This window comes from Notechis scutatus, unplaced genomic scaffold (genome assembly GCF_049901735.1).
Source record: "Notechis scutatus isolate UNSWTSFEM ecotype Mainland unplaced genomic scaffold, rNotScu1.2 NSCUCTG59, whole genome shotgun sequence".
In the NCBI taxonomy this organism is placed as follows: Eukaryota; Metazoa; Chordata; class Lepidosauria; order Squamata; family Elapidae; genus Notechis; species Notechis scutatus.
In genome coordinates, this window is record NW_028263121.1 from 1 (window position 1) to 115,000 (window position 115,000).

The 115,000-nt window shown below is 41.7% G+C and overlaps 1 protein-coding gene across 2 annotated transcripts; it reads left to right on the forward strand.

The window, feature by feature from the left end:
- Positions 1-9,597: 9,597 nt before the first annotated feature.
- LOC113427524 (polyadenylate-binding protein 2-like) lies at positions 9,598-99,493 on the forward strand. 2 transcript variants are annotated; one of them, XM_087948689.1, is made up of 7 exons: positions 9,598-9,933; positions 14,347-14,461; positions 68,471-68,538; positions 68,626-68,732; positions 76,513-76,600; positions 78,780-78,934; positions 98,517-99,493. In XM_087948689.1, the coding sequence occupies exons 1-7, from the start codon at positions 9,598-9,600 to the stop codon at positions 98,554-98,556; spliced, it is 909 nt and encodes a 302-aa protein (XP_087804815.1). In that variant the 3' UTR covers positions 98,557-99,493. The 2 variants fall into 2 exon arrangements, with proteins under 2 accessions (XP_087804815.1, XP_087804816.1); XM_087948690.1 differs by lacking the exon at positions 98,517-99,493 and having other exon boundaries at positions 78,780-78,947.
- The last annotated feature ends 15,507 nt before the right edge of the window (positions 99,494-115,000 follow it).

Sequence of the window (115,000 nt, forward strand, 5' to 3'; positions counted from 1 at the left end):
TTATTAAGAAAATTATGGACTGTGCTGAAATGAGTAAATTGACATTTGAAATTAGAGAACAAGAGGATAAACAAATTTATATGATATGGGACTTATTTTATCAATGGTTAGATAAAAAGACATGGTAATGAAATAGACTAGGAAGTTTTGTAATAGAAGATTAATATATATAGAATATAACCATTGGATGAATGTATAATATAAATTTATAATAAAATCTAGAATATCTCATATGAAATGATGGAATAATAGTTTAGTCAAATGAATGATTAATAACTGATAGATATATAAGCATTTGTTAGATTGACAATTTGAGAACCCTTACAACTTGTAAGGACTATGAAAGAATAGCACAAAAGATTTGTAACCAACTGACACACTGTATGTATATAATTGAAAGATGGTTTTATGTTTTTATGTTTTTGTCTGTATATGTTTGTCTTAAAAAAAAAATTCCAAAAAATAAATAAATATGAGTTAATTGCCAAGCTTCTGAATTTTGATCACGTGACCAAGGGGATATCGTAATGGTCGTAAGTGTGAAAAATGGCCGTAAATCACTTTTTTTCAAACATCAAATGGTCACTAAATGAATGGTTACAAATCAAGGACTATTTGCATATAAACGTGACTGGGATGGAGGCTGACCTAAGTTAATTTGCCACTTGCATAAGGTTATTTAAACTGATGTGTTGGAAGTGTGAGATTGTGGCTAAGAAAAACCACCAGGATTCAAAGTTGATCCAAGGAAAAAGGTTTTATTGTAACATTTCTGCAGAAACGGGTTCCTGCCCTGGCAGGTGGGAGGAACGAAAGGCAAAGCTTAAAGGCTCTACTCTTATACCCAAAACTACCCCCTACTACTCCCCCCCCAGTATACAAATGGCTTGATTTACAATCTATCTTTCAGGATACAAGTTACATTTTATTATCTTTCATGGTACCTATCTCGTAACAGACACTTCTTTATCCGGTATCTAGCATTTCAAAAGCATTCCAAAATATGTGATAGTTCCCAGCACTTCAAAAACATTCCAAGATCAGTTCTAATCAGTGCTTGATACCGCATTTCCTTACTTCAAAAGGAAAACCTCCCTTTTTCATCTTGAGTTTTGAATCATAAAATGAATACACTTCCCACAGAAGTAAAATAAGGTTGGTTCCAAGCTGGGAGAAAGATGCAGGAGCTGATGAATTTGGAGGCAAGCTGCAGGAAAGGAGGTCTCCATTTACAGGTAGTCCTCGACTTAGGACCACAACAGAGCCCCAAATTTCCATTGTTAAGTGAGACATTTGTTAAGTGAGTTTTGCCCCATGGTACGACCTTGCCACCATTGTTAAGTGAATCACTGCAGTTGATAAGTTAGTAACACGGTTGTTAAGTGAATCTGACTTCCCCCATGGACTTTGCTGGTCATATGGTTGCAAAAGGGGATCATGTGATCCCGGGACACAGCAGCAGTCATAAGTATTGTTAGGTATAACATTGATACCAAATATGGTTTGGGTGAATAAATATATAAAACTTAGATATCATGGTTTAAGTGCTTATCACTTTAAGCACAATGTTGCAGGCAATTAGCAAATTAAGGGTGCGGTTACAAGTTACAATATAAGGAAGCATTAGAAGCTGGAAAGCTTACTGTGACTGCGACTAACTGTGTCTTACTGCGACTGCCTCTGTGTTACTGTGACTATGCCTGTGACTGAGATGTTCCTGTCTGCTACTGTTTGCTGATTTACTGCGTAATTCTACTGTTCTACTGTTTGAACTTCTTGCTGAATATCCAGCGTTTGTTCCTCTGGAGAGAGGCACCGGAGGAGGAGAAGATATCTTTATCGGCTGAAAAAATATTGCAAGGACTCTTAACTTGGACTATACTAGTGAGTCTTACTGGATGGAAATATAGTGAATGACTTAATGGACTGAATGACAATGCTTTAAACTCTAAATGGATTAAAAACTATTTAAACTACAAAAACAGTGTTTGTGTTCAGTGTGTGTATACTCTGGGGCCCTTCCGCTCTCGTTTGGCTGCCTGGCTTGACTACTGCTGCAATACTCTGCTAGGGGTTAATCCCCAAACACTAACATTGGTTATGGGCCCAGCAGCATAGTCTAACTAACCAGGATATAGCAGAGAGAGTTGGTGTGAGTTGCACATTACTGTAAAAAACAAACTGTTTTAATTAGTTTAAAATAGTCAAAATATCTGAAGAGTAATGGCACAAGTAAATTTGTCACAACTGTCCATGATATCCAGGCTGGACGGTACAAACTATGTTTCATGGTCAATGAAATGTAGTTTACTTCTACGTAAAGGTTTGTGGGACATTATAGCAAACCCACCAGATGTGAGTAGCTGGGATCCTGCTGATGATGATGATAACGAAAAGTTACAAGACTTTAAACTGAAGAATGAGCAGGCTTTATGCATCATAGGACTGACTCTCTGTGATCAGCAGCTTGTCCATATTCGTGGAGAAGAAAATGCTGCAAACTGCTGGGAGAACCTCAGGAAGATTTATGTTCGGGACAGTGTAGGAGCACATATAAATCTTACACGGAAGCTTTTTCGAACGCATCTTCAGAGGAATGGAGATATGTTAGTTCATTTAAACTGTATGAAGAGCATTTTTCAAGATTTGCAAGAAAAAGAGCTTATATTTAATGAACTGCAACAAGTCTACATAATATTATCTTCATTAGATCAAAGCTATGATGACTATGTGACTTCATTGGAAGTATTGCCTAAGGATAGCCTCTCATTAACCGAGATTACAGGCAGGTTACTAGAAGAAGCCAGAAGAAGGCGTGAGCGTGACGAGCTGAGAGAAGATAAGAAAGAAGAGAAATTATCTTCAAAGCTTGAAAGAAACCAGATTAGCAAAGTAAAGCACCCGGAAGAAGAGAATTTATCTTCGACGGCATACACAATTAAAAAGTGTTTTAATTGTGGAGGCAGAGGACATTTGGCAAGATTCTGCAAAAAGAGAAAAAGCCAGAATGTAAAAAAGCCAAAGAAAGCATTTGAACTAGCCACGTTTAGCAACTCTGATGTGAATAATGATATATGGGTGGTTGACAGTGGCGCATCCCACTGCATCACAAGAGATAAGACAAAATTTATAAAAAATGTCTAAAAGCTCTCAACATATATCTCTTGCTAACGGCTGGAATCTTAAAGCGAAAGGTGAAGGTCTTGCACATTGTCCGTGCATAAACCAGGATATAAAAATGTTGTATGTACCGCAACTAAAGTTTAATTTGCTTTCAGTAAGGGTATTAGATAAATTAGGTTATGTAATTACTTTTAAAGATAATAATTGCATAATTGAAAAAGATAACAAAAGGGTAACTGCAGCTTTAAATGGAACATTATATGTCTTAGATAATAGTAAGAAAGGGGAGGCACAAACTGTATTTAATAATATAAAGCCTCATAATGAATGTATCCATTTATTGCATAGGCGTTTGGGGCATGTAAATTTTAAAATGCTAAAACGTACAGTTGAGTTATCTGAAGGAATAAGGTTAAAACCTTGTGATAAATATTTGCGTTGTAATGTTTGCTGTGAAGATAAGAGCAAAGTATTGCCTGCAAATAGGCTAAATGGTTTCAAAACCAAAGAACCTTTAGAAGTAGTATTTGCAGACATCATAGGTCCAAAGAAACCCAGTATGGGGGGTGCTAGATATATACTGAGCATTATGGACCATTATTCTAGATATGGGTTTTGCTATTTAATGAAAAGCAAAACTGAAACATATCAACATTTTTTCAATTGGCTTAAGTTTGCTGAAAGAAAGTCTAAACGACAACTGATAACCCTGGTGACAGATAATGGTACGGAATTTATTAATAACAAATTCCAGAACAGACTTAAGATAGCTGGAATAGAGCATAAGAAGTCTGCTCCATACAGGCCAGAACATAACGCTTTTATTGAAAGAAGAGGCCAAACACTACAGGCAATGGTTAGAACAATGTTAAATGATTCTGGGTTACCTGATTCTTTGTGGGGGAGGCTACAATGTGTGCTAATAACATATTGAACAACGTTGTTAATAGAACAACAGGTGAAATACCATTTACCAGGTGGCATGGCAGGAAACCTGACCTAAGTTACCTGCACACATTTGGTGCACCAGCATGGGTGCATATTCCTGCACAACTCAGAAAAAAAGGGCAACATAGAGCTAAAAGATTTTTCTTCGTTGGTTATCAGGCAAACCATAGGGCATATAGATTTTGGGAGAAAGGCACATCTAAAGTGTTATGTAGTGCTAGTGCCCAATTTCTAGAACATGAAGGATGGGAGAAATTAGAACAGGATGCCAATAAAGATGTAGTTATTGAATCCTATAGAAATCCCATTAGTTATCCCTGTAACTTTAAAAATAAAGTAAAGAGACAAATACAGGATGAAATAGTGCCCATAAAGGAAGAAACAGATTCAATAGCTGAACAGGATGAGGAAGATGAACAGGTAGTAGTTCAACAAAGTCCTCCTGTAAGCCCTGTAATTCCCAGAAGAACTACACGTGTATCTAGACCGCCTGATAGGTACCAGGCTAACACAGTGTGCCAGATTAATCAAGTTCCTAATTCTGTTGAAGAAATTAAAAAGTATCCTACTAAGGAAAAAGAAAGATGGTATGCAGCAATGAATAAGGAACTGAATTCATTAAGAGATATGAAAGTGTATGAGAATGCCAAATTACCTGTAGGAAAGAAATCCATTGGCTGCAAATGGATATTTAAGGTAAAAACAGATAAAAATGGTAATTTAATCCATAAGGCAAGGTTAGTAGCCCAAGGTTTTAGGCAAAATGCCAATGACTACGATGAGGTGTTTGCACCTAGTCTTAAGGCAGCAACCTTGAGGGCAGCTTTAGTGTGGGCAGCTAGTAAAAACTATATAGTTAACCATCTAGATGTGGAAACTGCTTACTTGCACGCCCCATTAAAACATATTATTTATATGAAAAAACCTGTTGGTATTAAAAGTGAAAATAAGGATAATAATGATTGTTGGTTGTTAAAGAAAAGCCTCTATGGTCTTAAACAATCAGGCTATGAATGGAACCAGTATATTGTAAAGGAACTAAACAATATAGGATTTAAAGCTGGTTTAGCTGATCCATGTCTGTTTAAGAGGGAGACAAATGGGAAAGTATCATTATTATTACTATTCACAGATGACATTGCATTGATTACTGAAACTAATGATGAAGCAAATAAAATAATAGCATCATTAGGAAAGAGAATAAAGATCAAGCAATTAGGGGAGATAAAGAAATATCTCGGTTTGAATATAAAGAAAACACGGAAAGGTTTTAAGATATCTCAGGAAGATAAGATAAGCAAATTGCTAAAAGATTACAAGATGGAGGTTTGTAAGCCAGCTAAGACTCCAATGAGTCAGGAGTTTAGCAACACTGATGAACAAAGCCCGGAGTTTGATAAGGTAATTTATCAATCTTTAATTGGTAGTTTGAGTTATATTAGTAATTGGTCTAGACCAGATATATCGTACTGTGTGAATCAGTTGGCTAGATTCAATTCTGCACCGTGTGAAAGACACTGGATTGCAGCTAAGAGGATATTAAGATATCTTAAAAAGACAATGAATTATTCATTGTATTTAGAACCAAAGGGTGATTTAATTCTGAGTGCTTATGCAGATGCTAGCTTTGCATCAGAAAGAGACACTAGAAAGTCGACTTCAGGAACAGCCATAATGCTGGGTAAGACGTTAATAGGCTGGAAGTCAATAAGACAACAGCATATAAGTTTGTCTACTATGGAGGCAGAATTCTCCTGTTTATCACTGTTATGTACAGAATTAATAATGTATAAACAAATGTTAATTGATATAGGTATAACTGTAGATTATCCTATAATTATACATGAAGATAATCAGGCAGCAATTCAAATGGCCACAAATATTGCAGTAAAAACAAGGAGCAAGCATACAGATCTAAGATACCTAAACGTGAGACAATCTGTAAGAAGTAAGTTGATTCAGCTAGAGTACTGTATGTCGGAGGACAATTTAGCCGATAATTTTACTAAAGCCCAAGGTGCCAGTAAGCACCAGGAGAGTTGTGAAAAATATGGGGTTAGATTGTAAAGGTATTATATATTTATTTCACCCAAAAGGGGAGTATGTTAGGTATAACATTGATACCAAATATGGTTTGGGTGAATAAATATATAAAACTTAGATATCATGGTTTAAGTGCTTATCACTTTAAGCACAATGTTGCAGGCAATTAGCAAATTAAGGGTGCAGTTACAAGTTACAATATAAGGAAGCATTAGAAGCTGGAAAGCTTACTGTGACTGCGACTAACTGTGTCTTACTGCGACTGCCTCTGTGTTACTGTGACTATGCCTGTGACTGAGATGTTCCTGTCTGCTACTGTTTGCTGATTTACTGCGTAATTCTACTGTTCTACTGTTTGAACTTCTTGCTGAATATCCAGCGTTTGTTCCTCTGGAGAGAGGCACCGGAGGAGGAGAAGATATCTTTATCGGCTGATAAAGATATTGCAAGGACTCTTAACTTGGACTATACTAGTGAGTCTTACTGGATGGAAATATAGTGAATGACTTAATGGACTGAATGACAATGCTTTAAACTCTAAATGGATTAAAAACTATTTAAACTACAAAAACAGTGTTTGTGTTCAGTGTGTGTATACTCTGGGGCCCTTCCGCTCTCGTTTGGCTGCCTGGCTTGACTACTGCTGCAATACTCTGCTAGGGGTTAATCCCCAAACACTAACAAGTATGAACCAGTTGCCAAGCATCTGAATTTTAATAAATATGAGCATGGGGATGCTTCAAAGGTTGTAACTATACATCTGAACTGGACTGCGTTGTTTCTCTGTGTCATATAATATATGTGGGTATGCAGGTATATGCGTAATTTTGTATTTATATACTTATTTTGTCGTGTTTATGTAGTGTATATTGGAGGTGATGACCCTTTGAGAGGTGTATGGAACGAAATTTCATTTTAACGTATGCCGATTAGCATACATTTAAAGTGACAATAAAGTTATTCTAAATCTAAAGTCTAAGTCTGTGAAAAACGGAAATAAATCACTTTTTTTCCATGTCATTGTAACTTTGAACGATCACTAAATTCCCTTGCTTCAAGCAGTGGTAAACATAAGGTACTGAAAAGGGAATCAAAAGTCAAACAAGGCACACTCTGTATATGCTCTTAATCCATATTTTGCTCAAAGCAGAAAATTGGCACTAAAGACCAACGGCGCTTTGCAAACCATCTGTTATTTCTTTTTAATAAATCCTCTTTGTTTTCAATGATCCAATTTTTTTTTTTGTTGGCTTTGTGTTATTTCCAACACTGGTTGGGAGGCAGGGATTGCTTTAGCTGCTGTTGCTGCTGTCGCTTCTCCTTCTTCTCCTCCTCCTCCTCTATTCAATTTTTTATTAATTACATTTCTTACTGCTGTAGAAAGTTAGCAGACACCCCTCTCCTAGAAGAATGAAATATTCTAGGAAATATTAAAAAGGCAGAATATTATATTTCCCTGGATGAGAAAAGGAGAAACATGTTTTAAAGACAAAACAGCTTCCTGCAGCTCCCTGCCCCCCCTTCAGCACCAGGGTGATGGGATTAAGACATGGCCCTGAGGACATGATAGGATTACCCATCTCACCACATGGCACCTGGGAAGATTACATCACCTAACAGGATTCAGCCAAATTTAGCACACATACAACCTACAAAGCTAGCTATGACCCCTGACAACATCCAATCAGGATACTCTTCCTGTGCCCCAGGAAGTTCAAAGCTTAGAGAGGGCATAAAACCAAGGGACTCCCAGCATCTCTTCCCTTTTTGCTCAAGAGCTCCAAGGCATGTCCTGTCCACTATTAAACCTTCTTTCCAAGCAACTTCCATGAAATCCAGTGTCTTTTTCCCCACTTGGAACTGAACCCAGAAGGATATTTCTTCCAACACTGCTTAATAAACAGCGTGTTGTCTGGGTAATTTTCAATGTCAATCTATCAATTTCTGCACAGTCTAGGATATCTTGTGAGATGAGTGAGACCAGCTGGTGCCTTTAATTGGTGCATTGGATCTAAGGATTGCTTTTCCTGGGTGTGCTCTTTCTGGAGAGCTTAAATGACCTCTCTGCTGAAGGGTTTCACTTTATGAGCAAGAGTTGGCTGCTGATAGTTATCATTGCATTTTAACTATTTTGATTCCTCAAAGTGCTCTGGCACCCTGCCTAATTTGTAAATCCGGTAAGGCAGAAAGAATAAATATATTGTTTTTAGGGAGATATTAACATGATTCTGCTTGATAATGAAATGTGTGCCAGAAATGTGTGTCATCCATCAGTCATTCACCCATATTTGTCAAGCAGGAAATGTTGTCTTGCTTGCAACAAAAACCACAAACGGAGGTACAAGTCAGAGGATTTTAACAAGGTGGGTTAGCAAAGATTTTGTGAAATCCAGCTACTTTCGCCCAGCTACAGGGGAGGGGGGGTAACTGAAATTCAAATTAACCAATGGATGGTTGACAAGTTGTTTTTCTGTGGTTTGTAGCCTTTGGAGTGTATAAAAGTAACTAAAACCTATAGCAAGTGTTCAGATGTGCTCTGGGTAAAATGCTCTGAACCTTTGCGCAAATAAAACTTATTTTTGGATTCCAAGGTCTGAGTCTGTCATTTCCTAAAACACAGGCTTGCAGGTATTTTTAATCTAATGATTGGTATTTAGGGAAGCTTTTTGTATTTTTGTACTGGTAATCCTTGACTTACAACAGTTCATTTAGTGACCATTTAAAGTTACAATGGCACTGAAAAAAGTGACTTATGACCGTTTTTCACACTTACGACCGTTGCAGCATCCCCACTGTCACGAGAATCCCACCCCTGGACTAAAACTATGTGCCAGATTTGCATAACGTCACCCATGCAATGTGATCTTTTGGCTGATTGGCTCAAGGCGGGCTGGGGGGCCCAATGAAAAACATCAGCGGATAGGATTGATACATTACTTTTCCGCCAATAAACGACGGATTTACCTTTAAAAAAAAAAAACACGCGAAACGACCAATCACGCATCGAGGATTAAGATTGGCGAGGAAAAGGCGGGCAAAGTCCGCCTTGCTTCAACCTCCCCCTACTTTCTTTTTGGGCCGTCGGTCTTTTCCCACCGGGGTCTAACAGACTGACACCGACCTCCTCCATTCAGCTCCACACCCAGAGCCAACAGGTGGTGGTGGAAACCCTTCCCGCCGTCCCAATCAGCGAGCATCAACGCTTTGAGGGCGGGGCCCCAAAGGAAAAAAAAAATCCTTCAGCTCCCATCCACCATTTTGAAGGCGGGTCGAACACGCTAACCCTTTTTCCAATCGCCAACGGACGCATCTTGATTGACGGCCGCGCCGGGCCAAACGAGGAGCCCAGGCTGAGGGCGTGAGGCAGAGGGCCAGTGGAGAGCGTCGGAGCGAGCCAATAGGAGCGGGTGCGAGACGGGGTAGCCAATCCGAGCGCGCGGCGGGCAGCCAGTGTCGGCGGCGGCGGCGGCGGCAGCGGGCTCTATGGCGTCTGTGAAAGGCACGAGCGTCGGCGTCGGCGGGCGAGGCGCCATCGCGGCCTTAGAGGGCGACGGGGAGCCGGGCGTGGGCCTGCCGTCGCAATACGGGAACGGGCTGGGGGAAACGGCCCCGGGGGAACAGGGCGGGGAACTCCGCGTGGAAGAGGAAGAGGAGATGCTGATCGAGGAGGCGGGTGGCGGCGGCCCCAGGGGCGCGATCTCGTCCTCCTCGCTGCCCTCCCGGGTCGGCCAGGCCGGCGTGGGCGCCCACCACCACCACTGTCAACCCGAGGAGCTGGAGGCCGGCCTGGGCGAGAGCGACTCCGCCATCGAGGACCCGGTGAGCATTTTTCTCCCCCACACATTTGGGCGGGAGGACGGTGGGGGGAATGTGTCGGGGACTTGGGTGGATGAAGGAAAAGAAGGAGGGAAGTTGGATGGATAGGTGGATGAAGGGGAGAGGAAGGAAAGAATTAAAGAGGAAATTCGAGAGTGGAAGGAAGGAAGGAAATTTAAAAAATGAAAATTAGTAGAAGGAAGGAAGAAGATGGGGATAAGTGGAAAGGAGGAAGGAAAGAATTAAATGAAAGATGAAATTAAGAGTGGAAGGAAGGAGATGGGATAAGTGGAAAGGAGGAAGGAAAGAATTAAAAGAAAACTGGAGAGTGGAAGGAAGGAGATGGGGACAAGTAGGAGGAAGGAAAGAAAGGAAAATTAGTGGAAGGAAGGAAGGAGGTGTGGATAAGTGGGAGGAAGGAAAGAATTAAAAAAGGAAAATTAGTGGAAGGAAGGAAGGAGATGATAAGGGAGGAAGGAAAGGAAAATGGTAAGGAAACAATGAATTTTAAAGGAAAAATGAAAAGGTGGGTGGGAGGAGGGAAGGAAGGAGACGAATAAGAAGGAAGAAATAGTTTTTAAAAGGAAAAATGAAAGGAAGGAAAGGAGAATTCTTAAAAAGGAAAAAAATTGGGAGGTTGGGAAGAAGGAAAGGATGTAAATGGGAATGGAAGGAAGGAAAGAATTTTTAAAAGGAAAAATTAAGAAAAAGAATTCTTGAGGGAGATGGGAATAAGATGGAAAGAATTTAAAGGAAAAATTAAAAGAGAGGAAGGAAGGAGAGAATTTTTAAAAGGAAGGAAGGGGAGAATTTTAAAAAAATCCTCTTCCTCCTCCTCTCAGATCTGTCTCTTATTTGGATCTCTCTCTTCTTTGCCCTGCAGGCCTGGCTGGAGAACAATAAGAGGGATAGAAGCCCCTTTTTTTTTTTTAAAAAAAAAATCTTTTTATTTTTGAAGGAGAGCTTGGTTGCTTCAGAGCCAGAGAAGCTGATCAGGAGGAAGAGCTATCTTTTGTGTGTGTGCATTTTGAAAAAAAAAAGTGGATAGGAAGGGAAGGGCGGCTGTTTGCTGGGGAGGAAGAAAGATGAGACTGAGCCATGGGGCTTAATGGGAGATTGGGGGGAGAGGATTAAAAGAGAGGGGGATCTTCACATGGCAATGCAGATCTTGGAGGGATTTGGGAGGGGCCTGGGAGACATGTGGCTGCTTGGAAAATGTCCCTAAGCAGGAAGCTTTGATGGGACAGTAGAGCTCCAGGGCAGGAAGAGCCTCCATTACTTCTCAGCGTGGAAACAAAGCATTTAGTGGAGGATGGGAGCCTCCGCTATTTGGACCAATCTGGGGAAAAAGACCCTCCTTTCTTTAAAGGCCAAGGGGGCTTCCACCGTCTGGGTATATTTTGGGAGGTTGGAAAGTCTGCACCATTTAATGGAAGGGAAACAATGCTGCTTGTTGTTGTTGTGCACAAGATGTGGGTGGTTAGAACTCACAATGTTTCAAATGGAAAACGAGAGGAAAAATAATGGGATCCAAGAGGGAAAAATGAGGAGGCAAAGGAAGGATGGGCAGCTGTTTGGAGTGGTGTGCAGGTAATCCTCGATTTACGACCCCAATCGAACCCTGAAATTTGGTTGCTAAGCAAGATACGGGTGAAGTTAATTATGCCTCCTGTTAACACCTTTTTTGCCACAGTGGTGTGAAGGAAGTTGCTGCAGTTGAGTTAGTAAAACGGTCGCTAAGTGAATTTGGCTTCCCCCATTGACTTGTCCAAAGGTCGCAAAACTGGGATCATTGCGTGACCCTGGGACGCAGGGACAGTCATAATTGCCAAGCACCTGAATTTTGATCATGTGACTGGGGTCGTAAGTGTGAAAAACGGTCATAAGTCACTTCAGTGCTGTCATAATGGACTTGTGAGTCGAGGGATTACCTGTATTACCCATGATTGGATCCTAATTGGCAGAGCAATTAGTCCTTGATTTACAACCACAATTGGGGTCCAGAATTTCCACTGTTAAGTGAGACAATTGCCTGATTTTACAACCGACTTTGCCATGGTGGATAAAAGGAATCGCAGGATTGTTAAACGAATCCAGCTTCCCCCCATTGACTTTGCTAGTTGGCAGCCGTCCAAAAAGGTCAAATGGTGTGATTGTGTGACCCCCCATCCCCAGGACAGTGCAACTATTGTAAATACAGGTGAAACTCGAAAAATTAGAATATCGTGCAAAAGTTCATTTATTTCAGTAATGCAACTTAAAAGGTAAAACTAATATATGAGATAGACTCATTACATGCAAAGGAAGATAGTTCAAGCCGTGATGTGTCATAATTGAGATGATTGTGGCTTACAGCTCATGAAAACCCCAAATCCACAATCTCAGAAAATTAGAATATTGTGAAAATGTTCAGTATGCTAGGCTCAAAGTGTTCCACTCTAATCAGCTAATTAAGCCATAACACCTGCAAAGGGTTCCTGAGCCTTTAAATGGCCTCTCAGTCTGGTTCAGCAGGAATCACAATCATGGGAAAGACTGCTGACCTGACAGTTGTGCAGAAAACCATCATTGACACCCTCCATAAAGAGGGAAAGCCTCAAAAGGTAATTGCAAAAGAAGTTGGATGTTCCCAAAGTGCTGTATCAAAGCACATTAATAGAAAGTTATGTGGAAGGGAAACGTGTAGAAGAAAAAGGTGCACAAGCAGCAGGGATGACCGCAGCCTGGAGAGGATTGTCAGGAAACGGCCATTCAAAAGTGTTGGGGACTTTCACAAGGAGTGGACTGAGGCTGGGGTCAGTGCATCAAGAGCCACCACACACAGACGGATCCTGGACATGGGCTTCAAACGTCATATTCCTCTTGTCAAGCTGCTCCTGAACGACAAACGTCAGAAGCGATGTTTTGGGGAATCGCCCGGGCGGAGCCAGGGCGGGCGAGCGGAGGGCAGGCGAGCGGCGCGAGCGGTGGGTGGCGCAGGCGGAGGGCGGGCGGCGCGAGCAGCGGGCGGTGCGCGCGGTGGGGGGTCTCTTGGCCGGCCCCGATTTTTTTTCCAGAGGGGAATATCATGCCTGAAGAACGGAGAGGCACACACTGCAAGATGCTTGAAGTCCAGTGTGAAGTTTCCACAGTCTGTGTTGATATGGTGGTGTTCATCTGCTGGTGTTGGTCCACTATGCTTCATTAAGTCCAGGGTCAACGCAGCCGTCTACCAGGAGATTTTGGAGCACTTCATGCTTCCTTCCGCAGACAAGCTTTATGGGGATGCTGACTTCATTTTCCAGCAGGACTTGGTGACACTGCCAAAAGCACCAAAACCTGGTTCAATGACCGTGGGATTACTGTGCTTGATTGGCCAGCAAACTCTCCTGACCTGAACCCCATAGAGAATCTATGGGGCACTGCCAAGAGAAAGCTGAGAGACATGAGACCGAACAATGCAGAAGAGCTGAAGGCCGGTATTGAAGCATCCTGGTCTTCCATAATACCTCAGCAGTGCCACAGGCTGATAGCTTCCATGCCACGCCGCATTGAGGCAGTAATTGCTGCAAAAGGGGCCCAAACCAAGTACTGAGTACATATGCATGCTTATACTTTTCAGGGGTCCGATATTGTTCTATGTACAATCCTTGTTTTATTGATTGCATGTAATATTCTAATTTTCTGAGATTGTGGATTTGGGGTTTTCATGAGCTGTAAGCCATAATCATCACAAATATGACAAATCACGGCTTGAACTATCTTACTTTGCATGTATTGAGTCTATCTCATATATTAGGTTCACCTTTTAAGTTGCATTACTGAAATAAATGAACTTTTGCACAATATTGTAATTTTTCGAGTTTCACCTGTATGTGGTGGTTGCCAAGTGCCCCAAATTTAGATCGACGTCACCGTGGAGATGCCCTGTCCGTAAGCGTGAGCGTGTAATTCATTTTTTACCCAGTGGCGTTATATCGAATGTCACTAAATGAATGATTGTATGTCGAGGACTACCTGTGGTTTTGTTGTAGAATGGGTACAGGTAGTCCTCGACTTACAACAATTCAATTCAAAGTTACAATGGCACTGAAAAAAGTGACTTAGGACCATTTTTCACACTTAACGGACCATTCCAGCATCCTCGTGGTCACGTGATCAAAATTCAGACCCTTAGCAACTGACTCACATGACGAGTGTCTTGCACGATCCCCCCCTTTGCAACTGCACAGATTCACTTAATGGTGGCAAGGAAGGTCATAACCTGGGGCCAAACTTGTTGAACCAATGTCTCACTCAGCAACAATAAATTTTGGGCTCCGTTGTCATAAGTCAAGGACTACCTTTCCTTCTTTCAGAAGGAGCCTTTGGGTGGGAAAAACTCAAAAAGGACATTTTTTATTTTTTGCTCATGGCTGCTCGCTTAATCCTCCCCAGGAGCTGGAAGCCATTAAAGCCAGGGTACGAGAGATGGAGGAAGAAGCTGAGAAGTTGAAAGAGTTGCAAAATGAAGTTGAGAAACAGATGAACATGAGCCCCCCACCTGGCAACGGTGAGACACCGCCCCACCTTCCTGGAAATCTTTTGCTTTCTGAATTTTCGCCATCTTCTCACTCAGGAGAGCCATTTAACTATTAAGGATTGTAGACACACATATTCACACACAATGTCATATTTGGGTGTGAGTTTGCATTTGTATCCATAAGTATATATGACAACAACCTCTTTGGTCTAGTGGTTAAGGCACTAGGTGAGAAAGTGGGAAACTGAATTCTAGTCCCACCTTAGTCATGAAAGCCAGCTGAGGGCCTTTGGGCCAATCACCAGGTGCCTTTGGGCCAATCACCAGGTCCTGTCCGCATGAAAGTTGGCTGGGTGTCTGTGGGCCAGAGATGGTGAGTTCTAGTCCTGTCTCAGGATGAAAGATGGCTGGGTGTCTTTGAGCCAATCACCAGGAGACTGAGTTCTAGTTTGCCTCAGGCACGAAAGCCAGCTGTGTGATTTGGGACCAGTCACCAGGTGACTGAGTTCTAGTTGTGTCTCAGCACTAAAGCTGGCTGGATAAATTTTGGTCTGTCCCTGTCTCTCAGCCCAACCCACCTCATGGGGTTGTTATGGGGAAAATAGGAGGAAGCTATGTTGAATATGTTCACCTCCTTGAGTTATTTGTAAAAAATATTAAAAGCAGGATACAGATAAATAAAATATACGTGTCTCTGTGCACAGGGTATACGGTCCCATATGTCAATCACAATAGGTTTTTTTAAAATTCTCAGAGAAAAGGTAATTGTGCTTCAAATACTTAATATAAGTATATAGTTAAATCATGGGACCTCAATTCTGGTACACCCTGTGCATATCTATGAGTGGGTCTGTGCTTGTATGTTTGTACAGCTGTGTGAAAAAGTCCTGCACGCTTTACGGTTTACGGTTTATGACATTTTTTGGATAGGCCATTGATTTTATGATATGCTAACTGCTATGCAAATATTGTTATATTTAAATAAAAACTGGTGGTTTTTAAGTGAAAAGCATAAGCTTTTTGCAATTTGATGCTGTTTGGATGGGGATTGTGAATTTTCTTGCATGCTTACAATGCATGCTTCAATGACTATGAAAACAGATTAACTGATGCATACCCAGTGGCATACATGTTGCAGTTACTAAGGCCGATGCTAGTGTTTTGTTAACATTTTTATTGTTTGTGGCCCTGAAAAGGACCGTTTAGGTAACCAAACATGGCTACTAATATGAAATTGGCCAGCCCTTATTGCTTATCACCAGGCGGCATCGCTTCGGCATAGACTGTATAAGCCTTTGCACGTGATCTTTGGTGACAATGTGGTGCCAGGCTGCAATAATGGATTCAATCAGCTTCTGCTTGGTCTTCGGATGCTTCTTGCTTATTTCATAACCAGTCTTGGCCCATAAGTTCTCAATTGGGTTCAAATCCGGGCTCTGAGCTGGCCAATCCAGGAGTCGAGCACCATGCTTCTTCATCCACTGCTGGACGGACTTGGCTCGATGACAAGGAGCATTGTCATCCTGGAAGTAAAAGTCCTTCCCTACAAGTTGCTGAGCTGAAGGAAGCATGGTCTTTTCCAGGACTTCAGCATACTGCTTGTAATTTATGATTCCCTGCACGATTTGTATCCGACCAATACCAGAAGTAGCGATACAGCCCCAAGATCATCATGTGCAATGGATGCTTCACAGATAGATTCAGGCAGTACGGCCTAAATTCTTCAGCTGGAAATCTTCTGACATACTTATTGCACTGATTCCCAGTCAAGTAGAAATTGCTCTTGCCACTGAAGATGACCTTGGCCCATTGTTAGTTGGTCCACTTGGCATACTTCTTGGCTCACGCATGTCGACGAGAGCAGTGAGCGTCTGTGAGCAAAGGATTACTTTGAGCCTTCTGGCAAGCAGTCTACGACGCACTGTGCTTGTGCACACTTTTACATCACATGTTTCACCCCAAATTCTTGTAATCTGAGGTGAGGTGAGCTTCCTGTCAGCCATTGAAATGCGTTGCAGAGCCTGATCTTGCCATTTTGTCGACTTCCTTGGTCTTCCAGAGCGGAGCCTGTCATCAACTGAACCAGTTATTTGGTATTTTTCGATAAATAAATTTTATTAAGTTTTCAAATTTAAAAAAATAAAACTTTATACATTGTTATCAACATCAAGACATTTTTTGCATCTCCTCACATTTTTCTGTATATGTATTTACTTATTCCTTTACCATTACATCTTACTCTTGCTATAAATCAATATCTTTTATCCTTACATATCAATCTTCTCCATGGTATATTTACATATTCCCTCATTCTTTTCCTAATTGCCATTTTATTTTATTTTTATTTCTAAACCAGGGGTCGCCACCCTTTTGGACCTCAGGGACCACCAAACTCATAATTTTAGATCCCAGGGACCACTAAATGGTTCTGTGGGTGTGGCGTAATTTGTGGATGTGGCTTGGTGGTCATGTGACTGGTTAGGCATGGCTTGTATGTAAATATTATAAATATATAAATATTCAATTTTTTATAAAAAAGAGCAACTTTTACCCAAAATCAGACAAAGCAGGCAGGCAGATTGAGTTGCTCACAGAATCACAGATTCATTCAGAGATCTATCTATCTGCCATTGGCTAGCTCAGTCTGTCACATAAAATTTGCTTGCAAGCAAACTCTCAAAATTAACTCACAACACACCATGTATGTAAATATTGAATTTTTTTATAACAGCAACTTTTACCCAAAATCAGGCAAGCAGGCAGATTGAGTTGCTCACAGAATCATTCAGTGATCTATCTGCCATCGGCTAGCTCAGTCTCAAATTTGCTTGCCATGAGTCTGCATTGAATTTGCTTGCAAGCAAACCTTCAGTCCTAAGGGAGGTTCGGCTGTACGTAAAAGCAGAGCCAAAGGTCTAAAGACTAGCAAGAAAGCAAGAAATCCAACCATTTCCTACTTCCTAGCTAATCTAAATCTCCCGGCACAGCAAAACAGATGATGATCGAAAAAAAGGAAAAATAGAAATTTAGCAGGCAAGTTTACCGGGTAAGGAGTGAGTGGGTGGGGAGGGTTCCTGCGGGCCATGTGGGCAGCGCAGCCTTGTGTTTCTGTGCAGCTTGGATAAATTGCTTTGGGGGGTGCTCTAGGGGTGAGATTTTTCTGCGGCCCACCAGTGGGCCGTGGCCCACCAGTTGGCGACCACTGATATAAAGGATATATAGGGTATAGCAGTTATAAAGAATATAGCAATCTATAAAATAGGATAAATAAATTAATTCTTCTTGCAAGCAATCATATATATACATACTAGTTTTTTTTCAATATACAATTTTGAATTTAATACTTAGAAATTATTTAGCTTTCTTTTTCTTTCTTCCTTCTTCTTTTCCCTTCTGCACACCGTCACATGACTTTCCTCATTTCCTATTTCATCAGTCTTTAACTACTTAGTCACTTTCACTCTCAAATTGCAGTCACAGCTTTCTATCAAAATGGTTCCACTCTCCGTTCAATTACAGTTTTCCATTAAAGTTCCAATTGTTCTCTCTAATGTCTCTTTTCTGCTCTGCAGAAAATCAATCCAAATTGTAGAAATTTTAAGTTTTTATTCACAGAGTCTCGATCTTCTGCGGCGCTCTCTCTCAGCTGTCAAAGTGTTCTGTTTCCTCCTCTCCCTTTTGCTCCGCTATCCCCCGCCAATTAGTCGCTGTATTCACTCTTTCCGGAGACTCCCTCTGTCAATGTCTTTCACAGGGTTCTCTTCTCTCACCTCTCAAAAACTGTCCCAGTCTGCCGTTCTTCTTCTGATGTCTTGCGTTGATCCACTTTCCTGCTTCCCGATCATAGCTGTCTGTCACAGCTTCGGACCCTCCATAGATGCCGGGTTTCTTTCGCACCGGATTCAAAGGGCTTCCCCTCGTCGCAGCGGGAGGTTGCTTTCCTCCACTCTGCTCCTAGGTTTCCCCTTCTAACTCGTGTGTCTCTCCAAGCTTCACGATGCCTCTGAGAGCTTCCAAGCACGAAAATTTGGATACAGGGTTGCAGAGATCGCTCTCCTGCTCCGCTCCGACGTGACCTCACCACCTGAAGTCCCCTATTTGGTATTTTTCAACCACTCTGCTCACTGTGGTGTGATGGCATTTCAGTCTCTTGGCCATTTCTGTAGAGGAGTAACCCTCTTCATGAAGCACAATGATGCGATGCCGCTGCTCAGTACTGGTGAAAGCAAAGGCCTTCTTTTCCCTTGTAAAGCATCGACAGGTCAGGATGGGTAGCACTCTTCCTTGTCTGCTTAGGACTGAGTATGCAGAAGGCTTATTAGCCTAGCTCCGCTCACTCTGGGTAACTCCTCCCCAGTTTATGCTCAGTCCTTAGCAAACAAGGACGTGTGGTTTGCCTCTCCTGCCTTTGGAACGTTTCCTTCCAAAGGCAGTCTTACTAGAAACTTTCCTTTTTCCTTTCTTTTTCCTTTGCTAAAAAGCCTCCTTTTTGTCTTCCCGATTTAAAATTGGTGCTCCACAACACAGCTGAGGACTGCTTTGGGGATCCGGTGCAGCCAACGGGCCGCAGCTGCCGTTTCCAGCCCTTTGGGGCGAAGAATAGATCACAAATCGGTCGGACGGCCAGAAAACAAGAGCGGAGGCTTCCGCCATTGCTGGGAAGCTGTGGGTCCATTTTTCGGTGCTCCGCAGTGAAGAGGAGGCGCTTTTCTTGATGGACGGCATTTTTTGAGAAGAGTGGGCGACGGCCACGCTCTCATCAGAGCTGCGGGGATTGTTTTACCCTGTGGTGAAGCAGTAGCTGCATGGATCTTGCAGCTACCTTTTTGTATTAGAGTTTGTTACCTTTCTCTGCCTAGCAGAGCATCGGAAGCCAGGGAGGGTTCAATCCTCTCCCTGAAGAAGAAGTTACAGACATGATATTATTCCGATTAAAATCGGAATTCCGATTTTTTTGGGCGGGTGGTGGGGGGTCTCTTTTGGCCGGCCCCGATTTTTTTTTCAGAGGGGAATATCATGCCTGAAGTTGGTGGCCATTTTGAAGATCCCTCGTGGCCTGCGGCCATTTTGAAATCTGTGTTGGCAATTTGAAGACTCAATCAGCCATTTTAAAGAACAGACTTCTTCCCACCACTGCTGCACCTTTGGTCACCACCAGTTGCCTCTGGAGCTGCAAATGACATCGAAGGGTCGGCACTATAAATTTCAATTTTCCTGGTGGGGGATTGGTTTCCCTTTCCCGAAGTAGACCAGGACCCTTGGGCTCCTGGCAGGGCCTGGTCTCTTTATATTGCCCTAACAGGCCCAGGAGGGTTTGAGTCCCAGTAGGAAGAGAAATCTTTCTACTGAAGTGCTTTTGGGCAGAAGAAAGTGGTGGTTGGTGTGGGGATAGAGAAGATTTCCCCTTAAGATAATTTCATAAATCCCTTCATGTGCTTGCCTCCGGGCACAGGACTTCCAGTCCAGATTTGGCCTTGCTGCTCCATGATGGCTGCAGCCCAAGGGAAACCAGAGCTTCTAAAAGCAGCCAAGCCTTAAATGGTGGCTCCTGCTGTTTCTACCAAAGGGAAGCAGCCTGTAAAGAAGGCCTCAAGGGCGGGGGAGAAGGATGCTTCTAGGCACCATCAAGCCATTGAGAAGCATATCGCCAAAGTGCATCAGGCCTCTTCTTGAGTAACGTCTGCACGCTCCTCTTCTTTGGCTGCACTCAGTGAAGTGGATTTGGAGGAGCCTGGACCTTCTTCCAGACCTGTGATCTAAACTTGGTCCCCTGAGGTTTTGTTCTGTCCCAGCCGAAGTTTCCGAAAGCAAACACAGATAAACTCCAAAACTGAAACGTTCATGGCTTTATTCCACAAATAATCCTCTTTGTAGATAACAGATAGCTTCCAGCCAAGTCATTCTTACTCCTGAGTCACCTGTGCTGCTCTTCCATAAATCATCCTGCTCTCACACCCAGCACAGGCTACTCAGGAACAACCTCCTGATTGCTGCCGGCGAACCACAACAGGTTTCCAGAAGAGGCGCTTCTCCCATTACTTCCGAAGGCTACAGTCAAGCTGAGAATCTTCATGGAGAAGGGGCACCTTGGCTGGAGAGTGGGCATAGTAATAAGGGAGTGGAACCTCCTTCCCTGCTACCACCCCTGCAGCCAGACTTACTGATTCTTCTGATTCGGATGTCCCTTTTAAATTGCAGACAATCAGGAAGGGCATCTCAGAAGGCTTGCAAAGAGATACCCGTCATTCATTTGTAACTTCTGATTCATCAGAAAGGAGATCCAGGCTTCGTGAAACTCTCTTGTCAGAACGAGGCTCCTTTGTCCAGGATCCTGTTTTCTGGGTTGGCTGAAGACCTCGCTCCTCCTGCCTCAGTATCTCCATCATTGGTGGGTGAACCTGATCGGCCTGAATCCGATAGGTCATAGGATGAAAGCCCTTTTGTTGAGGTATTCTCCGTTAGGAGAATGAGTGCACTCAGGGAAACGTAGTGAAAGTGGTGTTGAATAACACACAACCAACACACAGATACACTGAATAGTAAAATGTAGGTTTTACTTCCAGTAAACGGGTAAACAAAGTCCAACCAACAGTCCAAATCATACACGGTTAAAGCTGGTAGTATTCAATACAGTTAGTCCAGGGATAATCCAAAAATGAAGTCCAGTATCATAAACAAAGTTCAGTAAACAGAGTTTGCTAACAGTTGCAAGACTCACAGCAATCCAAGCAGAACGACGTTCAGGCAAAAGGCAATAGGGAAATGCAAGAAGAGAACAAACCAGGTTTCTGGCTCCATCTTATGGCCGTCGGAGGAATCTCAGCCAATCACATTTACAACATTCTCTTAAAGATACAATAGTATTAAATGACTATCCTGGTTTATATATTGCCAACCCAACTGTTAGGTGACTATCATTCCGAACACCTTTCTCAGGAGATTCTGGTGTTTACAGGTTGTTTTAATCTCTCTTTGTTTAGTCCCTTGTTGGTTCAAGGCTAGAAACACTGCAAAGTTGAGAAAAGCAGATGATGAAGCAGCATCCACACTCCCCCTGGAGGAGTCAGCTGTTCTGTTTGATGAGCCGCCAGTCAAAACGGAAGTGGTCCCATCACCAAAGCTGTTCCTGAAGGTAATCAAGAAACAGTTTAAAGCTCCTGCCACGGGGCCCAATCCTTTGGCCTCTGATCGCAGGTTCTTCAGCGTGGGGGCGGAACTTACCAAGGCCCTTCAGGTCCCCACAGTTAATGATCCGGTCGCTACCAGGACCACCTCCTCATCTACCCTTCAGACCCAGAGGAAGTCCTCCAAGCAGAAGAAAGGCGAGCGGAACAGTCGCTACAACGATCCCATTTGGCAGCTGCCTGGCCTGTCAAGGCTTCTACAGCGGCTTCCTTTATGAGAACCTCATTCACGTAACTGAAGCAGCTGCGGGATAGCATTCCCTCATCGGATGTCTGTACCCACCAGGACATCAACAAAATCATGGTGGCTACTGAATCTTACGGCAGGTGCCCCTTGCCTAGCACCTGATTTGTGACAAAGGCCATTGCCTGCTCGGTGGCAGCCAGGCGTAGGCTCTGCCTACACAGCTGGCAAGCTGATGGCAGACATAAACGGAAGTTGGCGTCTGCCCTGGTCCTAGGGGATAAGATCTTCGGGGAGGTCCTGGAGCCCCTTCTGATGGAGACCTAGGCCAAAAAGGAATATGCTTCCTTCACTTCCACAGAGAGTGGAACATCGATATGCTCCTTATTGCTATCACCCTCGGTTCAGAGGAGAGTCAACTTCCACTATTCCACCGGCCGTCGAAGCTTACTTATCAATGCTCAGAACCTCGTCCTGACTGCTCAGACAAGAGCAGGCAGCAGTTTTCTTCTAAACAGCTTTTTCACAGAGGAGGAAATCGCCCATTCCGTCACCAATGCTAATAACACAGTCTTGGTGTTCGTTTAGTGTGGATTGCTGACCAATGGGAGGGTATTACTTCAGACGCCTGGGATCTATCCACCATTAGATCGGGTCTTTCACTAGAATCTACTCCACTCCTCCAAGGTTTTTGTCTTCCTGCCCAGTATCTAGAGATGCAGTGAAGCGGAGTCTGATGGAGTCAGCCATCCAGCATTTGCTGGACCTCAGAGCCATTTAGGAAGTTCCCCTCATCGACAGGGGATGGGATTCTTGTCCAGAAATTTCATTTTTCCCAAGGCCTCGGTGGGGTGGAGGTCTATTCTTGATTTGAATTGACTCAATGCTTTTGCTGTGTACAGGCATTTTAAAATGCTCGCTTTTGCTTCCATCTTGGAAAGCGTTCGGCAGGGGGCCTTCCTTTCATCAATAAGACTTGATGGAAGCCTATTTACATGTTTTTATTTGTTCGTCCCGCAGGAGATTTCTTCGGTTCTGCTATCAGGGTAAACCTTTCCAATACAGGGCCCTTCCCTTTGGGTTATCTTTGGCCCCCAGGGTATTTACCAAGATTCTTTCCCCTTTGGCAGTGCATCTCCGCTCCTTCCCAGTGCATCTACAATGTTATCTGGATGACATATTAATAATGTCTTCCTTTCAGAGTGCTCAGCAGGATCAGCAGGCTACTATATCTGGGCTGCAGAACCTGGGGTTTTCCATCAACCAGAAAAAAAGTCATTTCTCTCACACGAAGCGTCTCCTTCATTTCGGGGCCATTGACACACTGGAGTGTGTCAGGTATTCCTCTCCCAGGAGCGTCTGTCTGGCCTTCAGGGGATGATCAGGCACGTTCAGGCCAAGAGTTTGGTCCCTTTGGACCTTCTTTCTCAGCTGTTGGGCAAGATGATTTCCTGTATTGGAATTGTTCCCTGGGCCTGGCTTCTTGCCAGGTCTCTTCAGTGGTTTTTGCTTCCGGTCCAGAAAGCAGGGTCCAGTCACTCCCTGAGGAAGGTTAAGTTGCCTAGACAAGTATTACTTTCCTTTCATTGGTGGCTGTCCAGGGCCATGTCCGGGGGTCAGTCTTTCCAACTGGAATCCTGTCTGATTCTCACTACAGATGCTTCCCTATCAGGTTCCCTCTGGGCCCAGGGGTTATGGTCTCCTCAGGAACAGGCTCACAGCACTAACTGGCTGGAGCTCAGAGCTGTTTGTTTGGCCCTGAGGAAATTCCTTGGCCAGGTGTCTGGGTCCAATGTCTTGGTTATGGCAGACAATGTGGCCACGTAGGCTCACATCATTAGGCAAGGTGGTACCAGATCCTGGTCCCTTATGACAGAGGTGGAGTCTCTGGTTAGGTGGGCGGAACGGAACCTTCTCTCGATCAGGGCTGAGCACTTTTCTGGGTCTGATAATACTCAGGCAGATTTGCTCAGCAGAACGACCATTGACCATGTGGAATGGCAATTGCATCCTTCCCTATTTTACTGGATCTCCCAGATATTTGGTTGCCCTGTGGTACATCTATTTGCCTCATCCCATAATGCCCAACTGCCCAGATATTATACGAGGTTTTTCTCCCAGGGTGCGGAAGGCACTAATGCCTTGTGTTGCAGCTGGCTTTCGGGGCTCCTCTACATCTTTCCGCTATTGCCACTCATCCCAGTGTTGATTCGTAAGCTCCTGTTGGAACAGGCCGAGATCATATTGGTGGATGACATATTAATATGGGCCCTGCAGGCATTGGTTTGCCGACTTGATGGGCCTTTCAGTGAAACCCCCTTGGCGTATTCCGGAGGAAGATGTCTCTCTTCTCCAGGGGTCCTTGTCTCACCCGGAGCCCCAGTGGTTGCAACTGGCAGTGTGGAGATTGTGTGGGGCATCTTAAAGAGCACCCACTTTTCCTACTAGGGCAGTGATGGCTAACCTATGACACGCGTGTCACTCGTGACACGCCGAGGCACTTTGACTGACACGCCTGTTGGTGTGGGGAAAACCTGCACATTTAGAGGCTGCCTGTGCTCTGCTCCAATCCCTGCTCCCTGCTTGTTGCGTGGAGGCGTGTCACCGCTGCCACAAGATCTTTTCAGCAGAGAACCAGTTTTAACCGCCATAAACTGAGGTTTGTCAGTTTCATTACCTCAGGAACACTACAGGAGGAAAGGAGATCCATGAGGTTCACAGCCCTGTAAGGTGGCCTTCCGATCCCCACATCCTGCACCTGCAGCCCTGAGACCAGGGAGACGAGTTTCACAGCCCTGTGTGATCACCCCAGCCCAGTCCGTCATAAACCAAATTATTGATATTTCTTGAAGTGACACACGACCCGAGGAAGGCTACACTTTTTCCCGATTTTCGACACACCAAGCTGAAAAGGTTAGCCATCACTGTACTAGGGTATCCTAATGATTCAGGCCTCCAGGCGCCCATCAACAATTTGCATTTATGAAGCTACTTGGCTAGCTTTTTCAGGTTGGTGTGCCAAGTCCAACATCTTACCTCGACAAGCTTCGGTGGCTGCAGTCTTGGAATTTTTACAGGCAGGTCTGGACAAAGGTTTTTCTCCCGATACCCTCCGACTGCAGGTGGCAGCCATTTCGTTGGTCTTGTCGTGTGGGAAACTGGAAACTTTGGCTCGTAGGTTCGTAGGTTCCTCAGGGGGACTTCCAACTTTGCCCTCTTATGGTTCATAGGTACCCCACCTGGGACCTGCCCAAAGTGTTACAGTCCCTCGCCAGGTCTCTGTTTGAGTCACTTCAACAAGCCAGTCTTCATCTCCTTACTCAGGGTAGTTTTCCTGGTGACAATCACCTCTGGGAGGAAGGTCTCGGAATTGGTTGCACTCTCGGTTCGTTCTGACCTCTGCATTTTCCATCCTCATCAGGTGGTTTTAAGATTGGATCCAGCCTTCATTCCAAAGGTCAACACATCTTTTCACAGAGCTCAGGAGCTGGTGCTTCCAGATTTATGTCCTCTTCCGGTCCATGAGCTGAAAAAGACTTGGCACACTCTGGATATGCGCAGAGCTTTAAAAATTTACATTAAACGTACTGCTGTCTTCAGACGGACGGAGTCTTTGTTTTGTTCTTTCCAGCCTTACTCATTGGAGGGTAAGGTCACTCCATCTACGGTGAGCAGATGGATCAAAGTGTGTATAGCCAGGGCCTATTCCAGCAGGGCTCTGCCAGTTCCAAGGGGCATTACGGCCATTCCACCCGTAGTGCGGCTACGACTGTGGCCTGGGCTACACAGGCGTCGGAGGAGATCTGCAGGACGGCTACATGGACCTCACCTTCGCCTTTCATCTGTCATCGTCTAGTTGCCTTTGCGTCAGCGGATGCGGCATTTGGTAGACGGGTCCTCCAACAGGTCATTTCGGAACGTGCCAGTCAGGACCAGTCTTAACCCTCCCGAGGACAACCCTGCTTTGGTATGTCCCAACCTGACCTGTCGATGCCTTACAAGGGAAAATGGCCGTTGTTTACCTGAACACTTTTCCTTGTAGGCGAGACAGGTCAGCCCCACCCTTAGACTGGTTCCCTTCCTGGGACCGGGGTGTGTGTTTCCCTATTGTTCTTTTTCGTTCATTAGAGGCAACCCGTTCTGTCTTCGCATAAACTGGGGAGGAGTCACCCAGAGTGGGCAGAGCTAGGCTAATAAGCTTTTTGCACAGATTCAGTCCTAAGCAGACAAGGAAGAGTGCTACACATCCTGACCTGTCTCGCCTACAAGGAAAAGTGTTCAGGTAAAGATCGCCCAATCCGTGCCTGCAGCCAGAGCTAAATTAAATTTCTTGATGCTTTTCATGCCTATTTATAGTCAGAGAGTATGACAGCATTTTTTAATAAAAGTTTTTATTTTTTAAGACAAACATATACAAACAAAACATAAAAACATAAAACCATCTTCCATTTTATATACATACAGTGTGTCAGTTGGTTACAAATCTTTTGTGCTATCCTTTCATAGTCATTACAGTTTATATAAATTTTCACATTGTCAAACTAACATGCTTATATATTTATCAGTTATTAATCACCCATGACTAAACTATTTATTCCATTTTATACAAGATATTCCAAATTTTATTTTGAAATTTATATTGTACTTTCATCCAGTGGTTTTATATGTCTATATTATCTATTACATTACCATGTCTTTTTGTCCAACCATTGATAAAACAAATCCCATATCATATAAAATTGCTTGTCTTCTTGCTCTCTAATTTCAAATGTCAATTTACTCATTTCAGCACTGTCCATAATTTTCTTAATAACTTCCTCCTGCATTAGGTGTTTTGTCATTTTTCCAATTCTTAGCAAATACAATTCTAGCCTCTGTTAAAACATTTACAATCAAATATTTCAGCTCTTTATTGTACACTGCTCAAAAAAATAAAGGGAACACAAAAATAAGACATCCTAGATCTGAATGAATGAAATATTCTTATTAAATACTTTGTTCATTACATAGTTGAATGTGCTGACAACAAAATCACACAAAAATTATCAATGGAAATCAAATTTAGCAACCCATGGAGGTCTGGATTTGGAGTTACACTCAAAATTAAAGTGGAAAAAAAAACACTACAGGCTGATGCAACTGTGATGTAAAGTCCTTAAAACAAGTCAAAATGAGGCTCAGTAGTGTGTGTGGCCTCCACGTGCCTGTATGACCTCCGTACAATGCCTGGGCATGCTCCTGATGAGGTGGTGGATGGTCGTCTGAGGGTTCTCCTCCCACACCTGGACTAAAGCATCCCCCAACTCCTGGACAGTGTGGTGCAACATGGTGTTGGTGGATGGAGCGAGACATGATGTCCCAGATGTGCTCAATTGGATTCAGGTCTGGGGAACGGGCGGGCCAGTCCATAGCATCAATGCCTTCGTCTTGCAGGAATTGCTGACACACTCCAGCCACATGAGGTCTAGCATTGTCTTGCATTAGGAGGAACCCAGGGCCAACCACACCAGCATATGGTCTCACAAGGGTCTGAGGATCTCATCTCGGTACCTAATGGCAGTCAGGCTACCTCTGGTGAGCACATGGAGGGCTGTGCGGCCCCCTAAAGAAATGCCACCCCACACCATTACTGACCCACTGCCAAACCGGTCATGCTGGAGGATGTTGCAGGCAGCAGAACGTTCACGGTGTCTCCAGACCCTGTCACGTCTGTCACGTGCTCAGTGTGAACCTGCTTTCATCTGTGAAGAGCACAGGGCGCCAGTGGCAAATTTGCCAATCTTAAGTGTTCTCTGGCAAATGCCAAACGTCCTGCACAGTGTTGGGCTATAAGCACAACCCCCACCTGTGGACGTTGGGCCCTCATACCACCCTCATGGAGTCTGTTTCTGACCGTTTGAGCAGCCACATGCACATTTGTGGCCCGCTGGAGGTCATTTTGCAGGGCTCTGGCAGTGCTCCTCCTGTCCCTCCTTGCACAAAGGGGGAGGTAGCGGTCCTGATGCTGGGTTGTTGCCCTCCTACGACCTCCTCCACGTCTCCTGATGTACTGGCCTGTCTCCTGGTAGTGCCTCCATGCTCTGGATACTACGCTGACAGACACAGCAAACCTTCTTGCCACAGCTCGCATTGATGTGCCATCCTGGATGAGCTGCACTACCTGAGCCACTTGTGTGGGTTGTAGACTCCGTCTCATGCTACCACTAGAGTGAAAGCACTGCCAGCATTCAAAAGTGACCAAACCATCAGCCAGAAAGCATAGGAACTGAGAAATGGTCTTTGGTCACCACCTGCAGAACCACTCCTTTATTGGGGATGTCTTGCTAACTGCCTATGCTTTGCAGCTGTTGTCTATTCCATTTGCACAACAGCATGTGAAATTGATTTTCAATCAGTGTTGCTACCTAAGTAGACAGTTTGATTTCACAGAAGTGTGGTTGACTTGGAGTTACATTGTGTTGTTTAAGTGTTCCCTTTATTTTTTTGAGCAGTGTATATTTCTGGTATAATTTCCAATAAAAAGATCTCTGGTTTAAAGTCTTTGTGTTGTTTTATCATTTTTTCCAACCATGTGTGGATTTTAGTCCCAATAACTTTTTGCATCCGAGCATGTCTACCACATATGGTAATATGAACCAGGTATCTGATGACATTTCCAACATTTATCCGATTTGTTCTTAAACATTCTCACGATTCCCGTCGGGGGTAAGTGCCACCTGTAAAGCATCTTATACACATTTTCTTTATAAGCAGTTGACATTGTCATTTTATAATTTTGAGACCACAATTTTTGCCATTTCTCTAAATCAATCTCATATCCAAAATTTTTCCACCAAGCAATCATCGTTTCTTTGATTTGTTCCTCCTCCAATTTAAATTCTAATAGATGTCCATAAAGTTTTTTAATGAACCTTTTCATCAGTACCCATCAAAATTTTATCTAAATCAGTCAACTACTTGTAAATACCTTCTGCCTAAGAGTCTTTACCAAACCTAGATTGTATTTGCAAATATGAAAACCAATTCAGTTTTACACCTTGTTCTTCCAACGCTTGCATAGATTTAAGTTCACCCTTTTCATTCAATATCTCACCATATCTAACTGTTCCTTTTTATATACAGTATTATTGGATAAGAAAAAGCTTCAATAGTTGATATCCATGTTGGAATTTTTACGTAATATTGTCTTTTTATCTTCTCCCAGTTCAAAAACAATGCCTCTCGAATATAATGTCTTCTAAAATACCCCTGTGTTTTAGTTCCTTTATACCAGAGGAAAGCATGCCATCCCAGCAGCAAGTCATGACCGTCTAAAGTCAATAATCTACTGTTCCTTAGTGTTATCCATTCCTTTACCCACATCAAACTTGTCGCCTGGTAATATAGCTCCCAATTGGGCAAGGCAAACCCTCCTCTTATTCTTGCATCTTGTAACAGTTTTAATTTTATACTTGCTTTTTTACCCTGCCAAATATACTGTATTTCAACACAATTCTATTCAAATCTTCAAAAAACTCCCAAATCGAATAGGAGTTGTCTGGAATAAATATAAAACTCTAGGCAATATATTCATCTTAATTGTGGATATTCTCCCAATCAATGATAGTTGCAATTTTTCCCATTTCATCAAATCTGTCGCAATCTGCTGTTTGAGTTTAACATAGTTATTTTCCTTCAGCGTCCTACATCTGGGTGTAATATGAATCCCTAAGTATTTAACCTTGTTCGTGACCTGTATTTTTAAAATTTCTTCCAACTTTTTCTTTTGTCTTGCTAACATATTCTTTGTTAATATCTTTGTTTTGTCTTTATTTATTCTCAAACCTGCTACTTTTCCGTATTCTTCTATTTTTTCTATTAATTTGGGTGCTGTTTCTAATGGGTCTTCTAATATAAATACCAGGTCATCTGCAAAAGCTTGCAATTTATACTCCTCCTTTTTAATTTTCATTCATTTCTTTTTCTTCTCTAATATTCCTATTCAACACTTCCAATGTTAACACAAACAGCAGAGGTGACAATGGACAGCCTTGCCTTGTCCCTTTTGTTATATCTATGGATTCTGTTAAGTGTCCATTCACCATCACCTTTGCAGTTTGTTCATGGTATATTGTTTCAATGGCTTGGATAAATTTCTTATCAAAGCCCATTTGTATCAATTGCAGTAAAATAAATCACCAACTCACATTGTCAAAGGCTTTTTGAGCATCTAGAAACATCAAAGCCATTTGCTTCTCAGGGTGTGCTTCATAATATTCCAGAGTATCCAAAATGATTCTCACATTGTCTTTGATTTATTTTTTTGGCAGAAATCCATTTTGATCAGTATGAATAAAATTATTTAAGTATCTTTTTAGTCTTTCTGCCAAAATTGAAGCAAAGATTTTATAGTCTGAGTTCAATAAAGATATAGGTCTATAATTTTTAACTTGCTGCAGGTGTGTACCTTCCTTCAGTATAAGTGTAATGTACGCTTCTGACCATGTTTTGGGTATTCTTTATTTTTTTTTTGGAAAAATACTTTATTAGTTTTACCTTTAAAAGAACAACACAACTACAAATTACGTACAACAAAAAGAAAAATAGGCCTTGGCATAGACCAAGAGGGATAGAGAGGAAAGCCTAAGAGAGGGGAAAGGGAAGAGTAAGGGAGGGGAAGAATAGAGTAGGGAAAACAGTTAAAATAAAACCATATTTTGTGACTGTCTGTAAGATCCTTTCTTCTTCAAAAGTATCATCGGCGGTGCTTTTCTTTATCTCTGCTTCGGAGGCCCTCGGCCATAATTTTCCTAGAGATGATCTATCTTTGGTTTAGCCAATTATACAAAGGATTCCAATTGTTGTAATATGATGAGGATTCTTTATTTTTTAGTGCTTGGGTTAGTTTGTCCATTTCAGCGCATTGTAAAATTTTCTGAATAACCATATGTTCAGAGGGAATGGAAGATAATTTCCAGCACTGGGCAAATGCCAGTCTGGCTGCGGTTAAGATATGAATTACAATATACTTCGATTTTTTGGGTATTTGTTTATCGAAAATTCCTAGAAGGAAGGACTCTGGTTTGTACTCTATTTGTTCCTTGGTTATTTCCTCTAGCCAGCGCCTAATTTTTTGCCAGTACTTCTGGGTTTCCTTGCACGACCACCACAAATGGAAGAAGGTACCTTCTATGCTTTGACATTTCCAACAATTGGGGCTCGTGTTGGGGTGCATCTTCGCCAATCTCGAGGGGGCAGGTGCCATCTATAAAACATTTTATATGCGTTTTCTTTATAAGCTGCTGATTTCGTGATCTTAATGTTCCTGTTCCAGATCCTTTCCCATTCTGCTAGCGTAATGCTCCGTCCCACGTTTCTGCTCCACGCAATCATATTTCCTTTGACAATTTCTTGTTCTAATTCAGTTTCTAATAAATGTTTGTAAAATTTAGATATATTTTTTTTGCTCGGTCCTAATAGAATTTTGTCTAAAGTCTGTAATTTATTGTAGATTCCAAATTCCTTAATATCTTGTTTATATCTACTATGAATTTGAAGGTACACCCACTGATCAATTTTAAATCCTCGCTCTTGTAATTCTTGTCGGGTTTTCAATTTTCCTTGTGGGTCTAATAAATTTTCGTACTTAATCATTTTAGTTATATCCAAATTATTAGGTGTACTATCGCTTCCATTGGAGATAGCCAAATCGGTATTTTTAGATAAAGTTTTTTACGTACTTTTTCCAATTGGTTAATAGAGAGTCCCTGATAAGATGCCTATGGAAATATGATTGCCTGGGTTTCCCAGTTTCCCACAGAAAGGCATGCCATCCTTTCTGCATATCGTGGCCTTCTAATATTAGTGTTCTTTGTTAGTTAAATTCACCCATTCCTTTATCCATAGTAGGGTGGCTGCCTTGTAATATACTTCCCAGTTTGGCAGGCCTAACCCTCCTCTGCTTTTCAAATCTTGTAGGGCTTTTACATTAATCCTAGCTTTTTTCCCCTGCCAAATAAATTTCAGTGTTATCTTGTTTAATTCCGTAAAAATTTTTATTTAATTTGATTGGAATTGTCTGGAATAGATATAGAAATTTTGGCAGAATATTCATCTTAATCAGAGCAATCCTGCCCAATAAGGAAAGTTGTAATGTACTCCAGGAATCTAAATCTTTCTTGGATTGTTGGAGAAGTTTGTCATAGTTGTTTTCTTTTAATGATTTGCTTTGTGGAGTAAGCCAAATTCCTAAGTATTTAATTTTTTTTGTCACCTGTATTCCCATTATTGTCTCTAGTTCTTTATTCTGGTCTCCTGTTAAATTTTTAGACATTAATTTCGTTTTACCCCTATTAATTTTAAATCCTGCGACTTCTCCAAATCGCTCTAGTTCTTCTAATAAGTTATGTCCTTTTTCTATAGGCTCCTCCAGAAAAAAAACCAAATCATCAGCGAAGGCTTGTACTTTGTACTCTTCTGATTTAATCCTCAGTCCTCTAATTCTCGAATTTTGCCTAATATACGTCAAAAGAGATTCTAGGGCGAATATGAAAAGCAGAGGAGAGAGAGGGCAACCCTGTCTGACCCATTTTTCTATTTTTATCGGGTCAGTTTGTTCCCCATTTATTAGAATATTTGCCTGTTGGGTATGGTAAATTGTAGTGAGGACGTTTTCAATCTAGTGCCAAGGTTCATATTGTATATTTTTGAATTAAAAATGCCAATTTAAATTGTCGAATGCTTTTTCAGCGTCCAAAAACATAAAAGCAAATTGTTTTTCCGGATGGGCTTCGTAGTATTCTGAAATGTCTATCACTGTTCTTAGATTATTCTTAATTTGTCGAAATGGGAGAAATCCATTTTGATCTTCATGGATATGTGTGTTTAGAACCTGTTTTAGTCTATTAGCTATTATAGAAGAGAATAGTTTGTAATCTGCATTCAGGAGCGAGATTGGTCTATAATTATTAATAAGTCTATGGTCTAGGTCCTCCTTCGGGATCGGCGAAATTAAGGCTCCCCTCCACGAGTCCGGCATCTTGGCTGCTAGGAGTACCTCATTGAATACTTCCAGCATCAGTGGTCCAATTTGTTCTATGATTGTTTTGTAAAGTTCTACAGGTATCCCGTCCGGTCCTGGCGCTTTATTGTTACTTTGCTTCTCTATTGCTGACTTCAGTTCGGACCATGTTATATTTTTGTTTAATAATTCTATCTCTTCCTCTCCAATTGCTTTTTCGTTTGCTTCCTCTAGATATTTCCTTATTTTGTCCTCACAAACGTCTTCCTTTTTGTATAATTTCCTGAAGTATTTAAAAGTGATCTCTTTTTTTCTTCTCTATCTCCTCTTGCAAATTGCCCCTCTCGTCCATTAATTGGTGTATCAATCTTTTTCTTTCATTTTCTTAAGTTTGTGGGCTAACCATCTCCTGGCTTGTTTGCGTGCTCAAAATAAATTTGTTTAGTCATTTTCAGACTACTCTCCAATTTTTCTTGTTCCAATAAATTTAGATTGTGTTTAGTTGTTATTAACTGATTCTGTATTCTTTGATTTTTGGGGTTCTTTTGTAGTTGGGTTTCTAAATCCTTAATTTCTTGTTGTAAGTTACTTTGTTGGGCATACTTTCTTTTATTTCTCATAGCATTGTAAGAGATAGTTGTTCCTCTTATAAATGCCTTCATTGTGTCCCATATGTTTTGTTTGAAGTTAGTTCATTATTATTTTCTTTTAAGAAGAAGTTCAGTTCTTCTTTCAATTTATTAGTGTATTCTTCTTCTTTTATTAAGTGAGTGTTAAGAGTCCATCTTCTTTTGGTTTTCTTCTACCTCTCCAGGTTATTTGAATTGGGTTGTGATCAGCCCAGTCGCTTGGTAAGATTTCGCTATCTTTGATTTCATTAATTAATTCACCATTTATCCAAGCCATATCTATTCTTGTCCAAATTTTGTGTGGGTTAGAGTAAAAGGTAAACTGTTCTTTTTTGGGTTTAGTTTTCTCCAAATATCTACCAGATTCAGTTCGTACATCATATCCTTACATGGCTTCAAAAAATTCTCTTTTTCCTTTTTTATTCTTACTCATGTTACTATGATCCTTCCGGTAGTCAGCAATAGCGTTAAAATCGCCAATCAGAAAAATATTGCCATTTCCGAAATCTATTATTTTTTGGTGAAGATGTTTGAAAAATTTACCTTGATCATCATTTGGGGCATAGATTACTACCAGTAAAAATGTAATGCCATTAATCGAAGTTTGTACCACCAGGGTTCTTCCTTCAGGATCCGCCCAGATTAACTCCGCTTTTAAATCATCTCTCACATATATTGCAATACCTTTCTTTTTGTGCTCATCTGCTGGTGCTGTGAATAATTTTCCCAGTTTCGGACAATCTAGAAATTTCTCCTCACTTTTCCTAATGTGTGTTTCTTGTATGCAAACTATATCAACGTTTTGTTTTATTAGTTTATTTAGAATCCTCTTCCTTTTAGCTCTTGAATTTAGGCCGTTTATGTTGATGGAAAGGATTTTACTTCCTTCCTCCATTTACTTAAGTCTGCCTCGCTTTTTGTCTCGTAATTATACGGCTCTCTTCTTGTAGGAGGTATGGGATGTTTCTACTCTTTCTTGTTGTAAGTTGTCTTTTCCTTGAGTTTGGACGGGTCTTTCTTCCTTGTTCCTATGGCGGTTCCGATCTTCCTGCATGTTCCCTTGGGTTTCCTCCTTAGTGTGTTGATCCTCCGTGGTTGTTAGTTGTTCTAGAAAGTCTTGTGCTTGTTCTATTGAATCTATTTTAATTTTCCTTCCTTCCACCATATTAGCATCCCTTCTGGAATTTGCCATTTAAATGAAATTTCTTTTTATTTAAGTGGTTAGCTAAAAATTTATATTCTTGCCTTAAGGCCCTCACTTTTCTCGGAATCTGCTTGAGAACTATGATCTCTTTGCCCATATATAATACTCTCTCATCTCTGGCCATTCTAAGTATTAGGTCTCTCACGCATCTTCTTGAAAAGCGGATATGGATCTCCCTTGGGCACTTGTGACGCCTTGCGTAACTGGTATTCACCCTATAGACTTCGTCGAATTCTTTGAGTAAGTCATCTTTTTCTTTTCCAACTAGATCAGCCAACAAACCTGCCATTAATTGCGCTAGTTCTTCATTTTTGGATTCCTCCACGTTTTGGAACCTTAGGTATGCCGCTGCTCTGTCCATCTCAAGTTGGACCAAGGAATCTTCCATTTCTCTATTAATACTTTTAAAGCCTTCTTCAGTCCTTTCTAGGTTCCTCTCTGCTCGTTCTGTCCTCCTCTCTATTTCTTTTATTTTTATTTCAGTTCTTTCCATAGCCAATTGCATTGTCCCCACCTTATCTTCGACTTTTTGTATATCTGCTCTCATCTCCTCTTTTAATTTCCCATTTCTTCCTTCAGTTCGCTAATATCGGCTCTGGTCTCATTGTGATTCCTAATCATAATCTCCTGCATTCTAGACATTGACTCTTGCAGGGATAATAGTGTCGCTTGCAGATTGGCATTAGTGACGGTCGGTTGTTTTTCTCCTGTCAAGGTCTCTTCTATAGTTTTCTGCGTTGTTGGGAGGCAGTTGCCAAAGTTGTCGTCAAGGTCTGGGTGTTCTTCCTTCCCGTTTTCAGGGCTGTGGTTGTTGTGGAAGTCATCTCTGATAAAATTTGTTTTTGCAATTGGATAATGTTAAGAATATTTTCCCAAATCACCATTCGATGTAATAGCCCTTTAAATGTGATTGCAAGTCTATTTACTAAGCTTACACACCAAGTTATTTTAGATCTCTTTCTTCGACCCAATTTGTCGCTTAGGCAGTTTAAATTCCAATTCAATAAAGTGTTATCACATACTATAAAAAGAATATTATCAAATATTATATATTAAGTATTATATATTGTTCTCTATACTAAGTTCATATACCAGAATTCATTAATTATATTTAACCCCTAATAAATCAATATCATATCAAATCAAACTTATTTACAGCTAACAAACAACTCTGAAATTTCTCACTCTATATATACCGTTGTCCTATAATGTAATTAATATTCAAGGTTCCAGTTAATCTAAGTCAACCCAATTTAACAGACCTTCCAATTTTTGTATATTCAAAAGACTCTAATCAGTAAACCCTAATAACAATAATAAGCAGTTTGCCTTTACATCTATATTTATAATTGTTATAGAGAGAAAGGAAAGACTAAGAGAGAAAGGGAGAAAGAAAGGGTGCGGGAAGAGAAGGGTCTTTTAGATTTCAGGGAATCACTAGACACGTATCTGTGGGATTAGTTCCATAGAAAAACAAGTCTGAGTTGGGGTATTCTTTAACATAACTTCATAACTTCTAAAAGATGAAAATTCAATATTTGCTGAAAAGTCTTATAGAATTCCGCTGGCAAAACACCTGGACCTGGTGCTTTCCCAGCATTCTGTTTTTTTAAGGCTTCTGTTAATTCCATCATCGTTATACTTCCTTCTAACATTGTTTCAATGTTTTTGAGTATCTGGGGTAGGTTCGCTTTCTGAAGGTCTAGCTTAACTACTTTTTCTTTTCTTTTTTTAAACAAAGTTTTTATTTTTTACAACAAACATACAAACAAAACATAAAAACATAAAACCCTCTTTCAATTATATACATACAGTGTGTCAGTTGGTTACAATCTTTTGTGCTATCCTTTTTTTTACCATTACTCACAAGTTATATAAATTCTCACCTTATCAATCTAGCTTGTGCTTATGTAATATCAATTATTAAACATTCATTTGACTAAACTATTTTTCCATCATTTTATATGAGACATTCTAATTTTCATTATGATTTAATCTTATACATTCATCCAATGGTTATATATTTTGTACTGTATTCTATATCAATCTATTAACTTTTATTGTAAGGCTTACTAATCTATTTCTTTACCATGTCTTTTTATCTAACCGTTGATAAAATAAATTCCATATCATATAGAATTGTTTATCCTTCTGTTCTCTAATTTCAAATGTCAATTTACTCATTTCGGCACAGTCCATGATTTTCTTAATAATTTCCTCCTGCATAGGTATTTTGTCATTTTTCCAATTCTTAGCAAATACAATTCTAGCCTCTGTTAAAACATTTACAATCAAATATTTCAATTCTTTACAATATATTTCCAGTACAATTCCCAATAAAAAGATCTCTGGTTTAAAGTCTATGTGTTGTTTTATCATTTTTTCCAACCATGTGTGGATTTTAGTCCCAATATCTTTTTGTGTCCGAACATGTCCACCACATATGGTAATATGAACCAGGTATCTGATGACATTTCCAACATTTATCCGATTTGTTCTTAAACATTCTCGCAATTCTCATTGGGGGTAGATGCCACCTGTAAAACATCCTATACAAATTTTCTTTATATGCAGTTGACATTGTCATTTTATAATGTTGAGACCACAATTTTTGCCATTTATCTAAGTCAATCTCATCCAAAAATTTTCCCCCATGCAATCATTGTTTCTTTTACTTGTTCTTCCTCTAATTTAAACTCTAGCAAATGTCCATAAAGTTTTTTGATTACTTTTTCATCAGTACCCATCAAAATTTTATCTAAATCAGTCAACTTATCATAGATACCTTCTGTTTTAACATCTTTATCAAATCTAGATTTTATTTGCAAATATGAAAACCAATTCATTTTTACACCTTGTTCTTCCAACGCTTGCATAGATTTAAGTTCACCCTTTTCATTCAATATCTCACCATATCTAACTGTTTGTTCCTTTTTATATATTATTGGATAGGAAAAAGCTTCAATAGTAGATAACCATAGTGGAATTTTTAAATAATATTGCTTTTTTATCTTCTCCCAGTTTAGAAACAATGCTTCTCGAATATAATGTCTTCTGTGTTTTAGTTCCCTTATACCAGAGGAAGGCATGCCACCCTAACAGCAGGTCATGTCCTTCTAAATTCAAAAGTCTAGTATTCCTTAGTGTTATCTACTCCTTTACCCACATCAGACTCGTCGCTTGGTAGTATAATTCCCAATTGGGCAAAGCAAATCCTCCTCTTATTCTCGCTTTTATTCTCGCTTTCTTTCCCTGCCAAATGTATTTTAGCACTATTTTGTTTAAATCTTCAAAAAATTCTTTACCTAATCTGATTGGAATTGTCTGGAATAAGTATAAGATTCTGGACAATACATTCATCTTAATTGTAGATATTCTCCCCATCAGTGATAATTGTAAATTTTCCCATTTTATCAAATCTGTCGCAATCTGTTGTTTAAGTTTGAGATAATTGTCCTCCTTAAGTGTGCTACATCTTGGTGTTACATGTATCCCTAAATACTTAACCTTGTTTGTGACCTGGATCCCCAAAACTTCCTCCAATACTTTCTTTTGTCTTACTGACATGTTCTTTGCTAAAATCTTTGTTTTATCTTTATTTATTTTCAAACCTGCTACTTTCCCATACTCTTCTATCTTTTCTATCAGTTTAGGTGCTGACTCCAATGGATCCTCTAATATAAATACCAGGTCATCTGCAAAAGCTTGTAATTTATACTCTTCTTTTTTAATTTTCATTCCTTTTATTTCTTTTTCTTCTCTGATGTTCCTATTCAGCACTTCCAGTGTTAACACAAACAACAGAGGCGACAGTGGACAGCCTTGTCTAGTCCCTTTTCTTATATCTATAAAGTCTGTTAACTCTTCATTTATCATAACCTTTGCAGTTTGTTTATGATATATTGTTTCTATGGCTTGAGTAAATTTTTTACCAAAGCCCATTTGGTCCAATTGTAACAGCATAAAACACCAATTCACATTATCAAAGGGTTTTTGTGCATCTATAAACATCAGAGCCATTTGTTTTTCAGGATGTGCCTCATAGTATTCCAGTGTATCTAAAATTATTCTCATATTATCTTTAATCTGTCTCTTCGGCAGAAATCCATTTTGATCAGGGTGAATAAAATTGTTTAAGTATCTTTTCAGTCTTTCTGCCAGAATTGAAGCAAATTTTTTATAGTTTGAATTTAATAGTGATATTGGTCTGTAGTTTTTAACTTCCTGTGTGTCTGTGTCCTCCTTCAGTACAAGTGTGATATATGCTTCTGACCATGTTTTGGGTATTCTCTTCTTTGTCATAACTTCATTCATAACTTCTAATAAGTGAAGATTCAATGTTTCGTGGAATGTCTTATAAAATTCCACTGGCAAACCGTCCGGACCTGGTGCTTTCCCAATGTTTTGCTTTTTCAAATCTTCTGTTAATTCCATCATTGTTATGTTACTTTCTAACATTATTTCAATATCTTTGGGTATCTGAGGCAAATTTACTTCCTGTAAGTATTGTTGAATTCTTTCTTCCTGAACATTCTCTTGATGGTACAGTTTTCCATAATAATCTTTAATAATTTTTTTCTTCTCTGCATTTCCATAGCATACATGTCCTTGTTCATTTATCAATTGATTTATCCTTCTCGAGTCTCTTTCCTTTCTCAATTTATATGCTAACCATCTGTCTGGTTTGTTTGCATCTTCAAAATAGTTCTGCTTAGCATTTTTAATATTTTGTGCTATTCTTTTTCTATTAGCCCAATTTTATGTTTAGTTATGTCCATTTTAATTTTAATGTCCTTTTTTTGTGGAAATTTCTGTTAACTCTTTTTCCAGTCTCTTATAGTCGTCTTCCAATATTTTTTTAAAAAAATTCTGTTTTATATTTCTTTTCCTTGTATAGTCCATTATCAAGCCTCTTGTATAAGCCTTCATCGTGTCCCAGAAGTTCTGTAATGATGTATCATCTTTTGTGTTTTCTTTAAAGAAAAAAGTCAATTCTCTCTCAATTGTCTGTTTAAAGTCTTTTTCCTTTAATATTGTATTATTTAAAGTCCATCTAGATCTCCTTTTTTGTCCTTTCCATACAAGTGTCATTAGATTGTGATCTGCCCAGGTACTTGTTTCTATTTCAATGTCTTGTATGTTAGAAAGCAATTCTGTTGACATCCATATCATATCTATTCTAGACCATGATGCATGTCTATTTGAATAAAAGGTATATTGTTTATTTTCCACATTTCTCTCTCTCCATGCATCTTTTAAGTTTATCTCATCTACCATTCGAAAGAAAGATTTTGGCAATGTCCTTCTAGCTTTCTTTGCTGTTTTTTGTGTTTTATAGTCCAATTTGTCATTTATTATTCCATTAAAATCTCCCATCAGACAGATATTAGCATAGTCAAGTTCAATTATTTTCTTATGTAATTTCCTGTAAAAATCTTCTTGGTTATCATTTGGAGCATAAATTGCTATTAAAAGTATCTTTAGATTATTGTCCATTATGTCCACCATCAAAATCCTTCCGTCATCATCTGTATATATTTGTTCCGCAGGGATTGTATCTCTAATGTATAACACCACTCTTCTGTTTTTACACTGTGTCAACGCTGTAAATAATTTCCATAATTTTTGTTGTTTCAATATATAATTATGTTGTTTTTTAATATGGACTTCTTGTGGACAGATTATATCAAATTTTAATTTCTCTAACTTATGAAATATTTTTTTCTTTTAGTAGCTGAATTAAGTCCATTTATATTAATTGTAATCAGTTTTCTCTCATCCATTTTAGACTTTATAAGAAGGATTTGTTGCTCTCGTAGATCTTGGTTCTCGTTGCTCTCTGGGTACACCACCTACGGCTCCTTCTTCTTTTTCAATTACTGCTATGCATTCCTCTTGAAATTTAATTAATGACTCTTCTTTTTTTGTATCTTCCTCCCTTCCTATGAAATATTCCAGATAGAATAACTCAGCTTTTTCAACTGTATCAATTCTGTGTCTTTGTTCCTGCCAGGTAAACATGAGACCTTCTGGTATCAGCCATCTGTAATTTATTCCTCTCTTAAGTAACTCTTTGGTCAAGAATAAGTATTCTCTTCTTATCTTTCTCACTCTTCTCGGTACCTGTTTCAGTACCACTATTTCTTTATCTTTGTACCTTAGTGTTTTTTCTCTTGCCTGCAGTATTTGTGATTTAATTATTTTCTTAGTAAATCTGATATGAACTTCTCTTGGCAGTTTATTTCTCATCACATATCTTGTATAGACACGAAAAACCTCGTCCATTCCATCCATCATCTTCTCTTTAGTTACCTCTAATGCTTCTGCCAGGATTTCTGTCATCATTTCAGCAAGGTTTTCACCCTTCTTCTATATTTTGAAATCTAAGATAGAATTCTGATCTATCAATTTCCCATCCCAATGATTGCAGAGATCTGCCCTTATCTCTTTCCACTTCACTCAATCGGGTATCCATATCTCCAATCTTCTTATCTCTTTGTGCATCTTGTTCTTCAATTTTCTTGATTCTGTCCTCGTATTGCATCATCATCTGTTGAATATTTTCAATTTATTCATCTGTCTTTTCAGTTCTTTGCTCAATATTCTCCGTTCTCTTTTCAATATTATCTGTTTTTACTTGTATCTTTTGAATTCCTTGCATAATCATCTGCAGTGTCACTTCTTTCTCCTTCTCTTGTTGTAACATCACCTGTATTGATCATTGTCCTCCAGATGGTGAGGAGGAAGAAGTCAGGATTGAAGAAGCTGAGGCCGGTATCTTTCTGCTCATCTGAGAATACTTAATAGGAAAATTGAGAAGAAAAAGCAAGAGCAGCCAACTGCCACTCCAATAAAAAAAAAAAAAAAAAGCAAAAAAAATAAATAAAGGGAAGGGAAAAAAAATCTTCAGGCACTTGAATACCTCAATCCAATTGGTTCCAATTATGTAGAAAAAAAGAAAAAAATGGAAAAAGGATGAAAAAATAAAAAAAATTAGGAAAAATTTTAAAAAGACAGAAATCTATTATTCCCCTTGCTAAAAAGGTAGAACAAAGGGAAGAGGGAGGGGGGGAAGTAGTCTTATTCCTGCATCGAAGGACTCAAGTCCAAATATAAAAATCCAACTGGGGGGAGTAGAAAAAAAGGGAAAGAGAAAATGCAATTCTGTCAGTAAGCAAAGCACTGCCACTAAATGTTCGAGGCTCTTTACTAAATCAAAAAACAAAATTTCCAGTTCTCTTTTCAAGGTCACTTCAATCTTCTTTCTTCAATTTCAAATCCAGACTCCAGCTATCAGTCGTTCCACAGAAGAGCACCTGCAAACAATCTACATGCTCTTCCCACTGTCTTTTCAATGAAAAGCACAGGGTCCTTGAATGCAACAGCAAACGTATCAACAAGAAAGAAAGAAAGAAAAAGAAAAGAAAGAAAGAAAGAAAGAAAGAAAGAAAGAAAGAAAGAAAGAAAGAAAGAAAAACAATGTATCCAAGCCTCCAGGTGGCAGCGCCACTTATTTCCCTTTCCTTTCCCTTCCCGTCTAATATTAAAATCAGGAATAATAAAAAATATAAAGAATCTAAAATTATTAAAAAGAAAAAGCAAGAGAATAAAAAACTTTTCCAAAGGGTTATTTTGAAGGGAAAAAATTAAAATTAAAAAGGAAAGACCAGTCCAGTTTAAAAATTGAAAAGTTTTTACAAATATCCAAAGTTCCAATAAAAAAAAAAAACCTTCAGGTTTAATTTGTGCTTAATCTTGCCACTTGAGCACTTTTATCTTCACTTTTAAATTTAATTTTTAGTCTTTTAGGGTGTTCTCTCCAGAAAAAAATAAGTAGAAAATTATCTCACCAAACTGACACACTTTCTTTCTAGCTTTCTTCCATTCCGGAGCTGTCCCAGCTTCAGCAGCTTTAATGGCTGCCTCTCCGCCGCAGGAAAAAAGGGTTTCTCCTGGATCTACCAGGGACTTTGCGATATCCCTGGGATCAACAGGCTGTGCCCTCCTCAGTCACTGTCTCTACGAGACGGTTTAGGTCTGTAGGGACCGCCCTGCAACGGAGATATCAGCAGCGATCTTAGAGCTTAAAGATCGCATGCTGTACCGCCATGACGCCAGCTCCGCCCTCTCCAACTTCTTGAATATTCTCTTGAAAGTATAGTTTTCCAAGCACAACACAACTACAAGTTATGTACAACAAAAAGACAAACAGGCCTTAGCATAGGCCAAGAGGGAAAGAGAGGAAAGCCTAAGAGAGGAAAAAGGGAAGAGTAAGGGAGGGGAAGGGTAGAGTAGGGAAAACAGTTAAAATAAAACCATATTTTGTGACTGTCTGTGTTGTGCTTTTAAAGGTAAAACTAATAAAGTATTTTTCCAAAAAAAAAAGAAAGTATAGTTTTCCATAGTAGTAGTCTTGTATAATAGTAGTCTTGTATAATTTTTTTCTTCTCCTTATTTCCATAACAAACCTGTCCTTTATTTATTAATTGACTAATTCTTCTTGCTTCTCTTTCCTTTCTCAGTTTATAAGCTAGCCATCTGCCTGGTTTTTTGCATCTTCAAAGTAATTCTGTTTCGCATTTTTAATTTTTTGTGCTAATTCCTCTTTTTCCATTAGTCCCATTTTATGTTTAATTTTATCCATTTTATTTTTAATGTCTTTTTTTGTTTTTAATCCAGTTAGTGAGTCTTACTGAATGGATATATTGTGAATGACATACGGACTGATTGACAATGCTTAAACTCTAACTGGATTAAAAACTATTTAAACTACAAACAGTGTTTGTGTTCAGTGTGTGTATACTCTAAAACCCTTCATCTCTCATTTGGCTGCCTGGCTTGACTGCTGCTGCATACTCTGCTAGGGGTTTATCCCCAAACACTAACACTGGTTATGGGCCCAGAAGCACAGTCTAACTAACCAGGATATAGCAGTGAGAGTTGGTGTGAGTTGCACATTACTGTAAAAACAAACTGTTTTTATTAGTTTAAAATAGTCAAATATCTGAAGAGTAATGGCACAAGTAAATCTACCACATCTGTCCCAGATATCCAGGCTGGATGGAACAAACTATGTTTCATGGTCAATGAAATGTAGTTTACTTCTACGTAGAGAAGGTTTGTGGGACATAATAACAAACCCACCAGATGTGAGTAGCTGGGATCCTGATGATGAAGAGGATAACCAAAAGTTACAAGACTATAAACGGAAGAATGAGCAGGCTTTATGCATCATAGGACTGACTCTCTGTGACCAGCAGCTTGTCCATATTCGTGGAGAAGAAAATGCTGCAAACTGCTGGGAGAACCTCAGGAAGATATATGTTCGGGACAGTGTAGGAGCACATATAAATCTTACACGGAAGCGGTTTCGAACACATCTTCAAAGGAATGGAGACATGTTAGCTCATTTAAACTGTATGAAGAGCATTTTTCAAGAATTACAAGAAAAAGAGCTTATCTTTAATGAGCTGCAACAAGTATACATTATATTATCTTCATTAGATCAAAGCTATGATGACTATGTGACTTCGTTGGAAGTATTGCCTAAAGATAGCCTCTCATTAACCGAGATTACAGGCAGGCTACTAGAAGAAGCCAGAAGAAGGTGTGAACGTGACCAGCTGAGAGAAGATAAACCTAATAAAGAAGAGAAATTATCTTCAAAGCTTGATAGAAACCAGCTTAGTAAAGGAAAGCACCCGGAAGAAGAGAATTTATCTTCGACGGCATACACAATTAAAAGGTGTTTTAATTGTGGAGGAAGAGGACATTTGGCAAGTTTCTGCAAAAAGGGAAAAAGCCAGAATGTAAAAAAGCCCAAGAAAGCCTTTGAACTAGCCATGTTTAGCAACTGTGATGTGAAGAATGATTTATGGGTGGTGGACAGTGGTGCATCCCACTGCATCACGAGAGATAAGACAAAATTTGTAAAAATGTCTACAAGCTCTCAACATATATCACTTGCTAATGGCTGGAACCTGAAAGCGAAAGGAGAAGGTACTGCACATTGTCCGTGCATAAATCAGGATATAAAAATGTTGTATGTACCGCAACTAAAGTTCAACTTGCTTTCTGTAAGGGTATTAGTCAAACTAGGTTATGTAATTACATTTAAAAATAATAATTGCATAATTGAGAAGGATAAAAAAAAGGTAACTGCAGCTTTAAATGGAACGTTATACGTCTTAGATGATAGTAAGAAAGGGGAGGCACAGACTGTATTTAACAATATAAAGCCTCATAATGAATGTATCCATTTATTGCATAGGCGTTTGGGGCATGTAAATTTTAAAATGCTAAAACGTACAGTAGAGTTATCTGATGGAATAAGGTTAAAACCTTGTGATAAATATTTGCGTTGTAATGTTTGCTGTGAAGATAAGAGCAAAGTATTGCCTGCAAATAGGCTAAATGGTTTCAAAACCAAAGAACCTTTAGAAGTGATATTTGCAGACATCATAGGTCCAAAGAAACCCAGTATGGGGGTGCTCGATATATACTGAGCATTATGGACCACCATTCTAGATATGGGTTTTGCTACTTAATAAAGAGCAAAACTGAAACATATCAACATTTTTTCAACTGGCTTAAATTTGCAGAAAGAAAGACTAAACGGCAACTGATAACCCTGGTGACAGATAATGGTACGGAATTTGTTAACAACAAATTCCAGAACAGACTAAAGGTAGCTGGAATAGAGCACAAGAAGTCTGCACCATACAGGCCAGAACACAACGCATTCATAGAGAGAAGAGGCCAAACACTACAGGCAATGGTTAGAACAATGTTAACTGATTCTGGATTACCTGATTCTTTGTGGGGGAGGCTACAATGTGTGCTAATAACATATTGAACAACGTTGTTAACACAACGACAGGTGAAATACCATTCACCAAGTGGCATGGCAGGAAACCTGACCTAAGTTACCTGCACACATTTGGTGCACCAGCATGGGTGCATATCCCTAAACAACTCAGGCATAAAGGACAACATAGAGCTAAACGATTTTTCTTCGTTGGTTACCAGGCAAACCATAGGGCATATAGATTTTGGGAGAAAGGCACATCTAAGGTGTTATGTAGTGCTAGTGCCCAATTTCTAGAGCACGTAGGATGGGAGAAGTTAGAACAGGATACCAATAAAGAAGTAATTATTGAATCCTATAGAAATCCCATTAGTTATCCCTGTAACTTTAAGAATAAAGTAAAGAGAGAAATACAGGAAGAAATAGAGCCCATAAAGGAAGAAATAGATTCAATAGCTGAGCAGGATGAGGAAGATGAACAGGTAGTAGTTCAAAAAAGTCCTCCTGCAAGCCCTGTAATTCCCAGAAGAACTACACGAATATCTAGACCGCCTGATAGGTACCAGGCTAACACAGTGTGCCAGATTAATAAAGTTCCATGTACTGTAGATGAAATAAAAATGTATCCTAAGGATAAGGAAAGTTGGTATGCAGCAATGAATAAGGAACTGAACTCATTAAGGAATATGAAAGTATATGAGAATGCGAGATTACCTGTAGATATGAAGTGCATTGGCTGCAAATGGATCTTTAAGGTAAAATCTGATAAAGATGGAAATATAATCCATAAGGCACGATTAGTAGCCCAAGGTTTTAGACAGAATGCCAATGACTATGATGAGGTGTTTGCACCTAGTCTTAAGGCCGCAACCTTGAGGGCAGCTTTAGTGTGGGCAGCTAGCAAAAAATATATAATTAACCACCTAGATGTGGAAACCGCTTACTTGCACGCCCCATTAAGACACACTATATATATGAAAAAACCTGTTGGAATTAAAAGTGAAATAATAGATAATAATGATTGTTGGTTGTTAAAAAAAAGCCTCTATGGTCTTAAACAATCAGGCTATGAATGGAACCAGTATATTGTAAAGGAACTAAACAATATAGGATTCAAAGCTGGGTTAGCCGATCCATGTCTATTTAAGAGGGAGACAAATGGGAAAATATCATTATTATTATTGTTCATTGATGATATTGCATTAATTACTGAAACTAATGATGAGGCCAATAAAATAATAACATCATTAGGAAAGAAAATAAAGATTAAGCAATTAGGGGAGATAAAAAAAATATCTCGGTTTAAATATACAGAAAACACAGAAGGGCTTTAAGATATCTCAGGAAGATAAGATATGCAAATTGCTAATAGATTATAAAATGGAGCTTTGTAAGCCGGCTAAGACTCCAATGAGTCAGGAGTTTAGCAACACTGATGCACAAAGCCCGGGATTTGATAAGGTAATTTATCAATCATTAATTGGTAGTTTGTCTTATATTAGCAATTGGTCTAGACCAGACATATCGTACAGTGTGAATCAGTTAGCTCGTTTCAATTCTGCACCGAATGAAAGACACTGGATTGCAGCAAAGAGAATATTAAGATATCTTAAAAAGACAATGAATTATTCATTGTATCTAGAGCCAAAAGGTGATCTCATTCTGAGTGCTTATGCTGATGCTAGTTTTGCATTAGAAAGAGACACAAGAAAGTCGACTTCAGGAACAGCCATAATGCTGGGTAAGACATTAATAGGTTGGAAGTCAATAAGACAACAGCATATAAGTTTGTCAACTATGGAGGCAGAATTCTCCTGTTTATCGCTATTATGTACAGAATTGATTATGTATAAGCAAATGATGAATGATATAGGCATAACTGTGAATTATCCTATAATTATACATGAAGATAATCAGGCAGCAATTCAAATGGCCACAAATATTGCAGTCAAAACTAGGAGCAAGCATACAGATTTAAGGTACCTAAACGTTAGACAATATGTGAGAAGTAAAATGATACAGCTGGAGTACTGCATGTCGGAGGACAATGTAGCTGATAATTTTACAAAAGCCCAAGGTGCCAGGAAGCACCAGGAGAGTTGTGAAAACTATGGGGTTAGATTGTAAAGGTATTATATATTTATATCACCCAAAAGGGGAGAATATTAGGTATAACATTGATACCCACCAAGGTTTGGATGGATAAATATATAAACTAAGGTATCATAGTTTAAGTGTTTGTAACTTTAAGCACCACACTGCATGTAATTAGCCAATTAAGGGTGCGGTTAGAAACTGCAATAAGAGGAAGCAGGAGAAAGCTGGAAAGCTTACTGCATAGTGCTTTACTGTTTACTGTTTACTGCTGTTTACTGCTGGATACAACTGTTTATTACTGTTTTACTGCGACTGTCTACTGTTTGATTGTACTACTGAATATCCAGCGTTATCCTCTGGAGAAAAGCATCGGAGGAGGAGAAGATATCTTTATCGGCTGATAAAGATATAGTAAGGACTATTACCTGGACTGAGTTAGTGAGTCTTACTGAATGGATATATTGTGAATGACATACGGACTGATTGACAATGCTTAAACTCTAACTGGATTAAAAACTATTTAAACTACAAACAGTGTTTGTGTTCAGTGTGTGTATACTCTAAAACCCTTCATCTCTCATTTGGCTGCCTGGCTTGACTGCTGCTGCATACTCTGCTAGGGGTTTATCCCCAAACACTAACAGGGACATCAAAGTCTTTTTCCAATCTTTTATAGTCATCCTCTAATGTCTTAAATGTCTTTTTCTGTTTTCTGTTTCTTCTCCTAGTATAATCTATTATCAAGCCTCTTGTGTAGGCCTTCATCGTGTCCCAGAGATTCTGTAAAGATGTATCCTCTTTCCTTTTTTCTTTGAAGAAGAAAACAAGTTCTTTCTCTAATTTCTGTTTAAAGTCTTTTTCTTTCAGTATCATATTATTTAAAGTCCATCTAGATCTCCTCTTGTGTCCTTTCCAAATAACTGATACTTGATTATGATCTGCCCAAGTGCTTGTTTCTATTTCAATCTGTCGTACATTAGTCAATAATTCTGCTGATGTCCATATCATATCTATTCTAGACCAGGATGTGTGTCTGTTTGAATAAAAAGTATATTGCTTACTTTCCGCATTTCTCTCTCTCCATGCATCTTTTAAATTAAATTCTTCCGTTATTCGAAGGAAGGATTTTTGGTAGTATCTTTCTAACTTTCTTTGTTGTTTTCTGTGTTTTATAGTCCAACTGGTCATTAATTATTCCATTAAAATCTCCCATCATGCAGATATTAACATAGTCCAATTCAATTATTTTTGTATGTAGTTTCCTATAGAATTGTTCTTGTTTAACATTCGGGGCATAAATTGCAATTAAAAGTGTTTTAACACTGTTACTTCCACCATCAAAATCCTTCCATCATCTGTATAAATTAGTTCTGCCAAAATTGTTTCTTTAATATATAATACCACACCTCTTTTTTTCGATCGTGCCAGCAACGTAAATAATTTCCCTAATTTTCCTTGTTTTAGTATATATTCATGTTGCTTTTTAATATGTACCTCTTGTAAGCAGATTATATCAAATTTTAATTTATCTAATTTATGAAATGCTTTCCTTCTTTTAATAGCCAAATTAAGTCCATTTATGTTAATCGTAATCAATTTTCTTTCATTCATGTTAAGCTTTATAAGAGGGTTTTATTGCTCTAGTAGATCTCAATTTTTGTTGTTCTCTGTGTTCACCGCCTACTGCACCTTCTTTTTCTTTTTCAATTACTGCTATACACTCCTCTTGGAATTCAATCAGTGACTCTTCCTTTCTTTCTTCTTCCTCCTTTCTTCTAAAGTATTCTAAGTAGAATAGCTCAGCTTTTCCAACTGTGTCAATTCTGTGTCTTTGTTCCTGCCAAGTGAACAAAAGGCCTTCTGGCATCAGCCATCTGTAGTTTACTCCTCTTTTAAGTCGTTCTTTAGTCAAGAATAAATATTCTCTTCTCATCTCTCACTCTTCTTGGTATCTGTTTCAGCACCACAGTTTCTTTATATTTTAGTGTTTTCTCTATCGCCACCTGAAGTATCTGTCTTAATCTTTGTAAATCTGATGTGAACTTTTCTTGGTAATCTATTCCTCGTTGCATATCTTGTGTAGACACGAAACCCTTCGTCCATCCCATCCATCATCTTTTCTTTAGTTATTTCCAGTGCTTCTGCCAATATTTCTGCAATTATTTCAGCAAGGTTTTCACCTTTCCCTTCTATATTTTGAAATCTTAAATAAAATTCTGATTTGTCTATTTCCCATCCTAATGGTTCACACCTGCCCTTCTCGACATCGCTCAAACGAACATCAATATCTCCAATTTTCTTACCTCTTTGTATATCTTCTTCAATTTTTTGAATCTGTCTTCATATTTCATCATCTGTTGAATATTTTCCATTTTTTCATCTGTCTTTTCAGTTTTTTGCTCAATTTTCTGAATTCCTTGCATAATCATCTGTCATGTCACTTCCTTCTCTTTCTCTTTTTCCTGTTGTAATATTGTCTGTATAGATCGTTGTTCTCCAGATGATGAGGGGGTTGGTATCGAAGAAGCTGAGGCTGTTGTCTTTCTACTCATCTTGTAATGCTTATCTGTAAAGAAAGAGAAAAAAGAGAAAAGAAAAAAGGAGGAAAAAGAAAAAAACGAAGGCAAACAATTACCACTCCAAAGGAAAAAAGGAAAAAGAAAATCTTCAGGCACTTGTATACCTTAATCCAATTAGTTGCAATGGTAGATGTAAAAAGTAAAAAGTCAAAGAGAAAAAGAGAAAAAAGAAAAAAAATCTATATGTTCCTCTTGATAAACAAAAAGAAAGCCAAAATAAAAGATTTACATTCTAGTTCCTGGTTTAAAAAATCAAAATCCAGTTTAAGAGAGAGAGAAAAAAAAGACCCCAACTAGTGGGGGGGTGTAGAAAGGGAGGCAAAAGGTAAAAAGCAATTGTAATATAAAACAAGCCTCTGCCGCCAAATATCCAAGGCTCTTTGATAAATCAGTTCAGAATTTTTCAAGGTCACTTCAATCTTCTTTCTTTCAACTTCAGCTCCAGACTCCAGCTATCTTTTCACAAATGAGCACCTGAGTAAACAAACTGCCATGCTCATCTCTATGTTTTCCAATACAAAGCTCGGAGTCCTTGACTAGTAAGAAAAAAAAGCTAGTAAGCTAGTAAGAAAAAAAAAGAAAGAATGTATCCAAGCCTCTGGGCGGCAGTGCTACTTATTTTCCTTCACTTTCACTTCCCCCTCTTCAATCTACAACCAGGAACTAAAAAATAATTAAAATCTTCTCCCCCCCCCCTTTTTTTTTGGAAAAATACTTTATTAGTTTTACCTTTAAAAGAACAACACAACTACAAATTATGTACAACAAAAAGAAAAATAAGCCTTGGCATAGACCAAGAGAGGGAGAGAGAAAAGCCTAAGAGAGGGGAAAGGGAAGAGTAAGGGAGGGGAAGGATAGAGTAGGGAAAACAGTTAAAATAAAACCATCTTTTGTGACTGTCTGTAAGATCCTTTCTTCTTCAAAAGTATCATCGGCGGTGCTTTTCTTTATCTCTGCTTCGGAGGCCCTCGGCCATAATTTTCCTAGAGATGATCTATCTTTGGTTTAGCCAATTATACAAAGGATTCCAATTGTTGTAATATGATGAGGATTCTTTATTTTTTAGTGCTTGGGTTAGTTTGTCCATTTCGGTAGCATTGTAAAATTTTCTGAATAACCATATGTTCAGAGGGAATGGAAGATAATTTCCAGCACTGGGCAAATGCCAGTCTGGCTGCGGTTAAGATATGAATTACAATATACTTCGATTTTTGGGTATTTGTTTATCGAAAATTCCTAGAAGGAAGGACTCTGGTTTGTACTCTATTTGTTCCTTGGTTATTTCCTCTAGCCAGCGCCTAATTTTTTGCCAGTACTTCTGGGTTTCCTTGCACGACCACCACAAATGAAAGAAGGTACCTTCTATGCTTTGACATTTCCAACAATTGGGGCTCGTGTTGGGGTGCATCTTCGCCAATCTCGAAGGGGCAGGTGCCATCTATAAAACATTTTATATGCGTTTTCTTTATAAGCTGCTGATTTCGTGATCTTAATGTTCCTGTTCCAGATCCTTTCCCATTCTGCTAGCGTAATGCTCCGTCCCACGTTTCTGCTCCATGCAATCATATTTCCTTTGACAATTTCTTGTTCTAATTCAGTTTCTAATAAATGTTTGTAAAATTTAGATATATTTTTTTTGCTCGGTCCTAATAGAATTTTGTCTAAAGTCTGTAATTTATTGTAGATTCCAAATTCCTTAATATCTTGTTTATATCTACTATGAATTTGAAGGTACACCCACTGATCAATTTTAAATCCTCGCTCTTGTAATTCTTGTCGGGTTTTCAATTTTCCTTGTGGGTCTAATAAATTTTCGTACTTAATCATTTTAGTTATATCCAAATTATTAGGGTGTACTATCGCTTCCATTGGAGATAGCCAAATCGGTATTTTTAGATAAAGTTTTTACGTACTTTTTTCCAATTGGTTAATAGAGAGTCCCTGATAAGATGCCTATGGAAATATGATTGCCTGGGTTTCCCAGTTTCCCACAGAAAGGCATGCCATCCTTTCTGCATATCGTGGCCTTCTAATATTAGTGTTCTTTTGTTAGTTAAATTCACCCATTCCTTTATCCATAGTAGGGTGGCTGCCTTGTAATATACTTCCCAGTTTGGCAGGCCTAACCCTCCTCTGCTTTTCAAATCTTGTAGGGCTTTTACATTAATCCTAGCTTTTTTCCCCTGCCAAATAAATTTCAGTGTTATCTTGTTTAATTCCATAAAAAATTTTTTATTTAATTTGATTGGAATTGTCTGGAATAGATATAGAAATTTTGGCAGAATATTCATCTTAATCAGAGCAATCCTGCCCAATAAGGAAAGTTGTAATGTACTCCAGGAATCTAAATCTTTCTTGGATTGTTGGAGAAGTTTGTCATAGTTGTTTTCTTTTAATGATTTGCTTTGTGGAGTAAGCCAAATTCCTAAGTATTTAATTTGGACAAGAATAGATATGGCTTGGATAAATGGTGAATTAATTAATGAAATCAAAGATAGCGAAATCTTACCAAACGACTGGGCTGATCACAACCCAATTCAAATAACCTGGAGAGGTAGAAGAAAACCAAAAAGAAGATGGACTCTTAACACTCACTTAATAAAAGAAGAAGAATACACTAATAAATTGAAAGAAGAACTGAACTTCTTCTTAAAAGAAAATAATAATGAACTAACTTCGAAACAAAACATATGGGACACAATGAAGGCATTTATAAGAGGAACAACTATCTCTTACAATGCTATGAGAAATAAAAGAAAGTATGCCCAACAAAGTAACTTACAACAAGAAATTAAGGATTTAGAAACCCAACTACAAAAGAACCCCAAAAATCAAAGAATACAGAATCAGTTAATAACAACTAAACACAATCTAAATTTATTGGAACAAGAAAAATTGGAGAGTAGTCTGAAAATGACTAAACAAATTTATTTTGAGCACGCAAACAAGCCAGGAGATGGTTAGCCCACAAACTTAAGAAAATGAAAGAAAAAGATTGATACACCAATTAATGGACGAGAGGGGCAATTTGCAAGAGGAGATAGAGAAAAAAGAGATCACTTTTAAATACTTCAGGAAATTATACAAAAAGGAAGACGTTTGTGAGGACAAAATAAGGAAATATCTAGAGGAAGCAAACGAAAAAGCAATTGGAGAGGAAGAGATAGAATTATTAAACAAAAATATAACATGGTCCGAACTGAAGTCAGCAATAGAGAAGCAAAGTAACAATAAAGCGCCAGGACCGGACGGGATACCTGTAGAACTTTACAAAACAATCATAGAACAAATTGGACCACTGATGCTGGAAGTATTCAATGAGGTACTCCTAGCAGCCAAGATGCCGGACTCGTGGAGGGGAGCCTTAATTTCGCCGATCCCGAAGGAGGACCTAGACCATAGACTTATTAATAATTATAGACCAATCTCGCTCCTGAATGCAGATTACAAACTATTCTCTTCTATAATAGCTAATAGACTAAAACAGGTTCTAAACACACATATCCATGAAGATCAAAATGGATTTCTCCCATTTCGACAAATTAAGAATAATCCCCCCCTTTTTTTTAAAGGAGAAAAATAAATCTTAGTCAAGCAGAAGAATCTTAATCAAAAAAGGATTTTCAAAAGAGTTGTTCAGTAAAAAAGGGAGAAAGAAATACAAACAAAAATAAAAAGATTAAAAAGTACCAGTCCAGCTTAAAGATAAACAGCTTTGCCAAATTCAAAGTTGCAATAAAAAGGGAAAAAAGAAAAAAACCTTTCACTTTGATAATTAATCATGCCGTTTAAATTCTTTTCTCTTCACTTTTAGTCCATTTTCATTTTTTTAGGATGTTCTCTCCAAGAAATAATAAGTAAAAGTTCATCTCACCAAACTGACACACTTTCTTTCCGATCTCTTCCGTTCCGGAGCTGTCCCAGCTTCTGCAGCTTGGAAGGCTGCGTCTCTGCTGCCGGCAAAAATGGCTTTTCCTGGATCAACCAGGGACTTTGCGGTGTCCCTGGGATCAACAGGACGTGCCCTTATCAATCACCGTCTCTACGGGACAGTTTAGGTCTGTCAGGACCGTCCAGCAGCTGAGATATCGACAGTGATCTTGGAGGATCAAGATCGCCCGTCATACCACCGTGACACCAGCTCCGCCCCCTTTCACATTTAATCATTTCTTATTGTCTTGATCCTTCCTCTTTTTTAACCAACCATAAAACTTATCCCAGACTTTGTAGTAATCCAATTCATCCTTATTTTTTAATTCCTTTGTCAATTTGTCCATTTCTGTGCACATCCAGATTTTCCTAATTATTTCTGATTCATTTGGAGAGTCTTTACCTTTCCATTGTTGTGCATAAGCCAATCTTGCATCTGTAATTATATGAATTATTAAATATATATTATCCTTATCATATTTCCCCACATTAATTCCTAACAGAAAAAACTCCGGTCTATATTCTATTTTGATCCTACATATTTCTTCTAAAAATTTCTGTATTTTTTGCCAAAACTTTTGGGCCCAAAGCTGCTTTTTCCAAAAGGCAACTGGACTTCCAGATTTTTCTTTGAAGATGTTTCGCTTCTCATTCAAGAAGTTTCTTCAGTTCTGATTGGATGGTGGAGAATGGAAGGATTTACACTCCTTGCAGACCAGATGGTCATTTGCATCCTTTTAGTGACTTCTTAAAGCCACCTGGAGGTTTATCTGTGTTTATCAGTCACCTTAGTGGTGCAAATGAGTGTGGAGCCTTCTTGGAACTCTTGAAAGGATTGTGTTGGAGATTGGAGATAGGTGATGTCCTATCCCTCCCCCTCTGTTGAGAGAGGGCTGTCCAATTTTGACATCGATGGCCTCTTTGACCCCTTTTTCAAACCAGTGTTCCTCTCTGTTCAAAATGGGGACTTCACTGTCTTCAAAAGAGTGGCCTTTGTCTTTTAAACACAGACTGCTGAATCTAGTCCTGATGGGTTTGTTCTCCTATGTTGTGCCATGCGTTTATGAAGTGGTTGTTTTGTTTCCCCAGTGTCCAGATCTGTACATGGCTCACTGCATTATACTGCATTGCTCACTTTGTGTCTGGGTGTTTTATCCTTGGGGTGGACAAGCTTTTGCCTTTTGTGTATTCTTTGAAGTGTGCACATATGTTGTGTTGGCTGAAGATCCTTCTGAGCTTTCCCGATATTCGTGCAACATACGGAATGACAACGTTGCTTCATTTATTCTCTTCGTTGTCTTGTTATGTAGGAGCTCCTGTGGGGTCTGTTTTGAGATTTGAGGAAGACCCACTTGGGATAGCTACACGTTCTGAGGGCTTCCTTGATGTGTTTTCCTTCTTTTTCTTTCCCATCTTTGCTGGCAGGCAGGCCTTCGGTTCAGTGATGTAGGGTTCTGATGACTCCTATTTGTGTTCCAGTGGGTGGTGGGAATCAAAATATATTGATCTGTGCGCAAGTGGGTTTTCTGTCAACTTGAATGTTAAGGCTTCTGTCTTCCTTAACATGTACTGCACAATCCAGGAAGGCCAGACTATTTTCCTTAACATCTTCCTGTGCAAATTTGATATATCTTCCACAGAGTCGATCTGTGTGGTGAACGCTTCCATTCTCCTATACGCTGCTTCGAGAGTCCAGGAATGGGTTAAGCTCTTCCTTCTGATGTCATAAAGCTGAGTCTGCCACTATAAAAAGCCAGCCTCTGGCTGGCCTGCCCATCTTTTGGCTCAGGTTCTTGTCTGAGAGCATAGTCTCTGGAAGAAGTGCTTTTGAACAGCTAAAGAAAAAGTTTGAACTCAAAAGAGACAGCAATAAATTTAAAATCCAGCTCCTGGGGATCCGGTAGAGCTCTGTCTCCAGGAGAGTGGGGATCCGTTCTGCAGTGCCGAGGCTTCGGCCCTGCTGCACAAGGACTGCGGACCCAGGGAATGTTTGGAGGAACCTCCCATGCAGCCCTACTGATTGCAACCTCGTTGTTGCTGCCGCCAGCCAAACCGCTTTACAGCTGACTCCGGAGCTTCGTTCCTGCATCTTCTCAGCTGTTCCGGCTTAATTCGATCGCTCAGGGCCTGGTAAGAGCCTAAGGAGCGAAGATGGTGGCTAGGCTGTCCCAGGGCCACCCCACATGGCAGGTGGCCATTTTAGAATTGCTGGGTGGCCATTTTGTTTTGGGGGAAAGTGCCTCCCTAAGGCCTCACAATCTCCTGACTCGCCTGGCCTAGGCAACGGGCAGCACCTACGTGGGGGAAGCTCACAGCACCCTTGGTGTCTGCTCTGTTAGCCAGATGGAGAGGGGAGCCCCCCAACTGGCCCCAAAGGACTGCAAGATTCCCAAGACTCCCAAGCCCCTTTGAGGAAAAATAAAAGACAGGCCTTTCTGCTAACAGAGAGGCTGCTGCAATGCGGCACTTAAGGAACAATTTGCAAAAGGCTCATATGCAGGCTCAGATTCAACGTGCTTCTCACTCTGAGGAGGTGCACGTTAGCAAATCAGGGCCTTACTCTAGAAAGGCTACCTGGGGGCCTGGCCTGTGCTTCCTTGGTGGTCAGGGGCTCCAGGGGGGCATAGGCCTAGGCATGAAGCAGCCTACACACCCACAGCTGCGGGCCTACGTCCTGAGGAGAATAGGCCCGAGGACCTTAGGGAAATGGTCTCTGTAGCCATAAGACAGGGCCTAGTAGAAGGATTTAAACAATTCCTTCACCTACAAGGGGAAGGCATGTCCTTGTTACATCAGGGTTTTCCCCAAGGGGTTCCCCACTCTCAGAAGGGTGTTCCCAGACAGCAGTTCTGTTTCCAGCCCTCCCATTCAGAGTGCGGGGAGGAAAAAGAGGAAGACTATTCCAAGGGTTCTGACCATACTTGATCTACTCATGCTGAGGAAGAGGAAGGAGAACTCATAGACCCCAATATGTCTGAGGAAGAGGACTTTAGAGTTGATCAGCCTCCCTCAGCAGGGGTTTTCAGGTCTTCCTTATTCAAGCCTCTGTTATACAAGGCTTTGGTTACTGCACAGCTAAGCCCTGAAGAGGTGGCCCCAGAACCACAGGCTACCACATCTGGTCACACTGATTCGTTGTTCTCCAAGCCAGTGGTGATCTATTGATCTTGATCTACTGAAGGAACAGTGCACCTCTCCAGGTGCGGGGCCTTGCCCGTCTGCTCATGACAGACGATTATAACGTGGGCCCATCCCTGGCCAATGCCCTGCTGGTACCTTTGGTGAATGCTCCAGTGGTGGTATCGATTCTTCCTCAGGAACCCCCACCAAACCAGAGGATGTGCTCAAGGCAGAGGACAAACGGTCTGAGCAAACCCTCAAGTGCACTCACCAGGCAGCGGCTTGGGCTGTTAGAGCATCAACGGCAGCCTCGTTTTTTACGAGATCTTCACTGCGCTGGCTTCACCAGCTTCAGGAGAGGCTCCCGGCCACCGAATTCAGAGCACACCAAGATCTCAATAAGATCATTGCGGTGGCGGAGTTTACGGCGGACGCCACTCTGAGCTCGGCCAAGTTCACTTCCAGGGCCTTGGCTTCTTCAGTGGCCGCCAGGTGGCTACTTTGGCTACGCAGCTGGCAATCCTACTCCCGCCATAAATGGAAGTTGGCATTGGCTCCATGCACTGTTTGGCGTCGTCCTTGAACCATACTTGATAGAGACCAAGTACAAGAGGAAGGTCCTCTCTTTGGTGGGGAAAAGGTCTGAGTATTGCCCCGGGCCATACTTTTGCCCCTCGTCTTTCAGACCCCAAACCAGCTCTCGGTTCTCTAGAGGTCAGAGGTCCTTTCCTGCTTGCCAAGAACAGTGTCCTGAAGCTTCCGGCAGGCAGCAACAGGCCCCCGGTAAACGGCCCTTTCAAGGGGGAGGAGGTCATTCATTCAGATGCTCGAAATGGGTGCCCCATCTCCCCCCCATCGGAGGCCTTTTGGTTTTCTTCACCTCCAGATGGGAGGAGTCTACATCGGATGCCTGGGTTCTTGAGTCGGTGAGGTCGTGCCTCCAACTGGATTTTCTCTCCCCACCTCCACAATGGTTTGTTCGCTGCCCCACCTCCAGGGACCGCTCTAAACGGACCCTTACAGAATCGGCAATCCAACATCTTGTTGACATACGAGCCGTTCAACCGGTTCCTGAGAATCAACGAGGGCAAGGCTTCTATTCTTGCCTCTTCATGATCCCAAAGGCCTCTGGGGGGTGGCAAGCCATCTTGGATCTTAAATTCTTAAACAAATTTATCCCATACAGGTATTTTAAGATGTAGACCTTGCATTCTATCCTTGAGAGCATTCGAGAGGGCGACCTCCTCTCCATAGACCTCATGGAGGCTTATCTCCACGTTCCTATCTGGCCTCATCATCGCTAGTTTCTCCGTTTTTGTTATCAGAATGATCATTTCCATTACCAGGCTTTACCCTTCAGTCTCTCGTCGGCCCCAAGGGTCTTCATGAAAGTCTTCGCAGCTTTGGCAGCTTCGCTTTGCACCATACCGGTGAGGGTCCAGTGCTACCTAGACGACATACTCATCCAATCGCAGTCAACCTTCTCGGCCCATCATGACCTTCACATCACATTGCAGAGCGTAAGAGACCACGGGTTCTTGATCAACCTAAGGAAAAGTCACCTTTCCCCGACGACCAGCTTGCTTCACCTTGGGGCGATTATAGATACGTCACTTTGCGAGGTGTTCCTCTCCCCGGACCAAGGGGAGAGCCTTCACAGTGGCATCAGTCAGATTCGGCGTCAGAGCACTGTCCCATTGTCTCTACTGTCCCAAATCCTGGGAAAGATGATCTCCTGCATTGGGATTGTCCCGTGGGCCCGTCTCCATGACTGGGAACTCCAATGGTTCTTATTCCCCTTTCAACGGGCAGGAACCAGCCATTCTACCATAAGGGTACAGGTTCCTTTTCAGGTCCTTCCCTCCTTCGCATGGTGGCAGTCCCAGGCTCTAGAGAGGGGTCTTCCCTTCAAGGAGCCAGACAGGATCCAGCTCACCAAAGATGCCAGTCTCCACGGCTGGGGAGCCCATCTGGAGGGGGAATAGCCCAGGTGTGTTGGTGAAAGAAAGGACGTGCCCCATAAATTGGCTGGAACTCAGGGCTATTTTCTTAGTCCTGAAACACTTCCGGAACAGGGTGGCTGGTCACCATGTGTTAGTCATGATGGACTATGTCAACAGGCAAGGGGGGACCAGGTCCAGGGACTTGATGAGAAAGGCAGAGCGCCTGGGGAGGTGGGTGGAGAGACACCTCCTTTCAATCAGGGCGGACCATATATCAGGAGTCGACAATGTCCAGGCCAACTGGTTGAGTCGGTCCACAGTAGACCAGGCAGGTCCAGTTGGAGGCACCCCTCTCTGTTTCAGGACTTGTCATGCCGATTCGATCCTCCAACCATAGACCTCTTTGCCACCCCCCAGAATGCCCAGTTGGGCAGGTTCTTCACCAAGTTTCCGACCCAGGGAGCGGACGGGACCAATGCGCTTTGGAGTGCCTGACCTCCGGGTCTCCTCTACACCTTTCCTCCTCTTCCCATTATTCCGGCTGTAATTTGGAAGTTGTTGGAGGAAAAGGCGGAGCTAATTCTCCTGGCGCCCCATTGGCCCAGGAGACCCTGGTTCGTAGATCTGGTGAACCTGTCTGTGGCCCAGCCATGGAAGATCCTGGCATCCAAGATCTCCCTGCATCAGGGGGCATTACTTCACCCAAACCCCCAGTGGTTCAGCTTAACCGTTTGGAGCTTGAGCGGCAATCTATGACGGCTTCCAACTTTCCTGAAAAGGTAATCTACACCATTCAAGCTTCCCAAAAGCCGTCTACGATGCGACTTGGAGGTTATTCTGCTCTGGTGCATGCCAGAGACCCCTGTTCTGCTTCTGTGGCAAAGGTTCTAATGTTCCTACAAGAGGGCTTAGACAAGGGACTTGCCCCTAACACGCTTCGCTGCCAGGTAGCAGCTCTCTCCCCTGTTCTATCCTGGGAGAGATATGCTTCTTGGTCCCATCACCCTTCGGTGCGCAGGTTCCTAAGGGGGGCATCTAACCTTCGACCCCCTGTTGTACATAGGTTTCCCACTTGGGATTTACCTAAAGTGTTACAAGCTCTAACGAGGCCCCCTTTTGAGCCCCTCAGATCTGTATCTCTACAAATGCTGTCCCTCAGGGTAGCATTTTTAGTGGCCGTTACCTCGGCCAGGAGAGTGTCGGAATTAGCGGCACTCGGTACGACAGGACCTGTGTATTTTCCATCAGAATAGGGTAGTTCTTAGGTTAGACCCCATGTTTGTCCCTAAGATAAACACATGGCTTCACCGGGTGCAAGATGTTGTGTTGCCAGACTTTTGCCCCAAACCACAACACGAATTGGACACACAGGTGGCATACGTTGGATGTGAGGTGGGCCCTTCAGATTTACATCAAACGGATGGCGGCCTTTCGAAAATCTGAAGCCATGTTTGTGTCATTCCATCCTTCTACCCTGGGGAACAAGGTGACTGCATCAACAATTGGTAGATGGATTAGAGCTTGTATATCCAAGGCGTACCAAACTTTGTCCATGCCAGTTTCCAGACACGTCACGGCCCACTCCACTAGGAGCGCGGCTACTATGGCCACCTGGTCTACTCAGGCATCGCTGGAGGAGATCTGTAGAGCAGCTACCTGGGCTTTGCCTTCATCGTTTATACGGCATTATCGCCTGGATTCATTTGCTTCAGCCCAGGCATTGTTTAGTCGGAGGGTGCTTCAACAGGTGGTTCCTCAGTCGGAGTGACTGGACTGAAGCTGTCATGGCAGTGAAGAAACGCCTGCTACAAGATAGCACCTTAGGTGACAGAACCAACCTCAGGCCAAACCACATATGTGCCATGCTGGATGTCTGCTTGACCACTACCTGTTTTAAATATTGTGTTTTCCCAAACCGTGTTTGTGTTTTCCCCAAAATAAAACCCTGTCATATATTTTTTGCCACCAAAAAAGGCACCAGTTCTTATTTTGGGGGGATGTTCTCCACTGACTAACCTCACTTGCGTGCATTGCCCCCGGCCTCCTTTTTGCTAACAGGCCTTCAGGAACTTCTTCTGCAGCCGGCAAGGCTTTCTTGAAGGCCTCTGCAGCCGATAACAGCTTTGTTATCAGCTACAGAGGCCTTCAGGAAAGCTTTGCTAGCCTTTCCGGCTGCAGAAGAAATTGGCCGGCAAGGCAGGTGTTGGGGTGTGCGAGGCCTGGCTACAACTGTCCAAAGGTAAGTAGTAGGGCAACTCCACCCCCCCATCCCCACCCTAGCTTAATTTTTACCTGTGCACTCGAATGGGCGGGATCCTTAGGGCTTATTTTGGGGGTAGGGCTTAAATTGGGCGCACATGTAAAAATCAAGCTAGGACTTACTTTCAGGGTAGGTCATATTTTGGGGGAAACGATACAAGGGTTTCTACAGACAAAAACACAGCTGCACCATGGGTCCACATGTGTCCCTGTCTCTACATGGAACAGGTAGAAACCAAAGCCCTGGACTCCTTCCCAGGAATTCCACCCCGACTGGTATAGGCATGTGGACGATACTTGGGTCAACATCAAAACACAGGAATTGGAAGCATTCACCACACAGATCAACTCTGTGGAAGATATATCAAATTTGCATGGGAAGATGTTAAGGAAAATAGTCTGGCCTTCCTGGATTGTGCAGTACAAGTTAAGGAAGACAGAAGACTTAACACGGAAGTTTACAGAAACCCACCCGCAAACACACAGATCAATATTTACATTTTGATTCCCACCACTCACTGGAGCACCTAATGGGAGTTATCAGAACCCTAAATCACCAAGCTGTAGGCCTGCTTGCCAGCAAAGATGGGAAAGAAAAAGAAGGAAAACACATCAAGGAAGCCCTCAGAACATGTAGCTATCCCAAGTGGGCCTTCCTCAAATCTCAAAAAAGACCACAGGAACTTCTCCATAACAGGCAATGAAGAGAACAATGAAGTAACATTGTCATTCCGTACATTGCAGGAATATCGGGAAAGCTCAGAAGGATCTTCAACCAACACAACATATGTGCATACTTCAAAGAATACACAAAAGGCAAAAGCTTGTCCACCCCAAGGATAAAACACCTAGACATAAATTGAGCAACGTGGTATATGCAGTGTAATGCAGCGAACCATGTGCAGATCTGGACATTGAGGAAACAAAACAGCCACTTCAAAAATGCATGGCACAACATAGGACAACAAACCCATCAGGACTAGATTCAACAATCTACCTGGGTTTAAAAGACAAAGACCACTGTTTTGAAGGCAGCAAAGTCCCCATTTTGGACAGAGCACCGCTGGTTGGTTTGAAAGAGGGCTCAAAGAGGTCATTTATGATTCTATGTCAAAATTGGACAGTCCTCTCTCAACAGAGGGGGAGGGATACGACATCATCTATCTTCAGTCTGCAACACAGTCCTTTTTTAACAGTTCCAAAAAAGGCTCCATACCCATTTACACCACTCAGGGGGCCCTGATGACACAGACAAACCTCCAGACTTGCTAAAAGGATGCCCAGCTGATTGCAAGGAATATAAATCCTTCCTGTCCCTACCATCCAGTGGGAAGCTGAAGAAACTTCTTGGAGGAGAAGCGAAATGTCTTTGAAGAAAAGCCAGAAAGTCCAGTTGCCTCTTGGAAGAAGCACCTTTGGGTATGGACCTGTGTTGTGGCTCCGAGTCCTGAGCCTGCATTCTTAGAGGAAGAGGATTCGGAAGATGAGGAGGAATTGGGAATGCCTTCCTCCCCAGGACCTTCCTCTTCGGCAATGCCTTCCTCCCTGATTGTGCCTCAGGTGTCGGCAGATAACCGAGAGGAACAGCCTGAGGCTAATCAGGAGAAGGAGGAGGGCATGTTGGAGCAGCCTTTGAAAGGGGATCAAGCAGATGAATGCTGGCTTGATGCGAGGCAGCGTCGCAGGCAAAAGTGTGGGCTGCAGCGCAGGAGGCGTGGACGAATGAGAGAGTGAGCTGAATTAGTGACACGCCCCACAGGGAATAAAAGTGGGTGTGTTTGCTCTGGAATCTTCGTGCGGGACAACGTGTGACTTATTCAGAGGAGCTTGAGTATTCGGTGTTGTGACAGCTTGTGTGATTCATATTCCTGTTTTCTTGTCGGACTTGGCAGACAGCGTGTGTGAGACTGCCAAGAACTTTATCGGCTCAAGGAATTAACTCTATAATTACTGGATTTGCTTGCCTGTTTGTATTCAGTTGGAGTTTGGACTTCTCACCTCCTTTGTAAAGGTGAGACATAACATTTTTGTCCCGTACCATTAATGTAAACCATCTTTTGACCAAGATGGATCAGCAGCAGCAGCAGCAGCAGCAGCAGTACCACCAACTGCAGAATGAAAACCAGGTTTTGCAACAGCACGTAGCCCAGCTGACCAATCAACTTGCTCTGCTGCAGGCTCATGCTTCTCCTCCTGCCCCTCCCCGTAGGAAATGCCCGGTGGCTGTGCCAGATAAGTTTTCTGGGCAGCCTGAAATGTTCCCGGCTTTCATGGGACAGTGCCAATTGTTTATGGCTCTGAGGCCGGAGGATTTCCCTGTTGACCGGGCTCGGGTGGGGTTTGTAATAAGCCTCCTTTTGGGCTCGGCTGCCAGGTGGGCCACTCCTGTATTACTGCAAGACAGCCCGTTGTTAACAGATTATCAGGGGTTTTGGCGTCACCTGCGTCAAATGCATGAGGACCCCATACGGGTACAGACAGCAGCCAGATGCCTGAAAGAACTTTGCCAGGGGAAACGCCCCTTGTAGGAATTCATTTCGGAATTTCGACTGATCTGTCTGGATTCTAATTGGAACGATGCAGCTTTGATGGACGCTTTTCAGGATGGCCTGTCGGAGGACTTACAGGATGAATTGGTTCACGTGGACCCGGACCCGACCCTCGACGCTCTGGTGGTGCAATGTTTGCGCATTGATGCCTGACTTCAACGGCGCAAGACTCGACACACTGTCCAGGAGCAGCCACTCACATCTCTGCCACTGCGCCCTAGGCAACCAGCACCCCGGGTCTCCCACAGTGTCGTGGCAATGGCCGAGGAGCCAATGGAGTTGGGTGCAGTCCGACCTCGTTTGCCGGCCCACGAACGCGCACGGAGACTCCAGGAAGGTTTGTGCCTGTATTGTGGGGGACCTGGACACTTTGCAAATTCTTGTCCTGTTAAGCGAAGGGGGATACGCAGGCCTGTGCCTGAATCTAGATCTGATCAGTCGGGAAATGGGGCAGGCCCGGCCTCGGGGAAACCCTAGGTCGGGCACGTATCAACCACCCGCCTGAAGTAACGGAGGTGGACTCTGGGCCCTCTCAGCATCTACTACTAGACACTCGGGTTTTCTTGCCGTCCCGATCAAAGGGGATTTCTGCGATTGCGTTGGTGGACTCGGGGGCCACGATTAATTTTATGGACCAGGCCTTTGCGGCTCATTTTGATGTCCCCTTGGTTCCGGTGGAACCTCCGATAAGGGTTGAGACAATTGATGGGCGGGAACTTCATGCTGGGCCTATTCAATTTGCTACCCAGCCGTTGCGCCTGGTCATTGGGGACCATGAGGAGGCGATTCGTTTTTATATCACAGCGGACCTCCATCTCCCCTTAGTCCTCGGCATGGCCTGGCTTCGGATGCATGATCCCCAGGTGGCATGGTCGCAGAACGCCATTTCGTTTCCGAGTTTCCAGTGCGTGGACCATTTACACCACACCTGTGCTGGCCAGGACATCGCCGCCCCCGCCGTCTCCATTCCTCCTGAACTGTCCGATTTCTCAGATGTATTCAGTGAGAAGGAGGCGGACTGGTTACCCCCGCATCGGCCTTATGATTGCCCGGTGGACCTTCTGCCCGATGTCCCACTACCCAAAGGACGGTTATATTCCATGTCTGAGCCCGAATTGGCCGCCCTCCGTGACTTTTTGGAAAAGAATTTGGCCCGGGGGTTTATCCGGCCGTCGTCGTCCCCTCTTTCTGCTCCCGTTCTTTTCGTTAAAAAGAAGACGGGAGACTTGCGCTTGTGCCGATTACCGCCGGTTGAACGCCATCACGGTGCGGAATAGTTACCCCTTGCCGCTCATTCCGGACTTGTTGGAGAGTTTGCGGGAGGCCACTGTCTTCACCAAGCTCGATCTTCGAGGGGCCTACAACCTGGTGCGGATGCGAGAGGGGGGCGAATGGAAGACAGCATTTGGCACCCGATACGGACATTTTGAGTACACTGTGATGCCGTTTGGGTTGACCAACGCCCCCGCGGTCTTCCAGCACCTGATGAACAACGTGTTTCGGGACATGTTAGATCGGTTCGTGGTGGTGTACCTGAACGATATTTTGATTTATTCCAGGTCCAGGGACAGCCACCTTCAACATGTTCGTCTTGTTTTGCAACGTCTTCAGGAGCATCAACTATGCGAAGCTGGAGAAATGCCTCTTCCAGACTTCCATAGAGTTCCTGGGGCACATCATCTCTCCCGAAGGCATTGCCATGGACCGCGTAAGGTGGAGGCTTTGTGTAGTTGGGAACCCCCTTGTCGAGTGAAAGGCCGTTCAACGCCTCTTGGGGTTCGCTAACTATTACCGGACCTTTATCCCGGGTTTTGCCAAGCTGACAGGTCCCATAACCCAGCTCCTTCGAAAGAAGGTCCCGTTCCAGTGGGGCCCCCCGCAGCAACAGGCTTTTGAGTCCCTTAAGAAGGCCTTCATCGTTGAACCTGTCCTGAGGCATCCTGATGCGCATTGTCCTTTCATGGTGGAGACGGATGGGTCCAACGTGGCTATTGGGGCTGTGTTGTTGCAAGCCCCGGCGGATAGCACAACTCTTTTTCCTTGTGCGTACTATTCCCGGAAACTCACTCCTTCCGAGCGCAATTACACAATCTGGGAAAAAGTTGCTGGCTATCAAGGTTGCGTTTGAGACTTGGCGACATCATCTTGAGGGGGCCCGACACAAGGTGGAGGTCTGGACGGACCATCGGAATTTGGAACACTTGTCCACGGTGAGGAAGTTGAATCAGCGGCAGATCCGGTGGTCGTTGTTCTTTGCCCGATTCAACTTTTCGGTGACCTATATTCCCAGTGGTCACAATCAGAGGGAGGATGCCCTGTCCCGCAAACCTGAGTACCTTTGCCCCGAGGACCCCATTCCTCCGCGGATGGTGCTGCCAGCAGAATCCTTGGCCGTAGTCCAGAAACCGGTGGATTTGCGGACTCGGGTGCGAGGCGCAGCGCCTGGATGCTTGGTCGCAGCAGAGGATGGGGGAAATTGGACCTGACTCCCCATGGACTTTGGAGGAGGGCTTACTCCGACATAGGGACTGATTGTTCGTGCCCACAGGGCCACTTCGAGCCCTTATTATGACTCAGTGTCACGACAACCCTGCAGCCGGCCATTTTGGGTTTTTTAAGACCCTTCATCTTGTCACGCGGACTTTTTGGTGGCCTTGAATCCGGCATGATGTCTACGCGTGTCGCGTCCTGTGTACCGTGCAGGCAAGCGAAAGCCGCGACGGGTGCGCCTCCTGGTCTTCTTCAACCTCTGCCGACTCCGGAAAGACCATGAGGAGCAATTTCCATGGACTACTTAACACATTTGCCTTCTTCGTCTGGATTTACGATGGTACTTGTGGTGGTCGACATGTTAACCAAAATGGCCCACTTTATCCCATGTCGTAAATTACCGTCGGCCCGTACTACTGCTCGTTTGTTTTTGCAGCATGTGTTTTGTCTTCATGGTCTGCCGGACAGGGTAGTTTTGCATCGCGGTGTCCAATTTACCGCTCAATTTTGGAAGAGCCTGATGACCGCATTGCAGGTGCAGGTGTGCTTATTGTCGGCGCATCATCCGGAGACTGATGGTGGGACGGAGAAGGTGATTGGCATTCTCGCACAATATTTACGGTGTTCTGTCAACCACCGACAGAACAATTGGGTGACTTATCTCCCTCTGGCGGAGTTTGCCTTCAATAACTCCCAGCAAACCTCCACCCAAATGACACCTTTTTACACGAATGTGGGCTTCCATCCAAGGTTTTTTCCATTGTCGCTCTTGGATTCCCCGGTTCCCGAGACGCGGGAATTCTTGTCGGAACTGCATTCTGTTCAACAATTGATTAGACGGCAATTGTTACGGGCTAAGGAGGACTATAAAAAGTTCGCGGATCGATCTCGCCGGGCGACGCCCCCGCTGGCTGTGGGAGATCGGGTGTGGTTGTCCACGAAACATCTACGGGTCAACCGCCCGATCAAGAAGGTAGACCATCGATTCATCTGTCCCTTCCCTATCGAGGCGGCCATCAATCCCGTAGCTTATCGGCTCACCCTACCGCGCTCCATGCGCATTCATCCTGTCTTCCACCGTTCCCTTTTTTGTTCCTGTCGCCCCTTCCTGTGATCTCCGACCTTCCGCTGTGGATGTTCCACCACCTGTGCCCGACGATGATACCGCTGCTGACGGCACAGTGGTCAGCATTCGGGATTCCCGCTGGCTGAAAGGACGGTTTCAGTATTTCATCGAGAGGCTGAGGGATGGACCGGAGGCTCTTTCCTGGGTGGATGCTTCCACGTTCCACGTCCCGGACCTCATACGGAGCTTCCATGAGCAGTTCCCCTTGAAACCACGTCCTGATCGTCAGACTCGGGGAAGGGTCCTGCGGTGAGGGATAGTGTTGTGGCTCCGAGTCCTGAGCCTGCATTCTTAGAGGAAGAGGATTCGGAAGATGAGGAGGAATTGGGAATGCCTTCCTCCCCAGGACCTTCCTCTTCGGCAATGCCTTCCTCCCTGATTGTGCCTCAGGTGTCGGCAGATAACCGAGAGGAACAGCCTGAGGCTAATCAGGAGAAGGAGGAGGGCATGTTGGAGCAGCCTTTGAAAGGGGATCAAGCAGACGAATGCTGGCTTGATGCGAGGCAGCGTCGCAGGCAAAAGTGTGGGCTGCAGCGCAGGAGGCGTGGACGAATGAGAGAGTGAGCTGAATTAGTGACACGCCCCACAGGGAATAAAAGTGGGTGTGTTTGCTCTGGAATCTTCGTGCGGGACAACGTGTGACTTATTCAGAGGAGCTTCGAGTATTCGGTGTTGTGACAGCTTGTGTGATTCATATTCCTGTTTTCTTGTCGGACTTGGCAGACAGCGTGTGTGAGACTGCCAAGAACTTTATCGGCTCAAGGAATTAACTCTATAATTACTGGATTTGCTTGCCTGTTTGTATTCAGTTGGAGTTTGGACTTCTCACCTCCTTTGTAAAGGTGAGACATAACAACCTGGATGTCTGAGAATCTCCATAGACATTTTCCCTTCCACATTATTTAATAATTCTGCCTCTCTTTCTTTTTTTCTCTCTAGCTGGCCTAGTCATCATGTCTTTAGAAGAAAAGATGGAAGCCGACGCCAGATCTATATACGTAGGAAATGTGAGGTTTTTTCCCCCTCCTAGCTTTCTTCAAGCGAGGACAAAACGAGCAGCCTTCCCACTGAACTGGACCCGTCTTCCATTTCAGGTAGATTACGGGGCCACCGCAGAAGAGTTGGAAGCCCATTTCCATGGCTGTGGTTCCGTCAACCGTGTGACCATCCTGTGTGACAAATACACGGGCCATCCCAAGGGGTGAGTTGAGTTTTTCTTTGGGGTGTGTTTGTGTGTGTGTGTGGTATTTGTCTTTTGGCTTGAAAGCTTCCTTAAAGCTCAAGAGTTATGTTGGAAGAAATTTCCCTGGTTCGTTCCTAGCTGGCACATACCACAGACGTTGAGAAGAAATGGATGCAGAAGCCAGCTGCCAGAAAGTGGAATTCTTTTTAATGAAGGAAGGCAAGAAGCAAAACACGGCTCGAGCATTCCTGGCTTGCAAGCACTTTGGAAGCGTGAATCTGAGCCTTTTATGCTTAATTCCCCTTTGAAGCTCCTGCAGCTTGTTGGGTTTTGATGTGTTTCTGATTGTCCTGGGTTTTGTTTTCCTGTTTTACTTGGTCCCAGGTCATTCATTCATTCATTTATTCTGTCCTTAGGGTTTTAATCCTGTCAGGGGCAGGAAAAAGGGACTTTTGATTTACCTTGGAGAGTTTATTTTTAGCCTGATTCCCCTTATCTTAATGGCTCTACTTAAGTGTTTCTGTGGTCAGCTTCAGAGGTGGTATTCAGCCAGTTTGCACTGGTTCAAGTGAACTGGTAGCAAGAATTGGATGTGGGTCACTGAACCGGTAGTAACTTCTGGCTGGCCACGCCCCCAACCAGGTCATCGCTCGCTCCTTTGCCCCACTCGCCCGATGCTCCCTCACCCTGCCTGCCTGACGCTCGCTCTGCCTAGTCACTCCTCCCCTATGCAGCACACTGGGTCCTTGTGGCTCGCCTTTAACCTGTCTTCCCATGTAGTGCCTATGCCCCAACTGAGCAGCCCTGATCTGACTGCTCACAGGTATGCCTGCAAGTCGTGCTAGGGCCCCCTCCACCATTCCCGGGACCTTGCCTCGCCTCCCTTGCCCTTGCCGGGCCTCCCTCGCCGTTCTTGGGACCTTGCCTCGCCTCCCCCACCATTCCCTGGACCTTGCCTCGCCTCCCTCGCCTTTGCCGGGCTTCCCTCGCTCTTCCCTTGCCTCACCTCCCTCACCGCTCCTGGGACCTTGCCTCGCCTCCCTCACTGTTCCGGGACCTTGCCTCCCTCCCCTGCCATTCCCGGGACCTTGCCTTGCCTCCCTCACCATTCCCAGGACTTTTCCTCGCCTGCCGGGCCTCCCTCACCATTCCCTTGCCTTGCCTCCCCCGCCGTTCCCGGGGCCTTGTCTTGCCTCCCTCACCGTTCCCGGGCTCGGCTGTCTGACTAAGCCGCCACGTGGCGCTCTCCCGTGCTGCAACGAGCAGCAGCGGAGGTGCAAAAACCTGCTTGCCCGGGCGGCCGGGCTTTGCACCACGGCCACCACGTGTTAGGGAGATCTGGGGAGTGGGTAAGTCAGGTGAGGCCATCCAGACGATCCCCCAGTGCCCATAGGCTATGAGGGTCCAGATGGAGAGGAAGCCGCTCCCCATCGCTTGGAAGGCCAGGAACAGGACAGGGCTAGGAGACTTGTGGGACCCCGCCCCCCTCTGAGGGTCTCTTTCCATCTCCCCAAGTTAGAGTGGGTGGGTGCCTCCTGGTCCTCTCCTTACAATATCATCCTCCGCGGAGATGAAGCTGTCAGCTTCTTCTCGCAGCAGCCCCCCCGACCTCCCCCCAGGATTTGGAAACTGGGCTCCGGTGGGGGGCCTTTGCGGCTGGATGGCATTATGAAAAGAATGCGGATTTTTCTGTATGTTAATTGTGAGGAATTGAGAAATTCTGGGGTGGGCAGTTGATTGGCGGCAGAGCATGAGGTCAAAGGGACGATACCGGTACTTTTTTTCACGTCTACTTTGTAAAAACTCATATATTCTCAGCAGCCAGCCAGCGAGCTGCCAGGCTTCTGACAAAATGCAAATTATTTTGTTCAAACAGTTTGCACTCTGGTTCCTCCCCAATGAGCGGCGAAGGTGTGGGGCAGCACAGGGCAAGGACTTCAAGGGAGGCGGAGGAGGAGGCGGTCTGTTGCTGGTCGTGGCTGGTGCGGCTGCCCCGTTGGGGCAAGGCGAGGGGCGAGCAGGAAGGCGCAGCTGCAGGATGAGTGTTGGCCTGGGGAGCTGCAAAGGGTGCATGGGGGGGGGCGCGGTGTTTGTTGCTAAGGGCAGAGTGTTTTTGGTGAGTGTGGGCAGCGGAGCGAGCGGCAGCGGCGCCCCGAAAGGGAGGGTGGGAACTCCAGCGGCTGCTTCCTGTAGCCCCACTGCCCACTGGAGTACCTCCATGAGCTTTCTTCGTTCTCCCGCTGCTCTGAGGCTTGCTGGATCAGTTCGTTCCAGACCAGTATCACGAGAGAGAGTAGTGTGTGTGTGTTTGTTTCAGTTGGGCACTTGGAAGCGTGTGTGTGTGTGTTTGTTTCAGGTGGTTCTCCTAGCTTTAGAAGGAGAGAGGGAAGGAGGAAGGAAGGGATAGAAAGAGGGAAAGAGAGACAGAAATGGGGTAAGAGAGAGAAAGAGGGGGAGAGAGAGGGAAAGAGAAGAGAGGGATACAAAGAGGGGGAAAGAGAGAGAAGAGAGAAAGAAAAGAAAGAGAAAAGGGAAAGAAAGAGAAAGGAAGAAAAGGGTTAGACAAAGACAGGATGGAAGGAAGGGAGAGAAAGAAAGGGAGGGAGGAGAAAGTGAATGATATGGATGGATGGATACATGGAAGGAGGGAGAGAGAGAAAAAAGGAGAGGAAGGAATGACACAAACCCTGGCTTCAGAAGACTCTGAAACAGCAAGCAATCTAGGGCTGGAAAGGATCTCAGAGGTCATCTTCTAGTGCCAAGCGTCTTCAAACTTGGCAAGTTTAAGACTTGTGGACTTCAACTCCCAGAATTCCTGAGCTAACATGACTGGAGGAGGAATTCTGGGAGTTGAAGTCCACAAGTCTTAAAGCTGTCAAGTTTGAAGACCCCTGTTCTAGTTCAATCCCTTGCTCCAGCAGGAGATCCTTACAGAATCATAGAATAGCAGAGTTAGGAGGAACCTTGGAGGCCATCTAGTCGAACCCGCTGCTCCAGCAGGAGACCTTATATCATCTGGAATCTGGATAATTTTGGTGCCTCTAACAGAGAGGAAAATTGGCAGAGGAGTTTACTAGGACAAAGCTGCCATGCAGAGGAAAGCAGAGATAGTCCTTCACTTATGGCCACAATTGAGTCCAAAATTTTGATTGCTAAGCAAGAGCGTTGTTAAGTGAGTTTCACCACATTTTACTCAATCCATGATATCTCCTGGGTCTAATGGTCATGTGCAGGCTAGGGAAGTAAATCTGAAGGCATTTGCAATGTTCTAATGTACAGAAGTTATACTTAAATGTGTGGCAGAAAGTGGACTATGGGTGTGTTTTTCCAAACGCAGTGAGGTTGAATGTATATAGTTTTAGAAGAGCTGTGTGTGTGTGTGTGTGTGTGTGTACATACACGTACAGTATATATAGTAGATAATGTATTTTTTGTGTGCTATACTATACTATGTAATATGTATGTACACATATGGCATATGTACATAGGATTAAATAGTGTATTTTGTATGTTCAGTAATAGTAAATAGGAAAATTGTATCTCTTTGATGCCAGGCAAGGCACCTGTTGAGGTAATTCCCCGTTAGAATGAGCGCATACAGGGAGACGTATTTGAGAGTAGTGTTTGAATAATACACACACAGCACACAGATACACTGTACAGTAAATGTAGGTTTTTACTTCCAGAAATGTTTAAGCAAAGTTCAAAATAGGCAGTCCAAAGTCATTCACGGGTTAAATCAGTCAGTTTTCAATCCAGGGATAATCCAGTAACAAAGTCCAGTGTCAAAAACAGTTCAGTATCAGACTTACATCAAATCCAAAAATAGCAGTCAATTAGGAAGAATGGCAAAACTCTCCAACAGAAGGAAACAGAGACTCACTGAGACTTCTTCTGAGATTAAGACTAAAACAACCCAGGTTTCTGGCTCCATCTTATGGCTGTTTGAGAAACCACACCCAATTACACTTTTAGGATTCTCTTAAAGATACAGTATTAAAATGTTTATCCTGGTTTATATATTTTCAACCCAAATACCTGTTAGGTGACTTATATTCCTAACATTCTCCCCTTTTGAGTAAGACAATATATACAACCTTACATTCTAAGTCCATAATCTTCACAGCAAGCCTTATGCTTTATAGAGCCTTGGGCCTTTGTAAAATGATCCGCTATATTGTTTTCTGAAATACAGTATTCTAGCTTAATCATTTTACTTTGCACACATTGTCTCACATTTAAATATCTTAAATCTGTGTGTTTCATTCTTGTTTTAACAGCAATATTTGAAGCCATCTGTATTGGTTATCTTCCTAAACAACAATAGAATCTGTTACATTAATTCCCATATCAATTAGTAGTTGCTTATACAAAACTAAATCTGTACATAATAAAGACAAACATGAGAATTCAGCCTCTAATGTTGACAAACTTAGATGTTTCTGTCTAATAGATCTCCATCCAATCAATGCTTTTCCCAATAATACAGCAGTACCCGATGTAGATTTTTGTGTATTTATGTCTGTAGCAAAACTTGCATCAGCATATGCATTTAAACTCATTTCATCTTTTGGCTCCAAATACAATGCATAGTGCATTGTTTGTTTCAGATATCTGAACACACTTTTAGCAGCTTGCCAGTGCCTTTCAGTTGGCTCAGCGTTAAATCTCACTAATTGATTAACACTGTATGCAATGTCTGGCCTTGACCAATTACTGAGATAAGATAAACTACCAATCAAAGACTGATAAATGTTCTTATCAAAAACAGGACTTTGAACATCACCATGGCTAAACTCCTGGCTCATTGGTTTCTTAGCCTGGCTTACAAAGTTCCATTTTAAAACTTTTTAGTAATTGGTTAATTTTATCCGCCTGTGAGATCTTGTATCCTCCCCTAGTTCTATCTATCTTTAAACCAAGATATTGTTTGATTTCTCCTAACTGTTTTATCTTAAATTTCTTTTCTAATAGTGAAATTATCTCAGTAGCTTCTTGTTCAGTTTTGGTGATTAATGTTATGTCATCAGTAAATAATAGCAATAATGAAATTACACCATTACTTTCTCTTTTAAACAAACATGGATCAGCCATGCCAGCTACAAAACCTATCTTAGTTCATTCTTTAACTATACATTGGTTCCACTCATATCCTGACTCATTTCTTGACTACAAGCATTACAGTTTAAATACTTGCTACAGGGTTTCAATTTTACTCCCTCTGACAATTCAACAGTTTGTTTGAGCATTTTGAAATTAATGTACCCTAGACGTCTATGAAGTTAATGTAAACATTCATCATGTGGCTTAACATTGTTATAAACTGAGTTAGCCATCTTCAACTGGTCATCATGTATCACATATAAATCATTCTCTAAAGTAGCAGTAACACTTTTACCCTCTTTCTCTATTATACAGTTATCTCCCCTAAAGGTTACTACATAACCAAGATTAACTAAAGCCCTTACTGATAATAAATTAAATTTCAGTTTAGGTACATATAACATAGTTAAATGTTCATTTATACAAGAACAGTATTCAGTACCTTGACCTGATGCTTTAATCTTCCATCCATTTTCCAATGATACATGTTGTTTACTCGTGGACATCTTTACAAACCTGTTTCTATCTTCAGTAATGCACTGCGATGCTCCACTATCAACAACCCACAAATCATGGTTTACAGTTGAATTGCTAGACATAGCTACACTAACATTCTTCTTGGCCTTCTGGTGATTACTAGTATGCTGTTGTTTTCCCTTCTTACAGAATCTAGCTATATGTCCCCTAGCCCCACAAGAAAAACATTTCCTAACAATATAGGCAGTTGAAGACAAATCCTCTTCTTGTGGTTGTTCCTTCCTCAGTTGGTCCCTATCCAGCCGTCTTCTTGCTTCTAACAATCTTCCAATTATGTCAGTCAATGTCAGTTTATCTCTGGGCAGGACTTCCAGTGAAGATACATAATCATCATAACTTTCATCCAATGAGGAAAGAATGATGTAAACTTGATGCAGCTCTGAAAATATCAGTTCTTTTTCATGTAGCTCTTGAAAAGTTCTTTTTATGAAGTTCAAATGAGCTAACATATCTCCACCTTTCAGAAGACGTGCTCTAAACAGTTTACGTGTAAGATGTATGTGTGTACCTACACTGTCACGAACATAAATCCTCTTCAAATTCTCCCAACACTTAGCAGCAGACTCTTCTCCACGAATATGGACTAGCTGCTGGTCACTCAGTGTTAGTCCAATTATACAAAGAGCTTGTTCGTTCTGTTTAAAGTCAGCAAGCTTCTTGGCATCGTCCTCATTATTTGGATCCCAAGCATTTACATCAAGTCGGTCTTGAACTACATTCCATAGCCCTTCTCTACGAAGAAGTAGACTGCATTTCATAGACCAGGAAACATAGTTTGTTCCATCCAACCAGGTTATCAGTGATAGACTTGTTCAAGTGTCTTGTGCCATCTTTACCAGGATAGTAACCCACAATTAAACAGTAAACAGCTGTCTCTATACAGTACTGTGCATTCACACCAACTCTCAGTTATCTGAGCCTGGTATGGCCTGGGCCCATAACCAGTGTTGAGGTAATTCTCCGTTAGGAGAATGAGCGCATACAGGGAGGCATATTTGAGAGTAGTGTTTGAATAATACACACACAGCACACAGATAACACTGTCCAGTAAATGTAGGTTTTTACTTCCAGAAACTTTTAAGCAAAGTTCAAACACAGTCCAAAGTCATTCACAGGTAAGATCAGTCAGTTTTTAGTCCAGGGATAATCCAATAACAAAGTCCAGTGTCAAAAACAGTTCAGTATCAGACTTACATCAAATCCAAAAATAGCAGTCAATTAGGAAGAACGGCAATATTCTCCAACAGAAGGAAACAGAGACTCACTGAGACTTCTTCTGAGACTAAGACTAAAACAATCCAGGTTTCTGGCTCCATCTTATGGCCGTTTTAGAAACCACACCCAATTACACTTTTAGGATTCTCTTAAAGATACAGTATTAAAATATTTATCCTGGTTTATATATTTTCAACCCAAATAGCTGTTAGGTGACTTACATTCCTAACAGCACCCCTTGATGTGAGTGATGTCAAGTTGGCCACGCCCACCCAGTCACATGACCACCAAGCCACGCCCACCAAATAAGCTATGCCCACAGAACCGGTAGTAAATTTTGAATCCCACCACTGGTCAGCTTTGTTACTTTTGTAACAGCCTTTAGGAGGCTGCTCTGAGTTTTCCTTTTAGCTGCTGCTTCTTGGTTTTTTTAAAGGGGGAAGGGCTGGCTTAAGTCTTTTGGCACTGCTTTAGTGGTTCCTGGCACTGTCTTTTGGGGTGCACTTCCCACAGTTGGTACAGTAAAATATAGGTAGGCCTACACCCTTTCATTTAGTGACTGTTCGAAGTTACAACGGCGCTGAAAAAATGGGACTTATGACTGTTTTCACACTTGCGACCGTTGCGGCATCCCCATGGTCATGGAAATCAAAATTTGGACGCTTGGCAACTGTATTTATGATGATTGTCATATCCCTTGCGGGGAGTCTCATGTGATCCTCTTTTGCAACCTTCTGACAAACGGGGGTTAATGGGGGAGCCAGATTCGTTTCACAGTCGTGTTGCCAACTTAATGGTGGCTGGCAAGGTCATAAAATGGGGCAAAGCTTGCTGAGCAACAGGCATTGGGCCCAGTTCGATTGTAAATCGAGGACTACCTGTAAGTGAACCTCCTGCTAAATACTATGAACTGTCTAATCGTCCTTCTGCCCATTTTCTCAAGGTTCGCCTACATTGAATTTTCCGACAAAGAGTCAGTGCGGACTTCCTTAGCGCTAGACGAGTCCCTCTTCAGGGGGAGACAGATCAAGGTGGGTATGCCCTTTTCAGACACACACACACACACACACACACACACACACACACACACTGTGCCCGACTCCTGAATAACATTTGCAGCCAACCCTTCGACCCGAACCACCTACGTAGTGAGAAGAAGGTGAGGTTTTCTGCTTCGGCTCTCTTCCCATCAGGATCACTCCAACCTGGAATTCCCCCTGTGCTCTCTTTCTCTCTCTCTCTCTCTCTCTCTCTGCCTGGTGGTTTTCTCACAGAGGTTTTGTGACCCAGCTAGGGAATGTCATCAATGTTGGCAGGCAGTGGGGTTTGGGGAGTGAAGGGAGAAGGAGGAAGGACACTGAGGTGTTCAGTGCACTGATGATGTTGCCAAGTTTGGTAATGAAACATCAAGAAAATCACCAAGCTCAGAGAGCACCAAAGACTCCTCAATCTTCCTCCTCTTCCTCCTTCACTCCTTCTTCTCTCTCACTTCTTCCTGCTTCACTCCATAAATCCCACTTCTTTGTAGCACTGATGATATTCCTTAGCTGGTTAATGAAATGTCTGCAAAAAAAACCCCCACCCAGCTCAGAGAGCACCAAGAACCCCTCAGTCGTTCTCCTCTTCCTCTTATCTTTCTCCTTTTCCTTCTCTTTCTTTCCTCCTGCTTCACTTCACAAATTTCACTCCTTTCTCGTACTGATGATGTTCCTTAGTTGGGTCATGAAATGTCTACAAAGAAACCATAGTCCCTCCACTTTTTCCTTTTCCTTCTCTCTCCTCCTCTTCTCAACTCCACAAACCCCACTCTCTTCTAACACCGATGATGTCACCTAGTTGGGTCACAGAACGTCTGCAAGAAAACCACCAAGCTCAGAGAACACCAAGGACCCCACGGTTCTCTTCCTCCTCCCTCCCTCCCTGTCCTCCCTTCTAACACTGATGATGTTACCTAGTTGGGTCATGAAATGTGTGCAAGCTCAGAGAGCACCAAGGACCCTACAGTCCTCCTCTTCCTCCTCCCTGCAAACCCCACTCCCTTCTAACACTGATTATGTCACCTAGTTGGGTCACAGAATGTCTGCAAACTCAGAGAGCACCAAGGACCCCACAGTCGTCGTTCTCCTTTCTGCAAACCCCATTCCCTTCTAACACCGATGATGTCACCTAGTTGGGTCACAGAATGTCTGCAAGAAAACCACCAAGCTCGGAGAGCACCAAGGACCCCACAGTTGTTCTGACCAAGGCTTCCTGAGGCCGTAATTAAGTACACACTTAGTCCAAACAACTGTTGTTTTATTTCAGCGCTGGGAATTATGTTCATTCCCAGCCCGTAATGAGTGCCAAACAGTCTCTCGAGTTAAGCACCTACCTTTATCTCCTTTGAATTGCTGCCAACAACTAAAGTGCCAAATTAACTGTAAAAAGCCAAACAAAATACAAAGTCCACACAGAGGTTTAATCCGAACAGAGCAAACAACTTTGCTTCCTGCAAAGGTTTCTCTACCTTTGCACTTCCTTTATACCTTATGGGAGGGGCAATCACCTCCAAGTGTTGCTCCCGAGTCGCCCCTTTTGTCTTAGCTGCTCTTGCCTTCTGGCAGCTCTGTGCACACGCACACCAGGAACAGGCTCCCCTTGTTCCTTGGCCTTGCTGCTGCCAGACTCCGGAGGCTCCGGAGTCAGCACCCCACTCCCAGGTGGTCCTGGCCCCATCTCTGTATCAGACACAGGACCCTCATCCGACTCCTCCCCAGACTCCCGGACTGGTCCCTGTTCTTCCCCACTGTCTGATTCTGCTGCTGTCCACACAGGCTGCCGGTGAACCACAACACTCTCTTCCTCCTCCTCCCTCCTTTCTGCAAACCCCACATGTCACCTAGTTGGGTCATGAAATGTCTGCAAGCTCAGAGCACCAAGGACCCCACAGTCATTCTCCTCCTTCTCCTCCCTGCAAACCCCACTCCCTTCTGACACCGATGATGTTACCTACTTTGGGTCACGAAATGTCTGCAAGAAAACCACCCAGGTCAGAGAGCATCAATGGCCCCACAGTACAAATTAATCTCTTCTACTTGAATTTCCTCTTAACGGAGAGGTGTCTGCATTTTCCTAGGGTAACAAGCAGAAAAGATCAGACATTCTCACTCCCTCACCCTTTCCTTAACACCTCACCCCCCCCGAGCCTGACCTGCATGATTCTCTTTTTAGGTGATTCCCAAACGGACCAACCGGCCAGGCATCAGCACCACAGACAGAGGCTTCCCCAGGACCCGGTACCGAGGGCGAGGATCTGGCTACAGCAGTTCCAGGGCCCGTTTCTACAGTGGCTTCAGCAGCAGGCCGCCCCGAGGACGTGCTTACAGGTCTGATCCTTAAAGGGATCAACAGGTTGGGGAAAGGGGGTGGGGGTTGGTCCACCGTAGGTGGTCAGGTTCACGCTTGCAGATAGCTAGGTAGCAATCCCAGGCTTAAAACACCTGGCCTCTCTTCACTGATCCCGTGAAACAGGCCAATGAAAGGGCTCCTGCAAGCAGGGTGGATTTAGTTTAAATCAACTCGATTTAAATTATAATTGTTAAAGAGCAGCTGTCATCTCTGTCCTGCAACAGCTCTTCCTCTGACCCGTTTACTCCAAAAGCATTTTATTAAAATAAATTTGCTAAAAATTAAAAATTAAAATTATTTTTTTAAAAAAAAAATCCATCAATTTTTATCCACCCTGCCTGCAAGCCAGATCAGTTGATTTTGGGTAAAAGAGAGTTCTCTTCCTTGATCATGTGAAACAGACCCATGAAAGGGCTCCTGCAAGCCAAATTAGTAGATTTTGGATAAAAAAGAGAGTTTGAAAGCCAATTCAACAACGATCCTGCCATCCGAGAATTTGTACATTTTGCTGAGCCTTGGCTGTTGAGAAAGCCCTGAAAAAGTACCAACGTTTTCCAAACTATTGGCTTTCATATTGACAGGCACTCCTCGACGTGCGACCACAGTCAAGCCCAAAATTTACGTTGCTACATGAGACGTGCATTGAGTCCTGCCTCATTTGAGTCCCAAAATGTCTATTACTAAGTGAGACCTTTGTTAAGTGAGTCTTGCCCCATTTTATGACCTTTCTTGCCACAGTTGTTAAGGGAATCACTGCAGTTGTAAAGTTAGTAACATGGTTGTAAAGTGAATCTGGCTTCCATGTTGACTTTGCTTGTCCAAAGGTCGCAAAAGGGGATCACGTGACCCTGCAACGCTGTGACCGTCATAAATATGAGTCCGTTGTCAGGCATCCGAATTTTGATCATGTGACTGGGGATGCTGCAACAGTCATGAGTGTGAAAAGCAGTCCTAAGTTGCTTTTGGCCAGTGCCGTTGTAACTTGAAATGTCACTAAAAGAACTGTTGTAAGTCGGGGACTACCTCTATTGTCAGGTTCAAGTAGTCCTCAACTTGGAGGGTGGGGCTGCTGTTGTGGAACGACGGCGATTCCTGAGCTTTGGGAAAAGCCGCCGAAATCGCCACAACCGGATGGTCCAATTGGGCTCAAACCATCCCGGAGAGACGGTAAGTGAAGGGAGCACATCCTGTCGATCCCAGGGACATCGCAAAGTCCCTGGTTGATCCAGGAAAGCTCTTGAAGCCCGGCAGCGGAGGAAAGCAGCCATTAAAGCTGCTAGAAAGCTGTGACAGCCCCAGAAGGGAAAGAAGATCAGAAGGAAAAGTGTGTTGGTTGGGGTGAGATTTTTCAATTTTTTCTTTGTTTAAAACAGAAGAGTACCCTAAGGGGAAAGATTGTTTAGAAGACAGAAAAGAGGAGAAGAGCAGTGAAATAAAACACATTGCTAGCTGTCAAACTTTACTTGGATTATTTTATTTATTTTTTAAAGAATTTTTTTTCTGTTTAACTAGACTGGACTGTGTAATAATAATTAATAGAAGATAAACTTTAACTGTTATCTTTAATTTTAAAAACGTAGTGGATACAAAATAACAAAAAGAAAGCTAAGCAATACTGCCGTCTAGAGGTCACATACGTTTAAAAGTTGAAGACTTTAAAAGAGATTAAAAGACTGAATTGTTTTGACTACAGGCTGTTCAGAAGAAAGAGAAGATAGAGAGTGAGCACTGGAAACAGGTGCTGCTCTCACAAACTTTGTAAACAGCTGGAGAGAAAGAGAAAAGATTACTGTGACCTTGGACAATATTCTATTGATGTGTTTGATTTTGGCTTTTTGGCTTGTTGGATGTTATACTGAGACTCAGACTCATTTTGTGACTTAAATTCTAAACTACAGCTGGCAATCTCAAATTGTTTTTTCTCTTTTTTTCTGCTGGTGTGCTCTGGGCTTTACTTGGCCTGTTTTTGGAACACTGCAACCTTTCCTTTTTTCATCAATAAGTGGATTACAGTCTGTTTTTACTTTTTTTTAGAACCTGGTGGATTTGTACTTTTGAATTATTTTTTTCTTTTTTTATCAGATTTTTGAACTTTTTATCCTTTTTATATATCTCCTGGATATGAAGAGTTTGGGCTTTTTCTTTTTTGTTCTTTTTTCTTCTATTTTTCCCTTTCCACTTCTTTTTAATACAATTGGATTAAGATAGAGAAGAACCTGAAGATTCTGCTTTGGAGTTATTGGAAGATCCTTTTTTGATTGGATTATTAATCTAAAATAAGGAAGACAACTGCTATTGGATCATCGATTCCTACCTCCTCTTCTCTGAGCCCAGCTGGTCAACGATCAATACAAACTATGTTGCAACAGGAAAAGAAGAAGGATGTCTCAATGCAAGAATTAAAATTAATACTGCAATCAATACAAGACCAAGGGAGGTGTACGGATGATAAAATTGGGAAGATGGAAGAGAAGCTGGGAAGGATGGAAGAGAAAATGGAAAATATACAACAAATGATGATGAAGGATGAAGAAAGGATGCAAAAGATGGAAGAAAGAGGTGAACAGACAGAGAAGAAAGTAGGAGAAATAGATAACAGGTTGATAGTAGTTGAGCAAGATAAGGGAAAGGGAACGTTAGCCTGGGAGATGGACAAAGCTGATCTTTATTTTAGATTTTAAAATGTTGAGGAAGAAAAGGGAGAAAACCTTGCAGAAATAATGACAGAAGTTTTGGCAGGAGCCATGGAGATGCCCAAAGAAAAAATGATGGATGGAATGGATGAAGTATTCCGAGTATATACCAGATACGCCATGAGACATAAATTACCTAGGGAAGTCCATGTGAAATTTACTAAGAAAACAAAACAGAGATATTACAGAAAGCAAGAGATGACCCCTTGAAGTATAAGGGAAAGGAGATCAAACTCCTAAAACAAGTACCAAGGAAAGTGAGAGATTTGAGAAGAGAATATTCTTGACAAACATTTTAATTAAGAAAGAAGTGAATTATAGATGGCTGATCCCTGAAAGCCTCATGTTCATTTGGCAAGAACAAAGACACAGGTTGGATTCAGTTGAGAAAGCAGAGTTGTTCTATGATGAATACTTTTAGAGAAAAAGAAGAATGAGCAAGAGAGAAGGAACTTAAACTATGAGTGGAGATGGCTAAAAATGGATAAAGAAAAAAGAGAAGAAAGAGGACGAGAAGAAGGAGCAATAGGTGGCAGGGTGGAACTAAAAGAACCAAGAGAGCAAAGAACAAGAGCAATAAACCCTACATATAAAGTGTAAACAATGGAAGATGAAAAGAAAGTAATCTCTATAAATATAAATGGACTGAATTCGGCCACTAAAAGGAAATCCCCCCAATAAATTAGAAAAACTAAAGACAGATATAATTTGCTTACAAGAAGTTCACATTAAAAAAAACAACATGTACAAGTTTTGAATTGTCCCAGAATTGGGAATTTATATACCTCATTGGCACAACAAAATAAGAGAGTAGTAGTTCTATATATCAAGAGTACAATAAAAGCTAAATCAATCTTTACAGATGAAGAAGGAAGAATATTGATGGTGGAAATAACAGGCAACAATTTAAAGATGCTCTTAGTTGCAATATTGCACCAAATGATAAACAAGAATTCTATAAGAAGTTACATAAAAAGATAATTGAATTGGAATATGATAATATATGCGTTCTTGGAGACTTTAATGCTACAGTGGATGCAGATATGGACTACAAAACACAGAAAGTAAATTAAAAAAAATAGACACTGCCGAAATCCTTCTTTAAAATGGTAGAGGAGCTGAGTATTAAAGACATATGGAGAGAATTGAATAGCAAGAATAGACAATATACATTCTATTCTAACAGACACTTATCATGGTCAAGAATACATATGATAGAATGTCAACTGATTTAATTTTAAATATACAAGAAGTAAACATTGAAACAAGTACTTGGGCGGACAATAATCCAATATGGGTCAAGTGGAAGGGACAAAAGAAAAGGCAAGATGGATAAAGACATGGAATAACATGGAATAACATAAATAACATGGAAAAAGAATTGGCTTTCTTCAAAGAAAATAAAAAGGAGGAAACTTCATTACAAAATGTATGGGATACTATGAAGGCCTATAGTAGAGGCGTGATTATAACATATACAAGAAGAAGGAATATAAAAAAAAGACAACAGATTCTAGAAGAGGATTATAAGAAGCTGGAAAAAGAACTACAACGAGATCCACAGCACAAGAATATTAAAAACCAAATGGACACAGTTAAACATAAAATGGGACTACTGGAGAAAGAAAAACTGGCACAAAAAATCAGGAGAGCTAAACAAAACTTCTTTGAAAATGCAAACAAACCAGGTAGATGGTTAGCATACAAATTAAAGAGAGGGAACCGAAAAGAATAACACAATTAGTAGATGAAAGTGGAATGGTATGTTATGGAAATGAAGAAAAGAAAGAAATAGTGCAGAAGTATTATGAAAAACTACAAGCAAGAGAATATTGAAGAAGGGAAAGTTAAACAGTATCTACGAGGAACAAAATTACCAAAAATATCTGATGAAACTAAGACAATGTTAGAAGGGAAAATAACAATGATGGAATTGACAGAAGCAATAAATAGACAAAATACTGGGGAAGTGCCTGGCCCAGATGGGTTACCGGAAGAATTTTACAAGACAATACAGGAACCAATTAGCACTATAATGCTTGAAGTAATGAATGAGGTCCTGATAAAAAGTAAAATTCCTGATTCATGGACAGAGGCATATATTACACTTATACCAAAAGAAGATACCGATCTACAACAAATAAAAATTTATAGACCAATTTCCCTGCTAAATGTGGATTACAAAATATTTGCTTCAATAATAGCAGAAAGACTCAAAAGATATTTGAATTACTTTATACACCCAGCTCAAAATGGATTTTTACCTAAGAGACAAAAGACAATATGAGGATAATATTGAATACACTGGAATACTATGAAGCACATCCAGAAAAGCAAATGGCTTTGGTTTTTCTAGACCCACAGAAAGCTTTTGATAATGTTAATTGGCAATTTATGTTGTTGCAATTGGAGGAGATGGGCTTTGGAGAAAGATTTATTAGGGCAATTGAGGCAATATACTATAGACAAACAACAAAAGTAATGATAAATGGAGACTTGACAGATAATATTAACATTAAAAAAGGAACCAGGCAAGGATGTCCACTGTTGCCATTGTTATTTGTATTGACTTTGGAAGTATTGAATAGAAATATTAGGAAAAACAAAGAAATAAAGGGAATGAAAATAAAAAGGGAGTATAAATTACAAGCATTTGCAGATGATATGGTTTTTATATTGGAAAAACTGTTGTACACAGGCTTTAAGTTGATAGAAAAGATAGAAGAATATGGAGAGGTTGCAGGACTGAAAATAAATAAAGATAAAACGAAGATCTGAAAACATGACTGAAAAACAAAAGAAAGTATTAATGGACAAATTAAATATCCAGATCACAAAAAAGTGAAATACACTGCTCAAAAAAAATAAAGGGAACACTTAAACAACACAATGTAACTCCAAGTCAACCACACTTCTGTGAAATCAAACTGTCCACTTAGGTAGCAGCACTGATTGACAATCAATTTCACATGCTGTTGTGCAAATGGAATAGAGAACAGGTGGAAAGCATAGGCAGTTAGCAAGACATCCCCAATAAAGGAGTGGTTCTGCAGGTGGTGACCACAGACCACTTCTCAGTTCCTGTGCTTTCTGGCTGATGGTTTGGTCAATGCTGGCGGTGCTTTCACTCTAGTGGTAGCATGAGACGGAGTCTACAACCCACACAAGTGGCTCAGGTAGTGCAGCTCATCCAGGTTGGCACATCAATGCGAGCTGTGGCAAGAAGGCTTGCTGTGTCTGTCAGCGTAGTGTCCAGAGCATGGAGGCGCTACCAGGAGACAGGCCAGTACATCAGGAGATGTGGAGGAGGCCGTAGGAGGGCAACAACCCAGCATCAGGACCGCTACCTCCGCCTTTGTGCAAGGAGGGACAGGAGGAGCACTGCCAGAGCCCTGCAAAATGACCTCCAGCGGGCCACAAATGTGCATGTGGCTGCTCAGATGGTCAGAAACAGACTCCATGAGGGTGGTATGAGGGCCCAACGTCCACAGGTGGGGTTGTGCTTACAGCCCAACACTGTGCAGGACGTTTGGCATTTGCCAGAGAACACTTAAGATTGGCAAATTTGCCACTGGCGCCCTGTGCTCTTCACAGATGAAAGCAGGTTCACACTGAGCACGTGACAGACGTGACAGGGTCTGGAGACGCCGTGAACGTTCTGCTGCCTGCAACATCCTCCAGCATGACCGGTTTGGCAGTGGGTCAGTAATGGTGTGGGGTGGCATTTCTTTAGGGGCCGCACAGCCCTCCATGTGCTCACCAGAGGTAGCCTGACTGCCATTAGGTACCGAGATGAGATCCTCAGACCCTTGTGAGACCATATGCTGGTGTGGTTGGCCCTGGGTTCCTCCTAATGCAAGACAATGCTAGACCTCATGTGGCTGGAGTCTCAGCAGTTCCTGCAAGACGAAGGAATTGATGCTATGGACTGGCCCGCCCGTTCCCCAGACCTGAATCCAATTGAGCACATCTGGGACATCATGTCTCGCTCCATCCACCAACACCATGTTGCACCACAGACTGCCCAGGAGTTGGGGGATGCTTTAGTCCAGGTGTGGGAGGAGAACCCTCAGGAGACCATCCGCCACCTCATCAGGAGCATGCCCAGGCGTTTTAGGGAGGTCATACAGGCACGTGGAGGCCACACACACTACTGAGCCTCATTTTGACTTGTTTTAAGGACATTACATCAAAATTTGGATCAGCCTGTAGTGTTTTTTTCCACTTTAATTTTGAGTGTAACTCCAAATCCAGACCTCCATGGGTTGCTAAATTTGATTTCCATTGATAATTTTTGTGTGATTTTGTTGTCAGCACATTCAACTATGTAATGAACAAAGTATTTAATAAGAATATTTCATTCATTCAGATCTTGGATGTTTTATTTTTGTGTTCCCTTTATTTTTTTTGAGCAGTGTAATTAGGGATACAAATGACAGCAAGATGTGGAACACTCAAAGAGGACAGTTATTATAGATTGAAACAACAGATTGCGACAGACTTGGAAAAATTTACAATTATCTTTAACAGGGAGAATAGCGACAATTAAAATGAACATTTTGCCAAAAATATTATATTTATTCCAGAGCGATTCCAATAAAGCTAGAGAAAAAATATTTTGAGGAATCAAATAAAATGATGTTGAAATTTATATGGCAGGGAAAAAAAGAAAAGAAGTTAAAATTGTTACAGGATACTAGAACGAGAGGAGGTTTTGGACTACCTAATTGGGTATTATACTATCAGGCAGTAATACTGATGTGGATGAAAGAATGGATTGTATTGAGAAATGTTAGATTGTTAACATTGGAAGGTCATGATTTGCAATTGGGGTGGCATGCATTTTTATGGTATAAGGAAAGTAAGGTACATGGATATTTTCGGAGGCATTCTATCAGGGATGCTTTATTTAAAATATGGGAGAAAAGAAGGGAGCAGCATTATATGGAAATACCTGTCTGGTTATTGACAATAGAGGCTTTTGCATACCCAAATATTTTTAAAATGGAACAAATTATTAGATATAATGAAATCTTAAATGAAAAGTGTGAATTCAAAACAAAGCAAGAATTAGATGAATAAGGGATTAATATGAATTGGTATTCATATTTGCAAATGCATTCAAGGTATGAAAAGGATAGTAAGATAGATGGGCTTCATAAAGAACTGACTGAACTAGATAAAATCTTAACAGGCACTGAAGAGAGGATGATTAAAAAATTATATGGTTATTTATTGGGAGTGAAAGTAGAAGAAGAGCAAGTTAAAGAAACAATGATTGCATGGGGGGGAAATTTTAGATGTGGGATAGACTTGGATAAATGGCAGAAACTATGGACTAGAAATTACAAATATTACATTATTAAATGGCAACTGCCTATAAAGAGAATGTTCGCCCTCCTGGGTTGGTAGGAACTTTACTGACAAACTACGTTACTCAACGTTCGTCAGGCAAGATATCAGTTTATTGAGACACGTTCCTCCAGATAGTCAACAACGGCAAGGTTCCATGTAAAGCAAGCTCTGAGAGCAACTGCCTCTCAGCGCTTTATACAAGCATGACCCACCCTAACTAACCTAACATCCGCCCTCCCAACTAATTCGCCTCCTCCCCGCAGTACTAAACGCAGTTCTTTCTAACTTGCCCTTCCTCGTAAAACCCAACCGCACCAATAGCAGCACTTTATTCCTGCCCCTCCCGATTATGCGGCCATCCCCACCGAAAAACAGCATTGGTGCAGCATCATCGGCACTTCCGAACAGCTGCCGCGTGTGTGCCACCATGCCGCCACATGCCATCAAAGCGAGTTTAGTAGGACGCCTCCCAACACCAATAAAGTCCCCCAGAGCCTTGTAATAGCCACCGAGTTCGCCGCTGCACGCTGCTGAAGTGATCTCCCGAATAGCCTCCGAGTTCGCCATCGAAGTTCCGGAATCACAGTGGCGTTAGCCGACACGCAGCGATGAAGCGAGTCAAGCCCCTGCTCAGCTAGAGCTAAAGTGGGCTTCATCAACGTAGCAGGCTGTCAAGGTATCGGGCTTCATCATGGGTGATAGATTGGTTGGAACCCTGACGCCCGACAGAGAATTTGTATAAGATGTTTTTTACAGGTGGCACCTACCCCGGCAAGAATAGCAAAGATGTTTAAGCACAAATTGGCGAAATGTTGGAAATGTCATCAGATAAATGGATCATATTATCATATGGGGTGGACATGCATAGAAGCAAAAATACTGGACTAAAATACACACATGGTTGGAAAAAATGACCAAACAACACATAGACTTAAAACCAGATATATTTTTATTGGGGATTTTGCCTGAAGGTTATAATAAAGAGATAACATATTTGATTATTAATGTATTAACAGCAGCTAATTGTATTTGCACAAAATTGGAAAAATGAGAAAATTCCGACGGAGGAAACAATCAAGAAAACAATGGATTGAGTAGAAATGAGTAGATTTAACAATGGTAATTAGAGAACATGAGTAAAAGGAGTTTTATAAGATTTGGGATTTATTTTACAAATGGTTAGAAGAGTAAGAATTTGAAATACGTTGTAGTAGCAATAACACAATATAATTGATTTTTTTGAATAAGTAATAATATGAATATAACAGTAAATATTGGGACCTGTTCTTGAAAGATAAACTAGGATTGAAACAAAAATTTTAAGGATAATACAATGATGTAACAATATTTATTTATTTATTTGATTTGCCAATTGTTTACAAGATAATAAGTATAAGTGTATACATAGTTGTGAATACATGAAATGGGTACATATGAGAAAAATAAAAGAAGAATAAGAGAAACAATAGGACAAGGACGGTAGGCACGTTGGTGCGCTTATGCACGCCCCCTACAGACCTCTTAGGAAAGGGTGAGGTCAATAGTAGACAGTCTAAGGTTAAAGTTTTTGGGGTTTGGGAAGAAACTACAGAGTCGGGTAGAGTATTCCAGACATTGACCACTCTATTGCTGAAGTCATATTTCCTGCAATCAAGTTTGGTGCGGTTAACATTGAGTTTGTATCTATTGTGTGCTCTTGTGTTGTTATGGTTGAAGCTGAAGTATTCATTGACAGGTAGGACATTGCAATGTATGATTTTATATACCATGCTTAAATCAGACTGAAGGCGGCGTAATTCTAGGTTTTCTAGTTCTAGAATTTCAAGTCTGGTGGCATAAGGTATTCTACAGCGAGTAGAGGAGTGGAGAACTCTTCTTGTGAAATATTTCTGGACTTTCTCAATTGTGCTAATATCAGATACGTAATGTGGGTTCCAGACTGATGAACTGTATTCGAGTATTGGTCTAGCAAATGTTTTGTATGCTCTGGTTAGTAGTGTGATATTACCAGAGAAAAAGCTACGTAGGATTAGGTTAACAACTCTTAATGCCTTTTTGGCTATGTAGTTGCAGTGGGCTCTAGCACTTAGATCATTAGAGGTGAGTATTCCAAGGTCCTTTACAGAGCTTGGGTCATCAACAAGATCTTGACTATTCAGCTTGTATTTTATTTTCTGATTTTTTTTGCCAATATGTAAGACAGAGCATTTATTTGTTGAGATTTGAAGTTGCCATTTGTTTGACCATTCGGATACATAGTCAAGATCTTTTTGTAGGGTAGCAGTATTGTCTGTGGTATTGAACAGCTTTACATCATCAGCGAAAAAAACGCAATTGCTCTTAATATGATCACAGAGGTCATTTATGTAGAGTATGAAGAGAGTTGGTCCTAGAACACTGCCTTGGGGGACACCACTATTGACAGGTACAGAATTTGATAGGGCGCTTCCAATTTTGACCATTTGTTGTCTGTTTGCCAGGAATGCTTCTATCCAGTTATTCAGTTGTCCAGAGATACCATAGGATTTTATTTTTAGGAGTAGTTTGTCGTGTACCACTGAATCGAAGGCTTTACAGAAGTCTATGTAGATTGCGTCTATTGCTTTGCCCTGGTCGAGTTGTGTCGTCCATATGTTTTTGCAGTGTAAGAGTTGCAGATTACAGGATAGTTTTTCTGAAACCAAATTGTTTATTGGAGAGTAGGTTGTTTGTCTCTAAGTGGAGGATGATGGATTGGTTAATAATTGATTCCATGACTTTACAGGTGATGCAGCATAAGGAGATTGGTCTGTAATTTTCAACTAGGCTTGGGTCTCCCTTTTTGAAGATGGGGATGACTGTGGCTTGTGACTATAGGTTAGGCAAGGAGCTGGTCCTGAAAGATTATGCTTAGAGGTTTGGCTATGGCAGTGGGTAGCTTTTTTTTAAGAAGTAGGCACATATTCCATCCGGTCCAATAGATAGAGATGGTTTTAGATTGCGTAGTGCTTTTTCAACATTGTCTTCTGTAAAATCGATATGTATTAGATCATTGTTGTTATCTGTGATGCGGCTAGGAAATACTGGGCATGATCCATTGCTGTTTACAAATACTGAGCGAAGAATGTGTTAAATAGGTTGGCTTTAATGGTGTCGTCGTTGCAGTCTTTACCATCAGGTCCTATCAAGGGTGGGATGGACCTTGAGTCTTTTAGTTTGTTGTTTACAAAATTGTAGAAAGCACGGGTGGAATTGGTGCTTAGAAGGTTTTCCTCTTGTTTAATGTGATAATTGGTGCATTCGGTCTTTATCTGGTGGCATAAATTTTTGTATCGGCTTTTGAAATTGGCAGCGTGACCAGATTTGTTTTTCCGCCAGAGTGATCTCTTTTTGGATTGAAGTTTCCTTATTGTTATGGGTAATCTGCTTTTTGTTTTGTTTTGGGAGTTGTTGTTGGTACATATAGTTTGATGACTCTTTTGACTTCAAGTAAAAATATGTTGTAATGGTCTTCAACAGTATTGCATCCAGTGAATAGAGATTGCCAATCAAGGGATGAGAGATCGTTGTCTATAAGATCATAGTTGCCTTTTTTGAAGTTACAATTGGGGATTACATCATTGTGGTGATTTTTGTGTGGGCGTATGTTGAGACAAAAGTCAATCATATTGTGGTCACTGCTGGAAAAGGGTCTTTAGTTTGTATTCCGTAAATTAAATTCAAACTATTGCAGAAGATGAGATCGAGGCAGTTGTTTAGTCTAGTGTTGTTGGTTACTAGTTGTTCCAGTCCCAGATTTGTAATAGCATTGTAGAAGGTTGTGTGTATGATTTCAGTTGTACATTCATTTAGGGTCCAGTCAATATGAGGTAGATTGAAATCACCAAGAAAGATAAAAGGGTATGGGCAGGATGCAGCCCATGTTAGTAATGTATTTAGCTTGTTTACATGTTCGATGTCATAATCAGGTGCTCTGTAACATAGTAAGAATCGAATTGTGATATTTAAGGATAGTTCACAGATGATGGTCTCAGGAAGAGCAAGCTCCTAGGTAACTTGGATATTTTTAGATGTAAGGACTTTTTATAGAAGATAGCAACACCACCTCCTCTCACAATTTCACGATCTGATCGGTAAACATGATAGTCCCTTACTGTGGTAATGGAGTCAGGGAGAGATGCATTGAGCCATGTTTCACAGACAAATATAATGTCAAATTTAGCCATATTTAGTAGGAGGAAAAATTCAGGTATTTTATTCACGAGGCTTCTTGCATTGAGTAGTTTGCATTTAAGGCCAGTAGTAGTTGGAATTGAGGTAGTTAGTTAATGCCTAGTCTTGGGTGATGGTGGATCGGTTGAGGTAGGGTTGTGGTTGAGGGTTAAAGCTGAGTTGCGGGTTGTGTGGCTTACTTTTGATACAGTCAGCATGGTAGTCAATGTACAGGTCCTTCTCTCCATTGTCTAGGCGTTTTTGAGTTCAGTGCGGAGTACACGGGAGCGGGCACGTTGCTGTATGGTTAGGTCAGGGCGACAACGGAGGTTCTTATGGTTGGTGTTGGTTTTGGCGAGTGAATTTATAGTGTGAATGAATTTACGTTTGCTTGATTCATTTTTGCAAATGACCCTGCACAAGCGTGGGGCCACAGAGCCGTCTCTGTTTTTGAGCTCTCGGTCAATGCGGGAAATGTCATAAAATGTTGATTAGAGTAACCTATGAACATAAATATATAAGAAATGTATAATATTAGGGGAACTTCCGGTTGCAAGGCTTCGGCGGCAAGGCTTCTCTGCGGGTCCCTGCTGCGCTTGCCGCTGAGGTACCCCCGATCCAACTGGATTTGGGGGTTGTCGCTACCCCGAAGGGGCAGCGGAAGACAGAGGATATCCGGGCAGGGGTCTGGGGATATCGCACCCCTCTTTCACCAGCCGGCTAGACTCCTTTTTCCTGAAGCGGTGGAGCGGCTGTCAGAAATGGCAGCCACAAAGGAATCTTCAACCGGATAAGACTGTGCAGGAGGAAGTTTTTTAGAAGGAGAAGTTTTCTTGGCTGAATCGGGACATTAAGTTACTTTTAAAACACCCTGGAAACCTGACTTGTGGATTGATACATTTGTTTCCAAAAGATTGTTACAGCGGCGAAAGTGCTGAAGGAAAGTTCACTCCCCTTCCTTACGGAGAAAGCAAATGAGCACAGAAAACCTGCTTCTTTAAGATAAAAATAAGCTCTTTGTTATAAGTGGGAAGGAGAGGACTAAAAAAATCTTTAAAAATTTGTTGGAGGAGACGCCTTGAAGATTATAAGACCAGCAACTAACTGTAATACGGCTTTAAAATATATTTGGGATTTTGTCCCAGGAGGAAAAATTGCAAAAAGAAGAAGAGGAAATAATTTCTGTCTGTTTGGATTGTTTGATAACTTTGACATTTGGAAATTACTTTAAGACTAAAAACATCTGGGTTGTTCTTAAAAATTTACAATAGCACTATCTGTGAATGAATTAAAAATGGAATATGAAAAATTAAAAGAAAGAGAACAAAATGGCAAGGATTTTTTGGGAGCTGTCTTCCACTTTTTAGAAATGGCAGTTTCTACCTACCAGCAAATACTTGAGGAAGGAGAAGGAGAAGAAGAAGAAGAAAAGGAAGAAGCCATTTTTAATGGACAAAAAAGTTTGATTAAGCAAGAAAATAGGAAGAGAGGAAGGAAAAATGAGAATTTAAGATTCAATAAAACAACCAAGAAAAAGAAAAATAAGGTGAAAAAAAGGTACAGTGTTAGAAAGCAATTGAAAAGAGAATTACAACGGAGAGGGGAAGTTAAAAAGGTGGAGGTTAGGAGAGGGGGGGCAAAAAGACCAGACTGGAGAAGAAAGGGAGGCAAAAAAGGAAAAAAAGCCACAATCTGAAACAAGATGCCAAAAAGAAGATTTTTTTTAGAGATAAAGGATAAAAGATAGTGTATAATTAAAGAAAGATTCTGCAAGAGTACATAAGATAGTATTGTATTTGCATTTGAAATAGTCTATTGGAATATTATAAGATTTAACAAAATATTAAAATATTAAAATGTTTAATAATGATAGATCTCAATATTTAATAAAATATTAAAGAGAATGTGTAAAATGATTAATACTTAGTTATTGTTTAATTCGTTATTGTTTTAATGTTATCATAAATTTACTATTTCATCTTCTTATTCTAAAATAATGTATTAATTAGAATTAGAACTAGAATGGAAATTATATACTTAACTATATTATAAGTTTATTATTCTTTTATTTTAAAATGCAACATGTAGAATGTACTAAGCAGAATCAGGAGGGAAATTATGTATTATTTTAAGTATTACTTTAGGGCAGGGGTCCTCAACCACTGGGCCATGGACCGGTACCGGTCCGTGGAGCACTCTGTACCGGGCCGCAAAGAAAAAAAAATTTAAAAATGGCGGCTTTCTTCGCCTTCAGTGAATGCTGCTGGGATCGGGGATCAAGGACACAAATGAAAGAAGGGAGGGAGGAAGCAACCGAAGCCTGTCCTGCTCTCTGGCCAGCGGCTTCGTTTCCTCCCGCCTCGTTCTCTCTCAGTCGCCTCTCGCTGCTCCACCAGCCCAGGAAGAAACTGCTTCAAAGAAGCCGGGGGTGGCTTTTCCTGTCACCGCAGCACCTCCGGCGCCCGTTCACCCCCACCCCGCACCCACCACGCGGTTCAATTCAGTGCCCGCTCTGCCTGCCTGCCTGTTTGGTTGTTTGGGAGCAGCTTCGGCTGAGAATAATAACTATTCGCCTCTTTTTATCAGCCGAAGTTGTTCGAAACGAAGAAGGCAGGCAGGCAGGCAGAACGAAGCACTGGGATTGAACACGCGCGGGCAGGTGAGGTGGGGGTAAACGGGCGCTCGGAGGAGCTGCGGTGACAGGAAAAGCCACCCCGCTCTTTGAATCAGTTTCTTCCTGGGCTGGTGGAGCAGCGAGAGAGCGACTGAGAGAGGAACGAGGCAGACACCTGAGGGAGGGAGGGAGACACCTGAGGGAGGGAGGGAGACACCTGAGGGATGGGGCTGAGGGAGGCAGGGCCGAGGCGCTCCTGAACTTGGTGGTTTGCTGGCAGACGTTTATTACCCGACCAGGTAACAACATCAGATGTTACCTAGTCAGGTAATGAACGTCTGCAAGCAAACCACCAAACTCGGATTCTTCCTCCCCCGGTCCTTGAAAAAGTGTTTGTGCTTGAAACTGGTCCCTGGTACAAAAAGGTTGGGGACCACTGCTTTAGGGAAAGATAGAAAGGCGTCACACTTTAAAAGTGATTACAGGGGAGTTTCCGGTTTGTCGGCTTCGTGAGCGGTAGGGATTCACGAAGCTGCGCGATCCCCTGCCGCGCTAGCCGCTTTGGGGCTCCGATCCGGACGGGTGCGGAGCAAGGCTGCCCTGCAGGGGTAGCTGAAGGTAAGGGGGATCCGGAGGAAGGGTCTGGGGGTGTTGCAGACCCCCTCCTGGCCGGCAGAACCCCCTTTACCAGGACGGTGCAGCGGCGGTCCGTAATGGCCGCCACAAAGAAGTCGGCAGCCGGGCAAGTATGCGCAGGAGGAAGAAGAGAAAGTTATTGAAAGTGAAAGTTCTTCTTGGTCGACCCAGGGCTTTGAGATTTATCTAATTTAATTCCTGGAAAAGATTGTTTTTTGATGATTTTTTCCACAAGAAAAAAAAAGCGGCAATTTTTGAGGTGCTGAAAGGAAAGTTTACTCTCCCTCCCAACGGAATTAAGCCGGAAGGGAGAGGATAAAGAAAATATATAAATCTGGATTTTGTTGGAGGAGATGCCTTGAAGATTTGAGGACAGAAATATAATTTTAATAAGGCTTTAAAATATAGATTTGGACTCTCTTTTATTTGTTTGATACCACCCTGGAAGAGGAAGGGAGAATTTTGGCTTGCTTGGATTTATTGAGGATTGTGGATTTTGGGATTGTTTTACCTTTCTCTCGGAATATTTGGTTGGTGTAAGAAGAAAGAGGAATAAAGAAAAGAAAAGATTTATTTATAATGGCTCTCCCTTTTGAAGACCTGAGGGATGAATATGAGCAAACAAAAGCAGCCTGCAAAGATGGTATGGAAAAAGCTTTTCTATTTCTAGAAATGGCGCTGGTCAATTACCAACAGACAATGAAACAGATGGAAACAGAAGAACAACAACAAGGAAAAGACGAAGACGCCATCTTTATTGAATCCCAAAACTTATCTAAGGAAGAAGGAAGGAAGAGAGCAAGGAAAATGAAGGACTTAAGATCTAAAAAACATTTGAGAAAGAGAAAAATATGATGCAAAGTAAATATAATGATAGCAAGCAAGAGAAAAAGGGAACACAACAGAGAAGGGATCCCAGCAAGGCAGAGGTTAGAAGAAGAAGGGGGGTAGGAAGATTTGGTGGGGGAAGAAAGAAAGGGGAAAGGCGGAGAAAAGCCTCAAAGTTTTAAAATTGGATGGGAGAAGAGGAATTTTCTTTAGGGACAAAGGATGAAATATAAACTTTTGTAAGAAAGATTCTGCTAGGTACAGAAGATGGTATTGTAACATTTATATTTGAAATAGTAAATTAGAATGGTTTAAGATTTAATAAGAAATTAAAATGTTGAAGTTTTTAATAATGATTGATTTTTAAAATGTAATAAAATATTGAAGGAAAGGAGGATACAATGTATTTAAACATTTTTGGTGGATAGAATGTACCAAGCAGAACCGAATTGGGTATTTGTTATGTTGAATGTTAATTTTACTAACTTAGGGGAGGATAGACAGGCATCATACTCTGATTAGTGATTTCAGGAGAAATTCTTTTTATTATAAGAAGAGATAGAGGGATAATGAATGGGCAAAAGATATAAATATAATGATTTAATTAAGATGGATTAAATAAGATAGAATTGTGAAGAGTGATATGCGCTGCCCATGCAAAGAGAGGTAACTGGGGCCAAGGTACTTTACTAAAAGATTTTTTATGTTTGTTTGTGTTTGTTTGTGTTTTACGAGAATATTGGGGAAATTTCTGTAGAAAGACAGGAAAAGATTTAAATATGTAATGATTTGTTTGTTGTTGAAATTTTTAATAAAACTTGTTTTAAAAAAAAAAAGTGATTACAGGGGAAATTCTTGGCAAAAGAGAAGAGATAAATAGATGATTGGAAAAGAACGGACAAAAGATACAAGCATAATGATTTTGAAATAAGCTGAAATAAACAAAATATAATTAAGAGAGTGAAAAGAAGGGAGAAGTTATATAGAAAATATAGAATGGTTAATAAGATATGAATGGTAGATAAGGTGAGCATGAATTTGATTTAGGTCTGTAAAAAAAGATGTAACCCGGGGCTAAGCCACTTTTCAAAAGAAGTTTTATGTTTTATATTTTGTGTTTTGGTTAGCTATGTTTGATTGTGAATTAATAAAACCTTGGAGGAATAAAACTAAAGGGAGAGAAATTTGGAAAAGACATGTACAAATGATAATTAAGGAGGTTTTATCTTTTTATGTCTTGTTTTATGTTTTGTATTTTGTGTGTTTATGTTTGATTGAGAATTAATAAAACCTTGATAGAAAGAAATATAATTGAATAAAAGTGAAGGGAGAAATAATGAGAAATTTGGAAAAGATATATAAGTGTTTAAATGGAAATGTGATAATTTGGAACTATGCTGTATAAATGTCTATATTCGATTGAGAATTAATAAAACCTTGATAGAAAGAAATATAATTGAATAAAAGTGAAGGGAGAAATAATGAGAAATTTGGAAAAGATATATATGTGCCTAAATGGAAATGTGACAATGTGGAACTATGCCTTAAAAAATAATGTTTTATTTGCCTTGTTAAAACTTATAAGTAATGTTTAGAAAGGAGGTTTTATACTTTTATGTTCTATGTTTTGTTTGTCTTCAAAAAATCAATAAAACTTGTTTTTTTCAAAAAAAGAAATGTATAATATTAGTATATGCACAAGATATACAGGTATGTACCCAAACGACACACTGTAAAACTGAAATATGGTTTTATTGTTTTTGTTGTAATTTTTTTTTAAAAAATAAAAAAAGTAAATATGAGTCCGTTGTCAGGCATCTGAATTTTGATCATGTTACCCTGGGGATGCTACAACAGTCGTGAGTGTGAAAAATGGTCCTAAGTTACTTTTGGCCAGTGGTGTTGCAACTTGGAATGTCACTAAATGAACTGTTGTAAGTCAGGGACCACCTCTATTGTCAGGTTCAAGTAGTCCTTGACTTAACGACTGCACAAAGTTACAACAGCACTGAAAAAAGTGACTTAGGACCATTTTTCACACTTATGACTGTTTTTCACACTTATCATCATTGCAGCATCCCCATGGTCACATGATCAAAATTCAGACACTTGGCAACTGGCTCACATTTACAACGGTTGCAACGTCCCCGGGTTACACATCCCTTTTTGTGAACTTTTGATAAGTAAAATCAGTTGGGAGGGAAATCATCACTTAACTGTGTTACTAACTTAATGTGATGAGCTGGGGCACACAGAGACAAATCAGGCAGCTGGCAGTTCAAACCGCCCCTTTATTGCTCCAAATTTCCCCAAACCTCCCACGTTTCTGGCCAGTCCCAGAGCAAAGTGATGTCAAAAACCCCACACACACCTACAGCAGCCTCTGGCTGCAAATAGTCCAGCCCAGCGCTGTGAACACCAAGGCTGTACAACAATAAATCCAGCAGGGCAAATCAAGGAGTTCAGGAAGCAAAGGATCCAGGTAATTAAGCCAGAAAGCCGGAAAGAATGCAAGGACTTTTGGGAAGTTCAAACGTCGGCATTCAACACTTCAGGAATTCAGCATTTGTTCCCGACAAGTGCCCCTCCCCACAGCGTCTCCTTAAGTCTCATTCCCCAGGTGTGCCTTCTGAAGGGGCTCAGTCTGTGCTCTTCCCGCCTTCTCTCCACTCTCAAGAATCAAGAGGGGGGGTGGTCCTTGCTCATCATCTGAGCTCTGTCATGTTCACTCCTTAGCTTCTCTTGGTCATCCTGCCCCCATTCCTCCCTGCCTACAAGCTGTCCCAATACTGAAAGGCCCTGGCTCCTCCCCATTCTCCCCCTGCCCCCCCAAGCCAACAAAACCGCCCCCTCAATCTCTGTAGGCTCAGGTTCCAGCTCATTTTCCCCGTAGATTCCTACAGGGGCAGAACACTTAACTGCAGCAATTCACTTAACAGCCGTGGCAAGAAGAGTTGTAAAATGGGGCAAAACTCGCTTAGCAAGAGAAAATTTGGGCTCCGTCCGTCGAGGACTACTTAAATGATAAACATCCTCGATCAATTTTTTCAGAAACCTTGGAGAGTCAAAAACGTCCAAAAATGTGGAAAGGTCATAGGGACAGAGATTGGCAAAGCCCTCCCATTTTTCACATTTGAAAGAAGAAAAAAAACTTTTCTGCAGTTTTTAAAAAGCTGCTTATTTTATTTTTATTTTTTAGAAAAATACCTCTTTCATTAACCTGTTTCCTCCTTCTCTTCACAGGGCCCGGGCCCGAGCGACCTCATGGTATTCCCCTTACTAAAAACGAAACAAAAAAAGTGTTTTTTTAGGAAGGAGGGAAAAAAAAGAAAAAAAAATGAAGATTGTTACCATGATGGGGAAAAAAAGATATATATTATATATACTGTATATACTGTTGGTGGGAGGAGGATGTTTCGTACACTGCAGAGAAAGAGCGTTGACATATACTGGAGGGAGGGAAGAGAGAAAGAAAGAAAAAATATTTGTGGGGCAGCTGAGCTTGTTCAAACACCTGGTAGTATTGTCGAGAGTTTCCCTGTCCACCCTTCCTTCCCTTTTGCAGATTTTTTTGGGGGTGTGTGTGGATTCTTCCTCTGTGTTTTTACATGTGGGGAGGAGAGAGCGCAGTGGCATCTCCATTCCCTCTGAAATCCTTTGATTCTTTTGTTTCTCTCCCGCTGCACCCTCTCTTCATTGTGTCTCTTCGTGTGTCTGTGCATTTATTTCCCTGCTTGGTTCCTGCTGCCTTTTTGTTGCTTCTTTTCTTCCTTCTTTACTACCTTCCTCCAACCCAGACTAGCCAGGAAGAAGCTGGCATTCGCATCTTCGTCAGTACCTTTTTTTCCAGACGTCCCTCGCCCGATCTATTATTTCTGCCTGGGACATCCTCAAATGCCCCGTCCCGTTCTGCCGCTGGAGGTTGCAAAATCCCTGCCGCTTACTTTCCATCACCCTTTTGCTCCAAGCTCAGAATTTTGTCCTGCACCCAAACACATCGTTCTTAAAAAAAACCTGATTCCTGTTTAAAAATGGGTTTCTTCTTCCTTCCTTCCTGTCCCTGTCATACAGGTCGTAGGTGTTCCCACACCCCTCATTCTTCCTCCATATTTGTGTCTCTTCTTGGGGGTGGGGTGGTTATATGCCTTGTTTGAGTGTCTTTATCTTTACAGATTCATTTTTAGCCTGAAGAAATACACTGAAACCTGACGCTGTAGAGAACCGGGGGTGGGGGTGGGAAAAAGACCACCCCGGAGAGTTTTTTTGGGGGGGGGGGCGGTGGCTGTTGGGAAAAGCCAGAATGACTTTAAAAAAAATAAAAAAAGGGGGAGAGGGAAAAAAGGGGGGGAATATTCCAGGTCGAATGGAGGGTAAAACAGGAAGAAGCAGAATGTTATAAGGGTGGGGAAAAAATAAAAATAAAATAAAAGATGTTTTTGGAAGAAACCAGCGTGGGGTGTGGCTTTTGTCAGCCGATGCCAAAAGGCGAGGGGTCTGGTCCTTAACGACAGTTTGCTTAGTGACCAGAGTTACAGCGATGCTGAAAAGAAGTGGCTTAATGACCGTTTTTCTCTTCAGTCTTCAAATGGTCACCAAGTGAACTGTTGTAAGTCGAGGACTGCCTCTATTGTCAGGTTCAAGTAGTTCTTGAATTAACAACAGCTCGTTTAACGACAGTTCGAAGTTACAATGGCACTGGGAAAAAACTATGCTGGCTGGAGAATTCTGGGAGTTGAAGTCCACAAGTGTTAAAAGTTGCCAAGTTTGGATACCTCTGCTCTGGAGGGCCCCTGCGGCCCACCCAAGAAACAGAGCAGGCCACCCACAAGTCCTTAAGAGAGTCAAGGCTGACAAAGGAACCTTGAACTTGGAACCAGGAATCTTTTCAGCCAAGAGCTCATCGCTCCCTTCCTTGCTCTTGGGGAGACCAACTTCTTTCTCACCCCCCAGGAAGAAATTCCCTCAAAAGGACACCCCAAAGAGTGCAAGGCCCGAATTAACAGTGATGGAGCACCCATAACTTCTGGTGGCAAACTGCTCCACGGGTTAATTGTTCTGTCAGGATATTTCTCCTTAGTACTAGGTTGCTTCTTTGATTAGTTTCCATCCATTGCTTATCCTTCCTTATGGTGGACCCCCTCTTCTTTGGGGCAGCCCCCCAAATACTGAAATACTATGTCACCCCCAAGTCCTTCCTTTCTCTAGACTAGCCATACCCAATTCCTACAACCGTTCTTTGTAAGTTTTAACCTCTAGTCCCCTAATCTTTATTGTTCTTCTCTGCACACTTTCCAGAGTCTTTTTTTTTCATATTTTAGCAACCAAAATTGGATGCAATATAATATAAAGTCCTTAACTGGCACTCCTCTAACAAACTCCAAAGCTCAGCCAGGGTTTTCCGCATGGATTATATATTTCCTTTTATTTAGCTTATTAACTGTTTTATTTCCCTTTTAAGATTACAAAGCAGTCCAAAAATTTTTGAGCCTACTAGGGGCTTGGGGGTGGGGAATGCATGTTTTAACTCCCAGGGGAGCAAAAGGGGTAGTGTTTGCACACACGTGACACGTGTGTGCGTCGGCCTGAGTGGTCCTTCCCTGGGTGTGATGCGGTGTCTACTTCAGCCATCTCGGTAGTAAAACCCACAATTCTGTTCCCCCCCCCCCAAATGATTAATAATTGAACATACAGGAAGTTCTCAATTTACCATAGTGGGTTTAGTGACCAAAGTTCCAACTAAGCCCTACTAAAAGTGATATTTTTCACACTTATGACCGTGGTGGCATCTCCATGGTTACAGTGATCAAAATTCAGACGCTTACTGACTCAGTTGTAGTTATGATGGTTGCAGTGTCGATGAGCGAAGTCAAGGGGGAAGCCAAATTCACTGTACAGCCGTGTTACCGACTGAGCCACTGTTTATTAGGGCATACATCAGAACCCTGACAGGGATTCACTTAACTGTGGTGAGAAAGGTTGAAAAATGGGGCAGAACTCACTGAACTCTCACTTAGCCGCAGACATTTGGGGCTCAATGTTCGTTAAGTCGAGGACTACTTGTATGTTCCAGATTTGGGGGTGGGGAACTGATCACTGAAGTCTTTGCATACAGTGGTCTGTTTCTCTTCACTGCGAGCTTAAATGAAGAATTTATCACTCAGATGTTTTTGCAGCCCAGATCAAACTTGCTGTCCTTCAAGAAAAGCAACGAAGAACATTGCTTGTCTGATCTAGCCATCGGTTTCTTTCGGGGAGGGAAGGAAAATCGTGCATTTGAAAATAAGTCTTAAGATTTGTCTTTGGGATTTGTTCACCTCTGGTCCAACGTCCCGAACGCGAGTCTTTTGCAAAGAGAACTGTGTCATGGACAATTACATTAAAAACAAGATGAATGCATAGGTCAAGCTCTTGGATCCTGTCTCAGACGTCTGTCCGCAGAACCCTGGGCCCTAATTCCCGTCTTACATCAGTAAAATGGAAATAAAAACAGAATGATCTCCCACCAAACCCAAATTGTTCCTCAAACTTTTTAAAATATCCGAGAGGGATTTTAAAAACCAGAGATTCATCCCGACCTCCTAGCTAAGCATTTCAACACACAGCCAGGGGTGGGATTCTACTGGTCCAGCCCAGTTCGCGCGAAGCACACGCTCAATGAACCAGTTGTTACACCAGTTGAATCGCACCCCTGCACACAGCCCTTCACCAAGGAACTCTTGACCCTGTATCCTTCAGTGCGTAAGCCCCAAAAAACTTGCTAAAAGCAGAAAGGGTATGAAAATTCTCTTCTGGGGAGAAAATTTTTCAGATTTTTCTCTTTCTCCTTGAAAGTCCGCAGAGAATCATCTGGCAGTTTCACTTGGCCTTAAATTTAAATTTTCAATTCGTCTCTGGAATAAAGGAGGTGTTGGGTACATCAAAAGTCTTCCTTGCTGCTTCCAAAGTCAGTGTTTCTTGACTGGAAGCACTTGGAAGATGTACAGACTTCAACTCCCAGAATTCCTTGGTCCTTTTTCAGAAAAAAAAATGGTGGACAATTGGCTCACTTCACAATCGCAATGGTTCACTTAATGACCGTGCATTCTCTAAACCACCGTGATGGTTCACTTAACCATGATTTGCTTAATGAGCACTGCAAAAATGTCATAAAATCAAGTCAGTCATGTGACAACTCATTTAACGACTGGCACAACTTACGACCGTAATTCCAGGCTCCATTATGGTTCCTAAGTCTAGGACTACCTTTTTTCTATTTTTGTTTGTTATTTAATTTCTGATATTTTCAAGGCAGGCTGTAGGATGCCCAAGAGCATATAATAACCATGTTTCCCAAAAAATAAGACCTGGTCTTTTTTTTTTTTTTTTGCCTCCAAAAGAGGCATTAGGTCTTATTTTCAGGGAAACATGGTATCAGTCCTAATGAAAAGGAATGAAAATTAACATAATTATGTTAATTATTAAGGAAGTGGAACAGCGGGGCGCTTAGCCCTCCGAGAGAGGCCAAGGCCAGCGTGATGCCGAGACCCTTCTCTGCAGAAGAAAATTTATTTGTTGGATTAGCAGGAGTCCAGTTTTCCGGTGGAAGAATGCAGGAAGGAGGAAGAGGAAGGAAAGAAAGAGGGAGGAAGGAAGGAGAAAGGACAAGTGATAGAAAGGAGAGAAGAGAAGAGGGGGGAGGGAAGGAAGGAAGGAAAAGATAAATAGGAAGGAAGGTAGGAAGAAGAAAGGAAAAGAGGAAATAAGGAAAAAAGGGCGGGAGGGAGGCAGGGAAGAAAAAAAGAAAGGCAGGCAGGAAGAGGGAGGAGGAAGGGAGGAAGGAGCAAGTACAGAGAAAGAAAGGCAGAATGGAAGAAAGGAAAAGATGGATGGACAGATGCATGTGTTCTGGCCCGACAGTGGCCAGCAGAGCTGGCAGCAGATTTGGACAGTGAGGAGGATGGGGAGGAACATGGGCCAGTCCTAGAGGCTGAGGAAGGCTCGGAGGAGTGCTCTGCGTCGGAGGCAGAGATGGGGCCAGGGCCACCTGACAGCTGCCTTTGGAGTCAGACATCAGTGAGGCAAAAGAACAGCTAGAACAGCTACAGCCTGTTCCCAGTGTGTGCATGTGCAGAGTTGCCAGAAGAAGGGAACAGCTGAGGAACAAGAGTCGACTTGGGAGTAAAGCCACAGGTGGACAGTGAATGGCCCCTCCCCTAGAGTTTAAAAGAGGAGCGAAAGCGGAGTGGGGCTTTGCAGGAAACAATTAGTTCATTCCAGCATGCTTTCCAAGTATTGTGGTGTCTGAAAGATATCAGCCTGTCCACTCTCCAAGCCTGATAAAGGTTTGTAATTGGGAACTATCGTGAAAGACTGTTGGGAGGGACTTTGTTGGAGAGGAAATTCATTGTAAGTCAAATAAAAGGGGTTTATTGGAATGAGGACTCTGCTTCATGCTGTTGAGGGAAGCCTAGGATGGGAGGAAGGAAGGAAGGAGAAAGAAAAGAAAAATAGTAAGGTTAGGAAGGAGAAACAAAAAGGGATGGATGGATGAATGGGTGGAAGGAGCAAAAGCTGTAATCACGACTAGACACTTGAAGGCAAAATGAGCGGACGGAAAGGTAAGAAAGGGTGTGAATTTACACTGGAGATTCCCTCCCCCCGCCTCCCCGAAAGCTGTTTTTCTGTCAGCATCCCCCCCAACCTCTCCGGGTTGGCAGCCCAGTGTGGTGGGGAGGGAGGGCAAGAGGGAATGCTCTTGTGCGAGGGGCAGGTGTGAGCACACAGCTTCATTTGTGAGAGCGGCGGGCACATGTGCCCACTGCTTACGTGTGTAGGGCTGCACGCCTGCCACTCCCGTGGACCAGTTTGTGAATAGGCCACAGCCTGGGAGTAGGCCATGGCCCACAGGTTGGGGAGTCCTGCTTTAACTATTTTTCTACCCCAGGACCCCTTCCCTGTTCTCTTGGGGGCTTTTCCACCTGACCTGATCACAGTGGGGATGACTTCAGCAGCGAAGAAGATGCTGAGGGAGCCAGCTGCGTGGGAAGTGAAGAGTCCGAGAATGGAAAAAGTTCTTCGGGCTGCGTTGTTGAGATCTGCAATGGCAGACAAAACAGAAGGTGTGAAAATGACGAAAAAGGGAGAGAAGGGGAGATCGAACAGGCTGGGGCTGCTGGGAGTTGTAGTCCAACATCTGGACAGCCACATGTTCCCAAAACCAGGATAACACCTCCCAGCAGCCATTTATAGCTATCCCACCAGAGAGAGACAAAAAGCATTTGATAAAGTTAAATGGGAAAAATCAAACTTTTTTTCCTGGATCATTCTTCCTAATTTTTCTATTTCCCAGAGAGGCTTAAAATAGATTTTATTTTTTAAATTCTCCTGAAATTGAAAGTTGATTTTAGCAATTGATTCTTTTTTAATAGGAGAAAGGCATATTGTCTCTCTCTTTTTGTCCTACAACAGATGTGTTTAGGCAGAACAGCGAGTTTCATGGATTGACACCTGCAGACAATATGTACACAATCTTTGAAATAAACTTATTCTATGTATACACCAATTTATAGCTTACTCCCCCTTGATAACCTGTTTCTCAACCTTGATAACTTGAGGAACTGTGAACTTCGACCCCCAGAATTCTGGGAGTTGAAGTCCAAAGGTTGGACTAGAAGACCTCTAAGGTTCCTTCCAACTCTCCTGTTCTGTTTGGTTTTGTTTTGTTCTGTTCTGTTCTACTCTAGGGGGTTGGACTAGAAGACCTCTAAGGCCCCTTTCAAACATTCTATTCATTTCATTCCATATTTCTATTCTATTGTATTCTATTCCAATTCCATTCTATCCCATATTTCCTGTCCTCTCAATGCCTCTCCTCTCCTCTCCATTCTTCTCCACTCCACTCCAACCGTACATCTTAGGCTGCAAAAAGATTTTCCTTGGATATCGAGCCTGGGGTTCTTACATTCTCCCAGTCCCAGCAGGATCAGAGAGGCGATGCCGGTCAGGTTGGTGGTAAAGAACAAAATCCATACCAGTGTACAGTGAGGCACAGAAAGAGGCATCTAAGACCGGCGCTGCCAGCTGACAACAGGAAAGGGAAGTAGAACTTGGTGCATGGGTCCTCCATGGACTCCCAGGTCTGCAGGTAACAGTAGCAGATCGCATGGGCTATGAATCTGGAGATTACACTTGGGTTTAAGTTTATGGGTTCAGGGTCTCGAAAGCACAAGAACAAACAAGGATACTCCATACACAATTAGGATGGAAGGAAGAATCTCATTGATGTTAAAAGGACCATAAGAGGCAAATAAGAAAGTCAGTTTTGTCTAATGGTTAAGGCACCAGACTAGAAAGCAAGAAACTCTGAGTTCTAGTCCTACCTTAGGCATGAAAGCCAGCTGGGTGACTTTGGGCCAATCACCAGAAGACTGTGAGCTCTAATCCTGCATTAGGCCTTGTTGAGGTAATTCCCTGTTAGGAGAATGAGCGCATACAGGGAGACGTATTTGAGAGTAGTGTTTGAATAATACACACACAGCATACAGATACACTGTACAGTAAATGTAGGGTTTTACTTTCAATAAAGGTTTAAGCAAAGTTCAAAATAGGCAGTCCAAAGTCATTCACGGGTTAAATCAGTCAGTTTTCAATCCAGGGATAATCCAGTAACAAAGTCCAGTGTCAAAAACAGTTCAGTATCAGACTTACATCAAATCCAGTAATATCAGTCAATTAGAAGAAATGGAGGAACGGCAATACTTTCCAACAGAATGAAAAACAGAGACTCACTCAGACACACTCTTCTGAGACTAAGACAACCCAGGTTTCTGGCTCCATCTTATGGCCGTTTGAGTAACCACACCCAATTGCAGTTATTAGCATGCTCTTAAAGAGACTATTAAAATGTCTATCCTGGTTTATATATTTCTAACCCAAATACCTGTTAGGTGACTTATATTCCTAACATTCTCCCCTTTTGGGTAAAACAATATATACAACCTTACATTCTAAATTCATAATCTTCACAGCAAGCTTTATGCTTTATAGAGCCTTGGGCCTTTGTAAAATGATCCGCTATATTGTTTTCTGACATACAGTATTCTAGCTTAATCATTTTACTTTGCACACATTGGCTCACATTTAAATATCTTAAATCTGTGTGTTTCATTCTTGTTTTAACAGCAATATTTGAAGCCATCTGTATTGGTTATCTTCCTAAACTACAATAGAATCTGTTACATCAATTCCCATGTCAATTAGTAATTGTTTATACAAAACTAAATCTGTAGATAATAAAGACAAACATGAGAATTCAGCCTCCATTGTTGACAAACTTAGATGTTTCTGTCTAATAGATCTCCATCCAATCAATGCTTTTCCCAATAATACAGCAGTACCCGATGTAGATTTTTGTGTATTTATGTCTGTAGCAAAACTTGCATCAGCATATGCAGTTAAACTCAGTTCATCTTTAGGCTCCAAATACAATGCATAGTGCATTGTTTGTTTCAGATATCTGAACACACTTTTAGCAGCTTGCCAGTGCCTTTCAGTTGGCTCAGCGTTAAATCTCACTAATTGATTAACACTGTATGCAATGTCTGGCCTTGACCAATTACTGAGATAAGATAAACTACCAATCAAAGACTGATAAATGTTCTTATCAAAAACAGGACTTTGAACATCACCATGGCTAAACTCCTGGCTCATTGGTTTCTTAGCCGGCTTACAAAGTTCCATTTTAAAACTTTTTAGTAATTGGTTAATTTTATCCGCCTGTGAGATCTTGTATCCTCCCCTAGTTCTATCTATCTTTAAACCAAGATATTGTTTGATTTCTCCTAACTGTTTTATCTTAAATTTCTTTTCTAATAGTGAAATTATCTCAGTAGCTTCTTGTTCAGTTTTGGTGATTAATGTTATGTCATCAGTAAATAATAGCAATAATGAAATTACACCATTACTTTCTCTTTTAAACAAACATGGATCAGCCATGCCAGCTACAAAACCTATCTTAGTTCATTCTTTAACTATACATTGGTTCCACTCATATCCTGATTGCTTCAACCCATAAAGACTCTTTTTCAATTTCCAGCAATCAGTTGTATTATCATTTTTGATACCTAAAGGTTTCTTTAAATATATAGTGTGTTGCAACGGTGCATGCAGATATGCCGTTTCTACATCCAAATGATTTATAATGTATTTCTCTTTAGCTGCCCACACTAATGCTGCCCTTAATGTAGTAGCCTTCAGACTAGGCGCAAACACCTCATCATAGTCATTTGCTGTCTGATTGAACCCTTGTGCTACTAACCTGGCTTTATGGGTAACAGTCCCATCCACACCTGTCTTCTGTTTGTAAATCCATTTACATCCTATGGCATGTTTACCTGGTGGTAACTTAACGTTTTTGTATACCTCCAGTTTTTTTAAAGACTCTAGTTCCTTATCCATTGCTTTCTGCCAAGCAGCCTGATCCTTAGCAGGAAACAGTTTTAATTCAGTATAATTACTTGGAACTGTATTCACTTGGCATACAACACTAGCCTGATATCTATCAGGTGGTCATGTTACTCGGGTTGAACGTCTTGGTAATACAGGGCTTACTGGTGGACTTTCCTGTGCCACCTGCTCCTGTTCTTCTACCTCCTCCTGTGCCTGTTCTCCTACTTCCTCCTGTTCTTCCTCTTTAATGGCTATTTGTTGTTTACTGATATCATCTTTGGGGACTATTTGGGTGTCAATAATAACATCATTGCTGGATTCCTGTTCCAGTTTATCCCACCCAACGTGCTCTAGAAATTTTGCACCAGCACTACAATAAACATGAGCTGTGCCTTGATCCCAAAATCTAAATGATCTATGGTTGGCCTCATAACCCACAAAAAATAACTTCTTAGCTCTATGTTGCCCTTTCAGTCTTACTTGTGAGGGAATATGCACCCATGCTGGAGCTCCAAATGTGTGTAAATAACTTAGATTTGGTTTTCTGCCATGCCAACGAGTGAATGGCAATTCTCCAGTTGTTGTGTTAACTACATTGTTTAAAACATGATTACTACACATTATGGCTTCACCCCACAGTGTTTCAGGTAAACCTGAATCAGATAACATAGTGCGAGCCATGGCTTGTAATGTTTTCCCTCTTCGTTCTACAAAGGAGTTATGTTGTAGTCAGAACGTGCAGAACGTTTATGCTCAACACCAGCCAATTTCAACATTGTTTGGAATCTTTTGTTAACAAACTCAGTCCCATCATCAGTAACTAAAGTAATTACTTTACTCCTCATTTTTCTCTCAGCAAACCTTAGCCATTTAAAGAAATGTTGGAATGTTTCTGTTTTGTTTTTCATAAGATAGCAGAAACCATATCGTGAGTAATGGTCCATAAGACTCAAAATATAACAGGCACCTCCTGAACTTGGTTTCTTAGGACCAATTATGTCAGCAAACACAACCTCTAAAGGTTCTTTGGTCTTAAACCCATTTAGTCTGTTTGCTGGAGTAACCTTACTCTTTTTCTTGACTACAAGCATTACAGTTTAAATACTTGCTACAGGGTTTCAATTTTACTCCCTCTGACAATTCAACAGTTTGTTTGAGCATTTTGAAATTAATGTACCCTAGACGTCTATGAAGTAAATGTAAACATTCATCATGTGGCTTAACATTGTTATAAACTGAGTTAGCCATCTTCAACTGGTCATCATGTATCACATATAAATCATTCTCTAAAGTAGCAGTAACACTTTTACCCTCTTTCTCTATTATACAGTTATCTCCCCTAAAGGTTACTACATAACCAAGATTAACTAAAGCCCTTACTGATAATAAATTAAATTTCAGTTTAGGTACAAATAATATAGTTAAATGTTTGTTTATACAAGAACAGTATGCAGTACCTTGACCTGATGCTTTAATCTTCCATCCATTTTCCAATGATACATGTTGTTTACTTGTGGACATCTTTACAAACCTGTTTCTGTCTTCAGTAATGCACTGCGATGCTCCACTATCAGCAACTCACAAATCATGGTTTACAGTTGAATTGCTAGACATAGCTACACTAACATTCTTCTTGGCCTTCTGGTGATTACTAGTATGCTGTTGTTTTTCCTTCTTACAGAATCTAGCTATATGTCCCCTAGCCCCACAAGAAAAACATTTCCTAACAGTATAGGCAGTTGAAGATAAATCCTCTTCTTGTGGTTGTTCCTTTCTCAGTTGGTTCCTATCCAGCTGTCTTCTTGCTTCTTCCAACAACCTTCCAGTTATGTCAGTCAATGTCAGTTTATCTCTGGGCAGGACTTCCAGTGAGGATACATAATCATCATAACTTTCATCCAATGAGGAAAGAATGATATAAACTTGATGCAGCTCTGAAAATATCAGTTCTTTTTCATGTAGCTCTTGAAAAGTTCTTTTCATGAAGTTTAAATGAGCTGACATATCTCCACCTTTCAGAAGACGTGCTCTAAACAGTTTACGTTTGGTGATCACATGACCGGCCAGGCATGGCTTGGTGATCACGTGACCGGCTGGGCATGGCCAACTCAACATCACTTCTTTGCCCTAATGACTTTAAGTATTAAAAAAAGATATACCAAAACAAAAGGTAGTTTATTATGTCATGTCTTTAATGCTTAAATAATAAAAAAGGTACACTAAACTATATTGTTACAACATTTTAAAATATTAATCAAAACATACTTTAAAGTAAGTATGAAAAGCAAAGGAGAAACATAAGTATCAATATGTAACAATAACAGCAGTGTAACAAAAAAAAAATCATTTATGCATGTTTTCAGTATCTCTACTGTTTGTATGATTAATAAAAACAAATCCTATACTAAAATATTATTAAAAATATTTACACTGCTTTTATTGGTACATACTGATACTTATGTTTCTGCTTTGCTTTTTCCTAATAGAAAAAAGGCAGTGGCAAGCAAAGAAAGCAGGCGAGGAGCGGAGATCAGTAATATTCAGTTACTTTTAAGAGTCCCTGACACTACAGCTAGTTAGTGTTTAAAAGATGTTATGGAAGAGGAACAAGTTTCACCAGAAAAGACTGAGACGGAACTGAAAGTGGATTTAAAAATGACAGTCTATAAAAAAGATGTTGCACTGTGTATATAAAAGAATGGCTGATATTTTAATAATTACAATTCATTAATTGAAAAAGAAACACTTAAAATGGAAATACTATTAACAAACCAAAGGAGTTTGTTATTTTGTGCCAGTAGATGTTTGTTTTGTGTTATTTTGTGCCAATTCTGGGAGTTGAAGTTCACACATCATGTCTTGACTCACAAACAAGCAATTACAAAGTGTTCCCTTATCCTGGTAATGCTGTAATGCCAAGTCAACCAACTGGAATAACGGTTTTTTTTGGCAAGCTGCAATACTCACCATCCAGGGCCTCCCGGGTCTCGGGTTCCTGGGTGTTGCCATCTTGGCACAGGGCTAACAGGACGTCGTTGGCCTGAGCTGTTCGACGGGTGGCCAAGAGCCAATGGGGAGATTCACGGTACAACCCTGGCCAGCTAGGAAGAAAGGGAGGAAGGGAGAATTTAAAAAGAGGAAAGATTAAAGAGAGAGGGAGGGAGGAAGGAAGGAAGGGAATTTTAAAAAGAAAAAGTGAGGAGGGAGGGAGGAAGAGAAGGGATCTTCCTTCCCGCTGTCAGCTGTACCTTCCAGCCCATGGAGCTCGCACTGTTCTCACAGTGGCGGCGCGCACTCTGCCAAAATGTTCGGCCCGGCGAGGAGGGGCGGCTGGCAGAGGGGCGATGCAGGCAGGCTATGTGCTTCCTGGTCACTCCCCCCTGCACATCCCAGCAGGCAAGACGCAGCAACTGCCGGAGAATCCGGGCAGGGGATGAGATGCGGGCTGGTGGGCGGGCTGGAGTGGCAACAGCTCTGCCCTGGCTGGCTTGCCTTTTCCTCTGCCACCAGCCGTGGGAGGAAGGTAAGGTTTCAGGCAGTCAGGAAAGCCAAACTGCTGCCTAGCCCAGAGCTGCTGGCGGGATGGGAAAGGCTGCAGCGCACTCCTCCAAAAGAGGGAGGTGTGAGATATAAGAACCGAATTATTCAATACTCACAACACAGAAACTAGTCTGGTTCACAATTCAAAGGTTTATTAAAGAAAATAAGCATTTGCAAACAGGACCTCAAGTCCCTTCCCAAATGGATTGGGTACAAGAAGAGCAAGCTTTCATATTCAAACAATACATTTTATACCCTTGCACAGAACGTGCCACACCTAAGAAGCCCTCCCCACACATCCCTTATTCTCTATATTCTAAACTACAAGCTTGAGGGTCAGCATGACATTGTTTTCTGTGTTTCAGTGTCTTGTCTTGGTTTTGCTGCTGGGCTGCTGGGCTTTACCTTGGGAGGATGTCCCTTATCTTATTTACTTGTTGCCTAGCCTGGGCAGATCTTCCTGTTTTCTAAGAAGATTATAACAATGTATCATGTACTTGTAGCTGAACACATTTTAGGTTATAGGGTGGGGATTTATGCAGAGAAAGAGAAAAGGAGGAAGTTAACAAGTAGCATCAGAAAGAGCAAAAAGAGAATCTTCTGGTCTAATTATATGAATCCTATTATAAAAGAGTAACTTATAATTTTTCTCCCAAATCCCCCATTTCTTTTTCTAACTCAATTACTCTTGTATACTTGTAACATTTCATAATGTCCCACCCCATCCTTAATTTTGGGTGTAAGATTTTGTACTCTGAATCTTCTGTTTCTAATTGTTGTCTGACTACTTTAATTACAAACATGGTTTCTTTTTTCCCCACTCTCTTTTGATGTGATTATTAGTCATACTACTCATAGTTCTTTTTATTATAAATTGTATCAGAGGAATCAAACATGGTAACATCATCAGGGCCAGGAATCCCAATATAGCAAATTTGGCCAAATCTTTCCAATTGGAAAGCCACCCTCCAAACCAATTGTTAGGAATGTAAGTCACCTAACAACTATTTGGGTTGGACAATATATAAACCAGGATAGACATTTTAAAACTGCATCTTTAAGAGAATGCAAAAACTGCAATTGGGTGTGGTTCTGCAAATGGCCATAAGATAGAACCAGATTTGATGTAAGTCTGATACTGAACTGTTTTTAACACTGGAGTTTGATATTTGAATTATCCCTGGATTGAAAAACTGACTGATTTACCTGTGAATGACTTTGGATTTCTTGTTTGGACTTTGCTTAACGTTTCTGGAAGTAAAAACCTACATTTACTGTACAGTGTATCTGTGTGCTGTGTGTGTGTGTATTATTCAAACACTACTCTCAAATAAGTCTCCCTGTATGTGCTCATTCTCCTAATGGGGAATTACCTCAACACCAATTACTTACTCCATCAAGGTTCAATCCTCTCCAGGTCTGGACCAGTATATGGGCCAGCTTTATCATTCTATCAGTTAGTTCTTTCACCACTTTCCCACTTTCATCCACTTCAATGCTGAACTTTCCACACACACCTCCTTCTTGAGCCAACAGGTAGTCTAATGCCAATTGATTTTGCATCTACAGCTCTTTTTGCTCTTACCTGATTGGCTAAATCATCATACACAGCCAGTCCCAACAGTTGTTTTTGTCTAATGGGGAGGAGGAAAAAGCTTGGCTTAATTATTCCCAGAACACACGATCCATATCACCCTTTAGGTAGATATCCATAGGTATACTTTCCACATATCCAGTACATACCTTCCGGAGCTACCCAGTCCAGGGGTCCTTTCGGGGTCTTTCAAATAAGCCATTTTGGTTATTTCACTTAATTTTTCCTCTGCTGAGGTTCCACTTCCTCCCCACCAACTGTGGTTGTTCCATACAGTCAAGCAAATCATATCTCCCACTGCCACCCTTTTCTTTTTCTTTTTTTTCTCTCATAACACACTCTCCCCACTAGGTTAGTTGTTAAAGCCCATGTACCCTCCTTACCTTTTGTGAATTTAAAGTTTTATTTTTCCACATGTCCACCACTAAATTGTGGTTTAATTCTTACGCTTCCCATGGCCACTGTTCTCCTATGTTCGTCCCCCAAAAAAAAAAAACAACCAATTCTTTTCAAATTCTTGATAATATGACCAAATATGCTTTTAGGTTTTAGCTTTATTTTTGTGGTTCCTATTTTTAATACTAGCCAACCCCATGGGTCTTTCTTCTTCCCACTTATCCCTATTCCAAATCCTTTGTATTGTATCCCTTTTTCCAATGATTGGTTAGTATATAAACATACATTTACCTAAGGTACAATCAGTTCTAGTACTTCCCATGCTTATATTCATCTCTTAAGGACCTGTACTTCTTTCATAGGGAACATTCATGGTGTACCAATAATCATAACTTGGGGGGAAAGATACATGACCAGTACTTTGGAATGGTGCCCTTTGAAAAAGATATTTTTGTTCTTTCATGTAGCTTAATTCCCATTCCATCTCCACATTCAACCCCGCACTGGTTATCAGAAGAACCTTGTCCTTTGTTAATGGCTTCACATGCATCAAAACATACTCGCAAACTAGTTCCCCCCCTGGTTTCGTTGTGGGCTAAATAGCCTTGTCTGGTTTGGCTTATAGAAAACATCTGAAGTGCATGGTTCCCTCCTTTATATGCATAAACCTATATTCTATCAGTCACCGGACCTAATGCTTTTGGGTCATAGCACTCCACTCCCTTACTCGTGTTACACCTCTTGTATTGGGTTTCATTCTGAACACAATCAGTTAAGTCAGTTTGCAAACAATCTGGGATCATGGTGTGGTATATCAGAGTGTTTTCAATTTTTCCCTCTCTCTTTGTTGTCTTGATACAGTGGGTACACACTTACCCCCAACAGGTACCACTGACTACCTCCCCAACACATCTTCAATGAATTTGATGTCACACTCTACCTTACACCCAGTACAGCATACACAATCAATACAGTGTGAACAACAACACCCGCATGCGCAATTACGGAACCAACACATCCAGGAGGAGATGCAATGGGATCTGTTCAATTGTAGTCTTCTTCAGTTGAGGAAAGAGCATAGGCATCCACTCTGCTCTAAATAGGAAAAACACAAAAGTTAGCCAAGGTATGAATATTACCCCTCCTATTGGTAAAAGGATTGTCCATAGGTCCATAAGGTTCTGCAAACTTCAGCTTTAGTGGATCTCCTTGGTGAGATTCCACCTTCCACCTCTTCTTTGGGGCTGGCACGGGCCCTTTCACCTGGTAATGAGTCCATCCTTTTTTGCAGTTCGAATTGCAGTCTCAGTGGTCTGCAGGATAATGAAAGGTCCTTCCCAAATTGGAGTCAATTTCTTGTCCCTCCAGGTTTTTATTAATATTCACTGTCTAGCTTTGTATCGATGCACAGCAAAGTCCAAGGGTGGTGTTTGTGCAAGAATGCCTTTCTGTTGTAAAAGAGAAAAACATCTGGACAATTCATGTACATATTTTCTGACCATTTTGTCTTTTAATTCAATTATTGGTAAACCTTCCCTCCCCATATATGGTATCCCAAACAACATTTCAAATGGTGATATTCCCACGTCTTTTCTAGGTTGAGTTCGTATTCTCAATAGGACTTAAAGGAAGACTTTTAGTCCATGGCATGTTTTTCCAATATTAATTTGATCTAACAATACTCTTGACACCACTGTTGCTCTAGCATTACTAAAGGGAAAAGCTTTAACTCACCCTGTGAGGTAGTCTACTATGACCAATAAATATTTTA

Coding starts and splice junctions, on each gene's coding strand:
- LOC113427524 (XM_087948689.1), top strand. CDS start 9,598: ATGGCGTCTGTGAAAGGCACGAGCGTCGGCGTCGGCGGGCGAGGCGCC. Junction 68,733..76,512: donor TACACGGGCCATCCCAAGGG/GTGAGTTGAGTT, acceptor CATTTTCTCAAG/GTTCGCCTACATTGAATTTT. Junction 76,601..78,779: donor TCAGGGGGAGACAGATCAAG/GTGGGTATGCCC, acceptor TTCTCTTTTTAG/GTGATTCCCAAACGGACCAA.